At 41.7% G+C, this 144,179-nt stretch overlaps 4 protein-coding genes, 1 long non-coding RNA gene and 1 other non-coding gene across 7 annotated transcripts in view; 2 read left to right on the forward strand and 4 right to left on the reverse strand.

Annotated features, from left to right (window-relative positions):
- Positions 1–28,361, reverse strand: part of BCAR3 (BCAR3 adaptor protein, NSP family member) — a 338,182-nt gene extending 309,821 nt beyond the window's left edge. The window contains exons 1-2 of one of the 2 annotated variants that reach the window (XM_060202100.1): positions 27,737–27,876; positions 5,398–5,495 (exon numbers count right to left, since the gene is read on the reverse strand). In XM_060202100.1, the coding sequence (XP_060058083.1) occupies positions 5,398–5,467 (70 nt within the window). In that variant the 5' untranslated portion in view covers positions 5,468–5,495; positions 27,737–27,876. Of the gene's footprint in view, positions 1–5,397; positions 5,496–27,736 lie in introns of both variants that reach the window. The other variant, XM_060202099.1, reaches the window with a different exon arrangement.
- Positions 28,362–28,912: 551 nt separating this feature from the next.
- On the forward strand, positions 28,913–28,997 carry TRNAR-UCU (transfer RNA arginine (anticodon UCU)). The gene is given in 2 exon segments: positions 28,913–28,949; positions 28,962–28,997. It is a non-coding gene; the product is annotated as a tRNA-Arg (tRNA).
- Positions 28,998–30,397: 1,400 nt separating this feature from the next.
- Positions 30,398–55,036, reverse strand: DNTTIP2 (deoxynucleotidyltransferase terminal interacting protein 2). The gene is made up of 7 exons (XM_007535338.3): positions 54,920–55,036; positions 51,919–53,408; positions 48,502–48,640; positions 38,869–38,964; positions 37,315–37,479; positions 35,177–35,286; positions 30,398–31,793 (listed from the first exon to the last, which is right to left on the reverse strand). Exons 1-7 carry the CDS (start codon positions 54,989–54,991, stop codon positions 31,700–31,702), a joined length of 2,166 nt encoding a protein of 721 aa, XP_007535400.1. The 5' UTR covers positions 54,992–55,036; the 3' UTR covers positions 30,398–31,699.
- A 32-nt stretch (positions 55,037–55,068) lies between these two features.
- On the forward strand, positions 55,069–56,304 carry LOC132541419 (uncharacterized). The gene is made up of 2 exons (XR_009552615.1): positions 55,069–55,611; positions 56,134–56,304. It is a non-coding gene; the product is annotated as an uncharacterized LOC132541419 (long non-coding RNA).
- Positions 56,305–57,865: 1,561 nt separating this feature from the next.
- On the reverse strand, positions 57,866–86,773 carry GCLM (glutamate-cysteine ligase modifier subunit). The gene is made up of 7 exons (XM_007535335.3): positions 86,284–86,773; positions 80,946–81,011; positions 77,861–77,945; positions 74,334–74,393; positions 70,692–70,894; positions 68,614–68,728; positions 57,866–62,333 (listed from the first exon to the last, which is right to left on the reverse strand). Exons 1-7 carry the CDS (start codon positions 86,407–86,409, stop codon positions 62,164–62,166), a joined length of 825 nt encoding a protein of 274 aa, XP_007535397.1. The 5' UTR covers positions 86,410–86,773; the 3' UTR covers positions 57,866–62,163.
- A 44,331-nt stretch (positions 86,774–131,104) lies between these two features.
- Positions 131,105–144,179, reverse strand: part of ABCA4 (ATP binding cassette subfamily A member 4) — a 169,824-nt gene continuing 156,749 nt past the window's right edge. Inside the window, exons 44-50 of the mRNA XM_016193540.2 lie at positions 141,980–142,121; positions 139,090–139,224; positions 138,154–138,257; positions 137,975–138,067; positions 136,571–136,820; positions 133,955–134,041; positions 131,105–131,513 (exon numbers count right to left, since the gene is read on the reverse strand). Coding sequence (XP_016049026.2) covers positions 131,508–131,513; positions 133,955–134,041; positions 136,571–136,820; positions 137,975–138,067; positions 138,154–138,257; positions 139,090–139,224; positions 141,980–142,121 — 817 coding nt within the window. The 3' untranslated portion in view covers positions 131,105–131,507. The remainder of the gene's footprint in view (positions 131,514–133,954; positions 134,042–136,570; positions 136,821–137,974; positions 138,068–138,153; positions 138,258–139,089; positions 139,225–141,979; positions 142,122–144,179) is intronic.

Below are 144,179 nucleotides of genomic sequence, written 5' to 3' on the forward strand. Positions count from 1 at the left end.
TTGTTTTTTATTTTATTTTTTTTTTTGCCTCCAGGGTTATCGCTGGGGCTCAGTGCCTGCACCATGAACCCACTGCTCCTGGAGGCCATTTTTCCCATTTTGTTGTCCTTGTTGTCGTTATTGTTGCCACTGATGTTGTTGTTGTTGGATAGAACAGAGAGAAATTGAGAGAGGAGAGGAGACAGAGAGGGGGAGAGAAAAATGAACACCTGCAGACCTGCTTCACCACTTGTGAGACCACCCCCCTGCAGGTGGGGAGCCAGGGGCTGGAACCGGGACCCTTATTCCAGTCCTTGCACTTTGCACCACGTGCGCTTAACCCACTGTGCTACCACTCTACCCACCTCAATGTATTTTTTATAGATGGTCTTCAAAGTACTTTCTCACTAATAATATTTTTCTCTGCTTAGTCAGATTCTAGACATCTTAACCTTCTAGAAGGATTGTAAGTTCATAGGTGGTAATTTCACTCATCTGAAATTCTGTATTTTACCCTGTTCTGTAGTTCACAGACCCTGGAATGTTCCTTGTCCCCATCTGCTACTGGGATTTGGAGCCTAGTGCTCCATGCTACATTCATCGAGACTCCCTGTTGTTCCTCTATAGGTGTGAGTTAACACTCAGTCTGCTCAAAACACTTGTAGCAAAGGCTACTTCCCAGGTTAAGCCATTTTGTTAGTAGGCAAGCCTTAGCAGCCCAGGGCAAAGGTCAGGGCTTTAAGCAGCCACTTTCACTGAGAAGAGGCTTCTCCATGTCCACCTCCCCCACAGGGAGCTCTTTCTGCCTGAATTTAGATTTAGCTTTAACACCCAATACCTGAAGAACTAGGATGGACTTCTCCCACCCCCCCACACACACACCCTTAAATTTTTTTTTAATATAATCCCAAAGTTGCAGAAAAGTTGCAAGTATCATAAAAGAAATCTCACACATATTTTACCCAGATTCACTCATCACTTATATTTTGCTCCATTTATTTTATTATATTACCATTCTCTTCACTTTTTCTTAACCGTTTAAAAGCAAGTTAGAGAGGTTGTTCCCCTCTGCTCCTAAAAATTCCAAGAAGGCCTTTCTCTTAAGTAAATATATCAAAGTTCAGTGTGCAAGGACCCAGGTTCAAGCCCCCAGTCCCTACCTGCAGGGGAAGAGCTTTGTGAGTGGTGAAGCAGGGCTGCAAGTGTCTCTCTGCCTCTCTCTTTCTATCTATCTCTCCCTTCACTCTGGGTTCCTGGCTGTCTCTATCCAATAAATAAATAAAGACCATTTAAAAAATAAAAAAAATATTTATCGAAGTCATCAGTTTTAAAAACGTAACTGCAAATCCAATTTTTATCCTTTGTTACGTCCTTTAACAACTCGATTATCAGTCCAGAATCCAGCCAAAGATAATCCATATGTTGCATTTTGTTACTGGCTATTTAGTTTCTGACAGTTTCCTCAGTTTTTCTCTGACCTTTTTGTCCTTGATGTTTTTAAAGGACACTAGCTATTTATTTGATAGACTGTCTCTAAATGTGACTTTATCTGATACTTCAGAATAAGATTTACATAAGTATTTGGGACACAGAAAAATCACAGATGATGTCGTATCTTTCTCAGTGTCACATGGTGGGAGGGGAGCACCAAAATATTCAATAGCAAAGTTAGCTTTGATCCATGGCTATGTTAGCAGACAGCTTCTTTGTGAGGGCTGCCCTCTACCGGCTATTTTCAGCACTGCTGCTGCTGTGCCTAATTGACAAGGGGCCACTGTCACTTTATTGGTTCTGAGGCCACTAAAGAAAGCTATTCAACTTTAGTGAACTTCAATTTCCTCACTGAAAAAAATGATAATTACAATCTCTATCCTGCTTAAAAACAAAAGGATTTTGCAAAGATGTGATTTCTGAGCTAATGTTCACACTGCTGCTAGGCTTCTTGTAAACCCACCCCGCAGAGCACCAAAACTGCTCTTCAGAACTCATGCCCATGACCTACAAAGCCTCCAGTGGGTCCCTCTGTGTCCACCTCCTGTCTCTTTGCCTGAGGCATCTGTGAACCACAGGTTTCTATGAATCTGAAAGAGGCCTAGCCATCAGTACTTCTGCCCTGGGGGTCCACCAACTCATTCTCCACAGCCACCAGAGTTGCTGCCACCTGCCACTCCCTAACTGACCCCTGTGGGTCTGAACACTCCCCCTCCTCTTCCTCATCTTCTTCAGGTACTGGAGCAGGTGCCCTCCTGAGCCCACCTGCACTTCCCACACAGTGCGGATGAGGGCTTTCACCTGAGACGTGTTTTCTATCCGCTGATAGTGTGCAACTGTTCTTTAGGGTTTTTCCACAATCTCTGTGTCCTGCTCAGAAACTTAGGTACATACATACTTCTTCCTGCCTACCATCCTCCCCACATTCTATAGATATTTGCTGAGCACCAACTGTAAATCAGGATCGTCACTGGGACAACAAGGAGAGCTGGGAGTAAACTCACATAGTAAACCACAGAGCTAAGAGTTTACTAGCAGACCAACAATTCCACTACAAATGAGATTCCTTGCCTCGGAAGCAGGCTTCTTGATCCCATGCGATTCAGCTACACACAGCGCCTCCTATCTGCTCCAAAACCTCTTATATTCTTTTATTCAGTGCATTCCTAAGACATCTAAGAGACTCTTTCTGCAGGCCCAAAGGACAAGTGTAGAGAAGAATCATTATAAGAGACAGAGACAGAGAGAGAGAGAGAGAGAGAACCATTTCTTTGCATGAAATTAACTATTTTCTTTTACATTTACACTTACTTTTCCTAAGAGGTATCTGTGATACCTGTGGCAGGGAATATAATTGCAGGACTTCTGGCACCTCATCAATCAGACGTAAACTTATGGGGACCAGGTGGTGGTGTACCCCGTTAAGTGCAAATACTACAGTGTACAAGGACTGAGGTTAAAGCCCCTGTCCCCGACCTGCAAGGGGAAGTAGAGCTGTAGGTATCTCTCTGTCTTTCTCCCTTTCCATCTCTCCCTCCCCTCTCAATTTCTCTCTGTCTCTAATAATAAATATATAAAATAAATAAATGGGGAGTCAGGCAGTAGCTCAGTGGGTTAAGTGCAGGTGGAGCAAAGCTCAAGGACCTGCATAAGGATCCCGGTTCGAGTCCCTGGCCCCCCACCTGCAGGAGAGTCACTTCACAAACGGTGAAGCAGTTCTGCAGGTGTCTATCTTTCTCTCCCCCTCTGTCTTCCACTTCTCTCTCTCTGTCTTTCCCTCCTCTCTCAATTTCTCTCTATCCTACCCAACAATGATGACATCAATAACAACAATAATAACTACAACAATAAAACAAGGGCAAAAAAAGGGAATAAATAAGTAAATATTTAAAAATAAATGAATGAATAAAAACAGAAGTGAACTTGGATCATTCTCTCATAAATCCTGTGGGTATTTTCTTGTTTTGAGGTTCTTGGATTTTTGTTTCTTTCTTCTCTCTCTCTTTTTTTTTTAATATTTATTTATTCCCTTTTGTTGTCCTTGTTTTTTTTTTTATTGCTGTAATTATTGCTGTTTTTATTGTTGGATAGGACAGAGAGAAATGGAGAGGGGAGGGGAAGACAGAGAAGGGGAGAGAAAGATAGACACCTGCAGACCTGCTTCACCGCCTGTGAAGGGACTCCCTTGCAGGTGGGGAGCCGGAGGCTCGAACTGGGATCCTTCCACCAGTCCTTGTGCTTTGTGCCACGTGCGCTTAACCCACTGTGCTACCACCTGACTCCCTCTTCTCTCTCTTTCTTTTCTTTTTATTCACCATAATACTGCTCAGCTATAGCTTATGGTGGTGCTGAGAATTGAACCTGGGGCCTTTGAAACTTCAGGCATGAAAGACTTTTTGCAAAACGATTATGCTATCTTGCCAGCCCAGATCTTGGGATTCTTTTTTAAAAATTATTTTAATTAATAATTTTTTATATTTATGTATTTTCCCTTTTTAATTGTTGTAGTTATTATTGTTGTTGTCATTGATTTCATCATTGGTTAGGACAGAGAAAAATGGAGAGAGGAGGGGAAGACAGAGAGAGGGAGAGAAAGATAAACACCTGCAGACCTGCTTCACCGCCTGTGAAGGGACTCCCCTGCAGGGGAGCCGGGGCTTGAACTGGAATCTTTATGCCAGTCCTTATGCTTCACACCATGTGTGCTAACCTGCTGTGCTACCACCCGACTCCTGGATCTTGTGGTTCTTGACAGCACATGACTCAACAAATGGAATTATGATACCACTGAGAGGAAGACATAATACAGACAGGTGCTCAGGATACAATTATTTAATAGTGAGCTTCACTTTGTAAAATTGGTACCCAGGGGATGGGTGGTGGCACGCCTGGTTAAGCACATATGTTACTTTGCACAAAGACCTGGGTTCAAGCCCCTAACCCAAGTGCAAGGGGTTAATTTCACAAGCAGTGGCAGTGTTGTGGGTGTATCTCACCCTCTCTCCCTCTTGTACTCCCAAGCTCCCCTTTCTCTCTTGATTTTTCTCTGTCTCTATCCAATAAAAATAATACAGTCATCTCTTGCCACTTTGTGCTTCAACTTTCACGGCTTCACTCTATCTCAGCTCATGATTAGTCAACAATTTGTTTGGCTTTATATGTTAACTCTTTTTCAGCCACCAGGTTCCAGATGCTACCATGATGTCAACCAGACTTCCCTGGACAGACAAGCCCACCAAAGTGTCCTGGAGACCCACTTCCCCGGAGCCCTGCCCCACTAGGGAAAGAGAGACACAGACAGGCTAAGAGTATGAGTCGACCTGCCAACGCCCATGTTCAGCAGGGAAGCAATTACAGAAGCCAGACCTTCCACCTTCTGCATCCCATAATGACCATGGGACCATACTCCCAGAGGGTTAAAGAATAGGAAAGCTAACGGGAGTGGATGGAATATGGAGATCTGGTGGTGGGAATTGTGTAGAGTTGTACCCCTCTTATCCTATGCTTTTGTCAGTGGTTCCTTTTCATAAGCAAAAATTAAAAAAAAAAGTTGATCGAGACAGTGAAAATGATACAGTGTGTGCTCGGTTGTCTGAATTATACACCCCTGTATTACAATTCACATTAAAATGACTGTCCGCATGGATTGTAGGCCTATGTATTAGAGCACCCCCGCAAATCCTTCAACGCCAGGTGCAGCCACTCAACCACTGCTTGTGTATGTCTGAAATCGTTGTGGGGAACCAAGCCAATCAGAGCGTGTTTTTCTCATACGCGCTTCTACATCGTTAAGCATGGGAAGCCCGTTTTCGTTCTTATGTTTGCGATTCCTGAGGACCTTTATCTAAGCCCCACAATGGCTCCTAAACTTGCAGCTTCTTCTAGGACTTCCAACAATGAAACTAAGCGCCTTAGGAAGATACTTACCATCCAGGAGAAGGTGAAACTCTTGGATATGATCAAAGATGGCAAGAAAATCGTGGAGGTTGCCCGCCATTACGACTTAAGTCTACCGTTGGCTCCATCTGTAAAGATGAAAAGAACGTCGGTGCTACAAGGAAGCAAAGCTCTTTAAAGGGGTGTTATTTCATGTCTAGAGGGCTCTAATAATGTTAAAAGCCATATTTAGAAGGTCATAAACAGGTTTTCTTTTTTAAAATATTCCCTTTTGTTGCCTTTGTTGTTTTTTTATTGTTGTAGTTATTGTTGTTATTGATGTTGTTGTTGGATAGGACAGAGAGAAATGGAGAGAGGAGGGGAAGACAGAGAGGGAGAGAGAAAGATAGACACCTGCAGACCTGCTTCACCGCCTGTGAAGCAACTCCCCTGCAGGTGGGAGGCTCCAACCCGGCTTATGCCAGTCCTTGTGCTTTGTGCCACCTAAACTTAACCCACTGCGCTACCACCCGGAACCCATAAAAAGGTTTTCTATGCTCAAACTATGAAAATATTCAATTAATAAAGAATCCTACTTCACAGAAATTCACTTATCCGGGGTTGGGCAGCAGTGCAGCAAGTTAAGCACACATGGCGCAAAGCACAAGGACCAGTGTAAGGATCCTGGTTCCAGCCCCTGGCTCCCCACCTGCAGGAGGTCACTTCAGGAGCTGTGAAGCAGGTCTGCAAGTGTCTATCTTTCTCGCCCCCCTGTCTCCCCCTCCTCTCTCCATTTCTCTCTGTTCTATCCAACAACAATGACATTAATAACAATAACAATAATAACCACAACGATAAAACAACAAAGACAACAAAAGGGAAAAAAATAGCCTCCAGGAGCAGTGGATACATGGTGCAGGCACCAAGCCCCAGCAATAACCCAGGAGGCAGAAAGAAAGAAAGAAAGAAAGAGAGAAAAGAAAAGAAGGAAGAGTGAGAAAGAAAGAAATTCACTCACTGAGGTAGAGTTGAATTGATTAGCTGTGATAAACAAGAGGTGACTGTAAGTAAATAAATCTGGTACCCAGACTAGGCTGTGGGTGTGTGGGTGGGGTGTATCAGAAGGAACTAGCGGGAAAGAGGGTGGACTGACTAGTGTTCACCTCTGCCTGCAAGGCTGAAGGGAAATCACTTCTCTATGCACAAGATACCACTGCCTGACTCAATCTGCCTCTTGGGCTTCCCCTGAAAAGAAAATAAAAGATGGAAATGGTCACATACCATGTATGTAGAGATGCCCTACACTTCCCAGCAGATGTATACGGAACATGTTTGGGCCAGAAATAGTAGTAGGAACCTTATAATGTAATTTCACAGTGGTTTATTAGGGAGCAGTTGTGCTTTCCTCCAAATGGTAGGAGCAGGTTAGAACAGAGTGCAGAGTAAGCAGCAGTGGAGTATCAAGGCCTGTATTGGGTTTACGTTGGTCCAGTTCACCTGCCCCTGCTTCCTCATTCATATGTACACTCCATAGGCAAAGGGAACTGGAAAAAAATGTGAATGAATGGAGCATTCATAAATTCATCAGTACTTCTTAATGACAAGTGGGTGAATTATTAGCTCATTCTGCTATACATATGACTGAATGCTAATTTGAAAAATATACTAGAAAATTCCATGGAGATAACTATGACTGTGCTGTCTTGGTCACCACTGTATACTCAGAACCTGGTGGCACACTGCCATTAGTAAGCGCAATGCAAAAGTTAGCTATAGGCAGCTGTGGAGGTGGCTTAGTGAGTAGAGCACAGAAGTGTGTGTGAGGCTCTAAGTTTGATACCTGGCACTGCACCTGCTGGAACATTCTCTTTTTCATAAAACAAATCTTTCACTAACAACCATTGTGTGGATGGAACTAGAGGTGATTATACTTACTAAAAAAAAGTAAAGAGGTGAAAGAAAATTATTGGATAGTTTCACTTATATGTGGAATTTAAAGAACTGATACACATAAATTGGGAAAAAGAAACAAAAACACCTAGAAAAAGCTCTCTCCAAGACTTTGTAAGAACTATGGTGGTTATCATTGGGAGGGTGAGAACACAGAATTTCAGTGTGGGTGCAGTGTAGAACTATGCCCTGTAATATATATATCCAGGGTTATTGCTGGGGCTCGGTGCCTGCACTATGAATCCACTGCTCCTGGAGGTCACCTTTTCCCTTTTGTTGCCTTTGTTGTTTATATTCCCTGTATTCTTATAATCTTGTAAAGCACTATTAATCACAAGCAAAATGACTTGTAAAAATAAATACAAAGGGGGCCGGGTGGTAGTGCACCTGGTTAAGTGCACATGTTACAAGACATAAAGACCGGAGTTCAAGCCCCCGGTCCCCACCTACAGGGAGAAAGCTTTTTGAGTGGTGAAGTAGGGATGCAGGCGTCTCTCTGTCTCTCTTCCTCTCTATCTTCCCCTTCCCTCTCGATCTCTGGCTGTCTCTATGCAATAAAGATAACAAACAACTTTAAGTAAATAAATAAATAATACAAATAAATAAAGTAAAAACAGCCACTGCAGAAGCCCACTATGGTCTAATTTAGTCTATCATTGTAGCACAACCTCTGCTCAGGAATTAATTAAGATAGAGTTTCCTTCTCTTAGAACAATATCCCCAGAGCAATACTTTGAAGTCATGCTACAGTTTCTATATTTGCTTTAATTGGTGGGTAATTCATAAAAGCCTTTGAAAATTAAAGCTTTTAAATAGCAATTAATAGTAATATTGAAAACACTTATGCTGCTTCTCACTAAGTATTTGATTGACAATGTCAAAACAACCAGCACAGCTAGGGTCAAACTATTCAGGAATGCAACAGAAGTGAAGACAGAACAAAACAAAGTCTTCTAAACTATCTTAGCTGTAATTATATAAAACAGGTGCTAACTTGCATTTTGCTGAAGTCCTGAAACTGCCTTCAGGGGCAGGCAAGCAGAGTGCATCAAGAAACCAGGGGAGGAAAAAAGCTTCCACAGTAATAGAACTAGTGTGTCCATCCTTAGCCTACAAAGACAATGCCTTCCTGGATTGTTCCACATCATTTACTCTTTGCCATGTTTCCCCAGCCGCTGTGCTTCCTGCTAAACCAACACTGTCCTAGTAACAGGAATCCCTGCTGTGACTTTCCTGCTTCCTGTCCTGTTTCTGTAGGAGTTTAATTTAGCCGTGTGTGTGTGTGTGTGTGTGTGTGTGTGTGTGTGTGTGTGTGTGTGTGTGTGTGTGTGCGTGTACACACACATGGGGCCAAGGGGGTGTGCCTGGGCATCACAGTAGCAGCTAAGAGGGATTGTCCCTGGGAGGCCAACATGGTGTATGAACTGGCCTTGCTTTCTGGTTCCTGGGGCTAAGAGGCAAGTATTCCTATGGGTATACTCTATGGCTTCTGAAAGCTAACATTTTTCCAAATGGTGTACAAGGTACTTTACATATGTTGTCATATCATCTCTCTAAATTAACCTCACTGCTACACAGTGGTGTGTGCATGTGCATGTATTTATGTTTTCTCACTCAGCAAAAAAGACACTACATTTCAATCAAGGGTGACTGGCTTGAGCTTTCCCAGGCCTCAGGAGTGACAGCAGTAGAATAGGAACTCACACTGACTCTAAATATTGCATCCTCAACCACTAGGTTCTTCAGCCTCCCCATGGGCCCCTGGGTCCTGTCTGACAGTATCCACAATGTTCTTTCTATTTCCTTCTCCATCTGTCCCTGAGCTGCTTTCCAGTTCCAGAAGTCCTCAATCCAGAAGCTATGGATACATACTTCTCCATCCAGGCTTCCAAAGTCTTCTGCAATATGACTGTCCCTCTCCTCACTCTTCGGTTCCATCCTGTGCTGCTCCCAGGCCCATGAGCTCTTCCAGTTGTTTACTCTCCATGCCCCAGCCCAGATATCTGCAGCACTTTGCTGCACAGACTTTTGTACTTGAAGACGTATTTTACCTCTGTCCACTTCTCACCCTCTTTACTCACCTGCCGTCAACCCCCTCAGCTCCCCCCAGTGAAGCCCTGTTCCCATCTTAAAGCTTCTCAGTCCACAGCAAGTCTCAAGGGTTGTTCCCCTCTGCATAGTGAAATGCTGACTCTGGGCACCTGGTGTGGCAGTTAGTTACGTGTCACTTATAGCACTTTTCATTATTATTACTGGCTTTGCTACTGCTTCCTCTCCACAATCAGATTATAAACCCCTTGAGTGCCATGTACCTTTTTTGACACTTGGTCATACCTCTTAACAACCAGTTCATTGTTTTATACACAAAAGGGGTTCAGTAATTATCTGCTATTTTCTATGTGATCATATTCTTGCCAAGTTCCTGCCAGTGCCCTCAGTCGATGCTGTTAAAGAGCTGTTGTTAGTCTTTAGTGCCTCCCACCTCCCACTCAGGGGCTTCTTCCCTTCCTTTGAGCTGAATAGTTTAATCTACCCCACCCCTTAAGACCTCTAGCTCAGGCCTGCCCTAGACTGGCTGTGCTGGGTACCTAGCTCACCTGTTTACTGTTACAGTTAGGAGTCTCGAGAGCTCTGCCACTTCCTAGGCACGATCTGACCAAACTATTCTACCCCAGGATCCCCAGTATCCCTCTCTGTAAAATAGGGAAATAGCGCTATGAATATTTCATCAACTATTTATTGAAGGCTTCAAAAACATCTGTAGTAGACAGCAAGCTGCCAGTGTGTACTAGAGACCGCTGCCCCAAAGACTGTCTTTCAAGATGCAGATGTGTGGGGTGAAACAAGGCTTTTTGGAAGGTGATCAAATACCTTAGAATTCCATTTTGGCATATCTATCAGACAGACACACCTCCACAAGCAATCTAATAATAACCCTCCTGTACAACAAAGGGCGATAACCTGTATTTACTGGACATTTTTGATGTGTGCAGCATTGTTCTAAGCAACTTTATACACCATGCAATCTTCATAACAAAACAAGGAGACACACAGTATCATTTGTCCCACATTTCACCATTATTATGACCATTTATAGAAGAAGAATCAGTCAGGTTCCTAAGAAAGCTGAAATATCTTGCCTAAGATCACCTAGCTAAGGAATGTCAAAGCTGGATTGTAAATCAGACTGTTAGCTTTCAGATCCTGTGTGTTCAACTACTTTCCTTGCCCACTAAAAAAATCACTCATCCTGGAGGTGGAAGTCAAGGAAGGCTTTAAGGAATGTATGTGTCCATGCAGAGTACTGTGATGGAGGGAGGACTGACTGAGAACAAGAAGGTAAGAGCTGGAGAGCATCTGGACAAAAACATGGAGGTGCTAAAGAACAAAGAGGGTTTGGATGATTACAAGACTTTCACATGGGGGCCAGGTGGTGGCACTCCTGGTTGAGCACACATGTTACAGTGTGCAAGTACCCAGGTTTGAGCCCTCACTTCCCCACCTGGGAGGTGGGGGAGAGAAGCTTCATGAGTGGTGAAGTAGGGCTACAGGTGTCTCTCTGTCTCTCTTCCTCTCTATTTCCCTCTTCCCTCTCAATTTCTGGCTGTCTCTATCCATTACATAAATAAAGATAATTTTAAAAAATTTAAAGGGAGTTGGGCGGTAGTGCAGTGGGTTAAACACATGTGGTCCAAAGCGTAAGGACTGGCATAAGAATCCTGGTTCCAGCCCCCGGTTCCCCACCTGCAGGGGAGTCGCTTCTTTCTCTTCCCCTCCTCTCTGTCCTCTCTCCATTTCTCTCTGTCCTATCTAACAAAGACGACATCAATAACAACAACAATAATAACTAAAACAAGGGCAACAAAAGGGAAAATAAATACATAAATATTTTTAAAAACTTAAAAATTAAAAAAAAAAGATTTTTTCACATGGCTGGAGAAAGGCAGTCGATGTTATTGACAAAGGTGAAGCCAGAGGAACAGGCAGGAGGAACCTGCTCACAATAGCTCTCTGATGCTGTTACACAGTGTGAATTTTTTTCCTAGATGTGAGAGGAAGTCATCTGTATGTATCTGTGACTGGAAGATGTCAGACCTCTGTGGCCACTCCCCACTACCCAATCAACATTCACTCCTACCTCCCTGACAGAGACTCTCTTGCCATCAGAAAAATCTATCCCCCAAGTGACTCTGTGCTTCACAGACAAAGCCATAGGAATGTCATTCCCTTGCCAGTGATTTAGGAAGAGATGGCTTCCTCTCAGTTTTGGCTCAAGGTCCTGAGGCCAAGTCTGCAGGGCCCTGGGAAGAAAGCATGCCTCCCTGCTATCCACTCAGAGGGGACAGATCATCTCTTCTATGGCTGGAGGATGTGGTGGCTGGATGCAATGGCCATGGTGTGTCCCTGAAGGGTCTCAGCCAGGAAATAGCACAGCAGAAGGAAGAAGGAAGGGAAGAACCTGGGTGGCTGGTCCATTTAATTAACCTGGTAGGAACCAACTGCTCCAGGTTACTTGTTGGGTGACATAATCATGGCATTTTTCTGTTTTATTCTAACTATGCCAGTTGAGTCAAGGTCTTCTACATCTTAGAATTAAAAAGTATACTATTTATATGATCAAAACTTTATTCTAATATTTTTTATTGATTCATTTTGGGTAGGGACAGAGAGGAATTAAGAGAAAAAGGGGGAAGCTAGAGAGGGAGAGATAAAAAGAAACATTTGAAGCTCGGCTTCACTGCTTGCAAAGCTTCTACCAGCACTGGACCCCCATAATCAAAACTTTTAAAGCAAGGGTCACATGATTGCATTGGCATATTTTGTTTTGATTTTTGATACTTGTATTTTATTTATTCCCACCAGGGTTGTTGTTGGGGCTTGGTGCCAGCACTATGAATCCACTGCTCCCAGCAGCCATTTTTTCCCTTTTTTTAAATTTTATTTTTATAGGACAGAGAGAAATTGAGAGAGAGGAATATAGAGAGAGTCAGAGAGACACCTGTAGATCTACTTCACAGCTCTGGAAGCATCCCTCTTGCAAGTGGGGAGCTGGAGCTCAAACATGGGTCCTTGCATATGGTAATATGCACTTTTAACCAAGTATGCCACTGCCTGGCTCCCTTGTTTTGATTTTTTACCAGAGCACTGCTCAGCCATGGCTTATGGTGGTGCTGGGGATTGAACATGGGACACTAGAGCCTAAGGCACAAAAGTCTTTTTGCATAACCATTGTACTATCTCCACAGCCCTGATATTGGCCTGATAAGAAGTTTTTTTCTAGGTGTGGGGGAAGGTGAATTGGTGAAGCAGAAAGAGTAGAAGTGAGGACAGAGTTGAGTCTCCTGGGAAGTGTCACTCTCAGAAGGCTTCCTTTCCTTCCCACCCTGGAAGGATTATTGACTATTCTGGAAATGCCAAAAGAAAAAAATGTTAGTACTGACACACAAAAATACTGTTTCTGCTCTGTTCTGTTCTATCAGCGTTGAGCAAATCTAGTTCTAAGCAGCCTCTATCTGACTGGGAAGTACAGATGACAAAAACCAACCAAATACAAAAAACTCAAGGAGTTTGCTTAATACCTAAACATGTGTCCTACTGTTCACTAGTCTATGACCCTTGACTAGAATAGAATCTAGAATGTAAACTGGATTCTAAGAGATCAGAGGCTTTGTCTTATTTTCTCCATTCTAGTAGGGGAGTGATCTCATTAACATGGCCTGGCCAGCTCAGACCCCTCCCACAACCTGTCTCAAGAGCCCCCTATACCAGCCTGGGGAACTATCCTGCCAGTATGTTTAGGAACACCCTCTCTCCCAGCCCCACCCAGAAACAAACAACAACAACAACAAAAAACAAAAAACCAGAACAGACAGAAGTCACTTCTCTCCACATTTTCCCTCAGAATTCTCAGTGCTACTGCACCTCTGGAATGTGACCTGTGGCACCCCCAAAGCAGGATGTGGTGGGGGTGCTGGTGCTGGGACAGGGGCAGGCCAAGGCTGACTCCCTCAGCTAAGTGGTGGTGGTGGTGGTGGTGGGTGTTTCTCATCCTTTCTTACAAACTGGGCAATCTGCCCAGGGCCTGCTGGACTGCCTTCCCTGCATGGAGACCAGGCCTCAGAGGAGACAAAGACCAGGACTCAGGCAGCTCTTTCTCCCACCCCAGCCTCTCTGCTGCCGCATCCCTTGTTCTCTGGTTCCTGTGTTCACACCTACCACCCCTACCCCACCCCCCCCACCCCCCCACCCCCCACCCGGCTCCCTTTTGTGTTCCCACCTCCCTGGCAGAGGTCGCTCTCCCTTCTCTGTGGCCTTCTTTCCCTCCTACTCTGTTTCCTGACTTTATTCCTCTCAGGCTCCCTGTCACACTAACTTCTTGGTCTCTCCTTCCCATTTTTCAAATGATTTTTTTTTCATTCCCTCTGTAAGCCCAAAGCTGCCCTCCAGGGCCTTTCCTCCTCAGTTTTTCTCTCACCAAAAAATGCACTTAATCCGGATTTAGAGTTTCCTTCTGGGCACTTTGTTCTGTGAGCCCAGGTGGCCTGAAGGGCAATCCCTCCCCATGGGGGGACCTGGAAGCCTGGAGAAGATTCTGAGAGGAAAACAGCGTGGTCAGACTTGGCTGTGAGCCCCACACCTGGGCTTTGTTCCAAGCCATCCCCCTCTTCTGCAATTATCAAAGCTGTGGAGGAAGGGAGCTCTGACTGAGATGGTGCAGCTGTGTAGTAGTCGTAACTCTGGATGGATTCCCTAGGCGACGTGGAAATGGATGATACCATCTCAATACCTGAGATCATTAGAAAACAATGCACATAAACCCCACACAGTAACACAAGAGAAAACACTTGAGAGCTACTAGCCCTGTGTCTACAAGCTGACCTCAGGGCTCAGTTTTCTTCCAGGGCTGTCAAGTCTAAGCCTCCAGTACACACTGAAGCCTGGCTTGTCTAATTCCCTCCTTCCCAGCTCTTGCTTTTAAGGAGTAAAGAAGCAGCCTCCCTGGGCAGATTTTCTCCCTCTAAGCTGAGGGATCATTTTGCAAACTTCAGCTGTTTCCTGCTAGAGAAAAGCTGGGCTGTGGTAGATTGGTACATCACATGTAACCATGGTCAAGAACCCAGTTTCAAGCACTCAGTCCCCTCTTAGATTAGGAAGCTTCGTGAGCAGTGAAACTGCGGTGCAGGTGGCTCCCTTTCTCACTTTTCTCTCCCTTTCTATCCTTCCTTCTGTCTCAATTTTGCTAAATAAAATAGGGGGGTGAGGGTTGAGAAGGTACCAGGAACAGTGGATTTATCGTGCAGGACCAGGGCTCAGCGATAACTAAGACAGACAGATAGATATAGACAGACAGGTAGATGCAGTCAAGGCATTTGAAAGTCAAGTTCCCTGTAGCTCAGGATGTGGCACAATGGTTAGACTTTGGACTTAGGCAGAAGGGCCTAAGTTTGATCCCAGAATCACATGTGCTAGTGATGTTCTCTCTCTCTCTCTCTCTCTCTCTCTCTCTGTCTCTTGCTCTCACAAGTTAATAAAAAACACAATTTTTAAAAAGCTAGATCCCATCAGAGAGAGAGAGAAAGAGAGAGAGGAAAGGAGGGAGGGAGGGAGAGAGAGAACCAGAAGCCACCTCAGTGGGGGCAGGAAAAGCTCTTTTGTAGAAAGCAAACAATATCCCATTTCTTGCCTTTGTGCATCCTCTGCTCAACTCACCAGCGTGGCTTTAAGATACCCATTTTCTACCCTGACTTCCCTCCTTCCCCAAGGCCAATGCTGCAGAGTTAGCACCCACTGTATGGGTGTCTGCCAACAGTCCCAGGCCAAGAGTCACAGAGCACAGGCCACATTCTAAGGGGCTACATGACAGGGGCTTATTCTGTTATTTTTTTTGCCCCATCTCTGTCCTGGGCAACTGAGCTAGCCTGGCCCCCCACTCTGTGGCTCCTGGGGGCATTCGACCAGAGCCCACTGTCTGCTCACATGCTTTCCCATCAGAGCTCCTGCCCAGCAGAAACATTTATCTTTCAAAGCTTCAAGAAAATGATCTCTCCAACTTTTCACACATAAAAGGTGTTCAGTAAATATGAGCCAAATTTGATGAAGGTAAGGAGGGGAGGGGAAGAGAGGAAGAGGAAGAGAGAATTCTGCTTTCTGGAATGTCCCACCCAGATGCCTCAGACACATGAGAAATTCTGGGGTGATTGGAGGGTATGTGGGGAGAGCAGAGGTTGAGACTGAGGCTGCCACAGCTCCAGGGAGAAGGCAGGTGTGGGCTGGAGGTCAGTGCCCCCTGGCAGCCCTGAAGCTCCCTGCCTGCACAGCCAGCCAGCTTCTCCCAGGCCCCACACATGCCGGAACCCCACATCTTGGCTTCCTTTTTACTCTTTCAGCTTTTCCCACTGGAGCTGTTTTTTTGTTTGTTTCCCTCTTCTCTTCACCGTTCTCATTCCTGCTCTTTGAGACCAAGTTCAAATTCCCTGTGAGGACTTCCCACCCCCTTTCCCCTTTCCCAGCAGCCATTCCTTTCTTCTGGGCTGTCCACTAGCCTCTGCTCACATTCCTGGTGTAGCATATGACAAAAAGTGAATAGTCACCTATCTGTCCCTTTCTTTCACAGCTTCTTTCTCCCATGTACTCATTCAGACTTCATACATTGAAGGCCTCCTGTGTGCAAGAAATGCTCCAGCAGTGATGGTGAGAGATCCAGCTCCTCAGCACTGCTGGGGAGTTCATAGTCCTGTGAGAAAGAAGAGGATGGAGAATGTTTTTGAAGGAAAGTCAGGCCTCTATGTAAGTATACAAGCTAGGGCAGGTCACTCAGGGAAGATCTCGCTACAGAAGGATCTTTTTTAAAATTTTTATTTATTTATTCCCTCTTGTTGCCCTTGTTGTTTAATTGTAGTTGTTGTTATTGATGTCGTCGTTGCTAGATAGGACAGAGAGAAATGGAGAGAGGAGGAAAGGGGGAGAGAAAGAGAGACACCTGCAGACCTGCTTCACTGCCTGTGAAGCGACTCCCTTGCAGGTGGGGAGCCGGGGGCTCGAACTGGGATCCTTACGTCAGTCCTTGCACTTTGTGCCACCTGCGCTTAACCCGCTGTGCTACCACCCAACTCCCGGAAGGATCTTTTAAGCTAAAACCTAAAGAAGGAGTTCACAGTCTATACGGCACTAAAGGTGTGAGTGCATGTGTATGACTGTGCACATGTATGGGTGGGTGTGAGTACAGGTATGAGTGCAGAGTAGCATGTGTGAGTGTGCAGCTGTGTTATGAGCATGCATGCATGAATGTGCATGTGAGCATTGTGAATGTGTAGGTGTGTGTGTGTGTGTGTGTGTGCGTGTGCACACGTGTGGGTGTGTGAGCATGTAGATGTGCTATGAGGATGTACATAAGTGAGTGTGTACATGTGAATGTGTGAGTGGATGTGGCAGGGCTGGGGTCCCTATTCAGGCTGAGTGTGCACACCTCCATAATCTCTACAGTGATCACCTCCATCTGTTTGGCTCAGGGGCAGTTTTTAAAAAATATATCTATTTATTGGATAGAGACAAAAGAGAAATTGAGAGGGAAGGATGGAAATGGAGAGGGTGAGAGAAAAATCACCTGCAATACTGCTTCACTGCTCATAAAGCTTCTCCTCTGCAGGTGGGGACTGGGGCCAGGGACAGATTTGCAGTGAACATATATGGCATTATTTCAGTCAGACTGATAAATTTATTTATCAGTGTTTCATTTATCCTAGATCTGGAGTCAGGGAGGATGGGATTGTGACTATAACATTTGTCATTCTGGGATTTGTCATGGGAGCCCGGCAGACAGTGACTCAACCAGGGGCTATATGGATGTCGCTCCTCAGAAAAGGGATTCCTTCTGCTTCTCCCTGCACGTAGTGGTTCTCGACTTGGGAGGTTTGCCCTGGCCACCACTTTAGTTGGGAGGGTGCAAAGCACTCCTTCTCAAATTTGGCTGTAGAAGTGAGAATCAATTGGGAAGTTAAAAACAAAAATATTGATGCCAGGGTCCTACCTCTAACATTCTGCTTTAATTGGTCTTGGGAGTGGCCCAGGCATATGGATCTCTAGTGTACAGTTTGAGGTCCATTGGTCTAATAAGCCTCTTCCCAGTTTCTTGCTGGTTCTCACCTCACCTCTTTCCTGGGAAGAACTTCTGCAGTGCAGAGTAACTGTGAATTGGACAGGCACCTGGACCAACCCAGCTGCTCTCCCTGTAGTTTGCCTTCCCATCTGGGGTCAGGGGCAATGACACTACCTTGGACATCTGTTAGGAGGATGAAGTCAGCCCACACGTACAGGGAGAACTAGAAAACTGGCTGGCAAAATCAATCTTCTCTACTGCTAAAGAATTAAGGCTAGCTGAGTTTGAATAGATGATTATTTGATGTAGGGCCCAGGAGTGAGCAAATGTCTTTGCTGAGAACCTAGGAGGAAGAGATGTGAGTGTGGGGAGGTTGGAATTCAAGACTCACATCCTCAAAGTGGGCCACTGATAGCAGAACTAGGACACTGAAGACCAACATGTACTTCTACAAAGTCACTTAGGCAACATTTATTGTGTCTTGATTATCATGGTGGAAACCTTGAGAAAGACTGTTCCAAACTAGAGAGCAAGGATGCTTTAGTTTTCAAAATTAGCTTGTCTATTGCTGTACATATGGTCAAGTAGCTTATCTCCTATAAGACTCATTCATTTATTCAATTAATATTTAAAGGAACTTGCGACAATGTATGGCTTCTTCCTCTCATGATACATACAACCTAAAAGATGAAACAGAAATTGTACAGAAATTTATAAAGTCCCCAGGGTCCTCTAGGGAAGAGGAGCCCCTCCCCACTCCGATAACAGGCTAGAGTAGAATATCTGGGGGAGTTCGAGGAGGAGAGGCACTGAGCAGACCAATTCCAAGACCCAAAGTCTTGAATTCAGAGCACTCAGGATGGATCTGGTCTGGGAAGACAGCATAATGGTTATGTAAAAATTCTTTCATGCTTGAGGCACCAAAGTTCCTAGGTTCAATGCCCTGAACCACCATAAGTCAAAGATGAGCAGTGCTCTGGAAAACAACAACAACAAACACTACTCAAAATCTTTGCTTGGGAGTCCAGCAGTAGCGCTGCGGGTTAACCACAGGTGTTGCAAAACGCAAGGACCGGCAAAAGGATCCGGGTTCGAGCCCCCGGCTCCCCACCTGGAGGGGAGTCACTTCACAAGTGGTGAAGCAGATCTGCAGGTGTCTGTCTCTCCCCCTCTATTTTCCCCTCCTCTCTCCATTTCTCTCTGTCCTATCCAACAACAACGACATCAATAACAACAAAAATAAAACAAGGGCAACAAAAGGGAATAAATAAATATTTTTAAAAATCTTTGCTTTACTGACACAGGCCTGTCTAGCTCCTGTTCCTTTCCACACTCTCCTGTCTGACTGTACTCCAGGTTTCAAGGCACATGGAAGTAAGGAAAGTATTTTTCTTCTCTGCCACAGTGTTGAATAATAAGAAGCCTGGAATTTGACTGTGTTCCATGCTTAAAGGAGTAGAGTGTGCTTTCTGCAGCTTTTGAACAGGTCAGGCTTGACCTTTGTTCAGCCATTTCCAGAACAGATGGTTACTGCCACCTACAGGTTAGTCCTGCATCGTTTCTGAGGTCAACTAGGACTAAAGCGGACCCAGCTCACTAGCTGAGAGGACTGAAATTATTGATGCTGCCTGGCTCAGTCATGATATATGTTTCTGTCCCAGTTTCCTTTTTGGGAGCTTTTAATTCACATTTATCCTCAGCTCAGATCCTTGTCCTCTTGTAAACAAGGTAATGGCACAAAACTGTGGAACTGATTTAAATCTGTTGTACATTGTCATCAGTACCCTAAACGTAAGTGACTTTCTCCACCAGTACCTGTCCCAACCAAGGCCATGTTAGCCACAGTCTTTTTAGACACCTTCACTGCTCTTCTGGTCAGATGTCATTTTCTTCCTCACACCCTCCGGTCTATTTGTGAACCCCTGTCCAGCTTTCCCTGCAGGCAAGCTGACTCCAGTTCCCATTCTGAGCATATAATGTTTCTCTCTTGCCACTGAAGTCCCACCCCACCCCATCCAAACCTCACTTGGGGACTTTTTAACTTTGCACCACAGTTCCTTATGTATCTGTCATAACTGCAATTAGACTGCAAGTCAGGAACATGCCTTTTTTTCTTTGTATGTCAACAGGACCTCCAATCACTGCTTGAACAAACTGACGAAGAAGCCATAAGCAAACACCAAGTATAAAGTAAACAGAACATAAGTCTCCTTGACCCTCCAGCTCTGTTCCATTGAGTGTACACATCATCCCCTAAATGAATCATTCTCATGCAAGCATTCTCAAGCCAAGAGACACTAGCAGCTCCCCTTTGCCTACTCCATAAAATCCACACTTCTCATCCTGAATCAAGCTTGCCTCCATCGCTCCTCTCCCACCTAGTTTCCTGACATTTCAAACCCTCGTCCCAACTCACACCTCCCTTTTTTCTACTTTAGTGTTTGAATTTCTTCAACCTGGAATTTTTTTTGTCCTTCCTATCTATCCATCTGACTGTAGTACTGTACTGTAGTTGGTTATTGGTCTAGCTGAAATGGATGTACTTCTGTTTTTGCTTGTTTCTTAGGGTGGGAACAGCCATCATTTAAATTTTTTCAGTAGACTTTTGTGTGGCAAAAGATGAGTCTTCAGAAATCTACTAGACAGGATGGCACACTTGTTTTGGGAAATCATGTGGCTAGACCAGGGAAAACAAAAACCCACCCAAGGTTCTTCCCTTCTTAACTAAGAAAACTATAAGCAAAGGGTAGATGTTTTTAGTGGGAGAAGCCTAGAGTTCTGTTAGTTAACAGATATAATATCTAAAGTTGAGTAGGCGGAAGGAGAATGCTGGGAGGTGGTAAATGTTTCTGGGGTTGCAACAAATTTAGCTGTATCTGAACTCCAGTTTGTTCCTGTAGGATGTGAGATTTCTTTTTGAGAGTTGCTTACTAATAATAACAGAAAACAGTTGCTACACATTCTGCATGTGCCAGAACTGAGATAAACTCTTGTGAGGATATTAATTCCTATAATCCTTACAATTTTAGGATTTCCAGATGAGAAAAAGAAGACTCAGAGAAGTCAAGGTTTCTATTTTGCAAGTATGAGACAGAATCAAGGTATGAACACCAAGAGTCTAACTCTATAGCCTATGCACCTAATCTCTTTTTTTATATTAGGATTTAAAAAATTTGTCATTTATTTACTTATTATGGATAGAGAGACAGAGAGATGAGAGAGAGAGAGGGAAATTCCTGAAGCCCTGCTTCATCACTCCTGAAGGTGGGGACCGGGGACTTGAACCTGAGTCCTTGCACACTGTACTAAGTACTCTCAACCAGGTGTGCCACTACCCAACCCCTTGCACCTAACCTCTTTACAAGAGGATTTGTTTGGTTTTTTTTTTATTCTATTATTTATTGTTACTATTTTTTTTTTTTAAGATAGAGTCAGAGAGAGAGAGGCAGAGTGTAAAAGAGACCATGACACAGAAGCTTCCTTTATTCCAGTGGGAGCTGTGCTCAAGCTTGGGTTTCATGCATGGCAAAGTAGCACACTCTCCAAGTGAGCTTTTTTTTCCTTTTTTCTTTTTAAAGGTATCATCCTTTTAAACTCTCTTTTTGTGTATGTTTTATAGTTATTTTTACTGCCACCAGGGTTATCATTGGGGCTCGGTGCCAGCACTATGAATTTACTATTCTCAGTAACCATTTTTTTTCTTTCTTCATCTCCCCCTTTCCTCCTATTTTATTGAATACAACAAAGAGAAATTGAGAGATGAGGAGGAGACAGAGAGGAAGAGAGACAGACATCTACCGGCTTGCTGTACTGCTCATGAAGCTTCCCCCCTGCAGGTAGGAGCAGGGGCTCAAACCTGGGCCCTGTGCATGGTAACGTGTGCACTCAGATGCTGGGTGCACCACCACCTGGCCCCCAGATACATTTATTATTTTGGGAATGTAAACTCAAAAGTATTTTACTGGTAGAGATACCCAATCATCTTTTCCCAATATTTTACGTTATCTTGAAATATTTATTTATTGTTTCATATTCAAGGGTCACATTTCTCCTAAGAAATGTGAAGTCTCCTTGAAGGTAGGGATTGTATCTGAAATTTCTACTCTGTCTTCACAGTAGGCCCAGCTGCATTCTCCCTAAATACTCACTGAACTAAACAATTATTCTAAAGATGTCTCCCTCTGGAGTAAAGCAAAGGTAGTGAATATAAAGAAATACAGTAGGTTTCTAGAGTTTCTTAGAAAGCTGAAATAGAACAACATATAAGAACATAATAGAAAGCACTGCAAGGGGGCTCGGGAGGTAGCACAGCGAGTTACACGCAAGTGGCGCAAAGCTCAAGGACCCGAGTAAGGATCCAGGTTCGAGCCCCCACCTCCCCACTGCAGAGGAGTTGCTTCACAAGTGGTGAAGCAGGTCTGCAGGTGTGTATCTTTCTCTCCCCCTCTCTGTCTTCTCCTCCTCTATTTCTCTCTGTCCAATCCAACAATGACATCAATAACAACAACAATAAAACAACAAGGGAAACAAAAGGGGGTAAAAGCAACTTAAAAAATTTAAATTAAAAAAAAAAGCACTGCAAATAGAACAACGTATTAACTTAAACTGATCCAGCCGTACAAATGCAAAACTTGTTATTGCTGACTCAAAAATGTATATGATGGATCTGAATGTTACACCACCAAAATGAAGTAGTGTATAAGTTTGAGCCTTATAACAAAGCTATGGAATTAAAATTACAGCTGGACTATGATCAGCCTGCTAGCATTTGGTTAGAGTTCATGATCTGGTACATTCTGTAGAGCACCCAGGGGTCAGGATTCACCAGAGGGCATGAGGCACTACAGACAAGAAGGAAGAGGTGTTTTTTGCTTGTTGTGGTCCTAAGAGTTAGTTTTTTGTTTGTTTGTTTTCTACTTGCAGAAAATTTTTTTGAACTTTTAAAGAAATTTTTAATATTTATTTATTCACTTTTGTTCCCCTTGTTGCTTTATTGTTGTAGTTATTATTGTCGTTGTTGTTGGATAGGACAGAGAGAAATGGAGAGAGGAGGGGAAGACAGAAAGAGAGAAAGAAAGATAGACACCTACAGACCTACACAAGAGGTGAAGCAACTCCCCAGCTGGTGGGGAGTGGGGGGCTCGAACAGCATCCTTATGCTGGTCCTTGTGCTTTGCACCACGTGCGCTTAAGCCACTGCGCTACTGCCCGACTCCCTTTTTTGAACCTTTTTTTAAAATTATTAAATATTTATTTATCTCCTTTTGTTGCCCTAGTTGTTTTATTTATTTTTTTATTTTATTATTTTTTTAAAATTTATTTCTTTATTGGGGAATTAATGTTTTACATTCAACCGTAAATACAATAGTTTGTACATGCATAACATTCCCCAGTTTCCCATTTAACAATACAACCCCCACTATGTCATTTATCATCCTTCATGGACCTGTATTCTCCCCACCCACCCACCCCAGAGTCTTTTACTTTGGTGCGATATGCCAATTCCATTTCAGGTTCTACTTGTGTTTTCTTTTCTGATCTTGTTTTTCAACTTCTGCCTGAGAGTGAGATCATTCCATATTCATCCTTCTGTTTCTGACTTACTTCACATAACATGAATTTTTCAAGGTCCATCCAAGATTGGCTGAAAACGGTGAAGTCACCATTTTTAATAGCTGAGTAGTATTCCATTGTGTATATATACCATAACTTGCTCAGCCACTCATCTGTTGTTGGACACCTGGGTTGCTTCCAGGTTTTGGCTATTACAAATTGTGCTGCCAAGAACATATGTGTACACAGATCTTTTTGGATGGATGTGTTGGGTTCCTTAGGATATATCCCCAGGAGAGGAATTGCAGGGTCATAGGGTAGGTCCATGTCTAGCCTTCTGAGAGTTCTCCAGACTGTTCTCCACAGAGAACAATCAATTCCTTTTACTATAGCAACAAAAACAATAAAATATCTAGGAGTAAATCTAACCAAAGAAGTGAAAGACTTGTATACTGAAAATTATGAGTCACTACTCAAAGAAATTGAAAAAGACACAAAGAAGTGGAAAGATATTCCATGTTCATGGCTTGGAAGAATTAACATCATCAAAATAAACATATTACCCAGAGCCATCTACAAATTTAATGCTATCCCCATCAAAATCCCAAGCACATTTTTTAGGAGAATAGAAAAAATGCTACAAATGTTTGTCTGGAACCAGAAAAGACCTAGAATTGCCAAAACAATCTTGAGAAAAAAGAACAGAACCGGAGGCATCACACTCCCAGATTTCAAACTGTATTATAGGGCCATTGTCATCAAAACTGCTTGGTACTGGAACATGAATAGATACATTGACCAGTGAAGTAGAATTGAGAGCCCAGAAATGAAGCCCCACACCTATGGACTTCTAATCTTTAACAAAGGGGCCCAGACTATTAAATGGGGAAAGCAGAGTCTCTTCAACAAATGGTGTAGGAAACAATGGGTTGAAACATGCAGAAGAATGAAACTGAATCACTGTATTTCACCAAATACAAAAGTAAATTCCAAGTGGATCAAGGACTTGGATGTTAGACCAGAAACTATCAGATACTTAGAGGAAAATATTGGCAGAACTCTTTTCCGCATAAATTTTAAAGACATTTTCAATGAAACGAATCCAATTACAAAGAAGACTAAGGCAAGCATAAAAATATGGGACTACATCAAATTAAAAAGCTTCTTCACAGCAAGAGAAACCACTACCCAAACCAAGAGAATGGGAGAAGAATCACAGAATGGGAGAAGATCTTTACATGCCATACATCAGATAAGAGTTTAATAACCAACATATATAAAGAGCTTGCCAGACTCAACAACAACAAGACAACAAATAACCCCATCCAAAAATGGGGGGAGGACTTGGACAGAATCTTCACCACAGAAGAGATCCAAAAGGCCGAGAAACACATGAAAAAATGCTCCAAGTCTCTGATTGTCAGAGAAATGCAAATAAAGACAACAGTGAGATATCACTTCACTCCTGTGAGAATGTCATACATCAGAAAAGGTAACAGCAACAAATGCTGTAGAGGGTGTGGGGTCAAAGGAACCCTCCTGCACTGCTGGTGGGAATGTCAATTGGTCCAACCTCTGTGGAGAACAGTCTGGAGAACTCTCCGAAGGCTAGAAATGGACCTAGTTGTTTTATTGTTGTAGTTATTATTGTTGTTGATATCGTCGTTGTTGGAATTAAAGCCAGAGCACTACTTAGCTCTGTTTTTTTAAAAAATATTTATTTATTCCCTTTTGTTGCCCTTGTTGTTTTATTGCTGTAGTTATTATTGTTGTCATCGTTGTTGGATAGGACAGAGAGAAATGGAGAGAGGAGGGGGAGACAGAGAGGGGGAGAGAAAGAGAGACACCTGCAGACCTGCTTCACCGCCTGTGAAGCGACTCCCCTGCAGGTGGGTAGCCCCCCCCCCCCCACTGGGATCCTTACTCCGGTTCTTGCGCTTAGCACCACCTGCACTTAATTCGCTGCGCTACCGCCCAACTCCCTATATACAGAAATTCTTGGTTCAAGGTTAACCTCTGCTGTTTACTGTATGCACTGTCCAGAACTATTCGGTTTAAAAAAGGGGAAGACAACACCTACTAGATCTCTCTAGATTACAACTAAATAATCATTCTGACTCCTTTTACATACATATATCACTACTTCTAACTATAAACTGTGTATTAATTATAATGGAGCACACACTAAACATATATACACTGTGACATTCCTGGCCATCTAATTAATGTTGAGTGTAAAAAGTACAATCCTAATTGCTCATAAAATTCATCATACAGGGAGTTGGGCGGTAGCACAGTGGGTTAAGTGCATGTGGCGCCAAGCACAAGACAGGCATAAGGATTCCAGTTCAAGCCCCTGGCTCCCCACCTGCAGGGGAGTCGCTTCACAAGCTGTGAAGCAGGTCTGCAGGTGTCTGTCTTTCTCTCCCCCTCTGTCTTCCCCTCCTCTCTCCATTTCTCTCTGTCCTATCCAACAGCAATGACATCAATAACAACAATAATAACTACAACAACAAAACAAGGGCAACAAAAGGGAATAAATAAATATTAAAAAAATCATCATACAAACCTAATTTTCTCACACTTCTAGTCCTGTACTTTGATGATGTTTTCCATAACATAAACAAAAATTTTGGTCTTAACTAGAGAAAGGAATAAAATGTCTAGAACTCTGTTTGATTCATTAAGTGAAATATATCCTTAGTTAGGAAGTGGCTTCTGTTCACTGAATTTTTAAATTTAATTTTACTATTTTTAAAGAACTTCCTTATTCTAATATGATGTGTCTTTGTGTGTGTAAGAAAGAGAGAGACAGAGAGAGAGAGAGACCGACCAGAGCACTGTTCAGCTCTGGTTTATGGTGGTATTGGGGATTGAACCCGGGACTTGGCAGTCTCAGGCATGAAAGTCTCTTTGCGTAACCATTGTATTGTCTCCTCAGTCCTCACTGAACATTTTAAATTTTTTAAATTATCGGTGATTACAGAGACAAAGAGACACCTGCAACACTGCTTCACCACTTGTAAAGCTTTCTCCCTGGCAGGTGAGGTCTGGGGGCTTGAACCTGGGTCTTTGCATGTTGTAACATGTGTGCTCAACCAGATGCGCCACCGCCTGGCCCCCTCAATGAATGTTTTTTTTTTAATTATTTATTATTAGATAGAGAAAGCCAGAAATTGAGAGGGGAGGAGGAGATAGAGGGAAAGAGACACAGGCAGTCCTACTTCACCACTCTTGAAGCTTTCTCCCTGTAGGTGGGGACCAGGGGCTTGAACCCAGGTCCTTGCACACTATAATGTGTGCATTTAACCGGGTGAGCCACCACCTGGCCCCCTCAATGAACTTTATATATGCGTCTGAATCACTGCTTAGTTGACATTTAGTGCCAATGGCTAAAGGACAATTCCTCTGTCTGGTATTCCCTTGGAACATTAAGAATCTTCCTTTCCCTGTTTGGCCGTGTTCCTAAGCATCAGTGGAGATTCTGAGAGGCAATTGGTGCCTGACATAGTACAAAGTTCAGTTAAAAAAAAAAATTTTTTTTGAGGGGAGACTAATATTGTTATACTATATTTATTGAAAATATCTCTGCAAAAGAAGTAAGATAATGCTAAAAACAGTTTTTTTTTTTACTTTTACTAGCTGATTGACCTACTAAATGACAGAGTCAGCATGACATACTGAACATTTTTTTAAAAGTAGGTGCTGCGTGAAAAACACAGAAATTACTTATGACTTTAAGAAGGCCATGGTTAATAATTTAACAATTAAGAGGCCAGAAAAATAGCTTATTTGGTTAGTGTACCACTTTGCCATGTGCACCACCCAGGTTGAAGTCTGGCCCTCATTGTACTGAAGACGTTTTGGTGCTGTGGTCTGTCTTTCTCTCACTCACTCTTTCCTTTTTTTCTTTTCTTCTCTCCTTCTTTCTAAACCACTGAATTGTGTGGGGGTGAGGGTGGGGTACGGTAATGGCTTACAGTAGTTGTTGACACATGGATACCGTTCTTCATCTCTCCAAGATAGATATTCATAGAATGCTTTCACCACCAACTTAGGTCTTTTTTCATTGTCATGCACCAGTACTTCAATACCCTCTCCACCTCCTCCCTTCCCTTCCTCCCACAGTCCTTTGGCACAATACACACAGCATACCCAGTCTAAGTTTCATATTGTGTGGTTTTTTTTTGTTTTCACTTTCTGTCCTTGTTTCTCTATTTTTTTTCCTGTGGGGTCAAGAGAGTCAGTCTGTCCTATTTCTTAAGTTTCACCTATAAGTGAGATCATCCAGTATTTGTCCGTCTTAGAAAGTGTATTTAAGTAAATATTTAAGTTATATATATTTATTAAGTATTAAATATTTAAGTTAAATATTTAAGTTAAATATTTAAATATTTAAGCCCACCTGGGCTTACTTGCTTTGTTGTTGTGAGAACTGGGTTTCCGGGAACCAACACAAGCATGTTGTAGTCTTCTTTTATAGTAATAGTCTTTCATCTCCGATCCTCAGTCTTGTGTCTGTCAGCAACTATGAAATACATCAGTTGGCATATTCACCTAACAAGACTGTTCACAGTTCTGTGCACTTACTAGCTGGGTGCGTGCCCCTGCACAAGTTATTTAAACTCTTTAAATTGCAGCTTTCCCTTCTTTATAAAGGAGAGGACAGTACCTACCACATAGCATTGCTGTGGGGTAAAATTAAATGAGGCTGCTAAGACCTCTAGCACAGAATTTGCTAGGAGTTCCCTCTCCCTCTTTAGAACACTTACTTTTACAGAGATCACTTACTTTGCTTCGCTGCGGGAGGATGCGGGGAAGGGAGGAACCGAGTGGACGACTGGGGTGGGTAGTGGCTGACCCGGCTTCGGTGCAGAGGTGGACAGTAGACTGGCCCGAAGGGTGCATGGCCGCAGCGGGTGAGGCTAGCAAAGCAGCTCTCTGAGAGGGGCAGGGGGGCCTGGGGTTTTGTCTTGCAGCGGCCGTAACATAGCAACCACATTGTTTTTTTCTTCAGGTTTCCTTTGGCAAAAGGCGCTGGGGGGCGGGGTGTGTGTGTGTCCCAGGGGGCGTTCTGGTGGAGGATTACCCGGACCCAAAAGACTCCAGTTGTTGGTCTGGGGTGACAGCGCCCCCCAGCGCAGCAGAGCGCGATGCTCAAGCGTCCCGGAGCGGCTGCCGGAGATGCCTCGCGCCCGCCGCCCGCGCGCGCCCCCCGCCCCCGCCCGCACACGCGCGCGCCCGCCGCCCCACGCGCGCTCTCTCTCGTGGCGGCCGCCCACGCAGCCGCGGGCAGAGGGCTGCTCGGGGCCGGCTCCCAGCGGATGCTCGCTTCGCCCCTGAAGTCCATCAGAGCCCAGATCACCTCGGGAATCCCGCTCCAGGTCTGGGGGAGCGAAATGCAACTCAAATCCCTCTTTTACAGAACCCCGCGCCAATAAACACGCACAAGCACGCACACGGAAGAGCCGGGGCCCCGCGAGGGCCGCTGCCTGCACCGCGCAGCCTGCGGGGCCGCCGCCCGGGATCGGCCGCGCCGAGGTGCGACGTAAGTGCCCGGCGCCCCCCGGCGTGTGAGCGGCGCGGCGGCCGGCGGGGGCCTGCATCGCGGGGGCGGGGGCCGGGGCCGGGCGCGACTGGCCGCCGGAGAAGCCCGGGAGGCGGGGGCGCTCGGGCAGGAAGGGGCCTGGAGGAAGGGCGCGGGCCGGATTCGCCCTGCGCGGATCGAATAGCGGGCTGCCGTTGCCTCCCACTCAGACCGACCGACAGGCCGGATACGGCGCTCGCGAGGCTCCGCGGTGTCCATGTCAGATGCTGCCGGGGCAGGGTGGGCGCCGGTGGACGGCCGCCGGGAGCGGCTACCCAGTCGGCCTCGGCGACGCGGGCGGACGGCTCAGGGGCGGTGGGAAGGGCGCGGGGCCGTCGCCTCTGGCTTAACTCGGCAGATGCGCCGGGACTCCAACAGGTGGCTCCGTGGCGCAATGGATAGCGCATTGGACTTCTAGAGGCTGAAGGCATTCAAAGGTTCCGGGTTCGAGTCCCGGCGGAGTCGCGGCTTTTTTTCCCCACCCCCCGTAGTAATCTGCTGTACACTCGTTATTTCTCTTTTTAATAAACGTTTCAGTGCTCCTCCCACCTCCTGCTTTTCCTTCCTCAGTATTCGGTGTTTGCGCCCCTCCGTTGTTTAGCCTCTGGCGTCACCGGGGCGCAGAGGCTCAGCCTACTCGGGGTCCCCGGAAGGGCGGCCTGAGGGCGGGCGCTCGCGAGGCCCAGGGAGAGCTGCCGCGCGCCCCGGGGTGGCGCCAGGGCCGAGCGCGAGCTGCCCAGGGCTCAGGGCAGGACAGAAGGCGAGTGACTTCCTGGACGGCGCCATGCAGCCGGGTCACCTCACCCGGGAGACCCCAAAACTGGCAAACACTGGAATCCTCAGGGGATATCCTGTCCGAAATGTAAACATCTGGGTGTCAGCCCCGGACTCTCACTCAGCGACTTGGAGCTGGGGCCCAGGAATCTGCATTCTTGATAGGACTGCCCGGTCCTCCTCTTGTGAGAGGTCAAGTCACCCTGCCCATCTACTGCACCCGGCAGTTATCTTGTACTTCGGACAATTCATAACTTTGCACAAAACTAGTTTTACGTTGCAAATGCAAACAAATTCATGAATGAATAGGAAACTCAAGTCTCTATAATAAAGACAATGGTAAACATCCTATTGTTCCTACAGCTGAAAAAAATGCTAACAAAAACATTAATTCCCCAATAAAGAAATAAATTTTAAAAAATGCTAACAGTAAGTCTGATGTTCCGTTTGTATTATGGTAATATATAAGTTAATAATGTGTAACAATAAACTTGTGTATCAGCGTGTGCACAGTACATTTCTGACTATTTCAGAAAGTGCTGGGACAGGGATTGGGGTATGAAGGGTGGAGTCTTTACTTTGTAGTGACTGTAGTCCTTTGCCTGTAAATCTTTACTTGTATTAAAAGTTATTAAAAGCAAGAAAAAAAGTACTAACAAGACTTTTTTTTTGTACCAGTTGTAGATTCCTTACAGATAGACAGGCTTGATACTTTTTTTTCTTAAATTCATTTTGAAGAGAAATTTAGAGGAAAAGAGAAATGAGATTCCTGCAGCACTGTTTCACCACTTGTGAAACTTCACTCCTGAAGGTGAAGTCATGAGACTTGAACCTGAGTCCTTGCAAACTAAGTGTGCACTCAACCAGGTGCACCACCACCCAGCCCTTTTCTTAGAATCTTTTAAAGATTTAATGAGATCAGACTGCTTGCTGACATATGGTGCTGAGAATGGAATCTGGCATATAAAGTGTTGTGCAGGAACTTGTACACCTCCAGCTCTGAAGATTTTTTCCCCCCTGAAGATTTTCTTAACTTGGTTTAATGAACATTATACTGTGTAGCTGTAAACTCATTGTTCAGTAGCTTTACCTTTTTTTCCCCAGAAATTTTAAACTTTATTCAAGAAAATTGAGAACATTCACACATTAGGCCAAGAGAGACAGAAGAGAAAGACAAAGACTTGACAGGAGGCTCAAGCAGTTTTTCCTCTTAGGTCCATAAACTAGACATATCTAAATAGTGATTATAGTAGGGACCATGTCGTGAAGGTCTAGTATCCCATGCTCAGGAGTGTGGCTGAAAGTAGGGAAGTAGTTGGGAAGAGGAATAATTGGAGAGATTTCCATTTTTCTATTTACTACTAATATACATATATCAGTTCCTTAAAAATAGTGTATTTGTAATTCTTTTAAATATTTTACTTTTGGATAGATATATTGAGTGTGGTGAGAGACACCTATAGCATCCTTCACCATTTGCAAAGCTTCCCCCCAAAGTTGGGGGCTGGGGGGCTTGAACCTAGGTCCTTGTGCACTCTATTGGGTGAGGCACCACCTGACCCCTATTTATAATTCTTTAGAATGGGGCCTAGCACTTAAGTGCTACAGAGGTATACTAAATTTAAAGGAAAAATAAGCAGTCAAGAGAATTAAGAATGTACACATCAATGGGCCAGGGAGCCAGCATACTTTCATGCCTGAGGCTCTTAAGTCCTAGGTTCAATCCCAGCATTACCATAAACAAGCTGAACAGTGCTTTGGTTAAAAAAAAGTCTGAAAGAAAAAAAAAAATCTATCAAGAAATGCTGCTGCATATATATATATATATATATATATATATATGTTTGTTTTAATGAGAAATGGTAATGCTGGGGAATGACCTGGGACGTGAAACTTAGGCATCAACTATGGTTTTATACTGGTGCCAAGCCCAATCTGTATCCCAACATCACCAATTTCCTAGATTGGAATTTGCAGCTGACCAATGGCCATATCCCTTCGTTATATACATCCCTATATATTAATTACAAGATTATTTACAAGTCTTTGATGATATTTTTTAATATGTTAGCAACTTAAACACTTTTTAACTCAATTTTTGCGTTAGGTGACCAAGTACTGGAAGCCATACAAAAACTTTTATTTTAAAATGGTTGAGGCGCTCTCTCTCTCTCTCTCGCTCTTTTTTTTTTTTTTTTTAAGAATTTAAGCATGGATGGGTCTTTTGTAGATAAATCTATTACAAAAGTCACATGATTCTCTTTCAAATCACCTTTTCCCAAATAATATACCTATATAAGCAGGGTTAATTATGTGATGGTGTGTTAAGTTTTCAAAACACATCTAGTAAATAAATAAGGGAGAAATATAAAACACTATGATTAGCTTGAATCTTAATTGCGAAATTTCTTCTTCTTCCGAAACTTCTTTCCTGCTGCATTTGCTGCCTTTTCAGCCATGATCTCTGCGTATTTCCTCCTGTTATACCTAAAAAGAAAAAAAAAAAATCAGTATTTTAAGTTATGCTGCTTTCTAGAAGGTATTTAAATCCCAAGAAAAGAAAAAAGAAAAAAAGATGATGGGGGGGTAATTGGAGGAAAGGCTTTTGAAAATCAAACAGCTAAATGCCCATGTACTAATCCAGATGATGTCAAATGCTTTAAACTTTTTTTTTTTTTTTTTTTTTTTTTAGTGGTCCAGGAGATGGCACAGTGGGCCTGGACTCTCAAGCACGCAGTTCAATCCCCAGCAGCACATGCACCATGGCAATGTCTGTCTGTTTCTTTCTCTCCTATCTTTCTCATTAATAAAGAAATTTTTTAGATTAAAAACGTGTATGTACACACACACACACACACACACACACGGCTAAGCAAAACTAAAAGATTATACTTAACTGAAAACATATTTCTTAGAACCTCAGAAATGCATTAACTGGAGACCCTGTGGCACAGTGGATAACTACATTGGATTCTCAAAATGAGGTCCTGACCTCGGAGCCCTAATATTGCCAAGTGCCAGAGTGATGCTCTCATTCCCTTTCTCAATAGGCAAGTTTTGGAAAGAAATAAATATCACTCTGACCAGCAACTTTCAAGGTAACAGTATGGCTATGTGGTCCTTTCACAAGGATTATTAGGTTAAAAACAACAATAACAACAACAACAAAAAACATTTCACAAGCACACCATGGCCTGCCTCTCTCAACTGTAGTTACCAGGGCTTCACTGCTCTGCATCAATCTTTTTTTTTTTTTTTTTTTTAAGAGACATATCACAGTACCAAAGCTTTCCCAGTATGGTGGGGGGCCAGGTAGGACTTGGGTCACATGTATGGCAAAGCAGGCACTCTGCCAGATGAGCTATCTTGATTGACGGCCTTTTTCACTCTCATGAGTGTACTGTGGAGTTTTCCAAAGGCTATCCAATATTTGGTGACATAGCAGATTGGTACAGAAACATTTAAGAGGCTCCAACTATAACTAACATTAAAGAAATTTTGGCACTAAATCATTTTATTGAAGAAAAATCTATTATACCAGAGAGAGCACTGCTCAGCTCTGGCTTATGGGACTTTGGAGCATTAGGCATGAGAGTCTCTTTGCATAACCACTATACTATTTACCCTTGCCTAGTTTTTATTTTAAAATAGAAATTTTTAAAAATGTTTTAAAATTCCATATGGTAAAGAATGATAAATATAACCCACAAGTTCTTAAGTAAACAGTGACTCACAGCTCTGTGAATGGAAAGACAGGTCTGAGAGACAGTAAGGAGGGGGGAGAGGACTCTGATAGTCTACGTAAGGGATGAAGGGAGAAGGTATCTTGGACTCCGTCATGGATGGATGAATGCTGTTTAGAAGTTACGGATCACAGGAGTTGGGCGGTAGCACCCAAGTAAGGATACCGGTTCGAGCCCCCAGCTCCCCACCTGCAGGGGGGGAGTCGCTTCATAGGTGGTGAAGCAGATCTGCAGGTGTCTATCTCTCCCCTTCTCTGTCTTGCCCTCCTCTCTCCATTTCTCTCTGTCCTATTCAACGACGACAACAATAATAACTACAACAATAAAACAAGGGCAACAAAAGAGAATAAATAAATATTAAAAAAAAAAGACATTACAGATCACTACCAAGAGGGGAGAGTGACAACAGGAAAGATAACAAGTTAGCTCTTAGACATACCTGTAAGGTACTCATTGGATGTTCCTAAGGGGGTAACTGGATATGTGGGTTTGGACTCAGGAGAAATTTGAATAAACATACACATTTGGAAATCAACAGTATTTACATTTTTACTTCAAGTCTTGTAGGGATAAAATTCCCAAGGAGAGTGTTAAATAAGAGTATGATTAATTTCTAAAATGTCTACCATTATATAGACCTATTAAATCTCTAACATTTATGAGTTAGATATGTATTCCATGTCTACACTTGTTTTTAGAGTACTTAATACAGGGCCAAAAAATATAGCTAACTTGGATAGTACACTTGTTTTGGCAGGAGGCAAGACCCAGTTAGAACCTGGCTCCCACCACACAGAGGGAAGCTCTGGTGCTCTAGTGGCTTTCTCTCTATATATATCTGCAAAAAAAAGTCAGCCCCAAGTGGTGAAGCCTCAATGACAACTTAAAACACGCACAAGCTTGATAAATATTTTCACTTTTGTGATTGAAACAAACTGGAAGTTTAGCAGAGGTTTCTGTTTCTTTTAAATCCTCTGTCATACCCACATAGCTGCTTTAAGGACATTTAGACATAAGCAGAATGCTTCTATCTTTGTTTCCATTTTCAATTCTTTCTCTAGTCTAATTTCTTTTCTATTTCCCTAATATTCCTCCAGACAAGGTAACTGTGATCTTTATGTAAATAATTCTGAAGAAAGTTTTTTTCTCATCTGACCTCTCAATAGCATTTGTTCATCTTAAATTCCCTCCTGTTATTATTCTCTTCCATGGATTCCTATAATGCTATACCGTCCTGGTTTTCTTTTTTTCTTAACCAGTGCACTGCTAAAGTTTGGTTTTTGGTGGTACTGGAATTGGACTCTGAAACCTATGGTGCCTGGAAAGAAGGTCTTTCTACATAACCTCTATGCTGTCTTACCAGTCTACCCTCCTGGCTTTCTCGATGCTCCCTTGGCTTCTCTTTCCCGACTCTCCTTTGCATACTCTTTCCTCTAATCAGTCAAATACCTTCTAACTTCCCTCTGAAATAGTGATTATAATCAAAGAATACTTATGCCCTACAAGGGACACTAGCATATGTTTGAAGTTTTTTTTTTTTTTTAATTTTTGCCTCCAGGGTTGTTGCTCGGGCTTGGTGCTTGCACTAAAAATCCACTGCTCCTAGAGGTCATTTTTTCCCCATTTTTGTTGCCCTTGTTGTTGGATAGGACAGAGAGAAATTGAGAGAGGAGGGGAAGACAAAGAGGGAGAGAAAGATAGACACCTCAAATCTGCTTCATCAACTGTGAAGCGACCCCCCTGCAGGTGGGGAGCCAGGGGCTCAAACTGGGATCCTTATGGTGGTCCTTGTGCTCCACGCCATGTGCACTTAACCCGCTGCACTACCGCCCAGTCCCCTGAAGATGTTTTTGATTGACAATAACACTACTACTCACCCATGTCCCAGCCCTCAACTTATGATAATCAAAAACATCTTCAGGGGACTGGGCGGTAGTGCAGCGGGTTAAGCACACATGGCGTGGAGCACAAGGACCAGAGAATATTAAACACCCTCCTAGCTAGAGGATAGCCCCTGAAATAAAGAATTAACACCCCCCCCAAAAAAGAATTACCCATCTAAAAATTTAAGTTTATGCATATTATAAAGGCAAACATACACATTTTAAAGCAAAATAAATTCATTACCTTCTAAACTCTGAATCTGCCAGCAGTTCTTCCACAATATTTCTTTTCCTTTCTTTCTTGGGAATTCGTGAATGGTAGAAGTCAGCTGGATTGTCAACAATGGTTCCCACCTATAAATAATTGAAATTAGTCATTCAACAACTAAATGCCAAGTTACTTTCAAATTGTTGGGTAGCTCTAAACAAAGTATTTACAGAAAGGAATGGAAAATACAGGCTTATGCTAACATTAGTTCTTTTTCTTTTTTTTTTAAAAAGACTTATTTAGTTATTAATGAGAAAGAGGGAAAGAGAAGCAGAGCATCATCCCTGCATGTGTGTTGCTGGAGAGTGGACCCAAGGTCCAATACAGTATCTCTCGAACCACTAGTTTTGTCATTTTTTAAGTAAAAATAAGGCTGGGGAGATAGCATCCTGATTATGCAAAAGATTTTCATATGCCTGAGGCTCCAAGCTCCCAGGTTCAATCTCTAGCACTACAAGTGAGTTGAGCAGTGCTCTCTCATTAAAATAAATAAAATGTAAATAAATAAATCACTTACTCAAAATACTTATTCAGTCTATAAAGTTGGTCCTACTAACCACATTTCTTTGTTAGAATTTATAGTAGACCCAAAATTCCATATACAATTTGGTGCTAAATAGCACAGAAAATCCCTAATGAACCATCTAGTCAAGAAATATAAGTTTAAAGGTTTGTTAAATGTAAATTTAACAAACCTTTCCAACCAAGTGAAATTTATCTGCTACATGCCAGTGTACTTAGGTCTTAGGAAAGCAAAAATAAAGAACATCTGATCTCTGCCAATATGGAAACCAGTCTTTTTGTTTTTGTCTATGTGGTGCCAGGTATGGAACACAGCACCTCACAAGCAAGGCATGTGGGTCCTATAATCTCTAGTCCAAGGAACGCAGTTTTTGCTAATAACTAAACTCAACACAAAGTGATTACATAGGAATATATCAATCTTGAAAAGAACACTTTAGCTGGATTAGTATGGTTCTAATTTTACCAAGCATGTGTAAAATCAGAATGCCAAATTAATCTGCTTATTCTAAACTAGTAAATGAGTGTGCTGGAGCTTAAGAAAGCTATGTAATGTGAAAGTGCTGAATCCTAGCCACTAGACCACCAGGGACAGGACAAAGCTATGTAATGTGAAGGGCTTGTGAACTGGTTTGCTTGTAGACGGTAAAGAGCAATGAGGGATGATATATAGTCTATCCTATAAAGAGTTGTTCTGAAGTCCCAAAAAGAGTTGTTATTGGCGTCACTGAATGACATATGTGACATCATTGAGAAGAGATGTAACATCTACCTAGAAATACATACTGGATGGACCAGGGGAAGAGCAAATGCGGAGGTAAAGGATAACAATAGTCCAGGAAATGCAGTTCAGAAACAAAGAGCACATACGACAATGCACAAGGGCCCAGTCCCCACCTGCAGGGTGCAATGCACAAGTGGGGAGGTGAAGCAGTGTTGCAGGTGTCTCTTTGTCTCTCTGCCTGTATCTCCCCCATCCCTTTCAATTCTGACTCTACCCAAAATAATTGAAAAAAAAAAAAAAAAAGAGAGAGGCTGGGTGTTGGTGCACCTGGCTGAGTGCACACATTACAGTGCACAAGGACTTGGGTTCAAGCCCCTGGTCCCCAGCTGCAGGGGGAAGCTTCATGAGTGGTAAAGCAGGGCTGCAGGTGTTTCTGTCTCTCTACCTTCCCCTTCCCTCTCGATTTCTGGCTGTTTCTAGCCAATAAATTAAAACAAACAAAAAACACCTGGAAACACTAAAATTTTTTTCAAACTTATTTCAGAATTTAACTCAGAGATGTGCAAATGACTCCTTGTTTTCTTATCCATTTTGTAAGGATTCTTGCTCTCATGTTACTGCTATACAAATGAAACTCATCTTACAGGTTCTGTAACTATTAAAGAGAGTTGACCTGGAAACCTACCTACATTTGCAACACCATCTCTCTATATATAAAGCTATTAACGTTAAACTGAGTTGCGGTCACTATTAAATTGTCCATACATTAGGCAGATGCATTATGAATATACATATATTTTAAGAATAAATAGAAAATGTTTTCCAAACAAAAATCACTAGTGTTACCATTATTCTGTTTGCTTCATACCTGGAAGTATTTGGGGAAGCCATCTCTATCATTCTTCTTGTAAAATCTTTTTGGGTCCATGCTGGCTCTCATCTTCAATGCTTTCAGATCATTTTTCAGTTCATCACTCAATTCTGGAGCTTTCATACCAAACCAGCCATCACCTGCTGTTTTTTGCCGCTCTTTCTGAAATTCAGACACCAAAAATAATGGAGACACTCTAACAGAGTAATAAATAAGTAAATAATGTTACATAACTATACCCCATTTTCCGCTAAACCATACATACTGAAAATTGCATCAACTAAAAAATAGGTCATTTGTTTTATAGCATATATTAATCTCATCTATTAGCCTTTCATAAAAGGGATTATATCACAAAAAGCGATATAATTTTATAAGTTCATAAATTTCATAAATGGGGCTCCTTTTCTCCATGACATTTCATATCTCTGCACAAATTATAGATGTGCTGGATGATACCTCATCAACTTCAATTTTTGTGTAAGACGGCTTATAAACAGATGTGTAAAAATGTTTTCACTTCTGGGGTTTATCTCTAAATACCAATACTTTGATTCAGCTCATCTAGCTATCTCAGAAAGCCATTCTTTCAGAAATTTGTATTATCTCTAAAACAAAACAAATTGCTCTTGGTTTAACAACTTTTTTTTTTTTAAAAAATTTATTTATAAAAAGGAAACACAAAACCATAGGATAAGAGGGGTACAACTCCACACAATTCCCACCACCAGAATTTCATATCCCATCCCCCTCCCGATAGCTTTCCTATTTTTTAACTCTCTGGAAGTATGTAAAAAACAATCATCTTTATTTATTTATTGGATAGAGACAGACAGAAATAGAGAGGGAAAGGGGTTCAAGGGAGAGAGAGAGATACCTGCAGCCCTGCTTTACCACTTGCAAAGCTTTCCCCCTGCAGCTGAGGACTGGGGGCTCAAACCAAGTTCCTTACACATTGTAAGGTGCACTCAACCAGGTGCACCAACACCTGACCCCAGTTTGAAAATTCTTAACAAATTATTTGTTTAATTCTGCTTTGAATTTAGTTTCATTCATATAACAAATGCTACTGAGTGCTCTCTATTCTTGTGCCAAGACATTATGGGAAATCCTTAAGTTTCCTCCAAGACCTCTTTGTGACATCTTTCTGATTAGTAGTTGAAATGGTACATAGAAGCAATCTCATACATCATACTCAAGAAAATATTTTGTATTCTCTTTTGGCAGACTGGGCTTTTAAACAGACTGGGCAGGATGTTTAGTTGGCTACATTAAGTTCCCTAGAATATTCTGCAACAAAGCTCCTTCTGTGAATTATCTTTGAGCCATAAGTGTAGACAGTGACCCTGTATGTAGTCGTCCGTGTTCCACTTTGTGCACTTTTCATTTGTGAAAAGCGATGAAACATGTCTACTGAATTATATTTTGTGGGCCATTAGATATCTGATAGCTTTTAAGAAATATATGTATTTTTCTTGTGCAGCTGCATTGCATAAATTGAAAACAATGACACATCTAAACATTCTAAATACTAAGTGTCATCATACTTACTCTTCGTTTTTTCTGAAGTTGATACTTTGATTCACGATATGGTGGGACACAGTAGTTTTTTTCAAAATCAGGTGTAATGATGGCTTTTTGCAGAAACTATAAACAAATTAAATTGGTTTGAAAAATGTTAGAATGTCATTATTATTCTACATCTATCACTGGCAGGATATAGTCAAAAGTTGAATGGGAAAGACCTCCACTACAGAATACTTCCAATGGGCTAGGTTATCAGTCAAGTTTAAAGAAAGCATGAAAACTGTTTTTCTTTTTTGTTTTAATATTTATTTATTCCCTTTTATTGCCCTTGTTTTATTGTTGTAGTTTTTATTGATATTATTGTCGTTGCATAGGACAGAGAGAAATGGAGATGGGGAAGGCAGTGGGGGGAGAGAAAGACAGAAACCTGCAGAACTGCTTCACTGCCTGTGAAGGGTACACCCCTGCAGGTGGGGAGCCAGGGCTCGAACCAGAATCCTTACGCCGGTCATTGTGCTTTCTGCCACGTGCACTTAACCCGCTGCGCTACTGCCTGCCTGCGCTACTGCCCAACTCCCTTTGTTTCTTTCAGCTCTGGCTTATGGTGGTGCAGGAGACTGAGCCTGGGACATTGGAGCCTTAGGCATGAGAATCTGTTTGCATAACAATTATGCTATCTACCCCCCCCCCCCCAAGAGCTTTTTCAGAAAAGCAACTTTTTGCCTCCAGGGTTATTGCTGGGGTTCAGTGCCAGCACTGCAAATCCACTGCTCCTGGAGGCCATTTCCCCCCACCCCTATTTTTGTTGCCCTTGGTGTTCCTGTTATTATTGATATTGTTGGATAGGACAGAGAGAAATAGAGAGGAGGGGAAGATGGGGAGGGGGAGAAAGACACCTGCAGACCTGCTTCACTGCCTGTGAAGCAACCCCCGAGGGTGGGGAGCTGGGGGCCCAAACTAGGATCCTTACACCAGTGTTTGCGCTTCACACCATATGCATTTAACTGCTGCGCTAGCGCCCGACCCCCACCTATAAGTAATAATGAAGGAGGGCTGGCAGTGGTGCACCTGGTTGAGTGCACATGTTGCAATGTGCAAAGACCTAAGTTCAAAGCCTTGGGCCCCTCCTGCAGAGGGGAAGCTTCACAAGCAGTGAAACAGTGCTGTAGGCTCCCTGTCTCTATCTCTCCCTCTCTCCTGTCCTCTCAATTTCTGTCTCTATCCAATACAGTAAAAACACCCCCCCCCCAAAAAAAAAAACAAAACCCAAACTAAAGGTACTTTCATTAAAGGGAAACAAGCAAAGTCCAATGAAGACTTGGACTCAAATTGCAGATGAGATTAGCGAAGGGAACTGGAGTGGGGCAGGGGTGCTGCAGGAAGGAAGAGTCCACTGGACTTTGGTGGAGGGATATAGGCACTTCGGTGGGGGTGGAGGCAGAGTAACACATTTTGAGGACAAACTAGTTCTACAAGACAGGCTACCTCAAAACCAGTAACTATTAAATATATATGCATATACAATTAATATAGTGCTGTTCCTGTCTACATTTGCTGCTGTGGTGGCATTGGGAACCAAACCCAGTGCCTGGAACATGCTAGACAAGTGCTCTACCACTGACTTACATCTCTAGTCTCTTTTGTCCATAAACGTATAAAGCTATATCACAATATTTTAGGACACAAACTGCAAGATGATTTTAGAACATCTGTAAAAATCAATATTCTAACTAGAATCAACACGAGTTTTTTAATTATTAATCCTTCTTGTATTCAGCAACTTCCAAACTAATGTTTCATTTCTAAAGTATTGATGTGTTAATAGTTCTTTCAGGGATTAGCTCAATATGTACAAAGAAAAATCTTTATTTTTCCTTTGCTTACACAGAATGCTAAGGGGCTGGCCAAACAGCTGACCTGCATAGTGCACTGCTTTGCCGTGCACATGACCCACATTTGAACCTGGCCCCTACATCATTGAGAGAAGCTTTGGTACTGTGGCCTCTTTCACTCTTTCTCTGCATAATAAAAATAAGACAAAAGTAGATTAATGAAAAAAAAAAAAAAAAAAAGAAAAGAGATGAAGTGGTCTGGGAAGTGGCGCAGTGGTAAAGCTTTGGACTCAAGCATGAGGTCCTGAGTTTGATCCCCAGCAGCACATGTGCCAGTGATGGCTGGTTCTTTCTCTCTCCTATCTTTCTCATAAATAAAATCTAAAAAAAAGGATTCGACTTCCGGAGGCGGAGCTACGAGCAGCAGATCGCTTTTTCTCCTCTCCTCTCCTCTCCCGATCAACTAGGAATACTAAAGGAGACCACCCGGACCGAAACAAGACAGGACTGGAATGACCATGGAAACCCAGTAAATCACCCGTGAGTACAAACACGCGTGGCTGGTGACAGAGAGGAGAGAGGGGCCTAGGGAGAGATTAAGTGACTGCTAACAGTTCGACAGTTTGTCAGTGGAGACACCACCTCCAGTCTGCTCCACCAACAAGGGGACAGCTGAAGGGTGGAAAGGACTCCCCAGAGACTCACCAAGTGCAACTCTGAGTCTCCAGTGCTACTACCCTCAGAATCTGGAGCAGCAACAGGGAGGGACACCAGGGGACAGAGATCTAACTGGGAAACTCAGAAGACCTATACCTCGGTGGCATAGCTGAGGGGCTGTGAAAGTCTCTTTGCATAACCACTGGATTATCTCTGCCACACCCTGCTTTATCTCTTGGTCAGGAGTCAGTGATTAAGCTAAGAAGCCTATTGATAGTTTAAAAGCCCTCAGGCTCCCATAGCCTACAGGGGAAAAAAAAAAAAGGCTTTTACACCACTGAACTCCAACTCAGGGATTGAAAAAACTGTTAACTTATATAAAATGGTTAAAACAACAAGAAAAAATATTGGAGACTCGAACCAGGACAAGAGTCCAGCTAAAAGTCCTCCAGAGGGTGAAGCACAAAACAACGAGTTCAACATCCAAACATTAGCTAAGGAAATAATAACAGGAGTGAGTAAAGAATTTGAAAAAATTGTAATCAGAAATGCAGGAACAACAAATGAGAATATGGAAGAAAATTCTAATTATCTCATGGTTATTAGAGAGCTGAAAGCTGAAATCACTGAGCTAAGAAGGCAACTAGCTGAACAAGCTAAAACAGTATCAGAGCAGGGCAACAAAATAGATGAACTCCAGAAAACAGTAGAGGGCAGAGAGAATAGAATCAATGAGGCTGAAGACAGAATTAGCAAGATTGAGGATGAATTAGAGACAACTAAAAAAGAAGTAAGAGATCTCAAAAAGAGATTAAGAGATGCTGAAAACAACAACAGAGTCCTATGGGATGACTTCAAAAGAAACAATATACGCATTATTGGCTTACCAGAGGAAGAAAGAGAAGGGGAGGAAGAAAGCATTCTCCAGCCATAATAGCTGAAAATTTCTCTAGTCTAGACAACACCAAAGACATAAAGATTCAAGAAGTCCAGAGGGTCCCAAACAGAATTAACCCAGACCTAAAGACACCAAGACATGTCATACTTAGATTGGAAAGGAATAAGGATAAAGAAAGGATCCTCAAGGCTGCAAGAGAAAAACAAAGAGTCACCTACAAAGGAAAACCCATAAGATTAGCAGCAGACTTCTCCATACAAACACTACAGGCCAGAAGAGAATGGCAAGATATCTATCGAGTGCTCAATGAGAAAGGCTTTCAGCCAAGAATACTATATCCTGCTAGATTGTCATTCAGACTAGATGGAAGCATCAAAACCTTCTCAGACAAGCAACAGTTGAAGGAAGCAACCATCACCAAGCCTGCCCTGAAAGAAGTTCTGAAAGGTCTCCTATGAACAACCAGACCACCACAAATAGGACATATATCAAAACACTCTAAAACTCTACAAGAATGGCGTTAAAATATCTTCAATCTTTGATATCAATAAATGTCAATGGCCTGAATTCACCTATTAAAAGACACAGAGTAGGAAGATGGATCAGAAAACACAACCCAACAGTATGTTGTCTACAGGAAACTCACCTAACACAACAAGACAAACACAGACTTAAAGTGAAAGGATGGAAAACTATCATTCAAGCCAATGGCCCACAAAAAAGGGCAGGAACAGCTATTCTCATATCTGACATGATAGACTTTAAAATAGATAAGATTCCTATCTTAAAAAAGATAGGAATGGACACTACTTAATGCTCAGAGGATCAGTCAATCAAGAGGACTTAACAATTATTAATATCTATGCACCCAATGAGAAGCCATCTAAATACATCAAACTTCTATTGAAAGAGCTACAGCAATATATTAACAGTAACACAATCATAGTAGGGGACTTCAACACCCCACTCTCTCAACTTGACAGATCATCCAGGCAGAAAATCAGTAAAGACATAAGGGAGCTAAATGAAGAGATAGATAAACTAGAACTATTGGACATTTTCAGAGTCATTCATCCCAAGAAACTGGAATACACATTTTACTCAAATCCACATGGGTCATTCTCAAGGATACACCATATGTTAGGCCACAAAGACAGCATCAGCCTATTCAAGAGCATTGAAATCATCCCAAGCATCTTCTCAGACCACAGTGGAATTAAACTAACACTTAACAATCAACAAAAGATTAGTAACAGTGCCAAAATGTGGAAGCTCAACAGTACACTTCTTAACAACTTCTGGGTCAAAGAGGAAATCAAGGAAGAAATCAAAATGTTTCGAGAGTTCAATGAAAATGAAGACACAAGCTATCAAAATATTTGGGACACAGCTAAAGCAGTCCTAAGAGGGAAGTTCATAGCTATACAAGCACACATTAGGAAACAAGAAAAGGCACAAATAAACAGCCTGACTGCACATCTTAAAGACCTAGAAGAACAACAAAGGAATCCTAAAGCAACCAGAAGGACAGAAATTACTAAACTTAGGGCAGAAATAAATAACATTGAGAATAGGAAAACCATACAAAAGATCAATGAAAGTAAATGTTGGTTCTTCGAAAGAGTAAACAAAATCGACAAACCTTTAGCCAGACTCACAAAACAAAAAAGGGAGAAGACCCAAATAAATCGGATAGTAAATGAAAAAGGAGAAATCACAACAGACACTGCAGAAATTCAACATATCATGCGAGGCTTCTATGAACAACTATATGCCACCAAGCTAGAGAACCTGGAAGAAATGAATGATTTCCTAGATACCTACCAACTTCCAAAACTAAGTCAAGAGGAAGTGGATAACATGAACAGGCCCATCACAGCTAATGAAATTGAAACAGTTATCAAAAATCTTCCCAAAAATAAAAGTCCTGGACCAGATGGTTTTACAAATGAATTCTACAAAACTTTCAAAGAAGAACTAATACCTCTACTTTTAAAAGTCTTCCAAAAGACTGAAGACACTGGAATACTCCCTGCCAGCTTCTATGAAGCCAACATCACCCTGATACCAAAAGCAGACAGGGACACAACCAAAAAAGAAAACTACAGACCAATATCTCTGATGAACATAGATGCGAAAATATTGAACAAAATTCTAGCCAACCGGATACAGCAGTATATCAAAAAAATTGTTCATCATGACCAAGTGGGGTTTATCCCAGGCATGCAAGGTTGGTTTAATATACGTAAATCAATCAATGTGATCCACCACATCAACAAAAGCAAGACCAAAAACCACATGGTCATATCAATAGATGCAGAGAAAGCCTTTGACAAAATACAACATCCCTTTATGATCAAAACACTACAGAAAATAGGAATAGATGGAAAATTCCTGAAGATAGTGGATTCTATATATAGCAAACCTACAGCCAACATCATACTCAATGGTGAAAAACTGGAAGCATTTCCCCTCAGATCAGGTACTAGACAGGGCTGCCCACTATCACCATTACTATTCAACATAGTGTTGGAAGTTCTTGCCATAGCAATCAGGCAGGAGCAAGGAATTAAAGGCATACAGATTGGAAGAGAAGAAGTCAAACTCTCCTTATTTGCAGATGACATGATAGTATACATGGAAAAACCTAAGGAATCCAGCAAGAAGCTTTTGGAAATCATCAGGCAATACAGTACTGTGTCAGGCTATAAAATTAACATTCAAAAGTCAGTGGCATTCCTCTATGCAAACACTAAGTTAGAAGAAATTGAAATCCAGAAATCAATTCCTTTTTCTATAGCAACAAAAACAATAAAATATCTAGGAATAAACCTAACCAAAGAAGTGAAAGACTTGTATACTGAAAATTATGAGTCACTACTCAAAGAAATTGAAAAAGACACAACGAAGTGGAAAGATATTCCATGTTCATGGGTTGGAAGAATTAACATCATCAAAATGAATATATTACCCAGAGCCATCTACAAATTTAATGCTATCCCCATCAAGATCCCAAGCACATTTTTTAGGAGAATAGAACAAATGCTACAAATGTTTATCTGGAACCAGAAAAGACCTAGAATTGCCAAAACAATCTTGAGAAAAAAGAACAGAACCGGAGGCATCACACTGCCAGATCTCAAACTATATTATAGGGCCATTGTCATCAAAACTGCTTGGTACTGGAACATGAACAGACACACTGACCAGTGGAATAGAATTGAGAGCCCAGAAATGAGGCCCCACACGTATGGACATCTAATCTTTGACAAAGGGGCCCAGAATATTATATGGGGGAAGCAGAGTCTCTTCAACAAATGGTGTTGGAAACAATGGGTTGAAACATGCAGAAGAATGAAACTGAATCACTGTATTTCACCAAATACAAAAGTAAATTCCAAGTGGATCAAGGGCTTGGATGTTAGACCAGAAACTATCAGATACTTAGAGGAAAATATTGGAAGAACTTTTTTCCGCATAAATTTTAAAGACATTTTCAATGAAACGAATCCAATTACAAGGAAGACTAAGGCAAGTATAAACCTATGGGACTACATCAAATTAAAAAGCTTCTTCACAGCAAAAGAAACCACTACCCAAATCAAGAGACCCCTCACAGAATGGGAGAAGATCTTTACATGCCATACATCAGATAAGAGTTTAATAACCAACATATATAAAGAGCTTGCCAGACTCAACAACAAGACAACAAATAACCCCATCCAAAATGGGGGGAGGACTTGGACAGAATCTTCACCACAGAAGAGATCCAAAAGGCCGAGAAACACATGAAAAAATGCTCCAAGTCTCTGATTGTCAGAGAAATGCAAATCAAGACAACAATGAGATATCACTTCACTCCTGTGAGAATGTCACACATCAGAAAAGGTAACAGCAGCAAATGCTGGAGAGGATGTGGGGTCAAAGGAACCCTCCTGCACTGCTGGTGGGAATGTCAATTGGTCCAACCTCTGTGGAGAACAGTCTGGAGAACTCTCAGAAGGCTAGAAATGGACCTACCCTATGACCCTGCAATTCCCCTCCTGGGGATATATCCTAAGGAACCCAACACATCCATCCAAAAAGATCTGTGTACACATATGTTCTTGGCAGCACAATTTGTAATAGCCAAAACCTGGAAGCAACCCAGGTGTCCAACAACAGATGAGTGGCTGAGCAAGTTGTGGTATATATACACAATGGAATACTACTCAGCTGTAAAAAATGGTGACTTCACCGTTTTCAGCCGATCTTGGATGGACCTTGAAAAAATCATGTTGAGTGAAATAAGTCAGAAACAGAAAGATGAATACGGGATGATCTCACTCTCAGGCCGAAGTTGAAAAACAAGATTAGAAAAGAAAACACAAGTCGAACCTGAAATGGAATTGGAGTATTACACCAAAGTAAAAGACTCTGGGGTGGGTGGGTGGGTGGGAAGAATACAGATCCATGAAAAATGATGAAATAGTGGGGGTTGTATTGTTAAATGGGAATCTGGGGAATGTTATGCATGTAAAAAAAAAAAAAAAAGAAGTAGAAACGCAAAGCAGAAATTGACTGAGTTTGGAGTATGGCACCAAAGTAAGAAAGCAGAAGTACACTAGAGTTTGCAGTGAGTACCTCCCTAATACTTCCTCTCCACTTTTCCAAGCTTTGGGTCCATGATTGCTCAACAATTTGTTTGGCTTTGTATGTTAACTCTCTTTTCAGTCACCAGGTCCCAGGTGTCATCAGGATGCCGGCCAGACTTCCCTGGATTGAAGACCCCACCAATGTGTCCTGGAGCTCAGCTTCCCCAGAGACCCACCCTACTAGGGAGAGAGAGAGACAGGCTGGGAGTATGGACCGACCAGTCAACGCCCATGTTCAGCGGGGAAGCAATTACAGAAGCCAGACCTTCTACCTTCTGCAACCCACAATGACCCTGGGTCCATGCTCCCAGAGGGATAGAGAGTGGGAAAGCTATCGGGGGAGGGGGTGGGATATGGAGATTGGGTGGTGGGAATTGTGTGGAGTTGTACCCCTCCTACCCTATGGTTTTGTTAATAAAAAAAAAAAAAAATTATTTATTTATTAAAAAAAAAAAAAATCTAAAAAAAAAATTGAAATAACCACCCCTAGAATATATAGTTGGGTGTAAGGAAAGGAACATTAACAGCTCAAGCAGTAGTTCAGAACTCCCAGTCTGCGTGCCTGAAGTTCCCAATTCAGTTCCGTGTCACATGTGCTAGTGTGGTGTTCTGGTTTGTCTCCCTGTGCCATGTAAAATGTCCTCCCTTGTATGTAATGAATAAATATTAAAAAGAAAAGAAGGGAAGTATGATCCTGTGCTATTTTATTTTTCAAGCAGCTTAAAAAATTTTTTTTCTGTTGTCAATGGAGTTTCAGTGCTCTAGTCCAACTTTTTAGGATAGACAGAGGGGCTCTGGCTTACCTGTCTCTCACTCTTTCTCCTCTTTGCCTCATATGAAACTCACTCTCATGTATAATAATTAAAAAAAAAAAACCCACACAAACAAACAATAAATCTTTGGGCTGGTGACATAGCTCACTTGCACGGCTTTGTTATGTGTGACACCCAGGTTTGAATCCAACCCGCGCAGCTTTGGTGCTATGGTCTCTTTCACTGTCTCTACCTAGGAAATGAAGACAGAAACAGAGGGAGGGAAAAGGCACTACAGCATCAAAGCTTCTATCACTGCAGTGGGGGTCGGACTTGGTATCTGGTTTATGTGCATGGCAAAGCAGACACCCTCTTAGGTGAGCTATCTTGCTGGCTTCAAACATCTTTTATCTTCACTAAAACACACACACACACACACAAACACACACACACACGCGCGCGCGCTATGCAGAGGATGGTGGTACCTGAAAAGGGTAAAAAATTGGAATCTTAGCAAACTGGTTTCACTCTAGGAAAATCCATCTCTCACCAAAAACTTATCATTATTCTTGAAGTGACTAGTTAATTTTTTTCTGCCACCAGAGTTACCACTGGGACTCAATGTCCACATGGCTCCACCACTCCCAGAGGCCATTGTTTTCTTTCTTCTAGGTAAGAGTATGAGAGACACAGAGAGGAAGAAGGAGGGAGAGAGAGAATGAGGAGTTGCTGCAACACTGCTCACCACTCATGAAGCTTCCTCCTTGCAGGAGCCCCTGAATAGTAACGTGCACTCTACCAGATGAGCCCCTCGCTGACTTGCTAGACGACTAGCCCCTTGCTGGGTTAATTCTGTGAAGACAAATTAACTCGAGAAAACTTACCTCATTTTTCTTTTTTTCTTTGATTTGTGTTAGAGTTCTCTTATTTGATTGTAGTTTGTCTGTGCTGAAATTAATGTACAAACCACCCAACTGCTTGATACTCAGACCAGGGTCTATGCTGCTGCTTGTCAACTTCAGACTGTAAGAAAAATGATAGTTTAATATTAATAATTAAGCTAAATAGAAATAATTGAATTTACATTTTTCTTCTTCTTCTTCAGTCAATGATAAAAAAAAAAAAAAAACAACTCATTTTCACAACTGAGCTTCTGAAAAACCAAACTTTTATATTTCGTAAAATCATTAACAAAAAAGATTTTGGGGAACACATACTGATACCACTGAGCACTCTCCTGCATCCCACTTTTTCTTTTATTTAAAGAGACACCACAGTATCACTTTATCCTGTGTGACCTTCATGGGCCTCTAGCCTAATGTACACCTTTTAGTGGGAGAGCTATCCCCCAGTCCTCAGTCAGTGAATTTAATTAGTGGTGAACATCTGTATCTCCTACTTAATCCACTTTAATCCACCACAAATCAGAATCTTCTGCAGCTGACCTGGGTTTCTGCTTTATTTTCTTCGATAGTAGAGAAACTGAAAGGGGGAGAGGATATAGAGAGGAAGAGGAAAAAGACGACACCTACAGTCAGTCCTTGCTTTACCACTCACGAAGTTTCCTCCTACAGGTGGGGGCTGGAATCCAGGTCCTTTGTGCATTGTAACATGTGTGCCACCACCCAGCCCCTCTTTTATTTACTTGCCACCAGGGTTATCACTGGGGCTCATTGCTGGTACTATAAATCACTTGTTCCTGGTGGCAATTTTTTCCTTTTAATAATGTATTTATTTTCCTTCCTGTTTTTATTTGATAGGATAGAGAGAAACAGAGGAGGGGAAAGAGGAAAGGCATTTTTTCCCATTTTTGTTGCCCTTGTTATTGCTGCTATTGCTGTTGTTGTTGTTGGATAGGACACAGAGAAATCAAGAGAAGAAGGGGAAGACAGAGGGAGGAGGGAAAGAGAGATTCCTGCAGAGCCAGGGGCTCGAACTGGGATCCTTATGCGAGTCCCTGCGCTTCACGACATGTGCACTTAACCTGCTGTGCTACCACCTGGGACCCAAGGAAGAATATTTTTTTATGTGTTTATTTTGAATTTACTTGCTTTCTTCCCTAATTATTCATGTAAGCTGAATACTTAATCTCTGTTGGAAATGAAACCATTCTATTGAAGTACTAGGAGTGATCCTGTACTCAAAAGGTACATGAGAATTATGTGTTTTCTCATATACTCTTCACTCCTGGGTAGGAGTGGACCTTTTAATAAGTATTTCTAAAACTAGTCGTCACAGAGAACTGATTTAATCAGCTAGAGTGAAGAATGGACATACAGAATTAATGCATTTCCGGGAGTCAGGCTGTAGTGCAGTGAGTTAAGCGTAGGTGGCGCAAAGCGCAAGGACCAGTATAAAGCTCCCGGTTCGAGCCCTGGCTCCCCACCTGCAGGGGAGTCACTTCACAGGGGATCCAGGTTCGAGCCCCGACTCCCCCTGTGGGGGGAGGGGTTGCTTCACAGGTGGTGAAGCAGGTCTGCAGGTGTCTTTCTCTCCCCCTCTGTCTTCCCCTCCTTTCTCCATTTCTCTCTGTCCTATCCAACGATGACATCAATAATACTAACTACAAAAATAAAAACAAGGGCAACAAAAGGGAATAAATAAATAAACATAAAAAAATTAAAAAAAAAGAAAAAAGAATTAATGCATTTCCTATTGGCTATAATGCCACCTGGGACCTAAGCCTAAGAAAATCCAAGTTTAAAACAAGAGGGTCTTGGTGGCTACCTGGGACAGTACACCGTCACCATGCGTGAGGACCTGGGCTTGAGCTTCTGCTCCCCACCTGCAGGGGAGAAGATTTATGAGCAGTAAAGCAGTGCTGCAGATGTCATTTCTGTCTTTCTCCATCTCTTTCTCTCTTTTAAAATAATTTCCATGCAGGCTCTTTTTTCTTTAATCTTTATTTATTTACTTACTGGATCGAGACAGCCAGAAATAGAGAGGGAAGGGTGTGACAGGGAGAGAGACACCTGCAGCACTGCTTCACCCGTTGCAAAGCTTTCCCCCTGCAGGTGGGGACCAGGGGCTCAGACCTGGGTCCCTGTACACTGTAAGGTGCACTCAACCAGATGTGCCACCACCCAGCCCCTTTCTCCATCTCTATCCCTCGTTCTCTCACCCTTTATCAAAGAAGGATAGGGCTGATAGCATAATGGGTATGCAGAGACTCTCATACCTGAGGCTCCAAAGTCCCAGGTTCAAGCACCTGCACCACCATAAACCAGGGCTGAGCAGTGCTCTGGTAAGGAAGGTAGGAAAAAAGAAAGGAAAAGAGGAAGGGAAGAAGGGAGGAAGGAAAGGAAAGGAAGGAGAGAGAAAAGGCTGTCAGGAGTGGTGCAAGCACCAAGCCCCAGTAGTAAGTAAGCTCGATGGTGGGGGTGAGTGGAGCAGGAAGAAAGAGGCAGTGCCATTTTTTTTTGCCACCAGGGTTATCACTGGGGTCCAGCACCTGCATTAAAATATTGGTGCCCCCCCCCCCCCCATGATATAATAAAGACAGAAATAGGCAGGGAGCGGTGGTGGTAAGAGAGACGCCTGTAGACCACTCCATCACCTGTGAAGCCTCCCCCCTGCAGACAGGGACTGGTGGCTCAAACCCAGGTTGTCTTCCTGCATGGTAACTTGTGTGCTTTTCCAGTTGCATCACTACCTGGCTCCTGAAGAAATAACTTCTAACATCAGCCCTTTCCAACAAATAGCAGGTGAGATTATAGACTCATTATTTTCCTCAAGCCTTTCTACTTTTAATTTCTCTACAATCAACATATTATTTTCTAAAGTCAACGTTATTATTTTTTTAAAGAATTATTTATAGGATAGAGACAGCTAGAAACTGAGAGGGGAGGGAGTGATAGAGAGGGAGAGAAACAGAGACACCCACAGCACTGCTTCACCACTTGCAAAGCTTTCCCCCTGCAGGTGGGGACAGGGGGCTCAAACCTGGGTCCTTGCGCATTTTAACATGTGCGCTCAACCAGGTGTGCCAGTCAACATTATTATTATTATTATTAAAGTTTTCCTTTTAGGTTGGAAAATGCTAACAGATGATTTCTAAGGTATCACTGCAAGGAGCACTTTCAGTTATTACTGGCGAGAAAAAATACAACACTTCCAACAGAAATAAGGAAAATGGTAGTATTCATAAAGAACCAGAAGCAGCTATTTTCTCAGTGACTATGCTTTCTAATATTTCACATGGCAAATTACCTGAAAAATGAGCTGAAAACTTTAAGAAATAGATAATTTAAAAGTAATGGTACCAAAAATAAAAGTTACAACATTACAAAGGTAAAACTTACAGTTTCGACTTTGTGCTATTTAGCATGTCGTCTTCATCACTAAGTTCACTATCTCTGTGTTTGTCACTGCTTGCTGATTCTTCTCCACTTTCACCCTCTTCCTCTTTTCCTTCCTCAATGGCAATCTCATTTGCTTTATCTTCCTCATCCAAATAAAAATTTTTATCAGCACTCAAGCCAGGAGTTGTGTCAATTACAAACAAGGCATTGTCACCTAACTTATTTTCTCCTTTTAATGACTCCTTTCGACAGTTTTCAATAAAACACACAGTATCTTCTTCATTCTCACTGTTTTCAGACTGCTGACTTTCATCACTGCTGAGAACTAACAAAACAGAATCACCTTTATCCTGAGATGTGTTGAGCTCAGAATTGTAGAGTCTGTTAGCACACTCAAATCCAGTATCTTTTTCTTCATTTATATCGACACCCATCACTGTGTACTCTTCATCACTGCCATCACTGAATTCTTTGAAGTCACTTGTTTTTGTAGAGCCCTTTATTCTATCACATCTGTTCACTTTTACAACTGCAAATGTTTGAGATAATGACTTCATTATTGCTCCACAGCCTGAATTTGAGGACTCCAGTGTGGTTTTATTTTGGGGGGTTGAATGTTTTTGAGATGCTACCTGATAAAGTCTAGTGTCCTGTGGTGAAGAAAGACTCAACTGATTACTCTTCTCAATAATTTCTTCTCCCTCATTTATTATTTCTTTGGTTTCATCACCTGAAGTCTTAGAATTCTTCATTTCTTTGACAGATGCATCATTAGTCTTTTCCTCTCTGTCAAAATGTTGACATTTTAGCACTGTTAATTTTTTCCTGGCATCTAAAGCCTCTGTATTCACAGGTGGTGTTGCTTCTATTTGCCTTTCATATCCTAGTACAACTTTAGCATCTTTCTCCCTAATCTGTGCCTGTAATTTCCCAGGCATACTTCTCATTGTCCTCCTAGTTACAATCCCAGAAAATGAAGAAATATCTGAGCATGATGACTCAACATCAGAAATAGCTTCCTCATGTGATTCTTGGTTTGGAACTATTAAGGATCTAGCCTTAGCACTTCTGGTTCTTGTTGTTATAACTGTGGGAGTTACAATTCTGGAAATACCCGAACAATGTGATCCTGCTTCAGAGACAATTTCTTCAGTATTAGATTCACTTATGGACATTTTCTTCACTCTTTTCCTAACACTGGACACTGGAGTGCATGCAACTACAATTTGTCTTCTCCTAGTTACTCTTAAAATGGTATCTTGCAGTTCTGACACAGAAGAACTTTCTGACTCAGCTTCAGAGCTTTCTCCATCAGTGGGTGGTTTGGTTTTTTCTAGTAATGAATCCGTAGTTCTGTTCTTCTTTGCAGTTTTAGAGGGTGGCCTTTGTTTCTTAGTGGTTTGGGTCTGTGGTTCAGTAGCATTTTGGTCATCAGACTGCAATTTCTCCCCATCATTTGGACACACCTGGCTTCTTTTAGTAGCAGAATTCTGTAAAACAAAAAGAAAACACTGGTTTTTTTGGTAAAGTGAATGCAAAACATTTCTCAAGGTAATTTTAATAGGCTGCTAAGAAACTCAAGTCAAGAAAATTAATCCAAAAGCAATCATTACAAATAATGTATTATTATTACTATTTATTATTTACCTTAAACAGGACTACGGCACACTATTCATTCACAATTCCACATACAAATGGAGCCCACCCTGACTTTTGGGATTTTTTTTTCATCTTTTGAGGTTCTGATTTCCACAGGTAGAAATTTGTATTTGTAGCTTAACAGAACACCACCCCAAAATGTGACTGTAAGTGTTCAGGACATGCTCCCCTAAATTAAACCACATTGGTATATTATTTTGAACAATCAATACTTGAAAAATAGAAAATGCAGAGAGCAGTTTTCTCCTAAATGCCTAAATATTGATCTTTCAGGAAAAAGGTCAATTGTTACAAATCCTTCTCCAGTAGTTTTTTGCTAAGCAAGGAAGATGATTCTTGACACATGAGAGATGTGAACACAACAAACTCAGGCAACATTGTCACAAGGTATCAGTTAGTCTTCTGGAGATCCATTTATCGTAAAAATCACTTATTTTACCCTAAAAGGTATATATGCCTCCTGGTCTTCCCCTATTAGCACGATCAAACCAGAATTCTAGAGGTGCTGTCAGGGTGGAATAAAAATCTCCTGTACCTTTCTGGGCTCTTTAGAAACTGTGCTAATAATCAAGTAAGTATGACGAGGAGTGGGTAAGAAAAAGTGAAATTTGCGTCAGGCAGTGGCGTACTTAGTAGAGCACATATGTTACTGCAAGAAGGACCTGGATTCAAGCCCCTGGTCCCTTCCCTGCAAGCAGGAAGCTTCACTGAGAAGTGAAGCAGTGCTGCCGATGTCTCTTTATCCATCTTTATCTCCCCCTTATCAACTGATTTGTCAGCTAACTGATTTATACAGTAAATAATAAAGATAAACATAGTAATAACATGTAGTTTGCCCTTCTACGTGCATCAGAAAGAATTAACGCTCTATTACTATACTGAAAAATGAGAGGCAGACGACAGAGCCAGTAGCATCACTACAATCTTTGTGTAGCAAAAAGGACGTGCTGTGCGGCCCCGGCCAGCTTCCCTCTCGTGGAAGCAGTGCGTTTCACTCCAACCACGTTAAATGGGCTCATGCTTGGTGGCCCAAACCAGGCTTCCCTTCCTACAGAATTACCAGTAAGCTTAAAAGGCTTGAGATGTGCACTTGCATTACGGAGTTGAACGATCCAAAGGAAATTACCTAATCTTTGTATTCTACACAAGCACTGTCTTAAAAAGACCGTAATGAGAACTGAAAAGGCCAGTACAGGCTAAGCATGCCGCAGCATGCGGCATGCTCGGGGCCTTTCCGCCGATTATTTTTTTTATGTGGGGCGGAACCCTTGAGTCACTCTATCTCCCTGAGCGATCATATGAGAAGCAGAGAATGGAAATTAAGAAAGCGGCCATATCCTACCTTTTGGCGGGAACCTTCAGCCGACGGGTCTTGGATCTTTGCAGGAGGGCCTGAAGACCTGGTGACCACCATTTTCTCGTCTCCTCTGCGGCCCTACTTCCCTTTGTTCTGGCGCTCCGGAAGTGCGTCAGAGAAGTAGCTCGCTCATGGTTTACGTGAATATCTCGCGAGAATTTTGCACCTTCTTCCGCCCTGCCTGCTCAGTCTTGGGAGTTCAGTTCCGCTTACTCGAACATGGGTTTCTTTATTTTACTTTTTATGTTTATTTTTTTGAACAAGGGTTTCTGCCTTTTTTCCAGTACTGTAGGAAATGGAGCAGCCTTATGCATGGAAACGTGGAGGCGACGGCGTCTCCAATGATAGTCTTCACCCATTTCATCCAATCAAATGGGAGAATGACATCTACAGAGCCTGGTCCTTCTATTTATCCAGAAGAATAGACTTAAGATATTTTTAGTTATTTACAATACAGACCCTCTCCTGTGCACTCATCAGTGAGGTTAACTGTAGATAAAATAAAGATTTGATTGTGGGCAAGGCGGTGGCGCATCTGGTTGAACACACAAGGACCCAGGTTTCAAGCTCCTGGTCCTGACCTGCAGGGTCACAATGATGACCTTTCGCTTCACAATGATGAAGTCTCTTTCCCTCTGTCTTCCCCGCCTCTTTAATTTTTCTGTCTCTATCCTATAGTAAGTATTAGTTTTCTAAAAAAGAAAGCACACTGGGAGTCGGGCAGTAGTGCAGCGTTAATAAGCGCACATGGCACAAAGCACAAGGACCAGGGTAAGGATCCGGGTTTGAGCCCCCGGCTCCCTACCTGCAGGAGTGAAGCAGTTCTGCAGGTGTCTATCTTTCTCTCCCCGCCTGTCTTCCCCTCTTCTCTCGATTTTTCTGTCCTATCCAATAATGACGACATCAATAACAACAACAATAAAATAACAAGGGCAACAAAAAGGAAATAAATTAATAATAAAAAAGCACATCATCAAACTTCTTTAAAAAAAAACTTACTGTGGGTATGGAACTCGGAGATGGGTGAACTGGACGCTGAGGGTTTGGGAATAAGCAGACAAAACGAAATGATATATTTACTTATTTTACCAGAGCACTGCTCAGTTCTGGTTTGTGGTAGTGCTGGGGATTAAACTTGAAATCTTTGGTGCCTCAGGCATGAGAGATTTTTTTGAATAACTATTATGCTATCTCCACAGCCCTAAAGGAAGTTATAAAGAAGAGGATTTTGAAACTTTTTCCAGTGAAAGGAAGAGAATGACTAAAATCAACACAAGCTTTGGGTTTTTTCTTTTCGGATGAATGGTGAGGAACTAAAACACCTTCAAAGCGTGAAGGGAATGAATGGATGAATAAATGCATATTGTTGGAGGTGGGAAAGGATAAGTGTTTTACTAAACCTGGTCTTTATTTTTTTACCTTTATTATTTGTTTATTGAATAGAGAAAAAAAATGAAAGGGTAGGGGAAGATAGAGTGGGAAAAAGAGACACTTAACAGCACTGCTTCACAGCTTATGAAACTTCCCTGTACAGGGGGCTTGAATCAGGATCCTTGGTCAATGTAACATGTATGCTCAACCAGGTGCCTCACCACCTGGCCCTCTATATTTTCCTTTACAATATTTCTCCTCATAAAGCTACAAAGCACAGATACTGTTGGGGCACATGGCCACTCAGCTAAATAGTTTTTACAGTTCCCTTTGCAGCCTGATGACATTTTTTTGGCCAATTACATATGAATTATGCAACATTCTCTCCCTCATCCCATTCCCCACTTCTCTGCCTCTTTGGTCATCTCTGGGACTCTAGGTTTTCTTGGAATAAACTGTGGAAAAGACCAAAGCTTTTTCCAGTTTGGGATGACGGCAGAGCAAAGCAGATACACTATCCAGGTGACCTATTTTGCTGGCCCTTTTTAGGGACATTCTAAACGAGATCTTCCCTACTTTCTTTAACTTAATTTTGTACTCTTGATAAATTGTATTTTCTGATCTTCAAACAGCAATTTCATGTCATAAAAATGAGGCCCTTATTTTAGGGATGTCAGAGCAGTGAGAAAGAAAGATATGGAAAGGAAAAGAGGAAAGGGAAGACAGGTTATCTCCACCGTAAATGGTATAGCTGTATTACCAGTCCTAAAGAGCCTATTTATATTTCACTTGAGAGAAATATGTCTTTGTTAAAGTTGAGAACTTTTTGTTATCTTCAAACAAGTCTACTCTCAACTAAAGAATGGAATAAAAAACAGGTGGAGAAGGGAGGCAGCATAATGGTTATACAAACAGACTCATGAGTGAGTCCCAGGTTCAATTATACTCTCCCTCCCCACCCCACCCCCCATAAGCCAGAGCCAAGTAGTGCTCTGTTAAGAAAAACAAAACAAGGGTGGGGGTAGATAGCATAATGATTAAGCAAAAAGACTCTCTTGGCTGAGGATCCAAAGTCCCAGGTTCAATCTCCCACACCACCACTGTAAATCAGAGCTGAGCAGTGCTCCAGTTTAAAAAAAAAAAAAAAAAAGTAAAAACAAAAACTGAGGTGAAGGGATTAGTCATAAAAAAAGTCCCTTTCAGGCTGGCAGAAAGAGTTGATATTTGAAGCAGACATGAGAATGTGAACACATCATAGGAGAAAGAGAAGAGAATTTTGCACAGATAGTGCTAATCTCTTAAGTAGGTGATTCATTTGTTCGGGAGAGTGGAAAATGTTTAGATTAACACTGGGAATGTGGTATGGGTTTTAAAAAAATGAATTTTAGTAGGGTCAAGTAGCAGGTGCATACTTGAGCAAGAAAAAAATACACTTAAATGGACTAGAATACAAGGATCCATGAGTAAGCAGAAAAGCAGGGAAGAGAGCTGTATCGAAATAAGCATACTGTTAAGATTTGAACCTTCTTAGAATTAGGGAAAAACAGACACAACAAAATATAAATTTTAATATTTATTAATTGCTGAGAGATGCACATTAAGGTTCATCTTGATTTCTCTGATAGCGAAACTATATACAGTTACTCTGCAATACATTTTGGACAGTTGGGCAAATTTTAATTTAAGACGTGACTTTTCCAACCATATCTACTAATTAGAAGCCAATCCTTTCTTATAAGGACAAGCTCTTGAACAAAGTATTTTTTACTGAATTTCTAATGTTTTACATATAAACTATTAAAAGCACAGTTGCAAACTACACAAACAAGAGCATCTTTCCAGAAAGTCCACATGTACTTCCATCTCTGAATTTACTCTAATTTCTTCAGGGTGATTTTCTTGACCACTTCCTTCCACACATCTCATACCCTTTCCACTACTTTTGCCATCAACAAATGCAGCCTTTTATCACTCTTGTACAGATCTCCCTTCCTTTCTTCCAAATGTATGATAGGCTCTTTGAAGAAGGGTTGTTTATCCATCTCTGTCTACCTGCAAACATCCTGCACAGTATTTAGCACACAGTAGGTACCTGATGTTTGAGTGAACGAATGTATGAATAGTTTTATGGCTTGAATATTTAAAAATCATTCATAATTCATCTTGAACTTATACTCAGTTTAAGTTCAACATCAATGTAATGTTCCAAAATACTTCTAATCACTAAAGCAACTCAATTAAAAAATATACAACTCAGGGGTTGGAAGATATCTCACTGGACAAGTGCACACTTTTCAAGGACCCAGGTTAAAAAACCCAACTACCACATGGAAACAGCACCATGCAGAGAAGTGGCTTCATGATCAATGGGACAGAGTGTGATATCTCTACATCTCTCCCTAAGATGAAAAAAAAAAGTGTCAGGAGTGGTGGAATTATGCAGGTGCAATGCCCTAATGTAAAACTCTGGTGGCAAAAAAAAAAGCACAAAAATACATATATGTACATATGTATCACTTTAATTGAAATCATGCTGTAGATAAAATGTAAGACTATTATAAATATCTAATATACTTTGCTTTTACTTTGGTCAGTGTATTTATTTAAAAAAACTCCAAAAATATTAGTGAGCTATTTTACATAGTTTTTAAAAATAAAATTAACACATAATATCACTGACTTTATGGGAAAATAGGAGGTATAAAATCTGGTACATAAAATTACTTTGGAAAAAAAGTTTCAGAATCAAATTGGTGTATTTGAGATAAATCAGAAATGAATTAAATCCTCATTTAAAACTACAAATTTCACTAAATTTACATTTGGCAGAAAAATGAACCTTCAGCCAATATACAGTAAAGAGAACAATTGTTTACATTCCCAAGTATTGAAAATACTGGGTGGAAAAGTTAGAAAGAAAACCTGTTACAGAAAGGCTATTAAATGAGCCTGATGTCCTTGTCACTGAAAATCAAGATTCTATTTCAGTTACTACATGGCTTTGGCAGGAAGAAATCTGAGTCATTCATTCAAAATATCGGGCTATTGGAAAAATCATGATGCATTTTTGCATAGAAAAACATTGAAAATATGCGTAACTTTTCTAACAACCCAACAGAATAACTATATTTTCTATTTCCTACACCACCTGTCCTAGTGATGTTTTTTGAGAAGTGAAAAATTATTACTTGTAACATGTGACTCAAGTTCTGGAACTAGCCATCCCTAAGTGGGTACCTTATTAGCATAATGGCACAATGTGCTCTTCAGAATTTATATCATATGATCCTTGGTCCTTCTGGTGATTATACCTTCTTGGGTGGAAATTCAAGGTAGATCTATCACAAAATGAGTTCCAAGTTACAGTACATTGTGTTAAAATAAGGCTCCAGTGGATTTTTGCAAATATAAACTACAGCTTCTTTTCATGTTTACTGGAAAAATTATGTAAATTCTACCTTGGCTCGCTGGATTCACATATCCACAGAAAACATACCTATTATATACACTATTGATCATCTAATAGTAGGCTTAAAGCAATTATCTGGTAATAGTACCACTCTTTATGGCTTTTAAACATTCTGTCCTTAATATTTGAAAAGTATGTACTGTCTTTTGATAGTGCATGAAAGTAATGTGAACACAGGTTTGGAAAATTATAAAGCATAAAAAGTACTTTTATACGTTATTCAATAACAAATGAAATTTACAGAATGAAACAAATTAAAAAAATCATTTAAAAGTTACACACATGATCACCTTAACAAAACGAGTCAAACAAATCTATACTCTTGCTCCTCTCTCAAGAGTGGAGAAACCCAGAACATGACAGAACTCTTGCTGAAGTTTGGATACATTCACCACAGAATTTTTTCCTCACTTTCAAAATGAACCCTTCAAACAATCCATTTATTTTTGTGAGCCTACACTACTAGAAAATAGTAAATGTGACATTAAAGTTCCCTCTTAAAATATCCTGACCTAGTCACTATATAATTTCAAATTTAAATGAGCATTTGTTTAAAGATTTATATGAAAAAAGTCTCTTAATAGAAAAATCTAACTATGCACATTTAGTAGCAGAACATAGAGTCAATGTAAAGGCTGATTAAGACTTTAGGAAGCTCAAAGTCTAATCAAGTTTAAGCAGGTAAATCGGTTGATTTCACATTACAATTTTAATTATTAAATTATATAACCAACAAAGCATAAAGCTTTATTTAGGATAGCAAAGTAAGTCTACTGTATTTATTTATTCACAAATCTGGCTTGTGGTGGTAGTGAGGAATGAACCTGGGACATTTGGTGTCTTAGGCATGCCAACCCTGTATTTATTTTGAATATGGGATCACAGTTCTTTTACTAAGTTGAAAAACTTGGGCAAAATTAGTTTTGCATAAGCCTATGGTTTTAAAATATGATTGATCATTAAGAAAATGTTTCAAACTATTTGGGTTATAGTACAAAAATTAAAGAGTAAGGTAGACCTAGAGTAGAAATCAAAGGTCTCAGCTTACTTGCTTTTGCCAGGTTCTTGACCTAAGGAGAAATCATTCTAAATTGTCTATGTCTCTTCTAGCTCTGTAGTTCTGATAATATTGTTTTGCTTTTAAATAATGGACCATATCTTAAAGTTTTCTATACAAGACTATGTTGACCCTGAATCAAAGATTTTTTGGGGGGTTAGGGAGACAACATAGTGGTTATACAAAGAGACTTTCATGCCTTAGGCTTCTAAGTCCCAGGTTCAAGATTCAAAGATTCTTTAAGACTCTTTGTATGGTTTTTAAAAAATATCTATTTATTTATTAGTAAGAAAGGAGAGAGAGAGAGAGAGAGAGGTAGAGAGAGAGAGAGAACACGAATCAGACCATCACTCTGGCACATGTGATGCCAGGGATTGGACTCAGGATCTCTTGCTTTGGAGTCCAATACTGTGTTATCTCTGGAGCCACCTCTTATGATTCCTAGTTTTCAGTCAGCTATTAGTGAGAACAAATTCTATCACAATGCTTATCTGATCCTTAATCCTTGGGTCTGTGTGTCCTCCTCTCTCCAGAGCTCAGAGAACTCAGCAAGTAGGAAGGGCTCAATATTTATTGAGAAGCAAAATAGAATTTTCAAGAATTGAAAAAAAAAGGAGGTGATAACAGTTGCTCTTACGAACCCCTAAACAGCAATTTCAAAATTTCTAGTCTTTTCAGATTTACTTTGGTATGTCTTTGTAAAAAATAGCAAGAAATTATGGCACAAGAATACAAGGCTAAATCATTATAGGTAAGTTATCAGTTAAGAACACATAAAAAATTTGTTTTAGTTCTTGTATTAAATGAATTTTATTTACACTACTAGTAAGTAGATGCCAGCTACTCCAGTTATTCTGAGATAATATTATCTATCAATTTCAAGAAAAATATCCAGTATTTCAGTTTAATACATGTAATTAAACTGCTTAGTTATTCTTATAGTAAGAAGCAATTAACGAATATTTCTGGAAATTAAAAAATATGTATATATATTACCCTGATGCCTAAGCCAAAATATATCCAACAAATTTTCTTGATTTCTATTAGTCATAAAAATAAAGAAAAAAATATATTGTAAGTATTTTCTTTATAGACAATTTCAATTAGAAAATGATAGTTTAATGGAAACAATGCAGAGGTTCTAATGAGTGAACTGATATGGAGGCTAAATAAGTATTCAAAACTTCACAAATAACATATTGTCAGATATAACTAAAGAATATTTGCCTTGCTGACACCATTCAAAGACAGTAATTAGATTTTTTTTCAATCTCAACTTTTTCTTACATTTATGGGAAATACAAGTCAGTAGGTTATGATGCTAAGTTGTAGTTAAGAACCCCTTCTTTTAGCTTGTAAGATGTAGCCTTTTGATTTGATAATTCCTCTGCTTTTAACAATGACTGAATATCGAAGCAGCCACAGTGGCACCCACTCATGTGCTTTAATATCAGGGATACTTTCTTGAAGAGCTTCTTGGAAACTTGCTTCAGAAAGCAGTTCTTAAACAAACAAACAAACAAACAAATCAAAATCCAATGTATGAAGTTTGAACACAAAAGTATCATCCCATCCAATGCTGGTAGGTACTATATACAATAAAAGGAACACTTCAAAGTGAAATATAAATATATTCTTAAAAAAACATATTTATTTATTTACTGGTTTTCTAATATTTATTTATTTACTGAGAGATCCAGAGTGTGGGGAGAAATGAATGGATCAAAGCATCATCACTTCTGCCACTAAGCCACCTCCCTGGCTGTAAACTGCATTTATTCTTATGTGTGTGACTTACTATATATATTAATGACAGAGAGAACCTGAGCATCACTCTGGCATATGTGATATAGGGGGGATGTTTCACAAGTTGTGAAGCAAGTATGCAGGTATCTTTCTCTCCCTCTCTACCTACCCCTCACCTCTCAATTTCTCTCTGTCCTATTGAGTAAAATAGAAGAAAAAAAATCCTTAGTGGGGACTGTGGAGACAGCATAATGGTTATGCAAAAAACTTTCATGCTTGAGGCAATAAAATCTTAGGTTTAATCCCCAGTACCACCATAAACCAGACAAACTAGTGCTCTGGTCTCTCTCTGTATCTCTTCCATTAAAAATAAATATTTAAAAAAATTTATTTCCCAATGACTAGCTTTTAATTTGAATTTATTTTTAAATTTTATTTATTTATTTATTAGAATTTATTTATTTATTACTGAGAAAGATAGGAGAGAGAAAGAACCAGACATCACTCTGGTACATGACTGAACTCAGGACCTTATTGTGAGTGTTGAGAGCTCAACGCTCTATTAACTGTGCCACCTCCCAGACCACTAAATTTTATTTTATTTTATTTTTAAATATTTTATTTTATTTATTTATTCCCTTTTGTTGCCCTTGTTATTTTATTGTTGTAGTTATTATTGTTGTTGTCGTCGTTGTTGGATAGGACAGAGAGAAATGGAGAGAGGAGGGGAAGACAGAGAGGAGGAGAGAAAGAGAGACACCTGCAGACCTGCTTCACTGCCTGTGAAGCGACTCCCCTGCAGGTGGGGAGCTGGGGTTCGAACCGGGATCCTTATGCCGGTCCCTGTGCTTTGCGCCACCTGCGCTTAACCCGCTGCACTACAGCCCGACTCCCTAAATTTTATTTTAATGAAAGTGATACACAGAGAAAGATACAGAGAGAGACAGAAAATGTTTGTTGTATTTATTCTCTTCTTCCGATTTTTCTCTATGGCTTATACCGCTATTTATCATTTATTTTACTGTCTTCTCCCAATAGAATATAAATTCCATGATAGAAAGGGAAGATTATATAACAATACAGGAGGATCATCAAGTAATGATAAAGACAAAGATGGTGATGAACCACAGGTCAGCCAACACCAAAGATCACCAACAAACCACTAGAAGTAAGGAGAAAAACATGGATCAGATCCTTTCTCATGGCACTGGAAGGAGCCCCTTCAATACCTAGACCTTGAATTCTGCCCTTCAAAACTGTAAGGTAATAGATTTCTGTTATTTAAGCCACCAACTCTGTGGCACTTTTTAGAACAGTTTTAACAAACTAATAACATAAAGCAGTGCTAATGTGCATCCTGCTCTATTTCTAATCTACTGAATTAGAGAAAAGAAGTAAAATAATGACCCAGTAGGTATCACAGTGATAAAGTACTGCACCCTAATGCATGAGTTTAATCCCTGTCATCACATATATACCAGAGTGATGCTCTAGTCTGCCTGTCTTCCCTCCTCTTCCCTCCCTCTTTCTCTCTCTCCTCTCATTAACAAATACATTTCTTTCTTTTTTGCCTCTAGGGTTATTGCTGGGGCTCAGTGCCTGCACTATGAATCCACTGCTCCTGGAAGCTATTTTTTCCCTTTTGTTGTCCTTGTTGTTTATCGTTGTTGTTATTGGATAAGACAAAGAGAAATCAAGAGAGGAGGGGAAGACAGAGAAGGGGAAACAAAGATAGACACCTGCAGACCTGCTTTGCCGCTTGTGAAGCGACCCCCCCTGCAGGTGGCTTGAACCTGGTTCATTATGTGGGCCATATACACTTAACTGCTGCGCTACCACCCGGCCCCTAACAAATACATCTTTTAAAGAAGTAAAATAATTATTTAACACAGAAAAATTAATTCTATAGAGATTGGTATTTATTTGACCTAGTCTATTATCTATAGTACTTGGAACTTGAAAGTACTTAGATGTCTGTTGAATAAACTAATCAGTATGAAACGATTCCATTGGGTCACAACTAATCATACATATAGGGATTAAAGGACCATATATCTACACTATAATTTGAGAGTACTTAAAGAGTCTACTTGCCCCAAATGCAACTGCTATGATACTTAGGTAGCACCAATAATAAACTCTCAGTTTTAGCTATAATCATGTGCTAAGCACTTTTCTGAGTAATTAACACGTGTGGACTAATTTTTCCACGTTATCCTTATGAGAAACATTATTCTGTAGTCCAGGAGGTGGCACAGTGGATAATGCAAGCATTGGACTCAAGTATGATGTCCCAAGTGCAATCCTCAGCAGCACATGTACTAGAGTGATTGATGTCTGGTTCTCTCTCTCTCTCTCTCTCCTTTCTCATTAATAAATAAAGTCTTTAAAAAAAAAAAAAAAGAAAAGAAAAACTATTCCTCTTTCCAGGGGGAAACAGAAGCAGATCTATTAGATAACTTGCCCAAGTTCAGATTGCTAGTACATTCACAGAATGCAAAAGTTTCTCTAGGGAAATAGCACTAGCAGATTTGCTCATCAGACTGACATAGAAGAGGACTTTGAGGGGAATAAGTTTAGATTCAACGGTAAGGGGGGGTGTATAAAAAATAAAATGGAGAAAAAGTTTTAAGTCAGAATCACCTACATCACTTTTTTTTTTTTTACCCTGACTGCAGTTAAACTGTTACTACAATTTCTAAGCCAAAGAGTAATGGAAAATAAACCCTTTCTGAGGAATAACTTTAATTTTAGCACAGAAATAGGCCTTATAAACAAAAGTCTATTTTAGATTACAAATTAGTTAAATGTTTTACATCTTAATTATGGAAAAAATTAAAAACTAAAAAAATTAAAATATGAAAAAAATCTGAGTTATGTTATTCACTAGCTTACTCACATACTTCTAACTCAACTATTTAAGCACTTTAAAATCAGTAAGTAGAAAAACCTTATTTTATTTATTTATTTATTTTTCACCGGAGCACTGCTCAGCTCTGGCTTGTGGTAATGTAGGGGGCTGAACCTGGGACTTCAGAGTCTCAGGCATGAAAGTTTTTTGCATAAGTGTTATATTGTATCTCTTCCTATCTTCAAAGAACTCTTTTATAACAGATCATTAGAAGTAGGACCAGTTTACAAATTCTAATCAAAGAGGTCAGGATTAAAATTAGAAAGAAAACCAATTGTTAAATTACATCAATACAAAAACATATATCTAAAAGAATTAAATCTTGGCTCAAGAGGTGACAGAAGCAGGTCTATTAGATAACTTGCCCAAGTTCAGATTGCTAGTACATTCACAGGATGCAAAAGTTTCTCTAGGGAAATAGCACTAGCAGATTTGCTCATCAGACTAACACAGAGGAGAACTTTGAGGGGAATAAGATTCGATTCAACAGCAATGGAGGGTTAAGGAATGTGGGTAAAGCGCTGCTCTCCCAAGCAATCTCTGGCATCACATGTGCCACAGTGATGTTTTGGTGTTCTCTCTTTCAACCCCCCAAATAAAAATAAATATTATTTTAAAAGAACAAAATCTTCTTTCTCATTCATAGGCAAATACTTTCCATAACAATTGTTTTTATAGCACATAATTAATAGAATAACACTTACATAATGTGGAAATAAAATATTAAACACTGTAACACACTGGATATTTAGAAAATAATAATTTCACTTTCTCCCCTATTGGTACAAAGATAAAACTCAAGGTTTCTGGAAGTAAAATAAATTTCCTTCCCTATTGGAAAAGGCTTTTTTTTTTTTTCTCCTTTTTTCTCCTTCGTCTAAGCAGAGCCAGAGGTACAGGTTTATTTATTTTTTAAATTTAAAACATTTTTTAAATATTTATTTTCCTTTTTGTTGCCTTTGTTTTTTATTGTTGTAGTTATTGTTGTTATTGATGTCGTCATTTTTAGATAGGACAGAGAGAAATGGAGAGAGGAGGGGAAGACAGAGAGGGGGAGAGAAAGTTAGACACCTGCAGAAACTGCTTCACCACCTGTGAAACGACTCCCCTGCAGGTGGGGAGTCAGGGGCTTGAACCAGGATCCTTACGCCGGTCCTTACACTTGGCGCCACCTGCACTTAACCCACTGTGCTACCACCCAACTCCCTGTACAGGTTCATTTATTGACTACTGGTAATATATGGCTTGCTTGCCAATATCAATAGATAAATATATATTATCTTCCAACATAAAAAAGTTAAAATTTAAAGTCAGTTGGTTGTTTAAACCTTGACCTTGGCTTGTTGCTTAATCTCTATTTCCTTGTCAATAAAACACCCAGTTTCAGCTGCTGTGAGGATTACAGATGATTTCTCTGAGGTAATTATCATGATGCCTGGCATTTAAAGAGAAAACAACCATTAAGTCCCCTCATCTTGAAACTTCAATGCTATGGTGTCTCCCTCTCTCAGAATGATAAAGTGACTGGGGAAGTGAAATTATGCATATTTGCGATCCTGGTTACACTAAGAACAAAATTCCCATTATATAACACCAAAAAGTTGAGACTAGAACAGATTTTGAATTATGTATAGTCTTCTGAGGTAAGCATCCTTGAAAAAGTTGAATCAAATCACCAATAGCATGCCCTGTTTTTAGACATGGGCATAAAATAATATTATTTTTTCTCTAGGAGTCATCTATAAAAGATAATTTACCCAAATATTAATCAAGCTACAATAGAACCTATATAAAAGTGTCATAGTTAAGACATTCACAAGGATTTTCCTTTTTTTTTTTCTCCTTTGCTGAGTCAGGGCTTTGTGCATGAGTAACTTCACTGTTCCATTTTTTTTTTTTTTTTACTGTCTTTACTTAATTATTGGATAGAGACAGCCAGAAATTGAGAGGGAAGGTGGTGATAGAGAAGAACAGAGACAGAGAGACACCTGCAGCACTGCTTCACCACTCATAAAAGCTTTCCCCCTGCAGGTGGGGACTGGGAACTCAAACACAGGTCCTTGCACATTGTAACATGTGCACTCAAGGCAGGTGCGCCAACATCTACCCAGCCCCCATTTTTTTCTGTTAAAGAAACAGAAATGGGGAGAGATACCATAGCACCAGAATTGTGATGCCTTAACACCTCCCATAGGGTACCAGCCCTTAAACCTGGACTACACACATGGCAAGGCATATGCCCCTCCTGGTGAGTTTACCTCTCCAATTCAACACTGTATTTCTCACTTACCATTATACTGAAAATACACTGTCATAGACCATGTTTCTTTACTAAGTAAAGCTCCTCTCCCTACGAAGTAGTTAAAATGCATGTTAAAATGGAGTAGGCTGCTAAAAAAAAAAAAAAAAAAAAAAAAAAAAGTATTTTCTTCCTAGCTTTCCCCAGCAAAATGTTAATAGACTGTTCTAAAGAAATCAAACAAGTCATTCTCATTCACCAAATGTTTCTGATGAACTCCAAACACATATGACCTTATAGTAACATTTAAAATACCCAATGAATTACCTACCTTAAGTACTTAAGTTTCAGTGTTACTGGCTCTTTTCTCAAATATTTACATTCTTTAATTCAGTGTCTCTTTGGTATAAACAAGGCTATATATAATGTTAATTTAGAATGCCTTAAAATCTTTTCTGTGTAGCTTAATATTTATAAAGTGTAACACACTGCCTGTTTAGGGAATGATCACTTTACTTTCCTTCACCCTGGTTCGAAGACAAAGCTACAGTTTTCTGAAGATACTTTGAACTAACAATTAGGACTAGTTCCAGGTGGGGTTGGGTGGTACTGTGTATGAACAAGGACCTATTCAAGTCCTGGTACCCATCTGTAGGGGGGGAAGCTTCACAAATAGTGAAGCAGTGCTGCAGATGTCTCTCTCTCTCTCTCTCTCTCTCCAACGCATCAAAAATAAGTAAATAAATAGTCAAAAAAAGATAAAAATAATAGTGCTAGGTATCAGCACTATACATCTATTATAGTAAATAGTTAGAAATTAATTTTTAACAATAGCTTTTTATAAGGAAGCTCATTGTCAATCTCTAGATAAAAGTATGAGTCTTACCTTTTGGATCATTGTGAGTTAATAGCTGTATGTCAAATTCTTTAGCAAATGCAGTTAAATCTGGTGGCATCACACAGCAGGAGGCAAGGTTAACTTGGTTACTATTGGGTTTTACCTAAAAGTGAAAATAAAATCATGAAATCTCAAATACAAAAGTAGAGAGCAATGAAAGGACCCAATTTTATTATAGAACATATTAACATTTTACACTGCTTAATTTTTTATAAGTACTTTTACTATAACATTTTTAAAAAATATATTTATTTTTTCCTTTTGTTGCCCTTGTTTTATTGTTGTAGTCATTATTGTTGTTCTTGATGTCATCGTTGTTAGATAGGACAGAGATGGGGAGAAGAGGGGAAGACAGACGGGGAGATAAAGATAGACACCTGCAGACCTGCTTCATTGCATGTGAAGCGCCTCCCCTACAGATGGGTGCTCCAACCGGGATCCTTACGCGGTCCTTGCGCTTTGCGTGTGCTTAATCTGCTGCACTGCCGCCCAACTCCCTACTGTAACATTTTTAAATGTATCTTTTTCTAACTCGTATTATTGATAATAGGGAAAGGAAAACTAGCTCTTGGTGGAGGAAAAGTCAATAAAGTACTATACCATTAAAAACTCTCCAGCTAAAACTTGCAATCTACATATGCTTTGGAAATAAACATGATTTTAAGAATGATGATTCCAGCTACAAAGGAATTTGTCTTCAAGGTAAAAGATACAAAGCACAGGAGGAGGTGCTGCAGTAGCTAAGTGCTTGATTTACAAGCATAAGGTCTTGAGTTCCATCCCCAGCACTGCATGTGTCACTCTGGTTCTCTCTCTCTCCTCTATCATGAATAAATAAGAAAATATTTTAAAAGCCAAGTCAAATACAAATTATAAGTACATTCAATATTAGAAATAGAAAATATAGTTACTGATCAGACACATTAAATTTTTTTATTATCTTTATTTATTGAATAGAGACAGCCAGAAATCAAGAGGGATGGGAATGATAAAGGAGACAGAGAGACACTTGCAACCCTGCTTTACCACTCACAAAGCATTCCCCCTGTAGGTGGGGACCAGGGGCTTGAATCAGGTCCTTTCATATTGTAATATGTGTGCTCAACCAGGTGTAACACCACCCAGCCCTAACAGATAGATTTTTCAGAAGAGAAGAGCTATATAATTTCTAATAGCTGCCTCGGTTAATTTAGAGATAATTCCAGATTACCCAGTTTTCTCCAGCAGGATCTCAGCCACATTCTACTTATCACCAAGTCAAAGGGAGAACACCTGTGAGGTTATCCAGTATATAAGGAACTGAAAGTTCTGAAGAGACTGGCGGGGGCGTGGGTGGGGATTAAATGAGTAATAAGATACAGAAAGTAAAGGTAAAATAAGGATCAGAGAGTAGGGGGTGTAAATGATACTCCCTTAATAAGGAAATTAGAACCACTCCCTGATACTACCTACAGAAAAATGTGATAGTTTTATCATATAAGTAAAGAAGAAACAGCCTTTATTTGGCTTCAACAAAACATTTATAGTGTTTTTGGCCTTCATTTTAAATAAAATTAAAGTTAGCTCAGTTAGATATATATTTTAAAAAAACACTATTTTATATAAAGCCTGCCTCAAAACTCCCACATTTTTCCTAAGTATTTAATGCACAGTGTAACTAACATAAACAATAATACTGTACTATAATTATCACTTGCCAAGACACAAACTTTATTCCAACCAAGAAAAAGACAGGATGACTATGTAATGTGATAGAAGTACTAGTTATGATTATAATGGCAACCATATAATATAAAATACACCTAAAATTCATATAGTGATAATTATCAAACTTATTTCTATAAAAAGATTGTTTTGGGGGAAAAGTCTCCCACATTTGGAACCATGACCCCCCCCACCATGATGACAGTCTTATTTAATGTTAAGGCTCAATTGTATGCTGCTAAAACTTTAAGAAACAGGCTACTTCCATGGCAGGTGTGTGCGTGTGCGTGTCAGAACCTGGGAACTCTTTGTTGTGTAATAACTTGTACTACTTCCCCACTCCCAACTTTGCCATTCTTTACCTGTGCCCACTGATAGAGCTGTTCCAACTGTGTTTTGTCTAGATCAGAGGTGCCTATAGCAACAATCTTTTTGCTCTGAACTAAATTTTGTAATTCCTCCCAGTAAGGCTGCAAATGCTCCAAAGAAAGATTAACTCCATCTTCAATAGGTGGTGAAGCAATAATCACAGAATCCAGCTGGGCAACTCCAAGGACTGAACAAGCTGTTATAAAGTAAGACAGAGATAAACATGTTACATAATAAAAACAAGTCTTCCTTTCTTTCTTCCTTCCTTCCTCCCTCCCTCCCTCCCTCCCTCCCTTCCTTCCCTCCCTTCAGGGTTATCACTGGGAGTCAGTGCCTGCACTATGAATCCACTGCTCCTGGAGGCCATTTTTTCCTATTTTATTGCCCTTGTTGTTATTGTTGCCACTGCTGTTGTTGGATAGGACAGAGAGAAAGTGAAAGCTTCATTACTCGGGTGAGACCTTTCCTTTTATAGTACACTCTAATTTCATCTCAGGTGGTTCACTTTCTAACAAAGTCCCATAACCTAGACATACACCAGTTTCTGTGTGAGAGAGCATATGTTCACACATATCCATAAACTACTGCAAAATATATACCTGAAAGCAGAAGTACACTAGAGTTTGCAGTGAGTACCTCCCTAACACTTCCTCTCCACTATTCCAAGCTTTGGGTCCATGATTGCTCAACAATTTGTTTGGCTTCGTATGTTAACTCTCTTTTCAATCACCAGGTTCCAGATGCCATCAGGATGCTGGCCAGGCTTCCCTGGATTGAAGACCCCACCAATGTGTCCTAGAGCTCAGCTTCCCCAGAGACACACCCTACTAGGGAAAAAGAGAGGCAGACTGGGAGTATGGACAGACCAGTCAACGCCCATGTTCAGCGGGGAAGCAATTACAGAAGCCAGACCTTCTACCTTCTGCAACCCTCAATGACCCTGGGTCCATGCTCCCAGAGGGATAGAGAATGGGAAAGCTATCAGGGGAGGGGGTGGGATATGGAGATTGGGTGGTGGGAATTGTGTGGAGTTGTACCCCTCCTACCCTATGGTTTTGTTAATTAATCCTTTCTTAAATAAAAAAAATAAAAATGTACTAGTGTTGGTATGCTTCTAAAAACCCCTTCTGTTTCATTTGGTTTAAATCCCCCCTGCTTAACACTATTCTATTTACATAACCACTGTATTCTATTTACATAACCTCTGTTAACAAGCACCACCCTCCCTCCAGTGCATTGGTGGTTCAGTGGTAGAATTCTTGCCTGCTCCGCCCTCTCGTCAAACCCTGATTTTCACCAGTCACTTTTCTCTCCACCCTCTCTGCGTCACATCCTGTTCCCACCCTACTGGGCTAGTATATTTATAAGGACAAGATTGTTGGTAGTTGTGTTAGTTTAGCTTAGCTTGGTATAGATTGCACTGCGTCCTGCATGAATAAAGAGATACTGCGTACAACCCAGCCATGAGTCCCTGGTCGTCTGTTACCCGCCCGTGAAGCCAGCCCATCGAAAACAACATACTAGCACCAAAAAAGAAAAAAAGAAAGTGAAAGAGAAGAAAAGGGGAAGTCAGAGAGAGGGAGAGGAAGATAGACACCTGCAGACCTGCTTCACTACCTATGAAGCGACTCCCCTGCAGGTGGGGAGCCAGGGGCTTGAACCAGGATCCTTAGGCCGGGTCTTTGTGCTTCATGATTCAAAGGAGGTCTCGAAACTTTACATCAGGCTCAACCTGACGCTGTTGACTGGCTACGGAAGAAGGGCAAACGCTAGAAGAAGAAGAATGCCATGTGCACTTAAACCGCTGCACTATAGCCCTACCCCCAAAACAAGTCTTTCTTATACCCTTCAGAGATTCCACTGAATTCTGCCCACATTGTTCCTTAGTTTTCACTCAGCTGTATAATTTAGGATCATTTCAATTTAGGACATTATAACTATCATTAAGAACATTTCTGGGGAGTCGAGAGGTAGCACAGCGGGTTAAGCGCAGGTGGCACAAAGCCCAAGGACCCACGTAAGGATCCTGGTTTGAGCCCCTGGCTCCCCACTTGCTTCGCAGGTCTGCAGGTGTCTGACTTCCTCTCTGTCTTCCCCTCCTCTCTCCATTTCTCTCTGTCCTATCCAACAATGACATCAATAACAAGAGTAAAACAAGGGCAACAAAAGGGAATAAATAAATAAATATTGAAAAAAGATTTTTAAAAAAGAATATTTCTACCTTTTAAAGATAAATGAGTACCCATTTGTCTACTTGTCTTGTGTTGTTGACAAGTTTTTATGATCTGCTTTCTTTCTGCTGAACTCATAGCTACTACTGATTCTTTTCTGGGAATAGGTCTCTTTCCTGGACCTCAGGATTTTCTAGTACAATCCTTATCTTGAATTTTCCCCTCTATTTATTTTATTATTGTTTTATTTATTATTGGAAGGAGAGGGGGAGAGAGAGAGAGAGAGAGAGAGAGAGAGAGAGAGAGACCGATCCCAGAATATTACTCTAACACATATAATGCTGGGGAGCGGGGTCCAAACTTGGGATGTCAGGCTTGAGAATTCAACAGTTCATCCATTGTGCCACCTCAGGTTGCTTTTCTCCATTTCTGCTTGCCATTAGTATCTGATATGGATAATCCTAAACATTTTGATCTAATAGCCTATAATTAATAGTCATAGTAAAGAATAAACTCAAGATTTTGAAACTTTGATTAATGGCCTTAAACTATATAGAAGTAGAATGAGTTTATTTTTCATTTTTGTTCACTCCACAGTAATATTAAATAATTATAGTTTTTAGTATATGTAATACTATAAGAATGCTTAATTGTTTTATTAGGGAAATAATAATTTGTAGGAGTTGTCACATGGGCACAGTTTTTTATGCAAAATGTTTTAAAATAAAATATAATAACTAAGAACTGAAGACAGATATACACACTTGATTTTCCTTTTTTTTTTCCAGTTATTGTTTTGTATTTCATTTAAAGACTAACAGGGCTGAGAATATGGTTGTGGAAAGTTTCTTTCTTTCTTTTTTTTTTTTTTTTTTTTGCCTCCAGGGTTACTGCTGGGGCTTGGTGCCTGCACTACGAATCCACTGCTCCTGAAAGCCATTTTTCCTATTTTATTGCTCTTGTTGTTGTCATTATTATTGTTGTCATTGCTGTTATTGTTGTATAGGACAGAGAGAAATCAAGAGAGGGGAGACAGACACCTGCAGACCTGCTTCACCACCAGTGAAGTGAGCCCCCTCCCGCAAGTGGGGAGGTGGGGAGCTGGAACCCGGATCCTTATGCCAGTCCTTGTGCTTGGCACCATGTGTGCTTAACCCCCTGTGCTACTGCCCCACTCCCCATGGAAAGTTTCTAATCCCAAACATATAGTTAACGTTTAATTATGTTACATCTTTTATATCCCTCCTATATACATCAAAATATAATTCTACGTAAATCCTAAATAAATTTCTGTAACAGTGTTACAGAAATTTTAAGGTATTAGACTAGTACTGATACTTTAGGTAAAATGAAATGAACTCATTTTTTTTTTTTTTTTTATATCTGGGCCCCAACATGTTACACTTAGTACAGTTCCACTATCTTAAAATATACTATCAGATAAAAAGTTAAATTTTTGCTTACCCATATCAACTGCATTTCTAGTTGCTGATGAGGAATTTGAGCCTACAATGAACAGTTTTGCTGTGTAAAAAAGGAAGAAAAGAAAGAAAGAGAAATAAAATAATAGCAATCCCTACATTGGGGGTCATGGTATTTTGCAGTACTAATATGGCTACGATATTATGATGACAAATAATTCTGACTGAATTATTTTCCCTTTTCTACTCACAAAAGTTTAGCTTTCATTTTATGATTAAAGTACATTTCACTGTCATTTTATATACTTACTGTCTAAAAATGTCTGATCAAAACAAAAAAAGCACGTATTTCTTTTTTAAACATTTACTTACTATGTACTGGATAGAGATACAAATTGAGAGGGAAGAAGAGATAAGGAGGGAGTGAGAGAGAGGGAGACACCAGCAACACTGCTTCATCATTTGTGGAGCTTTTCCCCTGCAAGTGGGACTGGGGCTTGAACCTGGGTCCTTGAGACTGCAACATCTGTACTAACCAGGTGTACCACTGCCCAGTCCCTCTTAATTTTCCATTTAATATAAAGCAGGCCAGATAAGTACAGGAATTAAAGTTATTTGAAATGTGTATTGAAAAAATTTATAGGTGGGGACCAGAGGCTCAAACCTGGGTCCTTGAGTACTGTAACATGTGTGCTCAATCAGGTGCACCACCATGCAGTCCCCCCAAAAGTGTATTTTTATGAATGAAATATTCTTGGAGTAAGTGGGATTACATCAAGCTAAAAAGCTTCTATACAATGAAAGCAAACTACACAAGGATAACCAGACAACCCAGTACATGGGAGAAGATATTTGCACATCACACATCTTACAAGTGATTGATATCAAACATCTATTTTAAAAAACTGGTATATCAACAAAAGAAAAAATAACAAATAATAAAGTGGGCCAAAAAACTGGCTAGAGAGTTTTCTAAAGAAGAGATACACAGACCCATCAACATGGAGAAATGCTCCACTTGATTTACTATGAGAGAAATGCAAACTAAAGCTACACTGAGATTCTACCTCACACCCGTGAGACTGGCTTACATCAACAAAACAGGATGTGACAGGTGTTGATGAGGTGGTGGAGAAAAAAAGGCTCTGCTATGCTACTAGTAGGAATACAAATTGGTGCTGTCCCTTTGGAAAACTGTATGGAGAGTCCTTAAAGAAATGAAAATGGAATTACCTAATGATCCAGCAACACCATTCTTAGGCATTTATCCAAAGGACATGCAACACTAATTTGAAAGGGTACATGCACCCCTATGTTCACAGCTGCATTATTCACAATAGACAAAGAGCTGAAGCAGCCTAAATGCCCATCAACAGAACTGGAAGTGATTGCACTTAATGCAATAAGTAAAGAGATGAAAGACAAGCACCTGACGGTTTCACCCATATGTGGAGTATAGAGAACTGATACACATGAACTTGCAGACAAACAAACATTAGTAAATAGTTCCTAAGTCTTAGTGAGAACTACAGTATTCATTCACTCATTCATTTTTTGATAGAGACAAAGAGAAACTAAGAGGAAAAGGGAAGGTAAAGAAGGAGAAAAAAAGAGAGACACCTGCAGCACTGCTCCACTTCTCGGGAAGCTTTCCCCCTGTTGGTGTGGGCTAGGGGCTGACCCTAGGTCCTTGCACACTGTGACATGTATACTCTACCACATCACTATGTGGCCCTATAAACCAGTATTTTTTACAAATTAAAAAATGCAACCCTTCACTATCAACTCCCTAATATAATCATTTTCAAACAGTGTCTTCCAGTTTTTGGTCACATGAAGCAGTTTATAACAACTGTCTACAGCATTCTGGTCCAAGGTGAGCACCAATAATCATGCTCCATATGAAAACAATCTCCACTAACATTCTGCTATTCATAAGTTTTTACATTTTAAAATGGGCTGTCTCTCTGAAAGATGAGGCATATTTTAGGTTGGTAGAGAGAGAAAAACTATTTGGGAAGAATTTTTATATAAAAAAATTTAAGATCTCCAGAACTGAGAACCTGAAAGAGCTCCGAGACAGATTTATATCATATTGAACTGGAGTCAACTAGAGAAAAATATTGTTTTTACTTGTTTTCCAACACAATGTAAATCACAATGTAATATAAACAGAAAGAAATGTATCTGGTGTCAGGCATATCTAGATAGATTCCTGGTTCAATCACTTACTGGTTATATGACAACTTTGTTATTTAATGTCATTTGTGCAGTGGGGGATAATAGACTTATCTGCAGTAATGATGTGAGAATTATTTAAGTAAATAAAACCACAAAATGCCAAGTGCAGTGCCTGGTACAAAGCAAAAAATCAATAAATACTATTTATTATCCTTAGAGTAAAAAGATTTCACCATCTTGTCTTATTATTATTATCAATAATAACAACTAGCATGAAAATAAGCATGGTAATAACAGCTACCCAGAATTCACCTTGTGCCAAGCACTCTTCCCAAATACTTCTTTCGTTATTTAACTTACATAGAAGCCTGTGAAATATTAATAGATGCACCCCCATTTTATAGATGAGTAAGTTGAGGTTCAGTGAGGTTAAGTAACTTGCTAGTCCAAGATTGTTCCAGTCAGAGATTTGCACATTTAGGAATTTCACTCTGGTCAAGTTCAAGCTTTTAGTGACTAGACTATGCTATGCTATACTGACTGTAAGCTAATGGAAGTAATAGGCCATCTTTTAACTTTTCCATTCCTTGAGCCTAGTATTTTCTACACAACAATAATCAGCATACTTGTTGAATAAGCATAATGTGCATTTTATATTTCTCTTCATGTAACCTGTACAGACTTCTTATGTACCCTCAGCCACTGCTTAGTAGTGTCCCAGCTGACAGGAAAGGTATATGCTTACTTTGAGTACAAAGTGCTCTAGGTCTTCCCTTTGTTTTTTCCCATTTCCCCTACCTTAATCTTCCTGCTTTTCTGAAGACCAACTTAAACTAATGAGACCAGTACAAAGAGCAGCAAGGTGAAATTCTATTCTATCTCTACTGAAGTAGACAACACTGACCTTTTATAAGTCTGTCTTAGAGTCGACATTGAAATTGGGTTAAAGGGCTAGTGAGGTGACTCAGTGGCAGAGCACATGCTTTGCATGAGTGAAATTCTGGGTTTGATGTCCAACACCACATAAAAATAAGAAAGAAAAAATGGTGAAGCAATATTATTATTATTATTTTCTTTTTCTTTTCCTCTTCCACAATTAGGAGGTGGTTCAGCCTTAGAGCAAAGGACTTGCATACATGGGCCCCCAAGTGTGAACCCAGCATATGCTGAGTATTACTATGGTTCTCTATCTTTCTCTCCCTCCATTTCTTGTAAAATCCATCTATAAAATTAAAAAAATTAAAAAGCTTTGTATTTCCCAGACTTTATATATAATCTTTCTATCCTGTCATTCATTATCAAAAGCAAATAGTCTTTTTCCCATTCCTGACCAGACCTCACACTCACTTCCACTGTGTAATGAAAAGAACTGTAAAGGCAGGACTTTACCAGAAACTTTCATCTCTTCTCTTTCATCAGGATTTATCTTTTCTACTGCATGAGATACTGTACATTCCAAGACATCTGGAAACTCCTATAATAAACACAACAGACAATGTTTTAGATTAGCTATACATATTTATGGCCACATGGCCCTTTAGACATATAGAATTTATAAAAACAACACGTTTCTTTACCTGAGATATGAATGGGGTACATGAAGTTTGTAAAGCTTGGAAATAAAGGTAAGATGGTGTGTGTGTGTGTGTGTGTGTGTGTGTGTGTGTGTGTGCGTGTGTGTGTCCGTCCATTTTCTGGTGGAAAAAGCATATACTTTTGATTGGGTATTTAGAAGGACACATGAAAAAAGAAAATAAAAAATGGCGGCAGGGTTGTAGGGTTATGTGAGGAGCTGAAATCACTAGCACAAAGAATTTCATTTAGAAAAGGAAACAATGAGGGGACTAAGAGGTAGTTCACTTAGTAGAACTATCATGTGCGAGGACCTGGGTTCAGGCCCCAAGACACCATATAAGAGCACTGTAAAAAAGAGGAAGCTTTGCAAGTGGTGAAACAGTGCTGTGGTATTGCTCCTCTTCTACTCTGTCTCTCAATAGCCATGTTTCACTATTAAAGGAAAAAAATAACAAAAACTCCACAGAGCAATCTGGAAGACCCTCAGAAGGCTAGAAGTGGACCTGGCAATTCCTCTCGTGGGGATATATCCTAAGGAACCAAACACATCCATCCAAAAAGATGTGTGTATACCTATTTTCAGAGCAGCACTATTTATTTTTAATTTTTTAAATATATTTTTATATTTATTTTCCCTTTGTTGCCCTTTTTATTGTTATAGTTATTGGTGTTGTTATTGATGTTGTCGTCGTTAGATAGGACAGAGAGAAATGGAGAGAGGAGGGGAAGACAGGGAGAGAAAGATAGACACCTGCAGACCTACGTCACCGCCTGTGAAGCAACTCCCCTGCAGATGGGGAGCTGGGGGCTCAAACTAGGATTCTTATGCTGGTCCTTGCACTTCACGCCACATGCGCTTAACCCGCTGTGCTACTGCCCGACTCCTAGAAGCACAATTTATAATAGCCAAAACCTGGAAGCAACTTAGGTATCCAACAACAGATGAGTGGCTGAATAAGTTGTGGTATATATACACAGTGGAATACTACTCATATATTAAGAATGATGAGTTCACCTTTTTCACCTCATCTTGAATGGAGCTTCAAGGAATCATGTAAGTGAGAAAAGCCAGAAAGAAGGATGAATATGGGATGATCCCACTCATGGACAGAAGTTGAATAAGAACAGAAAGGAGACATAGAGAAGAACTTGGACTGGGTTTGGTGTATTGCACCAATGTAAAGGACCCTGAGAGGGGAGGGGGGAATTCAGGTCCTGGTGCAAGATAGTGGAGGAGGATATAGGCTGGGGGTGACGGAGTTTTGCAGGAAACTAAGCAACTTTACACCTGTACCAATAACTATATTTACTGTAAGGCATTACTCCGAAAAAAAAAAAAAAAAAAAAAGCCACCAGGACCAGTGGAATAACGCAGGCACAAATCTCTAATAGAGCCTTGCTGAAAGAAGAAATCAATGAAAAGTAGTAAGTAATATCTATTCTGGACAATGAGAAGCTAAAAACACTTTTTACACTAACCATAAACACCTTAAACCAAGATATATTGATAGTTTTGCTTGAGTACAATAAAAAACATAAAAGGCCAGTCCAACCAGTGCCTAATTAATGAGTAACTTATGAGGAAAATGAGATTTTATATATATATATATATATATGTGTATATATATATATATATATATATATATATATATATATATACACACACACACACACACACACATATATCAGAAACACATCCACATTTACTAGATTAAAAAGTAAGCAATGCAGGGCTGGGCGGTGGTGCACCTGGTTGAGCGCATGTTACAATGCACAAAGACACAGGTTCAAGCCACGGGTCCCCACCTGCAGGGGGAAAGCTTCGCCAGTGGTCAAGCAGGGCTGCAGGTGTCTCTCTGTTTCTCTCCCTCTCTATCTCTCCTTTCCTTCTTGATTTCTGGCTGTCTTTATCCAATAAAGATAATTAAAAAAAATTAAAAAGTAAGCAATAAGGTTTTTCCTTTTTTTAATTTTAAAAATTATCTTTATTTATTTATTTATTGAATAAAGACAGCCAGAAATCAAAAGGGAAAGGGGAGACAGAGAGGAAGAAAGGAAGGACAGAGAGACACCTGCACCACTATTTCACCACTCGCAAAGCTTTCCCCCTGCAGGTGGGGACTGGGAGCTCGAACCCAGGTTCCTGTGCATTGTAATGTGAGCATAACCAGATGCGCCACCACCTGGGCCCACAATGAGTTTTTTTCCATAATTCTTGTGCACATTATAATGTTGGCATATTTTAGCAACTCAGTGTTTACAAATCATGAATAAATACGATGAAAGGTCATTTCCAAGAAAGTGAAACTAATGCAACACATTAATCATGTCTGCCTAGCAATTATAGTTATAAACTTGTAGTGTATTCAGGGAAAAATATTTTTGGTGCACATCTTTTTCCATATTTTAAAAGTAGTCCATGGAATTTCTTAGAAACTTTGGCTGAGCTGGACCCAAAGAGTTTCCCACAGACAATAACATTTATGATAATAGACATAGATTAACATTTGATGAAACACAGGTCCTTACTATTTCCACCATTTAAGAAGTTAATTCAAGTGACTATATTGTTGGGATGGTAATCTATTAACCCAAACTGTATGATAGTCATTCCTCTACTAAGTCAAATATAAACTGAAAAAAAAAAATACACTGAGGCAATTGTGGTGAGAATTAAGCACAGAATTCTTGTAGCTTGTCTAGCTGAAGGGCTGGACTGAAATTTGGATTTTCTGCTTTATGCTTAAGCCTGTCTGTCAGACTGTCATCTCAGTGATTTAGACACAAAGAGTTTTATTATAATCACCTATTCGACTTCCTTATCAAAACTAAGGAAATTAATTTCCTGCCTACTTCTACTTCCTCTTTTATATACTTGATGTATTCACATTTTACTCACCCTAATCAAATCTGGGCTGATTTGGGAACTCCATTCATTCAAGGTCTTTTGGATGCAATCTCGCAGCTGCAAAAGGAATGAATTTTGACAGTGTTAAATCAAACTCTTTAATAAACTTAAAAGAAATATTTTTATTTATTTATTATTGGACAGAGACAGAAAGAATTTGAGAGGGATGGAGGAGACAGGGAGAGAGATAGAGAGAGAGAGACACTTTCAGCCCTGTCTCACCACTTGTGAAGCTTTCCTCCTGTAGGTGGGGATCAGGGCCTTGAACCTGGGTCCTTGCACAATTTAATGTGTGTGCTTAACCAGGTGCGCCATGGCTTGACCCCCTAGAGAATCTTTTTTTATTCCCAGAGTGAGTAAGAAGCCAATTACTGTAATAAATCCTGTACTACACCATTTATCTTCTTTTTTTTTTTTTTTAGATTTTATCAGAGTTTTCAATTATTATTTATTTACCAGAGCACTGGTCAGCTCTGGCTTATGCTGGCACGAGGGATTGAGCCTGGGACTTAAAGGCCTCAGGTATGAGAGTCTGTTTGCATAACCATTATGCTATTTCCCCCACCCCAAGACTTTTCTGTACTTCCATACACATGTATTATTTGCTCTTTATGCAAAAAAACAAAAAAAAACATGACTAGGAAAAACCAAATTTTAATTCTATATGGTTCTTGTTTTCTTCAACAAAGATACATTTAAATTTTTCTTATTAAATTGCCACTAGGAGACAGGGGGGATAACATAATGGTTATACAAGAATCTCTTTCATGCCTGAGGCACCTAGGTCCCAGGTTCAATCACTAGCACCACCATAAGCCAAAGCTGAGTAATGCTCTGGTAATAAATAAATAACTAAATAGTTAGGAGGGTTTTGGCTGGGGCTAGATGACTGCACTAAGAATGCACTTCTTCCAGTGGCCACTTTTTCACCTTTTATTTTCTTTCTTTTTAAAAATGTATTATTATTGTTGTTGTTATTATTATTATTATTATTGCCTCCAGGGTTATTGCTGGAGCTTGGTGCCTGCACTACAAATCCACTGCTCCTAGAGGCTATTTTTTCCCTTTTGTTGCCCTTGTTATCATTGTTGCTGTTATTATTGTTGTTGTTATTGCTGTCGTCACTGTTGGATAGGACAGACAGAAATCGAGAGAGGAGGAAAGATAGACACCTTATACCTAAAATAGACCTACTAGCTATTTCCAAAACAGAGACCCCAAATCTTCATCTGCCATATTCCAGCCTTTAGGTTCATGATTAATCAACAATTTGTATAGCTTTATATGTTAACTCTTTTTCAGCCACCAGGTTCCAGATGCTACCATGATGACAACCAGACTTTCCTGGACAGACGATCCCACCAACGAACGTGTCCTGGAGCTCTGATTCTCCAAAGCCCTGCCCCACTAGGGAAAGAGAGAGACAGGCTGAGAGTATGGATTGACCTGTTAACACCCCTGTTCCGCGGGAAAGCAATTACAGAAGCCAGACCTTCCGCCTTCTGCACCCCATAATGACTCTGGGTCCATACTGCCAGGGGGTTAAAGAATAGGAAAGCTAACAGGGGAGGGGATGGGATACACACCTCTGGTGGTGGGAATTGTACCCCTCTTATCCTATGGTCTTGTCAGTGTTTCCATTTTATAAATTAATTAAAATTTTAAAAAGAAAAAGATAAGACACCTGCAGACCTGCTTCACTGCTTGTGAAGCGAGCCCCCTGCAGGTGTGGAGCCAGGGGCTGGAACCAGGATCCTTACTCCGGTCCTTGTGTTTCGCATCATGTGTGCTTAACCTGCTATGCTACTGCTTGGCCCCCTCACCTTTTATTTTATTTTTGTTGATGGAGACAGGTGCCAGGCATTGAATTTGGAACCTTGGAGCCTTTCGCATGATAGTCTTTCTTCATGGCCAGGCACTGACACATCTGGTTGATCCCACATTACCATGCACAAGGACCCTAGTTTATATATTATAATTATTACTCTAAGAACAATAATTTTATTATGATTATAACTATTGATAATATGTGACCAGAGCACCGCAGAACTCTGGCTTTTGGTGGTATTAGAGATTGAACTTGGGATGTCTCACAAACACGTCCAATGTGCTACTGCTACACTATTTCCCTGGCCCAAATGGTACTTATTTTTAGTGTTTCTATACCATGAATTAATTCCTCAACTCAGGAAGGTAAGTTTATCTTTAGAGTCTTCACCTTTCTCTAAAAACATTTAGTTAACCTTGGATTTTGTAAAATGTTAGGACAGATCATAGAACAGTCCAGTGTTACAATACTATGAGAAATTCAATAGCAGTATCGCAAACCTACTTATTTTTAATGGTGTGTGGGGTGGGGTGGGGGTGGGGGAACCATATCACTGCTTTTTTCTTGTTTTATATGGTGACAGGGATCAAGTTCAGGGGCTTAGGAATGCAAGGCATTGGCTCTACCTCTGACCCACCTCTTCGGCCTACGTTATCTATGTTGACAGAACATTAACATTGTACTTTTATGAGGCCAGGGAGATAGCTCACGGGGTTGGGTTCATGCTGCGCCATGTGCATAGTCCAGATTTGAAACCTGCCAACAGATGGGGATCTGTTGTTGTGTTGTCTCTCCCTCCGTCTGAATGCAGAAGAACCAGGGAGAGACTCTGGCTCCATCTACCCCCCAAAAGTCCTAGTACTTTTCTATTTTCTATTCTCATATTTCTTTTTAAATATTTATTCACTTATTTATTTATTAGACGGAGACAGAGAGAAATTTAGAAAGGAAGGGGATACAGAGAGGGAAAGAGACAGAGAGATACCTGCAGCCCTCCTTCACCACTCATGAAACTTCCCCGCTGCAGGTGGGGACCAGGGGCTTGAACCCGGATCCTTGTGCACTGTACTGTGTGCGCTTGCAATCAGGTGCACCACCACCTGACCCCTCATCTTTCTTTTCTTTCGTGTATCTCAGTACCTCTCATTAAAAACAAATAAATACCCCTGGCTCCCCACTTGTAGGTAAAGCAGGCGGTGAAGCAGGTCAGCAGGTGTCTGTCTTTCTCTCCCCGTCTTCCCCTCCTCTCTCCATTTCTCTCTGTCCTATCCAACAATGACGACATCAACAACAATAAAAACAACAAGGGCAACAAAAAGGAAATAAATAAATAAATAAATATTTAAAAATTTAAAAAATAAATAAAGTTTAAAATGGGATAAAAATTATAAAATGCAGTATATAGTATAGGCTAAGAGATTTTCATGAAATATTTGTTACTTAACTTTGTTCTAGACTGTAATGTAAGATGCTTTTGTTACTGGAGCTGTTGTCAAAAAACTTTGAAAGTTGTGGTCTGGGAGGTGGTGCAGTGGGTAAAGTATTGGACTCTCAAGCATGAGGTCCTGAGTTTGATACCCGGCAGCACATGTACCAGAGTGATGTCTGGTTCTTTCCCTCTCTCTTCCTAACCCTCTCACTGACAAATAAATAAAAAATATTAAAAAAAAACTTTGAAAGTCATACTTCTGAGTTTGTTGTAGCTAGATAAGAGAGAAAATTTTGTCCAATGTTATCAACATGCATGCGAATGCTGTACTGAACCTTAAGTACTGGTGAAAGTTAGTGCTATGTACAGAAATATTCATCTTTGGGAGAAATAGTCCAAAAAATGGCATGCATTTTGACTCCTATTTAAGTTACAGCCAGTGTTTTGTTTGTTTGTTTGTTTTTTAAATATTTTATTTTATTTATTTATTCCCTTTTGTTGCCCTTGTTGTTGTAGTTATTATTGTTGTTGTCGTCGTTGTTGGATAGGACAGAGAGAAATGGAGAGAGGAGGGGAAGACAGAGAGGGGGAGAGAAAGAGAGACACCTGCAGACCTGCTTCACCGCCTGTGAAGCGACTCCCCTGCAGGTGGGGAGCCGGGGTTCGAACCGGGATTCTTATGCCGCTCCTTGTGCTTTGGGCCACCTGCGCTTAACCCGCTGCGCTACAGCCCGACTCCCGTGTTTTTTGTTTTTTTTTTTTCCCCCTGGTGGTCATTTACTCTCAACACCAGGCCCAGGCACAGGTCCATACCTAAAGGGATGCCATCTGCTGCAAAGGACAGCACCAACATCTTATATAAAAGCACAGAAATTGCCTAGGAACACAGACAATAGCATCATATGATACAGTTTAAGACAATTTTCCTTTTAATCAAGATTTCCTTTATCACTCTGATAGAGCCAGAGGACGGTTGAGATATATGTCTGCATGACGAGCGTTTTTACCTATTTTAATACTGATAAAGACTATAAAGACGTGAACTGATTCTAATGAGAGGGTAACTTTTCCAAAGTCACTAGTCTGTTTTATTTACTTACTGTCGTCACAAGATTTCACTGCGCCTGCGCCCTTTTTTTCAGATTAGGGGTTGGGGATGGGGTGGGTAGACTAGGAAGGAGAATACACCAGCACCAAAACTTCCTCTGATGGGGCTTGAACCTGGGTCATGACTATGGCAAAGAAGGCACACTATCCAAGGAACTATTTTGCCAGTCATACTTATTTTTATATTCTCATAGTAAACTTGACCCATGCTACCAATATGCCTTGCTGAGTAACAGTCCACAATGAGCGACTCTCCCACAAGGAATGAATGTAATATGTAACACGCGCATCATTCCAGATCAATCTCTGCCGCTTCAATCAACGAGTCTTTAGACAAATGAACTGAGGCCGACTAATGTCTGGGGTGAAAACAAACGGAACAGCAGCCCAGGAGATGACTCCGTGGCTAGAGAAATAGACTTGCAGGCATAGGTCGCAGGTGCTAGAGTGATGATGCTCTGGTTCCTTCTCTCTCCTCTGTCAAAAAAGAAAATAATTACAAAGCCGAGTGTTGTTATCCATCTGCCTCAAAGCAAGAGAGAAAATCAGTGGTAAGTTTCCGAAAGCTAAGTGTATTATTAGTATGACTTGACAGGAACCTCAGAGGGCTGCTCTCTAAACTACCTGGACACGGTCAAGAAGGATGCGACGCGTAGAGGCGGCGGCGGCTGTGCAGGCAGTGCTGGCTCCCCAGACCCCGGCCCCTCGCCAGGGAGAGAGATCGAATACGTCTGAGAGTTCGGCTCTCAGCTGTGAGCCCCGCCCGCCACTGGCATCCCTCGGCGAGAGACTGCACCCGCCAAGCTATCAGGACGCGCTGCCCTCAGAGGCGGGCTGGGCTGAGGCGGCGCGGAAGCGGCCCAGGTGCCCCCGCGGGCGGAGCCAGGTGCGCGCCGCTCCCGCCCGGGTCCCCCCGGCCCGCGGCCTGGCCCTGGAGCCCCGCGTCTCGGCTCGCGCGTCCTCACCTCCTCGCTGTGCGTGGACGGGCACTTTTTCCGCAGGCGGCCCCAGTTGAGCAGGTTCCCGGTCTGCAGGTGCAGGGTGCTGGCCCGCGCTAGCAGCTCCCCGGCCGCGCGGCTGTCCGTGCCCATGGCAGCGGCCAAGCGAGCGAAGGGGCCTGGCGGCGGCGGGGACGGAGACCGCCCCGCAGGACGGCGCCCGAGAGCGGAGAGCTGCGCGCGAGGATCCCCGCGTGGGGGAGGAAGCTCGGCCTGCGCTCGGGCCCGAGAGCCGGCGGCAGCTGCGGAGCGGCGGCCCGGGGAGGACGCGCCGGCGGCGGAGGCTCCAGCGACTGCGGCGCCCGCCGAGAGTTGACTTCCAACTGCGGAGCCGCTTCCTGAAGACAATGACTAAGCAGAAATCGCCGCCGGGAAAGTGCTTCGTAACCGTTACCCGTCCCGCGGGTGGCGGGGCGGGGCGGGGCCCGGCGGCGATTGGGCTGCGGGGCGCCGACCCGCGGGGGACTGGCCTCAGTCCTGCCGCGGGCGTGGCGCCTGGCGCCTGGCGGCGGGCGGCGCGTAGAGCGCGGGGCGCGCGGGGCGGAGCGGGCGAGCGGGACCGGGGCGCGGCGGGGCGCCCCCTGCCGGTCCGAGAGCTGAGCATTGGCCTGCGCTTCCACCCGGGCGGACCAGCACAGTCTGGGGCCAGTGGAGTCATCCGGGTGATTTGCATCACACCTCTTAAAAAAAAAAACAAACTAAAGCGCGTACCAAGGCTTTGAAATGCTGACTTTTTTTCAGTTCTCAAAAGCAGGTGTTAATACAATAAGCACAATAAAAGCCACTGAAACATTCTTAAATTGTGAGACATACTACTTTTGCAGGGAAAAAAAGTGAACAACACATTGGTGCAGCTTACACAATTATTTGAAGGGGAAACCCTGTGTAACCTCCCCCTAGTCTGTATATAAAATATTGGCATCACTCCAGAAGCCACCTGTGAACACCTCCCAACGCACAACTATATCTTCACTCTTACTAGTGATAATTCTGCTTTGTGACTATTCATTCCCTTCTACTTTTTAAGATATATTTTATTTATTTTTAATGAGGGAGAGAGACAGGCAGACTAGAGCACTGCTCAGCTCTGGCTTTTGGTAGTGCCGGGAATTAAACCTGGAACTTCTTAAACCCTAAGACAGCAGGAACCTCCCACTTCCTTTATAGAGCCTATATTTTCCCCAGTCCTAGAACCTCCAGGGTGGAGCTCACTTACCTGCATAACTGACACTGCATCTGCTGATCCCAACCTAATCAAGGCAAGGAGTACCACCTCCGCATGCTTCACTTCAGACTGTGTACAGAGTGTATCAGGCGTGGAATGTCAACCCTTCAGCCTCATTACTCAGGTGAGACCTTTCCTTTCTCATAGGATTCTCTAATTCCATTTCAGGTGGTTCACCTAACAAAGTCCCAAAACCTAGATATAGACCAAGTCCCATGAGATAGGGCATATGTACACATGTATCCATAAATTAGGGCAAAATTTATATCCAAAAGCAAAAGTGCACAATAGTCTGCAGTGAGTCAATATACACAGCAAGTAGAAAGACCTAAAAAGACACCATAAAGTTCCTAGTGAAATCATTTCTACTTAGACTTAGATACCCTCCTCACCTACTTGCTATTATACTTCACTCAGTCACTCCAAAGCTAACCTTATCAAAATACGGACTGCAAAAGCTGAATAAGGGCACCTTTAATGATGACTCTTTAGTTACTATCAGGCTACCCCATCATCTGGGGCCCTAGTTGGGGAGTCCTGAGATTCCCAAACAGACATGATGGGCCTAGACCTCAAATAGCTCCCTCTCTCCATTGTTACTGGTCATCTCTATCAGGAACAACATAATGGACCCCTTTGTGGGCCCCCATAGGACCTTGCCTTCAATGTGGATCAACAATGGTAGAGAATGTTCCATCCTCTGAAGGGAGGCTGGACAACATACTCTATGCTACACCTGAGGAAGATGGGTCCTAATAGTAGGGCAGCTTGGAATGTTCCTACTCATGACCACAGAATGTGAGCTCAGATCTACAGGGATACAGAGGCTACATAGACTCCTAAGCTGAATATGATCCCCAGGTCAAATTGATGGGGTTTACAGTCAACAATATTTATACACCTTTCCCATATTTGGGAGCTACTCTCTTCCCTGATCCAGCTTTCTAGCCCTTTTTCCAGCTATGACATCATCTCCCCAGATAATAACTTGGATCCACTTGCATATCAGATGTTAGGATCAGAAAAAAAAAAAAAAAAGCTAGTATAGTCATGGGCCCTCTGGAATACAACTAAAATAGGCCTACTAGCTATCTACAAAATGGGAACCCCCCAAATCTTCATCTGAACTATTCCAGCCTTTAGGTTCATGATTAGTCAACAATTTGTTTGGCTTATATGTTAACTCTTCTTTCAGCCACCAGGTTCCTGATGCTACCTACCATGATACCAACTGGACTTCCCTAGGCAGATGACCCCACCAATGTGTCCTGGAGCCCCACTTCCCCAGAGCCCTGCCCCACTAGGGAAAGAGAAACACAGGCTGGGAGTATGGGTTGACCTGTCAATGCCCATGTTCAGCAGGGAAGCAATTACAGAAGCCAGACCTTCCACCTTCTGCACCCCATAATGACCCTGGGTACATACTAAAGAATAGGGAAACTATCAGTGGAGAGGATGGGATATGGAGTTCTGGTGGTGGGAATTGTGTGGAGATATACCCCTCTTATCCTATGGGTTTTTTTTTGTTTGTTTGTTTGTTTTTTAGTGTTTCCTTTTTGTTAAAAAACCTAGAACTTCAGAGCCTCAGGCATGAAGGTATTTTACATCACTATCATGCTGTCTTCCCAGTCCTCCTCCTACTTTTAACACCTGCATATGCATCCTCAAATTACATGTTTATCGATGTAAATAAATCAAACTGTGACATTAAAATGAATGAAATAAAATAACAGGGCTGTGTGCCAGGAGAGAGGAAGGGACAGATCAATGGAAGGGAACTGAAAGGCTAGAAGTAAGTACATGTGTATTTTTCTATTTCAGTACTATAAATTTAGCAAAATGTGCTATGAATTCATGGCCTAAATCATAGGAAAGCCATACCTACTTCATAGTCTTTGTTAAAAGAAATCCAGGGGTATGGTGGTGGCTAATCTGGTAGAGCACACCTTATCATTCTCAAGCCCCAGACACCACTGCAGTAGGGAAGCTTCACTAGTGCTGGGGGTAGTCTCCAGGTGTCTTACCTTCTCTCTGTCTCTCCATGTCTCTGTCTCTCTCTACTAGTCTATCAAGAAAAACAAAACAAAGAGAAAGAGAGAATTAACAGAGAGAAGACTGTGGGAACAGTGGAGTCATGTAGGCACCAAAGCCCAAGCAATAAACCTAGTGACAAAAATAAATAAATAAATAAATAAATCCATATATCCAGATGGAGTAAAGATTTATTATAAAGCTGGAACAACAATAGGACTAAAAGAAAATTTTGGTTTTGTCTTGAGCTAGAAAGGTCTTCCTTTTTCTTCCCTTTTGCAGAGCCAAGGTCTCATACATGCAAGATTTTGCTGCTTCTGCATGCTTCCCCCCACCTTTTTTTGGGGGGGGGATTACTCCTCTGCTCAGTGAAATCTTACCTTCATTCAATCAACAAGTGCTTTCTCAGGATCAGGTTCAATTTTTCTTTTTCTTTCATTCTTTCTTTATCCCTTTACTTTTATTTGATAAGACAAAGAGAAATTAAGAGGGAAGGGAGGAGAGAAAGTGAAAAAAAAAAAAAAGAGACAGAGACACATGCAGCACTGTTTCACTGTTTGTGAAACTTTCCTCCTGCAGGTGGGAACCAGGGATTTGAACTTAGGTCCTTGAGCATGATAACAAGTACATTTAACTGGGTATACCACCTCCAGGTCCTCAGGTTCAATTTCAATTTTTTAAAATATTTATTTATTTATTCCCTTTTGTTACCCTTGTTTTATTGTTGTAATTATTGATGTCGTTGTTGTTGGATAGGACAGAAAGAAGTTGAAAGAGGAGGGGAAGACGGAGAAGGGGAGAGAAAGATAGACACCTGCAGACTTGCTTTACTGCTTGTGAAGCGGCTCTCCTGCAGGTGGGGAGCCAGGGGCTCAAACTGCCACCTGCGCTTAACCCGCTACGCTACCACCCGACTCCCTCAATTTCAATTTCTAATCCACAAATAGATGCTTCTCCATCGTTCCCTAATACTTACTTAGTAAAATGAATTTCTTTTTATTTATTTATTTATTGGGGAATTAATGTTTTACATTCAACACTAAATACAATAGTTTGTACATGCATAACATTCCCCAGTAGTAAAATGAGTTTCTTTTCAGCATTTTGCCTTTTAATATGTCTGGTTATGGGTATGAAAAATAGCATACTGGTAATGCAAAAGACTGCCTAAGGCTCTGAAGTCACAGGTTCAATCCCCTGCATCACTATAAACCAGAGCTGTCTGGTGCTTTAGTAAAAATTTAATTACCCAATTAATATATCTGATTGCTCTCAAAAAAAAAAAAAAAAGGAAAAGCCTCTTCAGGAAAACTCAGTAATTCAATTTGAAGTGCATACTATGCCTGCTGTTAGAGATAGCACAGGCAAAAAATGTTTAAAATCTTGAATAGCCAAGATTAGAAACAGCTTGTACATTTTAAGGGAATCTTTGGAAGGAAGTTATTCCTGGGAGGCTGTGGAAAGACAGGCGATCTCAGTGAATCGGTGAGAAGCTAGCCTCAAGTGGAATGAGGATCAGGGACTTAAAGGAGGCACAGGACAGAGCCTTGCGTAGTCTCTGCTTGTCTGCACTTTAATATCACCTCTACACAGATTTTCATTCTTATAATAAAAATAAGAAAGTTGCACACCTTATCACTGAATCACTTGTAATTCTATTTAACAATCCTAGCCACACTCCCCTACAACACTACCATATATGAGATTTAGTGGGAGTAAAGAACTTCAGTTCTATTATCTGGGAGATGGTGCAGTGGATAAAGCATTAGACTCTCAAGCATGAGGTTTTGAGTGCAATCCCTGACAGCACATATACCAGCATGATGTCTGGTTCTCTCTCCTCCTATCTTTCTCATTAATAAATAAGAGACTCTCATTTTACTGGGAATCAATGATAAAGTCTTCCCTTGATGCCACTGGTTTAAGTGCTTTCTTTAACCTAAACTCATCTGGAAACTAACAGCTCAGTATAAGAATATAAATATCTTGTATTGGGAGTTGGGTGGTAGCGCAGCGGGTTAAGTGCACATGGCGCAAAGTGCAAGGACCGATGTAAGGATCCCGGTTCAAGTCCCCGGCTCCCCACCTGCAGGGGAGTTGCTTCACAGGCGGTGAAGCAGGTCTGCAAGTGTCTCTCTTTCTCTCCCCCTCTTTGTCTTCCCCTCCTCTCTCCATTTCTATCTGTCCTATCCAACAACAACGACATCAATAACAATAATAATTACAACAATAAAACAACAAGGGCAACAAAAGGGGATAAGTAAAATAAATATTTTAAAAATAAATATGTTGTATTATTATTTTTTAAAGGTTTATTTGTTAATGGGAAGGGAAAGACAGAGAGAGAAGGAGGGCATCACTTTGGCACATGGGACGCCAGGGGTTGAACTCAGGATCTCATTTTCGAGAGTCCAAGGATTTATCCACTGTACCACCTACGCCCTCTTCTTGTATTATTACTAATGCCATTTCATATACTTAGGTTTTGTTTGTGAATTTTGCATTTGTTTCCCAAAGGCAGGAGCCTGGTAATGATTTATCTGATTGAGTGCATATGTTATAATGTGCAATGACCCAGGTTCAAGCTTCTGGTCCCTATCTATAGGGAGAAAGCTTCATGAGCAGTGAAGCAGTGCTGCAGGTCTCTCTCTCCTCTAGATTTCTCTCTGTCTCTAATTATATATATTATTAGTATATATATTTAAAGGCAGGGATTAAGTAATATCCCTAGATTTACACACTACCCAGTAGACAGAGTAAATCAATGGACTTCTAATTGATTAAAGGAAAGAGAGGTAGAGAGAGAGATAGAGAGAGAGGTAGAGAGAGAGAGATAGAGAGATAGAGAGAGAAAGAGAGGAGAGAGAGAGAGAGATCTGTTTGAGGGAAAATTCTTGAGGAAGGAAATGAACCAAGATGGTTGTAAAACAAAGGGAGAGTTGGTGTGATTGTGTATGCATGTAAGCAGAGAGAACCTTCATAATAACCAGAAAGGTGGGGTCCTTATACACAGAGAGGTTGAGCGAGCAGTATCAAAATAAACAGCACACAGGAGTAGTTCACAGCTCATGGAAACTGAAGGTTCATGAGGGTGTTTATTTAAAATGTCCAATTCCTTTCCCATTACACATTCAGACATTTGGTCAGGTGCCAATATCCCTCATATACTTCTGCATCCCACAGTGGCTCTATGCTGGCCTAAGTAGGCACTGCCTTGTATTTTATTTCTGCTGCCTTAGAAGCTTTCTCTGATCTGACTCAACTATTGTTATTGAAGCCACAAGTAGCCCCAACTATTGAGACATTCAGCTATCGTGACCAAATATTTCTCAAACAACTTCTGATCAAATAAGTTTTCTTATCATTCATTTCCAGGGAGCCTAGTTGTCTGCTGGGTAAAGTTCAAGTTCTCTAGAGGTCAGCATCATGGTTCCAGAATGCCTTTCACCTCATACATTTTATTTCCTTTTCACATCCTGCATTTACAGCAATAGACCCTGATGCCTTTCCTCCTCTGCTCCACATTGTCCAGTCTCCCTGGCTTTGCTCTGTCTCAACTTAACATCCAAAGCAGCCCAGTTTGCAAGGTCTAGCTTATAGGCTCCCTCTTCCTTCTCCTCCTCCTCTTCCTCCTCTTTCTCTAAGTTTTATTTGTTAGTGTGTGGGGGCTGGGGAGAGAGAAAGAGAGCGAAAGAGTGCCAGAACATCTCTCTGACACATAAGATGCTAAGGATTGAACTTGGAACCTTATGCTTGAGAGTCTAAGGCTTTATCCACTGTACCACTTCCCAGACACATGCTCTCTTCTTTATGAAGCCACTCTTGTCTGTTCTGTTCAGTTCCTCTCATGTTTTCATTCTCTTCTCTCCAGGGCTATGATTGGTTAGCAGTCTGTCTGGCTATCCCCTGCTCTACTTCCACTTATCAATGCTCCATGTCCTTTACTCAGGGTTCCTTCCAGGACTGCCCATAACCTTCATTTCCAACAAAGGTGAAGGTCCTTGGGCTCCTTTAAAGGTACTATTTCAGTTCACTCCCCTGTTTAAACCCACTATCTCATCAGAATCTTCTATTCCCTGTGTCTAAAAACACCCATGTCATTACCAACACAATCTGTAACAGCCAAAATCTGGAAGCAACCTAGGTGTCCAACAACAGATGAATGACGGAGTAAGTTGTGGTATATATATATATACAAAATGGAATACTACTCAGCTATTAAAAATAGTGAGTTCACCTTTTTAACTTCATCTTGGGTGGACTTGAAGGAATGATGTTAAGTGAAATAAGCCAGAAAAAGGATGAATATTGCATGATCCCACTCATAGACAGAAGTTGAAAAATAAGAACAGAAGGGAAACACAAAGCAAAACTTGGCCTTGATTTGGTGTATTGCATCAAAGTAAAGGACTCTGGGGCAGGGGGCAGTGTTCATGTCCTGGAACATGATGGCAGAGGAGGATCTAGGTGATGGAGCGGGGTGTGTATGTGTGTTTGAATGTTGGAAAATTGAAAGATGTTACACATATACCAACTAGTGTATTTTGCTATTGACTATAAACCATTAATCCCCCAATGAAGCAAACAAAGCAAAACAAACAAACAAACAAAAGCAAACAAAAAAACATCATGTCATGTCTTTAGTCCATTTTACCCTCCATCCTAACTGTCTTCTCCTGTGTTTGTAGAAACCAGACATGTCTTTTTACAGAATCTAGATACACCTATTCTCAGTGAAATGTTACCTTGTTACTCTTGTTAAGCCTTATATTTTCTATTCCTGAAGTTTTGTCACATTTAATTTCCATTGGCATTTGTCACATAAAATTTTATTTTTGTTTTTGGCTACCTAGTCAGCTACTAACTCCTGGAGCTGTTGTGCTCTTTCTTGTTAAAATTTCCTAGATCTTTCTTTTAATATCTCCTTTGGCTTTGAAGATTGTGTCTCAATATTGTAGTTTTCCTGAGCACGATGTACTTTTTGAATGACTAACCATGTGCCTAATTCATTTCTGGATAAATACAAGGATACTTGGCTTCCTCATATATTCTTTCTCTTGCTTGAAAAATGGTGGCAATTTTATTCAATAAAGGGATGGGACAAAGCTAAATTGGACAGATTTCTAAAGTCATAAATCTTTGTTATTGCTTAAAATCAAATCACTTCCCAATTCAGATGTATGAGAAATAACCTTTTTTCTGGGTTGTGGCTGAATTACCTTACTAACTTGTGACACTAGTTGGTAGGATTTGGATTCTACATACAAAAAAAAAAAAAAGAAAGAAAGAAAGTAAGAAAGCATATGAAAGAAAGAAAGAAAGAAAGAAAGAGAAAAGAAAAAAGAAACAAAGGGAGCAAATACGATACACAAGGATAAACATAAGGGCCTGGGTTTGAGCCCTGCTCCCCTCTTGCAGGGGGAATTCTTCACAAGTGGTGAAGCAGGTTTGCAGGTGTCTTTCTCTCCCTCTATCTTCCCCTCCCCTCTCAATATCTCTTTGTCCTATCAAAAAGAAAAATCTGCCAGAAGCAGTGGATTCATAATGCCAGCACTGAGCACCAGTGACTGGAGGCATAAGACAAAAAAAGAAATAACACACAAATTCATTAAATTCCACTTATTAAAAGCCCTCAGTATTTTCATATTGCTATGCCCAGCATACTACTCACCACCTAACAGCAGGTGCTTAATTAACATCTGTTGATTTGAATATGCAAAGAAATTATTACAAATTGGTGATCTAGATAAACAAGGTATATTGTCTACTCACTTAAGTAAAGATATCTGGGAGCCCCAAACAACTAGTAGTAGCCGCTGCATAACTTCACTCTGTGTCGTCCCTGGTCAGAAAGGTGATCAGCACCACAAAAGCCCCAGTGGCCATTGGTTCCTACAGTCAATCTGTGTTGGTCAGCAAGACTGTTTATGTTTTGGGATAAGTGGGTATGGACCCCTCAAGTGGACAGCTTGTGTCAGGAGGGGTGACAGCAGAAACCAAACAAGTTTGTTGTTGTGTGCCGCGGAGAAGAGAGAGAGGAGGTCTGGAGCGAAGAGGGAACACAAATCTTTATTTACACTGGCACCTCAGAGTTGGGTGCTAGAGAAGCAGGTTGGGCCACGTGTAGGTAGCGAAAATGGCTGCCTCACACAGTAACCTTTCCTGTGTCTGAACACCGAAGGGAAGCGCTGGCAAGAGAGCAAGGTGCGGAAGAAGAAGGGTTTTTATAGGAGTAGCTTTTGCGAGAATGGGAAGGGGGAGGAGTAACCATAGCACTCCAGGATAATTAATAACTCTCGTGAGAATGGGAAGGGGGAGGAGTAACCAAAGCACTTCAACTATGGCGGGGAAATAGACAATGCCCTGAGGGCACAACATGGTGGAACAGGTGCTCTGAGAATGTCCCAACTCTCGCAGGAACTAGCAATAGCCCGAGGGGACAACATGGCAGATGTGACTGCACAATTTCCCAGCATCTCCCCCTTTCCTTTTATCTAATGGCCAGGGCAACAGTCTGTAAAATCTATGAACTACTCAGGGTCAGTCTATGAAAAACCAGCAACATGAAGGGAAGGAAGCTGTTGTAAAATTATCTAAAGTGTCCAAAGGGTATACCAGCAAGTCCGATAGAAGTCTCAGTCCAAAGTAGGCGACTAGGGGGAGAAATGGCAGGGGATGAAACACTGCATGAGGAAGGTCAGCCTCTGGAATTCTGCTTTTTTGTAGAGAGTGAGCTGGAACCACCAAAATGTGACAGGTCAAAGCAGAAGCAGGAAAGGCAGACAGGCAGTAAAAATGTTCTGTCCTTGGAGTCTGTGAATCAGGTTCTTCAGATCGTGTAAAAAGAACTTATCTTTCAACAAGGACTCTAAGGTGCAGGGAAGCAGGAACTTATCTTTTTTTTTTTTTTTTGTATTTTGCCTTTTGTTGCTCTAGTTGTTTTATTGTTGTAATTATATTGTTTTTGTTACTGATATTGTGGTTGTTGGATAGAACAGATAGAAATGGAGAGAGGAGGGGAAGACAGAGGAGAGGAGAGAAAGAGACACCTGCAGACCTGATTCACTGCCTGTGAAGTGATTCCCCTGCAGGTGAGGAGCCAGGGGCTCAAACTGGGATCCTCAAGCTGGTTCTTGCACTTAGTGCCACCTGTGCTAAACCCGCTGCACCACCGCCCAATTCCCAGGAACAATCTTTTAACATAAACTCTATGGCCATCCCAATAGCAACCTTGAGGGCACATGTTTCGATGTTTGGCGGACTTTGTTTTGTGGCAGGGCGGACTGTGACTGTCTTAGTTTGGAGATCAGCCTTCTGTCTTACCTGTCATTGGAACACCTGGTCATTTTTGCCCAGTAGTACCAGGTGCCCTGTCTTAGGCTGATTGGATAGCGCTAGTTTCCCTTTTACCCATCATTGGCTAGCCAGTCCTCTACATGGTGGACATTCTGATGGAAGGGTGCAAATCCTCCACAGCAACTCAATATTCTGCCATGTCCAGCCTATGATAGTGAGTTTGTATAGCTTGAATCTTTATGGCATCAATCTGTTGTTGCAAAAAGGCCATGATCTTATTAAAAATTATAGGACTGTGGTCTGGGAGGTGTCGCAGTGGATAAGGCATTAGACTCTCAAGCGTGAGGTCCCAAGTTCGATCCCTGGCAGCATGTGTACCAGAAAGATATCTGGTTCTTTCTCTCTCCTCCTATCTTTCTCAATACATTAAAATGTTTAAAAAAAAAAAGAATTATAGGACCTATTGTGAGCAGGAGAAGTAAAACAAGCTAGGGTCCCACAACTAAGGGTAGACAGGTAAGGAAGAGGGAATGTATCCATTGGTATGAAGAGGTGGGATCATATCTCAAGTCTAAGGGAGGCAGTCAGTGGATGTGATGTCCAGGGGAACAGCCATTTGTCTTTGGGGGTAGTAAGGGATGTCTGTGGCATGGGTGATGTTTAAATTGTTGGCTGACAAAGGCAGGCCTATGGTGGCAAGACAAGATACACCAGTTAAGTGTACAAGAATATGTGAATGTTGTTAATTTACATAGGTTGGATATGGAGGAACTTCTTACAGTTTAATACCTTACCATATGAACAGATGATTCTTCATACGAAGGCTTGATAGCTGTAATCACTTACTTGTGAAAAAAAATAAAACTTGTAACTAGTTAGAGGTTTACTATAATTGATACCTCGATGATTATAATTGGTTTAAATATTTTTGATTTTTTTTTTTTTTTACCATTTTTACTTTGGACTATAAACAGACTCGGGTTACTTAGAGAGTTAACGCATGTTAGTGACAATGGTTTTAACATTTAGAGTACTCTGAGCAGATGGGTCATACAAAAATTTTTGGTCATTCACCACATTCACTCACAAAACAACTGGCCAGTCATAACATAAGACATTCAGGAAAGGGGTAGGAGAGAGGGCTCTGTGAGCCAACTTTTGTAGGTTCTGCCATGCCATATTATGGATCCTGGGATGTATCCTGCGGCTAGTCCTCTTGTATTTCTTGTTCTTCAGGGATAACAGTGCCATCATGAGGGTATTGTCGGACATGGCAGGCAGGAACCCAGACAGGTTTAGAGTAATTATGTGGGAAAATGCATACAAAACCTCTTCCCATGGTCAAGAGAGGGTCAGGCCCTTTCCAAATTTTATCAAGTGGGTCTTTCCATTTGACCATAATAGATGGGAGAGTAGATGGTGTTTGCCAGTGAAGAATAATAGGAGGTAAGTCCGAGTTATTGTAAATATTAAAGAGATTTAACGTAGTTAAGGCTTTTGCTAGCTGGATATTGGGGGGTACATTCCTCCTTTATCTTTATTTAATTGAGCCTTAAGGGTTTGATGGGCCCTCTCGACAATGCCCTGTCCCTGTGGATTATAGGGAATGCCTGTGGTATGAGTAATGTTCCAGAGGGAACAAAAATCTTTAAATTGTTTGCTGGTAAATGCAGGTCCATTGTCAGTTTTCAGTTGAAGAGGTAAGCCCCTCACAGCAAAACAGGAGAGCATATGGCTTATAAGCTTTTTAGAGCTTTCTCCTGTCTGAGCTGTTGCCCACATAAATTTAGAAAAGGTATCAATTGAGACAAACAAATATTTTTGTTTGCCAAAATTTGGTATGTGGTGACATCAATTTGCCAAATAGCATTAGCTTTTAAGCCTCAGGGGTTAACACCAAGAGTCTGAATAGCAGGTGTTTTTATGAGACTTGCACAGGAAGAGCATGTAGCTAGGATATGTTTTAACTGTGGTAAAGGAACATCAGGAAATCGAGCTAGAAGGCCTTTAAGATTAACATGGGTTAGAGAATGGAAATCAGCAGGATCAGAGACAGAGACTAGGAGAGCTCCTGTGGAGGCAAGGCAGTCAGCTGCAGCATTCCCTTCAGACAGGGAACCAGGAAGAGGGCTGTGGGAACGAAGGTGCTGAATATATAGTGGTTGGTTTTGAGAAGAGAGCATAGAGGTGATTTGAATCAAGAGAGGGGAAAGTGGGTTGTCATCAATTTTCACATAGGAACGAGCAAGCCATGGAAGTAAGTTAACAGTATACACACTGTCAGAAAAAAGGTTGAAGGATTCTGGTACAGCTTTTAATGCAAGGAAAACAGCATAAAGTTCTTTGTACTGAGGGGAATTCTCAGGAAGCTCAGTAAAGAGAGGTTTAGGGGGTTGTTTGTCCGGGCAATATATAAGGGCAGCAGCTCCCTTTTTTCCACCATCAGTGAAGACTGTAGGAGCAGAAGGAATGGGATCTTGAGAGAAAAGTTTAGGTGCTAGTAGAGGCAAAAGAGGTAAAGAAGCTATCAATTTATTAGAAGGAAAATGGTTATCTATTTGTCCTGGAAACCCCACGAAGCTTATGGCAAAGTGGGAATAATGGTGTATGAGCCACTCTGTATCTGTGAGAGAAAAGGGCCGAATAATTAAATCTGGTTCTTTCCCTAAGACCTGCACAGACCTATTTCTTCCTTGGCAAACCATGAATGCTAATGCGTCTATCTCAGTGAGGAGTCTTGGAGCTCCACCTATTGGCGTGTGAAGCCACTCGAGAACCCCATGGTTCTGCCACAATACCCCTACTACTGTGGGGGTGGAGTTGAAGATTAGAAGGTTTACCGGAGAGGAGGGGGAGAATTGAACAAGGTGCATGTCCTGGAGGGCCTGGTTAACCCTTTCCAGTGCTGAGGAGGCCTTGGGAGTTAACCTACATTTTGAGGAGGGCTGTTTGTTTCCTTTTAACAGGTCAAACAGTGGTTGGAGGCAGCTTGTAGGCAGATAAAGATACTGCCTAAGCCAATTTAAATTTCCAAGAAAACTTAGTAAAGAAGAAAGAGTGAGGTTAGAAGGAAAAGTAACACTAGGTTTTAAGGGATGAATTTGCATTAGAGAAATCTCTGAACCTAAAAAAGATATTGGAGGAATTAGCTGTATCTTCTCAGGAGCCACATTAAGACCACTTTTCTTTAATGCAGGAATGAGAAAATCATGTAGGACACAGAGATCTGTATCTGATTTTCCCCATATTAATACATCATCCATGTAATGAAAAACATTAAGGCCCTTATGGATATATGGAAAAAGGGCAGATTTAACAGCCTATTGACAAATTGTAGGACTATTGGCCATGCCCTGGGGCAGCACCACCCATTCAAATCTATTGGCAGGGCTGGCGTTATTAATAGAAGGAACAGAGAAGGCAAAACGTTTACAATCTTGTGGATGCAAGGGAATAGTGAAAAAACAATCTTGTATATCAATAGCTATGATTGGAATTCCAGTGGGAATTGCAGAAGCAAGAGGAAAACCCCTTTGGGGGGAGCCCCAGACCTGCATGGTTTTATTAATTGCACGGAGATCCTGAAGGAGGCACCATTTTCCTGAGCGCTTTTTAATCACAAAGACAGGAGTATTCCATGGGCTTCGAGAATGACGAATGTGTCCCAAGGACAACTGCTCTCAGATGAGCTCTTTTAAAATTTCTAGTTTATCCCTAGGTAAAGGCCACTGTTCCACCGAGACAGGCTCATTAGAAAGCCAGTCTAAGCGGGGAGTTTGTATATGAACAGTGGCAGTTAGTATTGGGGGTGCTGCTTAGATCTGGTCTCGCAGGAGCGGGTGTTACGCTCTACAGAGGCATCTGTGGATATCTTAACATCAAGACATTCTAGAAGATCCCTGCCCAATAGGTTGGTGCTAATATCAGCTACCAATGAGTGGAAGTATCCAGTAGAACCTTCCGGGTCTTCCCACATGAGCGAATCTCATGTGAGAAAGGATTGGGTCACCCCTCCAACCCCATGTATACGGGGTCCCGGGAAGATTTCCCAATTTTGGGGAACCTCTGCTTGCCTTAAAATCGTCTTTTCTGCCCCTGTGTCAATCAAAAATTTAAAAGGAATATTGTCAATCTTTACTGTCATAGTAAGGTGACCTCATTCTAAAACAGGAGTGGTCCACAAAATCTCAGGCCCTGAATTTGTACCACTCAGGGGCATGCCATCTTTATTAAATTTGGACCAACAATCTCTCTTCCAGTGAAACCCTTTACAGCATCTGGGACACACCGTACGTGGCTTCTGGCTCCTTGGCTGAAGGTGGGGTTGTCCTGATTGGAGGCGGGGTTGCCCTGACTGGAGGCGGGATTGCCCTGACTGGAGGTGTGGTAGCTCTAACTAGAGGCGGGGTTGCCCTGATTGGAGGCGGGGTTGTTCTAACTGGAGGCATGGTCGCAGCTTATCAGTACATTGGTTACGCCAATGTCCTTGGCGACCGCACTGAAAGCAGGCCCTGTTTTGATTACGTGCATAAACCTGTGTCGTAGCGGGTGCCCCATAATTGCCTGATGTAAGTTCCTGTGTCGCTAAAATCCAATTATCTGGGTGTAGGTGTTTAAGACTAAGGCATGCCTAACGGAATTGTGGTATCATGCCATCCCAGACAATAGAATGCAGGAGGAAAGAGAGGACTTCAGGATTATAAACCTTTCTCTCTAAGGTTTGCCTCACCCTTGAGATGAAGTTCACTAATGATTCATCAATGCCTTGGCGAAGAGAGTTAATGGGAACTGAAGAATCTACATTGGTTGGGGTCACCCTCTCCCATGCTTGTGTTGCGCAGATGTGTACCTGTTCAAAATAACCAGTTGGAAACTTAGCTTCTGCCTGCTGAGTTCCAGATTCAAGCGCTCCTGCTCCAAAGAAAGCATCAAAATTCCATTCTACCTGTTTATTACTATTTTCCTGCGATTGTCTAGAGCATTCATCATGGAAGCATGCCTTCCATTGTAGGTAGAGGGGGTCTGGCAGTGCAGCACAAGCCAAGTATTTCCAGTCCTGGGGGGTGTTAAGGTGCTGGTAAAAACTCCTTAAAATGGACTTGGTCCATGGAGTGTGAATTTCGTTCTCCTTCACGGCTTGCCTGAGTTCCCTGAGCACTTTGTAGGAGTATGGGTGCCACACCGAGGGTTTTGTCTATTGGGGGCCACATTTACTGGGAAGGTGTGGACTTGGTCTGATGATGTGGGGAAAAGAGTTACAGAAGTAGAAGCTGCTGTAGTGTCTGCAGGGGAAACTGAGCACGTATCTACGGGGACGGAGCTCTTGGGGCGGACTGCAAAAGGTTTAAGGTCTCTAAATGCTGAAAACATATCCTTTTACTCCTGTATCTCAGCCACAAGTTCTCTTAATGACGAGGTATCAGCGGGGGAAGGGGTTATGGAAGCCGCAGAAGGAACCGAACACGTGTCTGCAGAAGGAGCTGAACACGTGTCTGCAGGGACAGCAGGTGAAGGGGTCATGGAAGCCGCAGAAGGAACCGAACACGTGTCTGTCACAGAAGGAACCAAACATTTTTCTGCAGAAGGAGCCGAACACGTGTCTGCAGGGACAGAGGGTGAAGGGGTCATAGAAGCCGCAGAAGGAACCGAACACGTGTCTGCAGGGACAGAAGTTTGGGTGCTGACTGCAAATTGCTTAGGGCGTTTAAGTCATAAGCACATATCTTGGGTGCTGACTGCAAATTGCTTAGGGCATTTAGGTCATAAGCACATATCTTTTAACTCTTGTATCTCAGCCTCAAGGTCACTTAACCTTTCGGCAGAACACCTTGTATGTATCTTGTAAGTAGCAAATATAATTATGAGAACCCACGGTGTAGTGAAAATTAAAGCATCTCTGAGATCGAGAGCCTGTCCCAGGAGAGAAGGATATAATGTCTGGGACACCTCCTTGTAAAACGGAAAAAATCCCATGGTGGGGGAATCGCAAGGCCGCAGAGTCAGGCAGCTGCCACTTACCTGTGTCTGGGCGGTTTTTCTGGACCTCAGGCTGGGCGTGAGTGCGGGACACGTTGGGCGCCAGATGTTGTTGTGTGCCACAGAGAAGAGAGAGAGGAGGTCCGGGGCAAAGAGGGAACACAAATCTTTATTTGCGTTGGCACCTCAGAGTTGGGTGCTTGAGAAGTAGGTTGGGCCACGTGGAGGTAGCGAAAATGGCTGCCTCACACAGTAACCTTTCCTGCGTCTGAACACCAAAGTGAAGCGCTGACAAGAGAGCGAGGTGCAGAAGAAGAAGGGCTTTTATAGGAGTAGCTTTCGCGAGAATGGGAATGGGGAGAAGTAACCATAGCACTACGGGATAGGGTAATAACTCATGTGAGAATGGGAAGGGGGAGGAGTAACCAAAGCACTTCAGCTATGGCGGGGAAATAGACAATACCCTGAGGGCACAACATGGTGGAACAGGTGCTCCGAGAATGTCCCAACTCTCGCGGGAACTAGCAATAGCCCGAGGTGACAACATGGCAGATGTGACTGCACAATTTCCCAGCACAAGTTCTTAGAAACAGGTGAAATTCTGAAAGCAGCAGATTGTGACTTCTCTAATGTGATGAAAACAACTGTTTTGCTAGCTGACATAAATGACTTCAACACTGCCAATGAAATCTACAAGCAGTATTTCAAGAATGATTTTCCTGCTAGAGCTGCATACCGGGTTGCTGCTTTGCCCAAAGTAAGCCGTGTTGAGATTGAAGAATTGCTATTCAAGGACCTTTCACATCAGTGTGACTTAGTGTGCCTAGTGTCCTTTAATGGGGAATTTTAATAACACTCTCAAATTCACATCTTAATTTTTACAATTGATGTTGAAAAAAATATAAACTATTTGAAGTTAGTATAGAAATAACATTAGTATTGAAACATGAATACTAATTGAAGGTTAGATGATGCATACAGTTACTATTGCTTTAAATTATACCCAGGTACACTCATTAGTAACAGTGAAAAAGAGACATTCAAATGCCATTGCCAAAATAAAAGTAAGGGAAAAGAACATAAGGACAATAAGTTACTACTTCTGAAAAATAAAAGCCACACTTAATTCAGTGAAATCCTACTAATTTAGTGAATTTAAATACTTAGTTCTTAAGTCAGATATGTGACTCAAGTGTTCAAGTTTGGATAGTAAGAGGTAAATGGTGAAGAAAATGGACCAAAATTTTATATAGACATTTTTCTAATTACAGTAAAATGGCATCCGTTTTTTTTTTTTTTAAAGTAGGCTTAGCAACTCATCCTGGATCTGCTAGCAAGTAGCTATGTGACCTTGGATAAGCCAAGAATCTTTCAGTAGCAGATATTCCTTCTGTAAAATAGCAGGAGCAGGGGCTGGGAAATAGCTCATCTGTTAGGATACACACTTTTCCATGCAAAAGGATATCATTTCTTTCTTTCTTTTTTTACTTTGGATTAGGACATAAAGAAATTGAGAGAGAAGGGGGAGATAGAGATAGATAGAAATAGAGATTAATAGATGATAAACTAGCAGTAATGCTTCCCTACTTATGAAGCTCCCCTCTCCCCCTGTAGGATCTCACTAGGGCTCAGTGCCTGCACTACAAATCCACTGCTTCTGGAGGCCATTTTTCCCCCATTTTTTTGTTTTGTTTTGTTGCCCTTCTTGTTATTGCTATTGTTGTTGTTGGGTAGAACAGAGAAAAATTGAGATGGAAGAGGAAGACAGGGGCAGGGAGAGAAAGTTACACACCTGCAGACCTGCCTCACAGGTTGTGGAGTGACACAGGTGGGGAGCCAGGGGCTGGAAAGGGATCCTCACGCTGGTCCTTGTGCTTCGGGCCATGTACGTTTAACCCGCTGCGCTACCACCCCGCCCCTTTCCTTTTTCTTTTTTTTTAAACTTTTTTTATTATCTTTATTTATTGGACAGAGATAGCCAGAAATTGAGAGGAAGGGAGAGATAGAGAGGGAGAGAGACAGAGAAGCACCTGCAGACCTGTGTCACCACTTGTGAATATTTCCTCCTCTGTCAGTGGGGACTGGGGGCTTGAATCCACTTCCTTGAGCATTGTATCATGGACACTCAACCAGGTGTACTATCACCTAGTCCCTCTTTTTTTAAAGTTTTTATTATTTTTTAAAAATTATCTTTATTTATTTATTGGATACAGACAGACAGAAATTGAGAGGAAAGGGGGAGCTAGAGAGGGAGAGAGACAGAGAGACACCTGCAGACCTGCTTCACCACTTGTGAAATTTTCCCCCTGCAGATGGGAAATGGGGGCTTGAATTGGGTCCTTACACATTGTAACGTGCACTTAACCAGGTGTACCACCACCCAGCCACTAGGATCTCCTTCTCTTTCTCTCTTTCTAGATTTTTTTCCTTTTCTTTATGATAGAGACAGAAATAGAGAGGGAAAGAGGATAAAGAGACACCTTTAGCACTGTTTCACTACTCTAAGGCTTTTCCTGGGGATCTAGGGCTTGAGCCTGGCTCCCTGTGCATGGCAATGTATGCACTCTGCTGGGTGTACCATCACCTGATCTCTTATTCCCCATATCTATGTCTGAAAGGAAAAAAATATGATGCACAGGGAGCACTGGGAATAGCACAGGTGGGAAGTCCTAGTGGTAAACAACAACAACAACACAAAACAACAACAACAACAAAGAACTGACCAAACAAACAGAATAGGGGCAGTGGGTTATCATAAAATGAGTGTCAACCAAGAGGACCTAACAGTTACTAACATCTATGCACCCAATGAGGGACTACCTAAGTAAGTCAAACATTTACTAAAAGAACTACAAAAATTTATCATCAACAACACAGCAACAGTAGGAGATTTCAACACCACACTCTCTTAAGTTGACAGATGATTTAGAGAGTAAAGAACCAAGGTAATTAAATGAAGAGATAGAGACTAGAACTATTGCACATTTTCAGAGTCATTCACTCCAATAAACTGGAATACACATTCTATTCAAGTCCACATGGGGCATTTTCTTTCTTTGTTTTTTTTTAATATTTATTTATTCCCTTTTGTTGTCCTTGTTTTATTGTTGTAGTTATTATTGATGCTGTCAGTATTGGATAGGACAGAGAGAAATGGAGAGAGGCAGAGAAGACAAAGAGGGAGAGAGAAAGACACCTGCAGACCTGCTTCACTGCCTGTGAAGCAACTTCCCTGCAGGTAGAGAACCAGGGACTCGAACAGGATCCTTACGCTGGTCCTTGTATTTTGCACCACCTTTGCTTCACCCACTGCGCTACTGCCCAACTCCCTATAGGACATTTCAAGGATAGAACATATGTGAGGCCACAAAGACAGTGTCAACAAATTCAGGAGCATTGAAACCACCCCAAACATCTTATCAGGCCACAGTGGAATTATAGTAACACTTAATAACAAACAAAAATTTATTAAAAGTCCCAAAATGTGGAAACTCAATAGTACACTACTTAACAACTACTGGGTCAAAGAAAAAAGTAAGGAAAAAAATTAAAATGTTCCTATAACCAAATGAAATTGAAGACACAAGCTATCAAAATATTTGGGACACAGTTTAGGGCAGTACTAGCAGGGAAATTCAAAGCACACATTAAGAAACAAGAAAAAACTCAAATAAACAGCCTGACTACAAACTTTAAGGACTTATAAGAAGATCAAAGAACCCTAAAGCAATAGGAGGATAGAAATAACTAAAATTAGGGCAGAAATAAATAACATCAAAAAAATAAGAGAATTATATAAGAGATTAATGAAACTAAATGTTGGTTCTTTGAAAGGGTAAACAAAATTGACAAACCCTTGTCCAGACTTACAAAAAGGAAGAAAGAAAGAAAGAAAAAGAAAGAAAGAAGAAAAGAAAGAAATAATGAAAAAGAAAGAAAAGAAAAGAAAAAAAAGAAAAGAAAAGAGAAGACTCAAATAAATATGGTTGTAAATGAAAGAATAAAATGAATGGGTTAGATGTGCTGGGGTAGGGGGCAACAGCTGGGACTCTGGCTTGAATCAAACCTTTAGCCAAAGCAGCTGTCTGGTGTGCTTTGTTTAGATATCTTGGTCACATTCCATTTAAACAAAATATTCCTTTGTCAAAACTTGTTTGGAAATCACTGGCTTAGATGAATTTTAGAATCCTTTTTTCCCTTCTGTTATCTCAGCAGTGACAATTCCTCATTTGTTAATAAGAAAAAGCCTTTCTGAAAGAGCCTTCTTCTGAAAAGAATTATTACCTGCCAGGACAATCCCTCTTCCTTTATTTTCCTTAACTTGATATTTAATCATAGGTCCAACTGGTTTTTTGAACTGACTTGACTTGTACAATGCTGACTTGTTTGTATTTTTATAGTTTTTCTCACCATCATTCCTAAGTCATGCTGAGATTTGCTAGCAAGTTATAAAACGAGGCCCTGCAGTGAGGTCATTTTAGAGATTATCTAGAAAGCAGGCCCACACTTGCTCTCTGGGAAATCCAGAGAATCTGCTTTCTGTGAATGGAGAAGGGAGAAAGTCATCAGGCACTGGTAGGATTAGTTTTAGCATTTCCTTTTAAAAATATGTGTTAATCACCAAAGTAAAAGACTCTGGGGTGGGTGGGTGGGGGAGAATACAGGTCCATGAAGGATGATAAATGACATAGTGGGGGTTGTATTGTTAAATGGGAAACTGGGGAATGTTATGCATGTACAAACTATTGTATTTACTGTTGAATGTAAAACATTAATTCCCCAATAAAGAAATTAAAATAAATAAATAAATAAAAATATGTGTTAAAAAACATAACATTAAACTGAAATCTGATGCACTCGAGTACAAAAGCAAAAATAAATAAATTAAATAATTAAATAAATAAATAATGTTGGGGAAACTAAAACAGATCTCAGCACATCTTAGGGATTCTACAGAACCAGGAAATTGTTCTTGAATAAAGAAATGGATCTTTAGGGGTTGGATGGTGGCATACCTGGTTGAGTGCACACATCACAGTGCACAAGGACCCGGGTTCAAGCCCCTGGATCCTACCTGCAGGAGGTAAGCTTTGCAAGTGGTGAAGCAGGGCTGCAAGTGTCTCTCTCTCCCTCTTTATCTCCCCCTTCCCTCTCGATGTCTGAATGTCTCTATCAAATAAAGATAACAAAAAAAAAAATGAATCTTCCAAGAAATGATTCAATTACCCTTTTGTTTTATTTGTGAAAAATGAAGCAAACTCACTAGAGAAAGATTCATTCTGAAGTTCCTATATGTTTCCCACTAAAATAAAATGAGAGCTTGTGAGCTATTATGAACTGGTTAGAAGAAACTTTAGAGAAGAATGTAGTTCAGGCTTGCTCTGTAAAATGTGGATACGAATGGTTTAGTGGATAAAAGACACGTTATAAATTCTGTAATAACTTACTTAGTGACTGATTATTTGCTTAATGTTTAAAAAAAATGCAACAAGCTCACCAAAGAAAGTATGGACTTTGGCCTCAAAACCTTTGCATGTGTTTTTTCATCAACTTGGAACATTTTTTTCCTCACATTTCCTTACTGTGGTTAGTTAATTCTTGAAGTCTCTGTTTAGAGTGTGAAGTCCTTAGGAAGCTATTCTATGTCTAATTTTTGCACTTCTCTTATGTCTTCCTACACCATCTGGCTATGGAGAGAATTCCTGTTACACTCTATCAGTCTATTTGACTATCACTATAACAGTAATTTATACATAAGACTTACTGGGAACTAACCATAGAAAGACTTAAGATTTAAGTGCAGATGGCAAAGCGCAAGGACCGGCGTAAGGATCCCGGTTCAAGCCTCTGGCTCCCCATCTGCAGGGGAGTCGCTTCACAAGTCTGCAGATGTCTCTATTTCTCTCCCCCTCTCTGTTTTCCCCTTCTCTCTCCATTTCTCTCTGTCCTATCCAACAGCAATGATATCAATAACAACAATAATAACTACAACAATAAAACAATAAGGGCAACAAAAGGGAATAAGTAAATAAATATTTTTTAAAAAGAAAGACTTAATATATATTTATTAACTTAATCTCCTCATTGTTATGGGATAGTATTGTCATTATATACATGGGGAAGTAAGATACATAGAGGGATAGTGACTTGCCCAAGGTCATTGGGCTATCAAGTTACAGAGTAGAGATTCTAATCCAGACAGTATATCTTCAGAGTCTATATTTTTATTATTTTATTTGGGTAAAGACAGAAAAGGAGAGGGAGGGATGGGTGGAGGGATGGAGGGAAGGAAGGGGAGAGAAAGGCAGAGAGAGAGAGAGAGATGTGATGAGGCCAGACTTGAACCTGAGTCATGTACATGGCAAAGCAGCCTATTCTCCAAGTGAGCTATTGCACCAGCCCTAGACTATACTTTTAAGCATGATGTCTTTCAAATATAAGGATAGTCTTGCTCACAGGGGTATCCTAAGACTCAATTATTTTCTTGAAATGTAAAAGGCACTGACATACACTTGCTGGAACAGTGGATGGAGCATTATCCTTACCCCCCAGAACTTCTTGCATGGTGACCTGGTCATGGAGAGTTATAGGATATCAGAGCAGACTGCAGGAGAGGCATAGACCTAGGGCCGCCATAGACACCTGGGGAGGAGAGAGAGAGACTCAGGCTACCTGGGGGTTGGTGTTGACTGCTTGAGGCCCAGGATTCCCTCACAGGGATCTGGGATCTCTGCCACATGGCAACCACCCGCTCTGCTTATATCAGCACCACCTAAAATATACCTTGCTCTTGAACTAATCATCTGGATGACCTCAGTTTTGCATGATGTATTCATTTTGTAGAATTCAATTAAGACCAAATACAGAAATTATTTCTCAATGCCCAAGAGTAAAGAGATTAAACTTGTATAGCGATCTGCATAGTGGAATGCCCAGGTTCAAAGGTTGGAAAACTCTTTTTGCCTCCAGGGTTATTGCTGGGGCTTGGTCCCTGCACTACAAATCCACTACTCCTGTGGCCATTTTTTTCAATTTCTTGGATAGGATAGAGAGAAATTGAGAGTGGAGGGGAAGATAGGGAGAGAGAAGATAGATACCTGCAGATGTGCTTCACTGCTTGTAAAGTGACCCCCCCCCCCCCGGCAAGTGGGGAACCAGGGACTCGAATTGAGATCCTTGTGTGGGCCCTTGCGCTTCATACTATGTGTGCTTAACCTGGTGAGCTACCGCCTGGCCCCAGAAGAGAAAAAATGTTGTTGTGTAAGGGTTTGGGTCTAATGTATGCACTCAGCCAAGTACACCATCACTCAGTCCTATGGGTTTTGAGTTTAAAGAGCAGGTGAAGAGGGTATATTGTCCCTGCACATGACAGGCTCCTTCCTAGTTGCCGGGTCCCTTGCCTCTTCTCCCCTCTCCCCTCTCCACTCTAAAGCCTTCCCCTTGCCCATTGAGTCTTCCCAAGTAACTATAATCTCTCAACTTTTGGAAATACAATATCTGTTACTTGTGGTGACATGGTAAAGGCAGTCTTGCACATCCTATATCCTTCAGCATTATTAAACTCTCTCTCATCAAGTTGTGGGCTGTAACCTCTGCTTTTGTCATTTGCTTGGGCAGTCACTTTACCTCTCAGGGCATTCATGTTAATATCAGTTCTCATGGTGTGGGGTTATTACAAGGAGATGTAGATAAGGTGCAGGTGCAGTGCCAGGCACACTCCATGCTGTCATGGGCAGACTACATAACAGAATCCCCCCAACCCCACCTGGGTCCTCTCTAAAGTTCTAAAGCTAACTTTTGGCTAGGAGGGAGTCTTGTCACCCACTGCAAATAAAAGATACAGACATGGAGAAACTGGACAGAGTTGGAAGCTACTGATCTAGCATTTACACCCCTCATCCTATGGAGGATCCCTTCTGGGCTACCATATAGAACGTGCTGGAGCAGATCTATCTCTGTCTAACCCAGTTAGTGAGAGTTTGACTAAGGACCCTCACTTACATTTTGGGTGTGAGTCTTTATCTACCTTATTACCTGCCTAATCTTGACTCTTTGGCTTTATTTGAATATAAGAAAGGGAAACCAACCCAAACAGAAAAAAGTTTATTTGCCTAGAGGTGGGAGGGGCCCCTGTGGCTACCTCCCCATTTTGGGTGTCTTTTTTTTTTTTTATCATGCAGCCCACGGGTGCTCCCCCACTTCCTGGTATTTATTCACTCACTATGTAGGCTGCAGGGATTTTTCATGAGATTAAACAGTAATTGCTCCGAAGGTCCTATTGTTAGTAAGTAAAAGCTCACTGGAGCAGAGGCTTTGATGGCTCTAGGTCAGAAGCTGGAATCTGGTCAGCCTGATCTGCCAGGGCAGAAAGAGAGAGCAGTCATGGGGGATTCCTGGATTTGGATCAAACACTAGTCAGGAACATAGGAATTTTTATTTTTACAGCTCTAAGCTCCCTTAGTTGTTCAATCAAAATTGGCTGAAGGAATTGGGAGGGGAGGAGAGGGCAGAGAGAGGATGTAGTAGACTCAAATTCTGGCCCAGGAGGGGACATGCATGAATGAGGTCCCAAATTCCATCCCTAGCACCACAAGGGCCAGATTGATATTCTGGTGTCTTTCCTCCCTCCATAGATCTATCAATAAATACAAACGAATCTTTAAAAAAGAAAAAAAAGACTTGAAGTTTGATCTGTGGGATCAGGATTTGGTTTTGGCCATGATTCACAGGGGCCTTCTTAAAAACAAAACAAGACTGGAGTCGGGCAGTAGCGCAGCGGTTTAAGCGCAGGTGGCACGAAGTGCAAGGACCCGCGTGAGAATCCCGGTTTGAGCCCTGGCTCCCCACCTACAGGGGAGTCCCTTCACAGGCGGTGAAACAGGTCTGCAGGTGTCTATCTTTCGTTCCCCCTCTCTGTCTTCCCCTCCTCTCTCCATTTCTCTCTGCTCTATCCAATGACGACATCAATAACAACAACAATAATAATTACAACAACAATAAAAACAAGGGCAACAAAAAGGAAATAAATAATATCTTTAAAAAACAAAAACAATACAAAACATAGGCCTACAGCCCAGGAGGTCGCTTAGTGGGTAAAGTGTTAGACTTTCAAACATGAGGTCCTGAGTTCCATCCCTAACATTGCACATGCTAGGGTGGTACTCAGGTTCTCTCTCTCTCCCTCTTTCTCTTTCTTATAAATAAACAGATAAAATATTTTAAACACAAGCATCATTTTGGTGTGCCAACCAAAATGAGAAACCTATAGGCTCTTGGTGGACGCCCACTTCTACATTCCAGCATCCCAGTGGTGGGCCCTGAGTGACGGGCTCTGATCCTAGCCAACCTGCTCTCACATTTATTGTCAGCACCTTGCCATCAAGTTGGCACATTCAGTTTGACTCTAACCAATCAGGTTGTGCTATGCCCAGTTTGAAACCCATAAAAGCTGAGTGCTTCCGGACAAGCGAGTGCAGATCTGGTAGGAATCGGTCAGTTAATGTAAAATAAACATAACTCCCTGCCCTCCATGCGGCCTCAGGTCTCTTTCTTTGGTTACTTTTGAGCTATTTCCAAGTATTGCAGTTGCAAACACTTGCTAAGCACCTAATCTATGCTAGACTGGCCCAGTACTGTGTGATAGACAAATGTCATTTTATTTACGCTGTATAACCCTTAAAGGTAGGTATTTCCTTCCCACTCTGCAGATTGGAAACAGATGCAGAGGGGTTGTTAAGTGACTTCGAACCAAATAATTAGAAAGTGGCAGAAGTGAGACTTGAACCCAGGTTTGAGCCTGTACATTTAGTAGAATAGAGGGGAATAATGAGCTGCCTACTTTCCCCTTCTTGGTGAAATCCACGGAGAGACAGTTGCTTCCTCTTCCTAGTAGCATCCTCTGTAGCCTCTACCTCCAGCATTGTAGCCTCTAAGGTTGCCTCCTGGGAGGGAGAGTCAGTCCTGTTGATATGGTCCAGCACAGTGGAGCCTGGTGCTACTTAGTCCTGGTAGAAATAAGGTGAGAGAGGGGCCAGGTGGTGGCATACCTTGCTGAGTGCTCATGTTATGATACTCAAGAGCTGGGGTTCGAGCCTCCAGTCCCCACCTGCAGGGGTAAAGCTTTGCAAGTGTGAAGCGGTGCTGCAGGTCTGCTCGCTACCTCTCTTCTCTCTCTCTCTCTCTCTCTCTCTCTCTCTCTCTCTCTCCTTTTCCCTCTCAACTTCTGGCTGTCTCTATCCAGTAAATAAATAAAGATAATAAAAATAGTAGAAAAGAAAAGAAGTAAGGTGAGAGAAAAACTTGTACTGTGGAAAATGGGGTGAGGGCATGGGTCCTTCATCTTAGAGGAAACTGCCATCCACTTCTGCTTGCTTGTAAAACTCACAAATTGCAAAGGCATCTGTGAGCTTTCTACCCTGTGACCCAGACTGAGGATGCCATCCTCATGGCGATTTTGATTTACACAGGAGGATTTGGACTGGGCTATATCCAGGGCAGAGGTCAAGGCTGGATGATGCCCAACTGATGTGATTTTGAGATTCATTGGCTCCTCTCCTACCTCCCCTCCTGGCATCTTAGCCAGCATTAGACCGGACCTTTTTTATATGTCCAGTTGGGGAAGGAATCAGGACCCTGTTTATGTGTGCTACCACTGCACTACCTCCTAGACCAATTTTTAAAAAATATTTATTTCCTTTTGTTGACCTTGTTATTTTATTGTTGTAGTTATTGATGTTGTCATTGTTGGATAGGACAGAGAGAAATGGAGAGAGGAGGGGAAGACAGAGAGGGGAGACGAAAGACAGACACCTGCAGACCTGCTTCACCAACTGTGAAGTGAGCCCCCTCTGCAGGTGGGGAGCCGGGGGCTTGAGCCAGGCTCCTTAAGCCAGTCCTTGCACTTCATGCCACCTGCGCTTAACCCGCTGCGCTACCGCCCAACTCCCCCAGATCAATTTTTATTCAACATTTTGAGAGGGGGGGAGCCAAAGTATCATATTGACATATTGTGGTTCAAAATGCATGCTAGGACATGTGCTTTCTCCCAGGAGCCATCTCCCAGGCCCTGGAGGTAAGCCCTTTCCAACACAGCCTTTCTAGACAGAGAGGTGAAAGAATTGGCTTGAATCCTAAATAGCTGGAGGTTGAGTCAGAACTAGAACTCCAGTCTTAGGTGCACTTTGCTCTGCCCTGCTGGCCTTTGCAATACTTGTTTATTCCTGGCAAATTGACATTTCGAGAATGTTCAATACGAGGCCTGTAATTCCACTTACGGTTCTTGACATTTAACTCTGGTGTATGTTGATATTTTTTTTATCCAGAAATAGACGTTTTAGTAAGTATGGCTGTTTGTTGGTGTTTTACCACCATCTCTCTTTCCCCAGGACCTGTGAGGAGCTTGCAAGGGAGGAGGATAAGCACAGTGCATCTGATTCTTCCTGAAGGGCCAGGCCACACAGCTTATTCACTTGGTGGGTGGTCCTGGGGGTCTTAGGCCTGAAGCATAAGGTTGTGGTGCTGATACTATTAACACTTCCCTTGCCAGTAGATGCTACCAGACTGGTTGGAATCACATCATTTAATCAAGCATCTGTAGAAAGCTATAGAGTGATGATAATTGTGAGGGTGACCCCAGATGTTCTTGGAGATGCCCATGATGTCCTCCAGTGGGAGACTCTGCTAGGGCTAATAATGTATTTAAGAATGAAAGAATGTATTAAAGGGCAGGAAGAAGTTCCAGGTTACAGAGTGCTGACAATTTGGGGACTGTATCTGAGTGCCTGAAGCTAGAGTTGGAAGGGAGAGAAACATGAGTGGGGGGTTGGGGGAGGGGTGGAGAGAGTGAGAAACCATGGGATTTTTGTTGTCCATGTTGGTGCTGGACATTTCCATGAGAACAGCAAGGTGTAAGGCCCCTGCTCCACAGCTCACTAACAACCAAAACATGTGAGAGAGTAGCCCTTGGAGCCCTGTGGTGAGTGTGCACACAAGGCATTTATCTGAGAGCTCTGGAGACAGAACGAGTCAGCGCTCTTGCATCAGGCACAGTAATGAACCCTGGTGTTCTACACTGACCACCAGATCAATCTTTACTCTTGGACATGATTCCAGAGCCAAGGGAGCTCCCATAATGCCACTATTCTTTGCTATAGTCCCTGCCACAGGCCACAACATACACTGGGTGACATCTTTGTTGATTTAAGCTATTGAAGACACAAGGTAGAGAAAGACTATCTTTGAAAAGCAGATGCTGCATCATATATATATATATATATATATATATATATATATATATATTCTTCCTAAAGGGCACTATCTTCTTCTAAGTCATTATTATGAAAAAATAAATGTTCCTTATAAAAATGACATATCCTAGAAGTATATACAATATAAAGCAGATTTTTTTTTGCTTTCTTTGACAATCCCATATCTTGGGAAAACCACTATCTTTCCTTTATTATTAATTTTGTATTTTTATTACCACTAGGCTTGTTGCTAGGGCTCAGTGCAGGCATCCATGAATCCTGGCAGCCATTTTTTTCTTTCTATTTTCTTTCTTTATTTTTATATTATAGGACAAATACAAATATTTCTCTTTCCTTGAGAAAGGAAGGAGAAATACAGAAGGAGCTAGAAAGATAGACATCTGCAGAACTGCCTCACTTCTCATGAAGCATTCCCTCTGCAGGTGGGGAGCAGGGGCTTGAACCGGGCTTCTTTTTTAAAATTCTTTATTGGGGAATTAATGTTTTATATTCGACAGTAAATACAATAGTTTGTACTTGTATAACACTTTCCAGTTTTCCATATAACAATACAACCCCCACTAGGTCCTCTGTCATCTGTCTTGGCTCTGTATTCTCCTCACCCACCCACCCCAGAGTCTTACTTTGGTGCAATATGCCAATTCCAGTTCAGTGAACCTGGGTTCTTGTACATGGTAGTATGTGTACTTAACCAGGTGTACCACTGGCCAGCCCCTGAAAACCATTCTTACTTTTTTTTTTTAAGAATTTATTTATTCATGAGAAAGACAGACAGAGAAAGAGAAAGAGAGAGAGAGAGAGAGAGAGAGAGAGAGAAAGAGAGAGAGAGAGAGAAAGCTCTGGTACATGTGCTACTGCAGATTAAACTTGAGACCTCATGGTTGAGAATCCAATGATCTATCCACTGCACCACCTCCCAGATCACAAAGCCATTATTTTTTCAAACTTTAAAAGAAGTCAATATGCCTTATGGCCACATATTTTCTGTTATCACATCCTAAGAAAAACAAGTTCTTGGATTCCTCATAATGTTCTCCAGTTTTTCTGGAGGTCTTCAAATGGCTTCCTCCCTTGTATTTGCAAACCAGTTGTGGTTCCATATGGCAACTTCCCTGTTCCCCTTTGAATAGAATAGGCAGAGGACTTGCCCTCCTTCCTCCTAATTGCTAATACCCTGGGGGCTAGATAAGCACACTGTAAGCCACATAGGCTTCACCTGGGACTACACATGCTTGTAAGTCCAGGTTGACCACTATATGACCTTCCCAGGTGCCAGTAGAGAGCAGCTCTGCCCTGTGAAAGACATCTAAAGGGCACTGTGCAGACCAGGGAAACATTTATGAAAATACAGGCTCATGTAATCACTTGTTCCTGATTGAATGGCCTTGAAGAATCACTTGCCACCTGCATGCTATTGTCTCTCTAAAACTAAAGTTCTGGCTTTCCTCTATTTTTACCAGTTTTCTAACTTGTACTAAATTTCCCAATTTTTACTACCTGTGGACTCTTCTACACTATTCTGTTCTAGTAATGTAAGAGTTGTATATTTAATTTAAACTCTTTTATCCATCTGGAATTTGTTCCTTTGATGAAATTTGTTCCTTTAAAATTCCCCATAGAGTTGTGTGCATAAGCTAAAAGCTAAGAGATGGATTCAGTGATTCAGCTGACTCGTAGAGGCTCTGAAAACACAGAAATGTGCTCTTGAGAATAACTTTCAGCCCCTGTGTTTTTAGAGCCAGTCTTTCTCAGCTTGTGGAGGTTTTAAAGAAACAGGCAAACAAACTACCCTCCCCCAAACAAAACAAAACTGGAAGTTCCCCAAATCCTGCTGTTTAGAACTTTTACATGGCATGATAAAGACATGAGTGATCAAATCATTGACCATTGATTACTGAACTCTGTTTCAGTCCTTTTTACCTCCCTGGAGGTGAAGGTGAGAGTAGGGTTGAAAGTTCTAATTTACCTCACCAATGTGTCCTGGAACTAACCTCTCCAGAGCCCTACCTGACTTGGGAAAGATAGAAACAGGCTGGGGGTATGAATTGACCTCTCAACGTCCATGTCCAGTGGAGAAGCAATTACAGAAACCACTTTCTGCACCCCATAAAGATCTTTGGTCTATACTCCCAGAGGCATAAAGCATAGGGAAACTTCCAAAGGAAGGGAAGACATACAGAAATTGGTGGTGGGAATTGTACCCCTCTTACCCCACAATCTTGTCATTATTAAATCAAAAAAAAAAAAAAAAGAAGAAGAAGAAGAAAAGAAAAAAAGAAAGTTCTAATCTTTAATCTCATGGATGGTTTTTCAGGTTGGCTGACTCCACCTGAAGCTATTTAGAGCCTCATAAATTATCTCATTAACATAACTGACTCTAGATAGAAGGATTATAAATAGCAAAAGCACTTCTATCATTCTATAGATATCAAGAGTTTTGTGTCAGGAACCAGGGACAAAAACAAAATATACATATTATATTATGCTACAACTAGAAATCAGTCTTTGTGGAGCTAATAGCCTGGTAGGAGGAACACATACAACATAGCAGGTTACATATGATATAGTGATAAATGCTATCAGAAAAATCAGTAGAGCAGAGTATGGGGCTCTGGGAGTGTAGGGGTCAGGTAAAGGTAGCAAATTAAAATGTTCTTTCATTTCTGTCACATATATATATATATATATATATATATATATATATGTGACAGAATATATTTATATATATTTTTTTCTTCCTCTTTTCACCAGAGCTTCCCTGGGGTTTCATATCTGCATGATTCTAGTTTCCAGTGGAATGTGCATTTTTTAAAAAAGATTTAAAAAATATTTATTTATTTTCCCCTTTGTTGCCCTTGTTTTATTTTTGTTATATTTATTATTGTTGTTGTTATTGCTGTCATCATTGTTGGACAGGACAGAGAAATGGAGAGAGGAGGGGAAGACAGAGAGGGGGAGAGAAAGCTTCACTACTTGTGAAGCGATTCCCCTGCAGGTGGGTAGCCGGGGGGCTTGAACCAGGATCCTTATGCAGGTCCTTGTGCTTTGTGTCACCTGCGCCTAACCTCTGTGCTACCGCCTGACTCCCTGGAATGTGCATTTCTTTCTTCCAGATAGAGAATTAGAGGCAAAGATAGAGATAGAGAGGAGGAGGAAAGACATCACAATATTATTTCACTATTTGTAAACTTTCTCCTTTATGTGATGCTCTCATGTAGTAGCCAGAGGACTTGAACCCAGGTAATTGTGCATGGTAAAGTGTGAATCTGTTAGATCAGACATCTCTTGGTTTTTATCATGTTTAAATTTTATTAACTTACCACTTACTTAGAATGCCATAAAATTTTAGGAGTACAGCTTCACACAGTTTAAAAGGTTTCAGATGAGAACTAATTTCAGACAAAAGTCAATTATGATGACTGGTACAGATTGGAATCATTAAGAGGCAGGGCATGAACAGCAATCATAAGAAATAAATAATATGGTTGAAACAAATTGTCCTGATTCAATTTTCTTCTAATAATGAGCTGATTTCTGTTTTGTTGATTAGCATCACATGATAAGGGTTAATGTCAGCACTAACCCTGAATCAGGTTCAGAATCCATTTGAAGCAGGTTTAAAAGAAAGAATTGACACAGAAAAACAGCATAGGGATGTGACATTGCAGCCATGTGAGAGAGCTGAGGACATACAGAACACTAGATAGGGGTGGAAGAAGTTTCATTAGAAATAGATGTGTGTGGTCTGTGAGTGGCACAGTAGACAAAATGTTGGATCTTTGAGCATGAAACTGAGTACGATAGCTGGTATGTCTGTCAGAGTGATGTTCTGGTTCTCTCCTCCAAACACCAATTAGCTAACAATAAATACATCTCTAAAAAAAATAGAGGGGGCTGAGCAGTGGCACACCTAGTTAAACACACATAGTAAGAAGTGCAAGGACCCGAGCAAGGATTCCGGTTTGAGCTCCTGGCTCCCCACTTGCAGGGTAGGGGTGTGGTGGGAGGCACTTCACAAATGGCAAAGCAGGTCTACAGGTGTTTATCTTTCTCACTCCATATTTCCCCCTCCCCTGCCAATTTCTCTCTGTCCTATCCAATAAAATGGAAAAAATGGCTGCCAAGAGCTGTGGATTTGTAGTGCAGGCACCAAGCCCCAGTGATAACCCTGGAGGGAAATGAATGAATGGATAGGTAGATAGATAGATAGACAGATAGATAGAAGTGGGATGAGGACATATTTAGTGATGAGCACAGACTTCACTAGTATGAGGCCCTGAGTTTGATTCCTATTAGCAAGACCCAAACCAAATAAGAAATAGGGTCTGTGAGGGTAGCAACAAAGGCCTAGAATAATATTTATCTTTCCTTCCTTCTTTCAGAGCATTGTATATTGACATTCCTGTGATGCTTCATTCATTTGTTTCTTAGAAAGAAGTTATAAGCAAACCCTAGGACACACCAAAATGTGAACATTCCTGGAGGTCCAGTGGCAAACTTGGTTAGTGTGTGGTACTTATACAAAATGTATACATTCCTTAGTCATGTTAAAGTCTTTTTAAAACATTTTTTATTGGGGAGATTAATGGTTTACAGTAAATACAATTATTGGTACATGTGTAAAATCTCTCAGTTTTCTGCAAAACACTCTCCCCACCCCCCAGCCTAGGTCCTCCTCCACCATTGTGCACTAAGACCCGAACCTTCCTCCCCTCCTGACACTGCCCACCACACAGTCCTTTACTTTGGTGCAATACATCAAACCCAGTCCAAGTTCTACATTGTTTCTCCTTTCTATTCTTATTTCTCAACTTCTGTCTATGAGTGAGATCATCTCATATTCATCCTTTCAAATTATTTTTATTGGGGTTAGTGGTTTACAGTACAGTTGTTGACACGAGTACAATTTCTCACCTTCCTATGAAAGATCTTTGTAGATCACTCCCCTAACTCAGGTTATTTTTCCATCATTATGAACCAGGATCCCAAGGCTCTTTCCACTCCACCCCTTCCACTCCTTTCCAAGAATCCCTTGTTTTGATGCAGTCTACCCCATCCAGCCCACATCACTTTGTTTTCCCTCTCTGTCCTTGTTTCTTAAGTTTCATCTGTGAGATCCTCTGCTATTTGTCCTCCTTTTTTTTCTTCCTTATTCTATAAGATGTTTTGTCCTCATTCTTAGAATCTCAACATAACGTTTTTCTTAAAATTAATTATTTATTAATGAGAAAAAGAGGAGAGATAGGTAAAGAATAACTTTCGTACAGAAAATTCTAGGGATTGAACTAGGGACTTCATGCTTGAGAGTTCAATGATTCATCCATTGTACTACTTCCTGGTCCACTAAAACCTTTGTTTTATGATGCCAACTCAGATTTTCTTTCTCTTATCTGCAAACACAGAATTATTTATATTTATTTAGTTAATTTCTATAGGACAAATAAATTGAGGAGATAGAGTGAGATAGAGAAGAGAAAGAGAGACATCTGTAGCACTGCTTCACCACTTAGGAAGCTTCCCTCTGCAGGTGGGGACAGGGGGCTTGAACCTGGGTTTTTGTCCATGGTAATGTATGTTCTCAACTGGGTGTGCTGCTGCAGGCTCCACAATCACAGAATTCTTCTTTTTTAACTTTATTTATTTATTTTATTTGGTAGCACAGAGAGAAACTGAGAGGGAAGGAAGAGATTGAGAGGGAGAGTTTAGTTAGTGTTCTTCCTATCCATGTCATGTGTTTTCAATTTTCTGTTTGCCATGGGTATATTACAGAGTCTCAGCCACGTAATTTTATGATTTGAGGCAGAGTTTATAAACCTGAATGAAGTGGCCAGAGAAATAGCTCAACTGGTAGTGCATTGGATTTACATGCCTAAGGTCAGTATAAACCTGAATGACAATTTGAGAATGGATAGTAGCCCTTTTGATATATAATCCCTGAAAGGAACTATCCAGGTGCACATAAAATCTTCTGTACATTTGTTGAGATGAAGGGCACCCCCACTCTATGCGTGTATATCTATGAATATTGATCTGAAACTCATCTTTATCCTGTGGCATCTGAATACTTGATACGTATTTCTGAGTAGTGTTCCTAAGCAGAGGACACTTGGGAAAAAGTACGGTGACAGTGCCCCCAGCATACTGGTTCTGGACTTACTGACATTGGTATAAATATTCTGAGTAGTAACTCAATGGTAGAGCACAGGACTTGCATGCATGAGACCCTTGGTTTGATCCCTGGCATTGATATCCAGAGTGGTGCTCTAGTCTCTAAATAAAATAAGTAAACACAAGTAAAATAAATAAATATTTATAAAAATATGTTAGGTGAGGGCTGGGAAGATAGCATAATAGTTATGTAGACTGAATTTCATACCAGAGGCACAAAAGTTTTCAGATTCAATCCCCAGCACCACCATAAAGCAGAACTGAGCTATGCTCTAGTCTGTTTCTCTCCCTCTCTGTATCTCTCTCATTAAAATAAATAAAATATTAAGAAAAGAATTACAGTGACTTTTTAAAAAGATCTTATTTACCTATTAATGAGAACGATAGGAGAAGAGAAAGAACCAGATATCACTCTGGTACATGTGCTGCCTAGGATTGAACTTGGGACCTCGTGCTTATGAGTCCAGTGCTTTATACACTGCACCATCTCCCAGACCACGAATTGTAATGACTATTATTATCATTATTTTGCCTCCAGGGTTATTGCTGGGACTTGGTGCCTGCACTATGAATCCACTGCTTCTGTGGCCATTTTTTTCAATTTTTTGGATATGACAGAGAGAAATTGAGAGGGGAGGGGAAGATAGAGAGGGAGAAAGACACCTGCAGATCTACTTCACTGCTTGTGAAGTGACCCCCCTCTGCAGGTGGGGAACCAGGGGGCTCAAACCAGGATCGTTGCACTTCCTACTATGTGTTTAATCCAGTGTGCCACCACCCAGCCACCTTAAAATTTTTAATTAGTGACTTAATAGTTAACAAGATTATAAGTTAACAGGGGTACAATTCCATACATTTCCCAACATCAGAGTTCCCATACCCTCTATTGGAAGCTTCTCTCTCTGGGAGTATGGACCAACACTTTTTTTTTTTTTTTAGATTTTTTTTCATTATCTCTATTTATTTGATAGAGACAGCCAGGAATTGAAAGGAAGGGGGAAATAGAGAGGGAGAGAGACAGAGAGACAGAGAGACACTTGCAGCCCTGCTTCACTACTTGTGAAGTTTTCTTCCTGCAGGTGGGCACCAGCCGCTGGAACCTGGGTCCTTGCACTTAACATATGCACTTAACCAAGTGTACCACTGCCTGGCCCATGGATCAAAATTATTTATGGGATACAGAGGTGGAAGGTCTGGCATCTGTAATTGCTTCTCTACTCAACATGTTCTTAGCTGTGACTATGGACAGTGAGCCTAGACTGACAGGGACTCAGAGGTTACTCAGGCTCTTGTGGTAAATATGAATAGACATGGGCCCATTGATGGGGTTAAAATTTATGACATTTGTATATTCTTCTCATATTTGGGAGCTACTCTCTGCCCTCGTCCAGCTTTCTAGTTCTATTATCAACTCTGACACCATCTTCCCAGACAATACTCAGTCCATATGTGTCGTATGCTTTACATTGGTTTGTTCTAGCCCTCCCCCGCCAAGAGAATTGGATCAGTCCAGTTAATTTCGTGGGCCCGCTTGGCCCCGCCCCAAGGAACCCCGAGAGAGAGTTCCTGAGTTCGAGAGTGCCAGAGTTTCAGAGGGTTCCCCAGTACGAGAGTTCCAGAGTTCCAGAGTTGGAGAGTTTCAGGGTTACAGTGTAAGAGAGAGTTCCACAGTGGAAGAGTTGCAGAGGGTTCCCCAGTACGAGAGTTCCAGAGTTCCAGAGTAAGAGAGAGTTCCTGAGTTCGAAAGTAAGAGAGAGTGCTTGTGCCGCCGCAAAGAGACAGCAGAGTTCTGTTTGGTGATTAGTTTGTCTTAGTTTATGAATCGTTGTTCCTGAATAAAGAAATACAGCTTCCCTGCCCAGCCGTTGTCTCCGCGTCTCTGTTACCCGCCTGTGAAGCTAGACCCGCCCGGCAAGAGCCTTCCGAACTTTAACAACACATATGCATGAGTGTTGCTGAGGACTTATTCTGATGCAGTCTCCGCCCCCAGGTTTTTCTATGCCCCGCTAAATCCTAGAGTGCCCCCTTTCAACCAATCCTGGCCCTACACGTCACCCCTGGTTGTCGCCCAATAAAAAGCCCCCTCACCCCTCCCTTCTCTCTCTCTGGGCTCTCGGCTCTCCCTCTCTGAGGTCTCGCTCCCTGCTCTCTCCCCGTGGTCGGCCATTGCTGGCTGGCTCCACGTGGTCTGAACCAAACCTCCCCCCCCATCCTATAATGAAGATCTGTGTACCCCTTTGCTCTGGACGTCCGCTCTCTTCTCCGCGGTGCAGCCCGACACCAGACCACCTCAACAACACATGAGCTTTCTAGTTCTATTATCAACTCTGACACCATCTTCCCAGATAATACTCAGTCCATATGCATGAACTTTCTAGTTCTATTATCAACTCTGACACCATCTTCCCAGACAATACTCAGTCCATATGCATGCTAACTATCAGGCTCAGGCAAAAATTACTAAAATCATGGACCACATGGAAATACCTAAAAAAGACTTCCCAGCTTCCTCCCACACAAAGACCCCTAGTTTCATTTGCCCTATCCCCACCTTTGGGTGCCTATTTATTGAGCAATTTGCTTTATATTATACTCCCTTTCAGCCACCAAGTTGCAGATGCTACCATGATGCCATCCTGACTTCTCTGGACAGATGACCTCACCAATGTGTCCTGGAACCCAGAGTCCTACTCCACTAGGGAAAGATAGAAACAGGGTGGGGGTATGGCTTGACCTGCCAAAGTCCTATAGAAGTATTTTTATTGTGTTGAAACTTACCTTTTGGGCTGTGCAATGGCACACCAGGTTAAGCACACATGGTATGAAGCCTCTGGTTCCCTACCTGCAGGGGAGATGACGCTTCCCCAAGTCAGATGTCTGTCTTTCTCTCTTCCTCTCTACCCCCCCATCAATTTCTCTCTGTCCTATTAAAAAAAAAATGCCATAGGTGCAGTGGATCCATAGTGCAGGTGCCTCAGCGATAACCTTGGAGAAAAACAAAAACAAACAAACAAAAACCTTATCTTTCAATTAGTGATATCAGGTTTCTTGTATTTTTTTAAAATGTATAAAATGGAAACACTGACAAAACCATAGGATAAGAGGGGCACAACTCAACACAATTCCCACCACCAGAACTCAGTATCCTATCTCCTCCCCTGATAGCTTTCCTATTCTATGGACCTAAGGTCATTGTGGGTGCAGAAGGTCTGACCTCTGTAATTGCTTCCCCACTGAACATAGGTGTTGACAGGTTGATCCATACTCCCAGCCTGTCTCTTTCCCTAGTGGGGAAGGGCTCTGGGTAAGTGGAGCTCCAGGACACATTGGTGGGGTTGTCTGTCCAGGGAAGTCTGGTTGGCATCATGGTAGCATCTGGAATCTGGTGGCTGAAAAGAGAGTTAACATATAAAGCCAAACAAGTTGTTGACTAATCATGAATACTGAGTATTAATAATAATATTAATACTGAGTATTAATAATAATTAATAATAGACTGGAATACTGCAGATGAAAAGTTGGGGGCATCTCCGTTCTGTAGATAGCTAGTAGGCATATTTTAGTTATATTCCAAAAGGCCTGTGGCTATATTAGCTTTTTTCCCCCCTGAACCTGAAATCTGATATGCAGGTGGATCCTAACTATTGTCTGGGGAGATGATGTCATGGCTGGCAGCAGGACCAGAAAGCTGGATCAGGGAAGAGAGTAGTTCCCAAATATGTGAAAGGTATATAAATATTGTTGACTGTAAACCCCATTGATTTGATCTGATCTGGGGCCCACATTCAGTTTAGGAGCCTATGTGACCTCTGCATCCCTGTAGATCACATTCTGTGGTCACGAGTAGGAAAATTCCAAGCTGCCCCAATATCAGGACCCATCTTCCTCAGGTGTAGCATAGAGTATGTTGTCCAGCCTCCCTTCAAAGGATGAAACATTCTCTACCGTTATTGATCCAAGTTGAGGGCAAGGGGTCTGTTTTGTTGTTGTTCCTGGTATAGGTGACTGGTAACAATGGAGAGAGGGATTTATTTGAGGTCAAGGCCCATCATGTCTGTTTGGGAATCTCAGGACTCCCCGAATAGGGCCCCTTCTTGGATTTTTTAAAGAAAAAAAAAGAATTTAAAAAGGACATTTGTGGGGCCAGGCAGTGGCGCACCTGGTTAAATGCTCACATTTCAGTGCGCAAGGATCTGGGTTTAAGTCCCCGGTCCCCACCTGCAGGTGGAAAGCTTCTCAAGTGGTGAAGCAGGGTTGCAGGTGTCTCTCTTTCCCTCTGTCTCCACCTCTCTTCTCCATTTCTCTCTGTCTCTAGCCAATAATAAATTTTTTTAAAAAATTAAAATCATTTTATCTTTTCTCTCTCTCTCTCTCTCACACACACACACATACACATACACACACACACACACACACACACACACACACACACACACACACACACACTTTCAGTTTAGTTTATGGCTTAGAAACCAACAAAGAAGTAGATATAGAAAAGCCTACGTGTTTGAGTTAGGTCCCATGTGACTGATTTAAATGGAAATATGTAACAGTTATTCAAACCACCTGAACATGACCACTTTTCCATTTTCTTCTCTAGACCTTCAATAGTATCCTGACCCATAGACAGCTGAGGTTTAATCCCAGTCAGGATTCAGCTGGAAAAGAGGTGACACAGCTAAGTGTAAGTGGGGAAAAAAAGTTATACCCCATATCAGAAACTGGTAACTGGGTGCTTGCTAGGCTGGATGGTAACTACATTGGTTAGGGTTTAAAGTGAGGCCCATCCCTTGCTCATATTGAGGCTACTGATTCATTTCAGGCCTGAGCAGTAGCTCAGTATAGGGGATGAGAAAAAAAAAAAAGCCCAGGCACAGTTCTTGCCCTCTGACATCATAGAATACAAAACAAAACAGGATCTTTTTTAAAAAATTAATTTTTAATTTTTATTTATAAAAAGGAAACTGATAAAAAAACACAGAATAAGGGGGGTACAACTCCACACAGTTCTCACCACCAGAACTCCATATCCCATCTGCCCCCCTGATAGCTTTCTTATTCTTTATCCCTCTGGGGGGATACTGTAAAAAATGGCGACTAATCCCTAGCACTGCAAAAACGGTATCATCTGTTTTCCATCTACACCATGCCTCGGCCTCGCATGAGCTTAATGTGCAGCTTGGCGATACGAGAATCCGGCATGAAGCCCAGCCAGTCTATTTTGGCGTTACTCTAGATCGCACCCTGTCATTTCACGACCATCTCATAAAAACTGCAGCAAAGGTGGGCGCGAGGAATAACATCATTGCAAGACTGGCCAGCTCCTCATGGGACACGAGCGCTTCCACACTTCGATCATCATCTCTGGCATTATGCTATTCCACTGCAGAATACTGTGCCCCAGTATGGTTCCGTAGCCCCCATGTCCACTTGGTCGATTCCAAATTATATTCCTCCATGAGGATAATTTCTGGAACCATCCGTTCCACCCCGGTCCCATGGCTGCCAGTTCTTAGCAACATCGCCCAGCCAGATATTCGTCAGGATGCGGCATCATCTAAATTCATTTCCCACGTCTACGCTCGACCAGACCTGCCAATATACGCGGATATCTTCGCCCATCCTGTCCAACGCTTGACGTCTCGTCATCCAATCTGGTCCCCTACGCCTACACTGAACTTCTCTGTTCCAGACTCTTGGAAACAGAGTTGGCAGTCAGCTGAGGTAAAGAACAAACACCTCATCACAGACCCCTGCAAGCGTCAACCCGGCTTTGACCTAGCACGTTATGATTGGGCCCTCCTCAATCGCTATCGAACAGGCCATGGCCGGTGCGCCGCTATGTTCCATCGCTGGGGAGCCAGAGACGACCCGAACTGCCCCTGTGGCTCCAGACAGACTATGACCCACATAGTCAATGACTGCCACCTCTCCAGATTCAAAGGAGGTCTCGAAACTTTACATCAGGCTCAACCTGACGCTGTTGACTGGCTACGGAAGAAGGGCAAACGCTAGAAGATCCCTCTGGGAGTATGTACCCAGGGTCATTATAGGGTGCAGGTGGAAGGTCTGGCTTCTGTGACTGCTTCTCTGCTGAACATGGGTGTTGACAGGTCGATCCATGCTCCCAGCCAGAATAGGACCTTTTATAGCTTTGTCCAAATGTAGAAAAGAGGTGGTCTTTGCTGTGGAAAGGAAGGTATGGGAAGATGGAGCAGGCACTGTGCTGGGAAGAATCACAGAGGATTGATCCTGGGGTGGGTATGTGGTTGGTGAACACTGAGGCAGGCTGGATCCTGGCCCTCCAAGCTGGCAGCCAGGATCGTTTACCATTCAGAACCACCGGGTTATATGGTAGGCAATATATGCGGAAATATGGCTTAATTTACTAGGCTATTTCAAGAGATTCAGATAGGCTTTTGGCTGGGAAGTCATTGTTGTAGCCATTGTAACATTCCATAAATGACTTTATCACTATTGACTTCAGAAAACAAGGTTACAAACACAATCAAGGCCAGCTTAGTTCTCTGAGATAATATAGTTGACATTTCAGGGATAATAGCTGACCTGGCCAGCACCCAGATCCTCTGTGAGCTTTTTTTTTAAATTTTTTTTATTTAAGAAAGGATTAATTAACAAAACCATAGGGTAGGAAGGGTACAACTCCACACAATTCCCACCACCCAATCTCCATATCCCACCCCCTCCCCTGATAGCTTTCCCATTCTCTATCCCTCTGGGAGCATGGATCCAGGGTCATTGAGGGTTGCAGAAGGTAGAAGGTCTGGCTTCTGTAATTGCTTCCCCGCTGAACATGGGCGTTGACTGGTCAGTCCATACTCCCAGTCTGCCTTGTGAGCTTTTGTTAACCAACTAAACAAGTGCAAGTTCTGTCCTGTCAGGAGCTCCTGGGCCCCACCAGACAAGACTGGGTCTCCTTCAGGCCGCAGCCCCAGCAGAACCTGCACTCTCTAGAGTGTGTATGTTCATCTGTGGCTCTGCAGTGCCAACATGTTCACAACTGGTACCCCTCTCTCACTCTGTCCCCATTGCCCTTAGTTCTGGGGCTACAATGGTCTAATGCATAATGTCTCAGAACACCTGGACCTGACCTTTATAGTGACCTCTCAGGAGACTGTCTCTTTCAGAGTCAACTCGGAGCTTTCCGGCTCCTGGGCAACAGGAAGTTTCTGGAGGATTACCAGGGGATTAGGGGACTTTGCTGAGTGAGCATGTACAGGGGACTTTCTGCCAGAGTGAGTTTTCTGAAATAGATCAGATCATGCCAACCTTTCTCTGGCTCCATGACTCCTGCAGCTGCATTTGGAAGAATGTCATTCAACTTTATTTTCCTCACCAAACTAACACAAGGGAAGAAAGGAAGTTTCCTGGGCCCACTCCCTGACTAGCTGAATTTGAATTTCTGCATACACACACACACACACACACACACACACACACACACACACACACACACACACACACACACACGGTTCAGAAACAACACCTACCAGTCTCTAAAACAATCACCCCCAGACTCTTAATATAAACACAAATCTAAGAACCAAAGTCCACCTCAGGCTAAAGTCCAACCTGCTTAGCCTAGTGTGCAGTCCACCAGCATGGGGCCCTGCCCATTTCTGTTTTCTAGTCCTCCTGCTAGCACCTATCCACCTCACACGCTGCATCTAGTCTAGCCAATGTCCCTCACAGAATTTAGGTTGTTTCTGTAAGCCCCATGCTGCTCCCAACTGCTCAGATTATCCTTCCTCTTATCCCTTCCTTAGCTCCATTCACCTGTTCTTTTCTTCTTAACAGTGAATTTAGTTATCATCTCCTTTGGATTAGGCATATCTCCTGCTTTAGCCTTGCCCTGAATTATAACCATCTCAGTGCTTGTCTTTCTCCCTAGTGAACTATGAGCTCTATGAGATTAGGGGTCATGTCTTGTCCTTGGTTTCCCACTGTATACTGTGCTTCTCGGCTCTTAGTAGAGACTCAGGTACAGTTGAAAATAACTTAAGTTCTCAAAGTAGAGACACTAGAAATTTGGAACTACTTGGTTTAAATACTTTTTTTTTTTTAACCTAGAGACAGTGTTTCTAGGAAGAGGGGAATTATCATTGGGCTTTACCACTCCAGGTCAACATTTTCAGATAGAAGGAAAGAGACAGAGAGACAGAGGAAAGGATGCTGAGGCAACAAAGCTGGTGGCTGGCTGGAACCTGACTGAACCTGGCTTGCGTGCATGACAAAGTAAATGTACTACCTACGTGAGCTATCTTGCCAGCCTGAGGTAGTTTTATAATCATTTGATTGAGGAAATGATGGTTTGCAGGATTATTATTGTCATAGAGGTGCAGCTCTACATGTCCCTAAAGTAGGTGTCTGCTTACTTCACCCTCCAACAAACTGTCAGATCATGAAATGGTGGGTGAGTGGATGGGCATGTTGGAAGCACAAAGTACACTCCTAATGTGGAGAGCCTGCCTTCTTGCGCAGGCACTGAATAGAAGAGGCACGTTCCTAAAAATCCAATGCCTGCTTCTGCTTTTTTAAAACTGTGGCCTAAAAAGAAGTTCATGTCCTGCCTCTCTGCTGGAATTGAGTGTGTTCCATAGTCTCAGAGAGTGTCAGTGGCCAAGGGTTTATTCCAAGTGACTCACAATTCCTGTTCCTTTAACTTTCTTAAATCCTCTTTTTGAAAATTTCCTTTTGACTTGTACCTGTCCTATTTTGCACTACACAGGCAGCTTGAGTGAAATGATGTTTGTTTGCCAGATTTCCCCTGGAACCATACTATGAGGATGTATATGCTTGAAAGTCCAGTGCTTTATCCACTGCACCACCTCCCAGATTGCATGAGGATGTATACAGTGTAGGCAAGTCCTGTCCTGGGCCTGAGAATTCCCTGCTTGGGAATTGTGTGTGCCAGCTCTCAGATGGTCATCAGCCAGTCCTGGTGTCTCTTGCACTCAGCTTCAGCATCCTGTCACTGTCCTTCTCCATCATATCCTGCTCTTCCAGTGCTACTTTCTTAAGCATCTTAAGCTCTACAACACATCCTATTCCTTTCTTTCAGCTTGGTGATAGAAGCTTATAGAAATACTGTGATTTTGATCAGAGGTCTGGACAAACATATATGCAGTTATGTTGATACTTGTTGGCTTCTTTCCTCCTCCTCATCCTCCTCCCCCTCCTTCCTTCCTTCCTTCCTCCCTTCCTCCCTTCCTTCCTTCCTTCCTTCCTTCCTTCCTTCCTTCCTCTCTTCTTGGGCATGAAACTTCTTTTTAAATTAATTATTATATATATAATTTTTTTTTTTACCAGAGCACTGCTCAGCTCTGGCATATGGTGGCGTGGGGATTGAACCTGACACTTTGGAGTCTCAGGCATGAGAGTCTCTGCATAAGCATTATGCTATCTACCCCCACCCCAGGCACTTCTTTAGTCTCTTAAACATACATATACAATGTTAGCAACCAACATTTTCTTTTTAAACCAGAGCACTGCTCAGTTCTGGTTTATGGTAGTGCCAGGGATTACTTCTGGGGCCTTGAAGGCTCTGGCATTAAAGTCTTTTTGCCTAACCATTATCCTATCTTGCCAATCCTCCAATAATATTGTTTTTAATATATATATTTTTTGTATCCCAGTGGGGTAAAGATGATAGCTTATGTTTGCTTCCTGAAAATTCCATGTTTGGTTTTCCAAAAGAGGTCATTTGTTATGCTTCCCTTTCCTTTTCCGTTCCTTTCCTTTCTAGAACATGTTATTTCTAAGGCTTTTTCCGGAAAAAAAAAAAAGAAGAAATTGTGACTTTAGATTGTGATAAGTACATTTACATTTTATTTTCTCCTTAAAAGTGGGAGAGAGAATGGAGGGAGGAACATTCTATTTTAAGTTGAGATGAGAGTATTATCAAGGTAAAAACTTATAGTCAGTTGAACTAGGATTTCTGCTTCTGCAGTTTGGGTGAAAGGACTTTCTTTGTATTCATTTGGCTGGCTCAGCTTCACCCTCAGTTGTTCCAGATGATGGAGGTTATTTTGGTTCTTTTTTGAAAGAGTCTCCTTTGGAGTCGACTGGGTGCCTGGTGTTTGTTTCTGCTGCCAAGGGATTACTTCTGCTGGCTGACTGGATTGGCTGCCCATCTAACAAAGGCTCCTGCACTTCCAGGTGTTCAGAGTTTCTGTTCAGCTGCAGCAAATGTGTCTGGTGGAAGGTGATCAGATCTGCAGAAGGAAATTGAATGGACTCATCATCTTGGTTTCTGTAGAGATAGTAGGGATGACTTACAAATTTTAAAACCAAGATAGTCATTAGTAAATCTCTAAAGGAAACTCAGTCAAGAGTGCTGTTGGGTTACCTAGGTAATGAGTTATGTTTGCTTCTTTCTTTCTTTTCTTTTTAATTATATATATATATTTATTTCTCTTTTGTTGCCCTTGTTGTTTTCATTGTTGTTGTTGTTGGATAGGACAGAGAGAAATGGAGAAAGGAGGGGAAGACAAAGGGGGAGAGAAAGACAGACACCTGCAGACCTGCTTCACCACCTGTGAAGTGACTCCCCTGCAGGTGGGGAGCCGGGAGCTCTAACCTTTTTCTTTCTTTCTCTCTCTTTCTTTCTTCTTTTCTTTCTTTCTTTCATCTTTCTTTCCTTCCTCCCTCCCTCCCTTCCTTCCTTCCTTCCTTCCTTCCTTCCTTCCTTCCTTCCTTCCTTCCTTCCTACTGTGAAAATGTCACAGCAGATGCTCCTCTTGGGTTCCTCTAGCTCCACTACTGAGCCGTTATTGGCTCATGCCTCCTGAGAGTTCACATACTAACATCTTAGAGGAAGGTTGCATCTTCTGTGCTATTTCCAAAGACAATATAGTGTCATTTTAATTTTTAAATATTTTATTATCTTTATTCATTAATTGGATAGAGAGAGCCAGAAATCAAGAGAGAAGGGGTAACAGAGAGGGAGAGAGACAGAAAGACACCCACACTTTACCACTTGAAAAGCTTTCCCTCTGCTGGTGGGGACCAGGGGCTCAAACCAGGATCCCTGTGTATTACAACATGTGTGCTCAACCAGGTGTGTCACCACCTGGCCCCACATTTTTATTTATTTATTTTTGATGCTGATGAGAATTATGTTGCTTTTTACTGTCCCAAAGATCAAGAAATCACAATGAAGCTCATCCTTGAGATGAGAAGTTTATAGAGGTGGCACCAAAGAGTCACAGAAATCTAAGTGGGGGAGGGAAAGGTAGGAGAGATTGAAGCTGGGTTTCAGGGTTGCAGGCTCCAGGTCAAAGCTCAGGCAGTGAATCTAGTCCCTAAAGGAGGGAACACCAATGTGACCTTTCTAACTGGAAAGTCATGGTCTCCAGTTAGGAAGGTGCTGGTAGGAGGAATGAGAGCTGTATGGCAAATAAGACTTTGCATATCTTTGCCTATTGGAAAATGCTTTTATTTATTTTCTTGACAAGTCAGGAGAGAATGGCTGAATTAATTTAGTCTTTTAAAATCTCAGGCTTGATTCAAGGTACCTAGATCTTTTTTTTTATTTAATTTTTAAAAATATTTATTTTATTTATTTATTTATTCCCTTTTGTTGCCCTTGTTGTTTTATTGTTGTAGTTATTATTGTTGTTGTTGTTGTTGGATAGGACAGAGAGAAATGGAGAGAGGGAGGGGAAGACAGAGAGGAAGAGAGAAAGACAGACACCTGCAGACCTGCTTCACCGCCTGTGATGCGACTCCCCTGCAGGTGGTTGAGCCGGGGTTCGAACAGGGATCCTTATGCCAGTCCTTGTGCTTTGCGCCACCTGCGCTTAGCCCGCTGCGCTACCGCCCGACTCCCGGTACCTAGATCTTAGAACCTCTTCCAAGTACTGTAAGTCCTCATTTACCACTGTTGACTGGTTTTTGGAAACAGCAGCTTTGAATGAATCATGCACAATGAAAGCCGAAGAAAGTGCTGTCGGTTCTCAAATAATGTTTTTTTCTGCAATGTCATCAACAAGGATTTTTTTTCTCATCAGTGTTATATTATAACAATGTTATTTAATGACCTCCTTCTCTCTCTTCCTCGAGAACTAGGATGGATGTGTCTTCATGCTTCCAGATTCCAAGGCAGGAATCTGGAAGCAACTCTCTGAAGAGTTATCACAGGCCAGGACATAGCCCTTTCACTGCTTTCTCCATTGTCTTGATGTGTTTATAAAGAATACAGAGTCTTCTTAATCTAGCCAATGCATCCACCACTGAAATGGAGTACCAGTTAATTCCTTCCCTTTGAAACATCTGAACAGACACAGATGTCAAGTATCTCAACAATCAAAGTGTAAATCTCTCCTATCTTTCTTGCCTCTAATTTCCATCCAGGTTTTCTTTTCTTTTTTTTTTCCACTGCAAGTAAGAACATGAGAAAGTTTAAAAATAGTCTCCAATCCCACCCAACTGGTTTTCTGACTGTAGAGGGAACCCCACATTATGGATAATTACAAAGTATTTCAGCACAGAACTGGTTTCAAGTGGCAGGGATGTGGAAGGGATGAGGTGGTGGAGGTGATATGGGTGGGATGCCCTGAAGGAGGCATGCCTGGACATTGGGGCTCCTCAGTGGAGCAGCCCCAGAGCAGAGGGTCTATTTCAGTGAGTGCACTGTGAAAAGGGGGCAGGGTACCTTGGCTTGTTGGTTGGCTCCTGCAGCTCGAGGGTGCAAAGGGAGGTCATGAGTTTCAGTCTGCTGTTTAGCAAAGTTCACAAATACCTGGAGGTAAAAGAAAACTAGCTGGATGTTTGCAGAGGGAAAGAATAAAACAAAACAAACAAAAAACTATCCACCCACTACTCTGTTTTCTGTTTTTCACAGTTAATGTCCAGCTGAGGTTGTAGTCAGGGAGTCTTGGCCCATGGGAGGGAGCCACCACCTGTACCTAGGCAGAGTTTGCCGCAGAGAGCTCTGAGTCAAGTCACAGCAGTTCTAGAAGGAGGAGCCAGAGGATTTGGGTCAGAAGAGTGGGATAACTGAGGCAAGATAAGGCAAGGACTGGCATAAGGATCCCAGTTCAAGCCCCTGGTTCCCCACCTGCAGGGGAGTCACTTCATAGGCGGTGAAGCAGGTCAGCAGGTGTCTGTCTTTCTCTCTCCCTCTCTGTCTTCCCTCTCTCCATTTCTCTCTGTCCTATCCAACAATGACGACATCAATAACAAAAACAAACAAACAAAAAAACAAGGGCAACAAAAGGGAAGATAGAAAAAAAAAGTCCCAGGTTCAATCCCTAGTGCCACCATAAGCCAGAGTTGAGCAGTGCTTTGGTCTCTGTGTTTTTCCTTCTGTACCTCTCTCATTAAAATAAAAAAAAAAAAATTGGTGTACTGCACCAAAGTAAAAGACTCTGGCATGGGGGAGGGTTCAGGTCTTGGAACATGATGGCAGAGGAGGTCTTAGTGGGGGTTGTAGTGTTATGTGGAAATGTTATACATGTACAAACTATTGTATTTTACTATTGACTGTGAACCATTAGTCCCCCAATAAAGAAATTAATAAAATAAAATAAATAAATATATACATGGCTAGTAGTGTCCTAAATCTCTGCCAAAGACACTTAAAGAGGGAAGGAGTTACTTTCTCCTCTCTTGTTCTTGATCTACTGCAGTGAAGATGCAAGTGCTGTTCCTACTTATAGCAGATAAGAAGTATTAGAAATAAGCCTAGTGCTCTAACTCCTCGGTATCTTCCTTCTTTAAAAAAAAAGAAACCTAGTTTTTTCTATTATCAGATTTAAAATACAATAAAAAACCTCTAGATAGAGTTTTTTTTTTTCTTGCCTCCAGGGTTATCGCTGGGGCTCTGTGCCTGCACTGTAAATTCACTGTACCTGGAGGCTATTTTTCCTACTTTGTTGCCCTTGTTGTTGTTGTTATAGCTGTTGTTGGATAGGACAGAGAGAAATGGACAGAGGAGGGGAAGTCAGAGAGGGGGACAGAAAGATAGACACCTGCAGACCTGCTTCACCACTTGTGGAGCGACCCCCCTGCAGGTGGGGAGCCGGGATCCTTGAGCAGGCCCTTGTGCTTTGCGCCATGTGCACACACCCAGCCCCTGAGATTTTTTTTTTTTTTTTAACAGCCAAATGGATGCTGGAGTAATTGGTGAAGGAAGGTTAATATGGAAGTTGATGATTTTAACGCTGGAGGCGACAGGCTGCTGCTGAAGACCCTCTGGAAAAAGCTCTTCCACCACTGATTAAAAAATAAAATACACCAGCAACTCAAAGAGTAAACACTAGCAGGCTCATTCCACTGCCCTATTGGTCAGGTTTTAATGATACTCCTTCCTTTCTTCCTTCTTCCTCTCCTTCCTTCCTCTCCTTCCTTCCTCCCTCCCTCCTCTCCTTCTCTCCTTCTTTCCTTCCTTCCTTCCTTCCTTCCTTCCTTCCTTCCTTCCTTCCTTCTTTCTTTCCTTCCTTCCTTCCTTCCTTCTTTCCTTCCTTCCTTCCTTCCTTCCTTCCTTCCTTCCTTCCTTCCACCAGAACATTACTCAGCTCTGATTTATGGTGATGCTGGTGACTGAACCTAGGATGTCAGAGCCTCAGGCACTGAAGTCTTTTTGCATGACCATTACTATCTTCTCAGCATCTTCTCATGTAATTTTTATGTTAGTGATTTAACAGTGGCTTGCAAAATTATAAGATTTCAGGAGTATAATTTCATACCATGAATGTATATGTAAGTCATCACACCCACCAAAGTTCTGTGGTTTCACTTCCCTCAGTCTCCACCCCCCAATCTTCATGGTTCTCACAAAGTCTAAGAACCGCTGGGTGTGCAACTGCCTGGTGCCAAAGTTGATTTGGAAAAAAAAAGTCACCACCACAAACCAGGAATGCTTCAATAGCAACTCATTGTCACTGTAGTTGGAAAGAATAATATACAAAGTGGATTTTTCTGATGTTTAAAATATTATTAGGGTGGTCTAGGAGGTGGCACAGTGGATTAAAGGATTGGACTCTTAAGCATGAGGTCCTGAGTTCAATCCCCGGCAGCACATGTATATCACACAGAGTGATATCTGGTTCTTTCTCTCTCCTCCTATCTCATGAACAAATAAATAAATAAAATACTTAAAAAATATTATAGGAAATAGTTTCTGGTATGTCAAAATTTGCCCTAGTAGACAGTGTGGAACGTGGGGCCTGTGGTGCTTCCCTCCCATGTGGATTCCTTCTTGGGTTTGGCGGTTCCAACCTACTCTTTATGTGGCCAAGCTCTGAATGCAACCCCCTGGACCACTTGCCTGGTCCAGCGTGGTCTGTGTGACTGAGTACTCCTCAATGAGCAGGCTGTCCTTGTGGGAGATGAGCAGCTGGAAGATCCTTGCCAAGGAGGATGAGGAGACCTGGAACTGCAGCATGTTGTAGTGCCTCTCCCTCTGCACACTGCCAGGGAAGTTCCCCTGGAAGAACTGCTCCACAGGATTTAGGTCAGGAAGCAAGTCATCCTTTGGGGATTTGATTTTCATTGTGACGATGTAGCCATCTCCAAACCTAGGAACACACATGATGGTGCGATACAGATTTCTGTTAGCAGCTGAGTCTACTATGATTCCCCCCAAATCAGGAGTTAGCTCATCAAAAATATTGTGGATGACAGGCCAGGCAATGACAGACCTGATTGAGTGAAAACATTACCATGTGCAGGAACCCAGGTTCTTGCCCCTGGTTTCTATCTGTAGTGGTGGTAGTGTGTGTGTGTGGGGGAGCACAGGAGGAGAGAACTTCGTTAAGTGATGAAGTAGTGTTGCAGGTGTCTCTCTTCCTTCCTAGCTACCCCTCCCCTCTCAATTTCTCTCTGTCCTATCAAATGAAACAAAGGAAAAAAGGTAAAGAATGAATTCTAGGAGTGGAGGATTTGTGGTATAGTCACCAGGCCCCAGCAATAACCCTGGTGGCAAAATAAATAAAAGTAAATTGAAAATGGGTATGAAAGGCCCAGAGTATAGACCCTGTGTTTAAAACTGAAGAAGAAGAAAACAGAATGGTTCCTGAGATAGTTTGACACTAGTTTCCTTAGATCTAGCTGTCTGGTAGCAAAGTGAGTCATCAAACCTGTGTCAACAGCTTCCAGTGTCCAATTGCTGGAGACAGGAGATACTCCCTGTTGCTCTCCTCCTAACACGTCTGCTGAAGTCAAAGATCAAACATGCCAGCACAGAGAAGGTGGGCTATAGGCTGGTCTCCCCCTCAACTAGTGAGGTGTTTTATATATTCTTGTTAAACAAAAGGTAGTTGGTCACCTTTACTCGGGTGAAGAATGGACCACCTGAGAATGTGCTCAGCCATCTGGCCTCCCACTATGTTTCATCAGGCTAGGTTGTATCCATTGAAATGTCTGTCAGTACTCAATCATGAAGGGATGATGAGGTGGGACAGTGGGGCGGTAGTAGACACCCTCCTTCATTCAAACCAGCTCTGTCTATGTCCCAGTCAGAACCATAAGGAAGAGACTCAGAGAAATGCCAAACACAGACATTCAGCCCAATATAAAGGACTGACTATATCTCAACACAACTTGCTCCACCTGCTGCTTCAGGATAAAGCCCAGTCACCACCTGTCTGTGGGTGCAACAGGACTCTCCTAATTGTCATCAGAGGGTACAGCCATCTTCATGGTAATATAGATGTCTCTATCATCTCCTTACTTGTACTTGAGGTGCTGAATGGTGCCCAGACACTGAAAGGTACCCTTCACCATGATGGCCAGCCGGGTGCACAGGGCCTCACATTCTTCCATGCTGCAGGGCAGGAGGTGAGAGGTCAGGAGATCCTTGCTGGTCCACCTGCTCCAGTCCAGCCCAACCTACCCCCCAGAATCTCTCGCCTGTGGGATGTGAGGACCACAGCCCTCCCTTCTCTGATGATGCTCATGATGGTGTTCCATAGCATTCGGCGTGCCTGGGGGTCCATGCCTGTAGTGGGCTCATCCTATGGGGAGTCACAGAGGCAGGTTTATAGCAGGTCTCTCCCAGTTACTGCACCTCCCTTGGCTGACTCCCTCTGAGAAGTTCTGCTTTCTGGCAGAAAAGGCACAAACTTACTCCATGCTGCTGAGGCCTGGGGTATCTAGGTGCAGATATACAAGACAGGTAAATGGGATGGGGATGGGGGTGGTGGTGCTGAAGAGGCACAACTCTAGAGGTCTAATTCAGTCTACACATAGGTAAAGGCTGATTAAGGCATTGGTAAAATTACCTTAAGAAAAAAATCTATATCTATTATATAAGGTTTCTCAGCATAGTAACAGACTGTAATATTTTTAGTTAAAATTGATGTCATTAAACATTGAAATTAAAAAAAAAGAAAAAAGAAAAGAAAGAGAAAAGAATCTTTTTAGAGGCAGAGAGACAGCCAGGTCACTTTGGTTCCCTCCACATCTCCTTATAAGCACCGGAGTGTGTGAATATGGGCCCCTAGGCCTGGCCTAACTCTTGAGAGTCATGAGACACTTACATGCACCAGTGTTCCTGTCTACACCCACCCCTATGGACCTCCTTGGGCCACCAAAGCTTGTGACCAGACACAGCCATTGCATAGAGGGGTTGGACTTCCATGCTGTGAGTCTGCAGTCTCACAGGAAATGTTACTAGTATGCATTTCACAAGTGGTGAGCCAAACACCAGACTGATTTACTCCTCACAAGTAGTACAGGGAACAGTCCAGACAAAAACAGACCATGTATTTTCTAAATCTGCTGAGCCCACTGCAGAGAAGCGGCACTTGGAAGATCTCTGGAACCACAGGTCATGGTGACTCTCACCAGCAACACCAGGGGTGGGCAGCCTATCAGTGCGATGGCTGTGGAGAGTTTGCGCTTGTTGCCCCCACTGTAGGTGCCGGCCAGGCGGTCCGCATAGAGAGACAGGCCCAGACTTTTAATACTCCAGTTTGCAACCTAGGGAAGAGAAAGGGATCCCATTTGGAAAGACAAACAAGCCAACACCCCAAACCTTCACCAACTCAAAGCTTTGGGTTGCCAGTTGTCATACCTCTCTGATGATAACACCAGCTAGGTTGCAACATGGCCACCTACAGGCCAAAGCTTCTTAGCACCTGCGTTCAAGGCCAGGAGAATCCTTTCCTCTCTGTCTTAGGTTCCAATTTGCCTTGGCCAACTCAGTATCTGTTAGGTGTAGCTCCCATTGGAAGTGACCTTTAGTCTTACAAAGAATAAGATAGTGCTTCTCACCCTAAGACTAAGAGGGAAAAAAGTCCTAGGTCTATTTGAGAGTATGGTGGACCCCAGATCTACTTATTTTCCTCTTCATAGGGTCATACATGAGGTGTAAAATGTGTTTCTAACACACAGTTATTGAGCACCTGCTTTGAACTTGGCACTACTAATCTCTGGAGAATAAAGGGGAACACAGATATTGCCACTGGATGCATAGACTGGGTGATGGTGGTGGTAGGTGGGAGTTTGACAGATGACTGAAATAACAGAATGGCAAATAAGCAGATTATAACAGTGCTTTGAGGAAGCTTAGTAATTTCCTCTGTGAGTCTTCCTATGGCCACCCTGACTAAATGTGCAAACCCTTTTCAAACAATTCTTCCCTGTTTTGTTTTTTCAAACGATGTTACTTTCAAATGTTACATATGCATTACTTATCTAATTATTCTCTGTGCCTCTTCTGCTAGAAAGTTAATAATAGTACAAAGAAAACTCACAAATCCTGTATTCTCTCTCCTCTCTCTTTTTCCAGACCAATATGAAGGTAAGTTATGTATCATGATGCCTCATGCCTATTACTGCAGTGTCTATTCCCTAACAGGGACATTCTACCACAGAACCATAACTCATAGTTTCTCAACCACCTCTGATACTGATAACCACATACATTTATCAATATCAGTGAATTTAATGTTAAGCTACATTAATCTACTATCAGCTAGTTGATACACTATGGCTCTGGATTGCTCATAGTTTGATTTGGCCCAGTAATACTCTCATAGAATTATTGTCTCTCCAAGACAGGATACAATCTAGTATCCACTATTCAGTTACTATGTCTACTTAGCTTTATATGAGTCCTCAAAAATATTTTGAAATGATAAAAATAAGCTTTCTCTGTCTTTTAAGATCTTGATACTTACAAAAGGTTTTGTCTACTTTTTAATTTGTCAATTATGCTTTATTTTTTTTTTCCATTTCATTGGGGGGAGTTAGTGGTTTACAGTATGGCTCTTGACAGAATATGGGCAGGCCTTGTCTGTTTATTAATGAGAGAAAGAAAGAACCAGAGTATCACAATGATGCCAGGGGTCATGCTTAGGATCTCATATTTACAGTCCAATGTTTTATCCACTAAGCCATCTCCTTGGGGTAAGATTTTGATACTTTTGAAGAATGCACTCCACTCCTAATTTGTTTGTTTAGTAGAGTGTACCTCTTTGGAGCTTGTCTAACATTTCTTCAAGGTTCAGGTTGCACATTTCCAATCAGAACATCACAGAAGTAAAGCTGCGCTCTTCCCACAGCATTACATCCAGGGGCATGAGATGTCACGTTACTCCTCAGAGGCTTTAATTTTGACCCCCCCCCCCCAGTTAATTTGTCATCTAATTTCTCCGTGTAGAATAAGAGTTGCTTCTCCACTGCAACCAGTAAGTAATGTGTGCAAAGATACTTTTAGACCACATAATTATCAGAAGTTTCCCCTACATTTATCAACCAGTGATGACTTTTGTGCAACCCACTATTTACTATGATCATTGCAAAATGACTAACTCTAAAACTTTCTCACTTGGTCTCAGCATTTTACTGTGAACAGGAACTCTCTGTCCACTCCTGTTAACTTATTTAATTAATAACAAAGACTTATTAGTTCCTATATTATCCACTGGAGTTGTGCAATTCATCACAGTATTTAATTACTTTGATGCTTGCATTGTCCCAGATATGACCACCTTCTTCTTCTGGTTTTTTTTTTTTTTTTTTTTTTTGCTTCCAGAGTTATTGCTGGGGCTTGGCACTGGCACTATGAATCCACTGCTCCTGGAGGCCATTACCCCCTCCCCTCTTTTTCTTTTCTTGATAGGACAGAGAGAAATTGAGAGAAGAGGGAGAGATAAAGAGGGAAACAGACAGACACCTGCAGACATGCTACCCTGCTCATAAAGTGTCCCCCTTGCAGGTGGGGAATGGGGGCTCAAACCCAGATCCTTATGTGGGACATTACCCTCTGTACACTTAACTGGGTGTGCCACTGCCTGGCCTCCTTCTGATCACCTTCTACAACAGTACTTGGCACACAGACACTCAGTAAGCATTTGTGGAATAAATAGTTGGATAGAATGCTCCAGCTTTCAGAAAACCAAAACACATAAACTTGCAAAACAAACAAAACACCCCCCACAACAAAACCACAAGTAAATAAACTGTCTCTAAGACTCGGTGAAAACTTTGGTGGTTATTGTTGGGAAGATGGGGGCACAGAACTTTGGTGGTGGATGCGGTATGGAACTATACCCTTAAATCTTTTTTGCAAATCACTGTTAATTGACAAGTAAAAAAACGGCTTGACAACAACAACAACAACAACAATAATAATAAAGGATACTCTAGCTTCCCCATTGCTAAAGAAGTTACTCTTATAAAACAGTTTATGGCTTGCTAATCAAGATGACCACAAGAGACCATTTCTTACCTGGTCAATTTCACCTGCCGGAACCCCTCGAAGCCGGGCATAAAGGTAAAGGTGTTCTTTCCCTGTGAGCAGGTCATCTATGGCATCAAACTGAGGACAGTAGCCCATACTTTGATGGACGTCAGAAATACTGGTTAAAATACTGCAAGAATAAGAAGCAATTAGCGAGCTTTCTTCAAATAGAGCTGAAAAAGCTTCTGCCCATGGGGTGAAGAAGCTGCCACTTCTTTTCTCCTGTTTTGCTTCAGAAATGTGTGCAACATTCAAAGCAAGGCCTTTGTTAATAGTTAGAAACTGATGAAACGAGATCCCTGTGCTTTGAACTTAGGCGAATTCTTCCAAGTTGCCCTATCTACGATAAACTTCTTCTTCTAGCGTTTGCCCTTCTTCCGTAGCCAGTCAACAGCGTCAGGTTGAGCCTGATGTCTGCTTGTTGCTGGCTTTGAAAGTGACTGGGATCCATGTGGATTCAGTCGGCTAGGAAGGATCGTCAGTTTCCCCAATAAATGGGTACTCACGGGATGCACCACGAGAAGGTCAATCCAATGCATATGATAAACTGAAGCTCTGTCACCCAAATGTAAACTGTGGTTTGGAATTGCATCACTTTATATGTAAGTGTAAAAACAAAAGGAAGAGTGGAGTATATAGATCGACCTGTCAATACCCATGTTCAGCAGGGAAGCAATTCCAGAAGCCAGACATCCCCACCTTCTGTATCCCATAATGACCCTGGGTCCATAATCCCAGAGGGTTAAAGAAGAAGAAAGCTATCGGGAGGGGGATGGGATATGGAATTCTGGTGGTGGGAATTGTGTGGAATTGTACTCCTCTTATCCTATGATTTTGTCAGTGTTTCCTTTTTATAAATAAAAATTTTAAAAAAAGGAAGAGCAAGTTTAAAAGAACTTTGGTTCCATTCATATGTGTGGGGAGTAGCTAGAGACAGCACTTGTCTCCCAATGGAAGTGATCTTCCCCATCTGCATAGACTGGCAGAGATACAGCCAATAAAAGAGAAACCAGTTAGATCCCTACCTAGAGCAAATGGCCATCGGGGAAAAGAGAAGTAAATTTAGTTTTATCGCACCCTTTGATTAATATAGTTTTGCTCATTAGAAAACATATTACCTTGATGAAAAAAGTAAGTGGTCCATGGACTATGTGCTCTAAACTCTTCCCACTTCCCTTATATATTCAGCTTTATGAATAAAAGATGCATGCACAGGTGGGACTGAGAGACACCATGTAGCCCCCCCCCCATACACACACACACACACACACACACACCCCGTATGACCACAAATAAACAAACAAACCTACTTTAGGCATGACTGGGCAAATTAAAATCACCCAGGGGAGCAAGGAAGGTACACTGTCAAATTCACACGAGTTACCCCAGCCAGAGAGCTCCAATCTTTTATCTTAAATATTTTTTCTAGATTCCATTTTGATTTTACCTTCTGGACATCAGACTGTGTCTTACTTGGACTATCTCTTGATGTCTCAGACAAATTCTATTATAACCCCTTGCTTCCCCTCCCTGTCCCTTTCGTTACCGTCATGAAGTCACCTGCTTGGCTGCAGGTCAGGCTGAGTCTGATGAGATAGATCTAGTTCTGGTTGGCTTCACCTATACCAGTCCTTTGCTATAGACCCAATAGGTATGACTAAGCAAGGCCAGGGGACCAATCTATCCAGTCTAATGAGTTGAATTCCCTCTTGCCACTGGATTTTGGGCCACATTGAGGATGACTCTCAGGTGAGGGAATGAGGCCTCAGTTAGATGATAGAAAGATGTCAACAGTGCCTAACACCACTTATCAACCAGACAGAGGGCACATCTAACATATGAGCCTGCAGTTCCAGGAGCAGCCTGGAAACATGCAATCAAGTGCAAAGTCAAGTTCTCTGCCATGTCCCTTGCTGCAAACACCTTATTCCAGAAAGCAAGAAGTTTCTCCCTTGACCAAAGGGACATGTCAGTTTTCTCTTCATAAGCGTTGATTGGTCTAGCAAAAAACCAAGCATCAGCATAGAAATGGGTCAGTGCAGGTTAAGGTTCCCCAGGGTCCTTGAGCTTCCTTCATTTAGAAACAAAGACGTAGAGATAGAATGCCTCACAATGGTTCTTATGGGGATGTAAATGCAACTCCACTGCTCAATAAATTTCACCAAACTGCCTGGAAAACACCTTTGAG

The sequence above is a fragment of the Erinaceus europaeus genome, chromosome 11, assembly GCF_950295315.1.
Source record: "Erinaceus europaeus chromosome 11, mEriEur2.1, whole genome shotgun sequence".
NCBI lineage: Eukaryota > Metazoa > Chordata > Mammalia > Eulipotyphla > Erinaceidae > Erinaceus > Erinaceus europaeus.

Bases quoted from the DNA above. Each gene is read 5' to 3' on its own strand.
- DNTTIP2 (XM_007535338.3), bottom strand. From the start codon at position 54,991: ATGGTGGTCACCAGGTCTTCAGGCCCTCCTGCAAAGATCCAAGACCCG. The intron at 38,965-48,501 runs GTAAGTTTTCTC...ATTTGTTTATAG, and splicing joins AAGAAAAAAAGAAAAATGAG to TTTCTGCAAAAAGCCATCAT. The intron at 35,287-37,314 runs GTATGAAGCAAA...AATTATTTATAG, and splicing joins GCTTCCCCAAATACTTCCAG to GTGGGAACCATTGTTGACAA.
- GCLM (XM_007535335.3), bottom strand. From the start codon at position 86,409: ATGGGCACGGACAGCCGCGCGGCCGGGGAGCTGCTAGCGCGGGCCAGC. The intron at 77,946-80,945 runs GTGAGTAAAATG...TGTTTATTATAG, and splicing joins TCAGCCCAGATTTGATTAGG to GAGTTTCCAGATGTCTTGGA. The intron at 62,334-68,613 runs GTAAGACTCATA...TGTTTGTTTAAG, and splicing joins AACTCACAATGATCCAAAAG to AACTGCTTTCTGAAGCAAGT.